The following is a 144,179-nucleotide window of genomic DNA, read 5'->3' on the forward strand; positions in this document are numbered from 1 at the left end:
ATGTACATGCAAACTTTTATTTTTTATGATCTGCCAATAATAAATAAGCTGCTTTATAATTTTTAATTCTGCCAATGGATCCTCATTATTGTTGATTTACAATAATTATGCATGTTTTTTCTTATCGCTTTAGATAATATGATTACTCTTTATCACTAATAGCATTCGATTTTACTTGAGTGGTACTCTGACTAGGCTATCTTTCCTTTCTATTATATAATTTCATTAAAGCTTAATAGTTCATTTCAAAAAATATTTTGTGGTGCTAAAATACCACGTGACAATATATATTTGAAGATTATATCTAGTTTTGTAGATTATATTTGTAGATTATTTGTAGATTTGTAGTGTCTGGCAACAAAGAAAGTGATCTGCGATCCTATGGGTTCCATATCTTAGAGAGCTATCTGAGCTATAAATTCGATTATTTGGAATTTATTTTTTGTCATAATCATTCAATCTCAGCTGTTTCCCATGCATGAAATCAAGCCAGTAAACAGCTGTTTGCAGAACAAATAAACATATGATTCTCATTGAAGCATACTCTACTGTAATGAAACCATATGTTTTCTTTACAGTCGAGTATGTTTCCTAGTCTAAAAATAGGAACAGCAAAACTGCTACAAGAAAAACCACCTTCAGCACTCCAGGTGGAAGTTTTGTCAACTTCTGCAAAATTCCGGATTCGGAATTTGTAAGCTAGGTTATGTTTATAGAATGCATGTAGTAGCTTCATCACAAGCATGTAATGTTTTCTATTTCTCAATTATACTTCTTTAGATTATTATGACAAAAATAGTGTATGTTACTTGGACGTGAATGTCTTTTGCAGTGCTCAAATGAAATTCTAGTCTTGGCTAACGCCTCGACTAGAAACATCATTCTCGCCTGCAAAAGGCCCCTTCCCGTCCATGTGACGTAAGATACTATTATAACCTGAAGATGGTGTGAACACTGAAACTATTTGTTATAATTCGAATTCTTGATCTATTATTCTATTTATCTCAAAAAAGGGTACTATAATTCTATTTTATAAATAAAAATAAGTAGCCCTGATCTCATGCATTTTAAGAATAAATAAATACATTTATTTGTTCACGGAAAACATACAAATAGAGTTAAGTCGTTTTGAGTAACTAGAGAATAATCAAACAACCGGAAAATGAACATAATAAATAAATTATAGAATAAAGCTGCAATAAAGCAATCATAAGTTGAATAACATATTTATATCACAGATAACAAATCACATAAAATATCGAGGCACCGAGCTTCGCTCGTTATTTTTATTTATTGATAAACAGAACACAATTCTCTAAAATGATCGTGTTTATATTTCACAGCTGGCTATACGTCATCTTATGAATTTCGGGGATGCGATATTTTGATTTTCCGCAGACTCACTGGCTCACTTTTTTACCATCCGCAGACGACAAAAGTCTCAGCTGTTTCAGCCAAGGATGAATTATCCTTTTAATGTCGTTCAGCGAGGATGAGACCCAATGCAATCGAATTTTTATATCATAAACCTACTAGTAGTTCTGTGAACAGTAGACCTCACGCAGTATTCTCATCCACAAGTACCTGATTTAGACTATAGACCTTATGGAAAGACAGCAATATTATAGACTGGCTTCTCCACACATCTGTTGTGTAATCACTTGTCAGCTGATTTATGATGAATAATTCTATAGTCTGATTTTTAATCTAATATTGGCCTATGAAGGAATATAGTCAGCTGATTTATGATGAATAATTCTATAGTCTGATTTTTACTCTAATATTGGCCTATGAAGGAAGCTCCTTTTTCCTTTTATATTATCCTTGAAATGCAAAATTTTCAAAAACCTTGTATATACGTCGACGCGCAAATAGAAAAGGAATATACCTGACAAATTCCATGAAAATCTATTACCGCGTTTCGCCGTAAATGCGCAACATATAAACATTTAAACATTTTAAAATTAAGAGAAATGCCAAACCGTCGACTTGAATCTTAGACCTCATTTCGCTCGGTCAGCTATGTTCTGAATTTCGTGAAAATCGTTCGAGCCGTTTTCGAGATCCGTTGAGCATAAATAACCAGATATAAAAATAGCCAGATATATAAATAGGCTACAGAAATTGCTCGATTAATATAAGAGGATGTAATTTTTCTTATATCTGGAGTCTAGAGCCTTCTCAAAAACGGAAACTTCCCGAAAAAGAAAACTTTTATTTATTTACTCTGCTGTTAGGTTTGAGATTAGTATCATGAAGTGATATCATAGAAGTATCATCTAGGATCATGAGTTTATATGTAATAATTAAGTCCTGGGGAATAAGCTTCATCTTTCATCTTCCTATAGGAATAACCGCAGTTAAGGGATTAGATTAACATTCTCAGCTCAGCCATAGCAATAATGCATGATAATCAAAAGTGATCGCATCCAATTCCCCATAGTGCAAAGCTAAACTCTTCATTGATTACAATAAAAGCTTCATCCAATTGAACCTTCACGCATGGTTGCATCTAATACACTGGAATTGATACAATTAAGGAATGGTATATTATTTTGCATATGCCATGGGGTTAAGATTGCTGACGAGGTATTTTTGAATTGAAATGAGAGCAGGGATTTCCCTGAACATCTCCAACTATAGGACGTACGTATTATTCGAATTTCTGGATGGAGCTACCAATGCTATTCCAGTGCTATTGTATGACAATTAATTTTCATTATGTATTTATTACAACTCTATTACTGCAATATCTCTTTTACTGTTATGCACATCTATTAGGATACGATGTAGATTTCAGCTCGCTATCGACCTTCTATATATTTATATTAATAATAACCTATCTATAATATCGATTATTTAAAATATATATTCATTGTTGTAAAACTGAATAAAAAAGTATGATGCAAAGAAGAAAACTTTGAGATTGATAATAATATGCTTTCGAGGTTATGAAATCTTGGATTCATATCAAGTCAAATCAAATCAAATTCTATTCACCAATTAACAACAGTTTTACAAGAGAGTAAATAATATATATATATTCAGCTGTTTAGTGACATTGTAGCATCGACCGCGACTTACTTGTTCCGTTCGCACCTTTCACTCATTTACACTTAGTTGCACAAAAGCCTGTTTACTTTTAGCCGTGATTAAATGCCACGAGATTCAGTCAGAGCCAGAAGCCTTCTTCTCAAAGAAGAATTCTCTGATTCATTCTCGTATCATTTTATTACGATTACAATTTAACAGGCTTTTTTGTGCTACCTTGCCTGAATATTGGAATGGAAAAATATGTAGGTTAGTGAATTCAGATACAACATCGATACTCTTTGAGGGGCGTTTGCATTTTAGTCAAGTAACCTGGATGTTTGTGTAGAATGAATACATTTTGCAGACTTTGCAGATTTTGCAGTTTTCAAGAACAGAACTTGGATACACTCTACCAATGTAGACCCTTTTCCAAATTGTGTAGTAATAATAATAATCAATTTATTCATCATCATCATCATCGTCATTCAAGGATTAGGCTCTGTTGGCCTGTTCCGGCATCCATTTCTTCATCGGTCGTCCGACGCCTCTTCTCCCATTGGGTTTGTAGTGCCAAGCTTGAATTGGAAGTCTATTTGCTGGCATACGAAGTAGATGGCTGGACCAGTCTTCCCTACTTTTCTTCAATTTATTTGTTCACATTAATCATACAAATAGAGTTGAGCCAACAAACATAGTACAAAAATAAACTCTCTACATAACCTTTTCCAAATTGTGTCAATTCAAGTAGGTGTTGAACATGTTAGAATGTATAGAAACAACTGAATAAAAAAGTATGATGCAAAGAAGAAAACTTTGAGATTGATTAGATTTTTCACTTCATAATAATATGCTTTTGAGGTTATGAAATCTTGGATTCAAGTCAAATAAAATCAAATTTTATTCACCAATTAACAACAGTTTTACAAGAGAATAATAAATTATTTGTTGTTGAATAATTGGCGTGGCTAGAAGAAGAAATCTTGTGCTCTACGGTGATTGTGTGCTTCTGTAATCCAATTCAAGTACAATGTGAATGCAGCTTATCCCTCTTGATGTTTCTTGTAATGTTTCACTCGTTTATATTCATGTTTCATTCTACCATTCCCACTACCCTACTAAAAAACCATAACTCGTTATTCACAAATAATGTCTCAACAGCACTCCCATAAAATTACAGGCGTGAGAATTGCAATTTCTCAATTGGATTCAATCGCATGAAATCAATCAGACATTCATCGTATACTGGCGACACATAAATAATATTTCAATTTTCGTCTGTGGCAGTTGCGAAATTCTTCACGGCTATTATCGTTCGTTTTCAGTTAGCGAGAAGTTAGGAGAGGGGGGTAGGAGAGTAGTTTATATGTATGGACGAATGTATGAATGTATGTGTGAGGGAGAGAGGATGATAGCCAGTAACTTATATTTATATACTAGCCGTGACAAACTTCATAAAACGCGGACATTCGTTGTCGTACGACATTTATAGTACTTAGTAGAGCGATAAACGTCGGACGCGAGTGTTTTATTTTTACGGCCAGATTTACATAAAATACGAGCGCTGTCTTTTCAAACAATATGCTATCGGAAATTTCACACGGACGAATGCGCCTGCTAAAAGCGGCAGTAACCCGACTGGAAAAATTGGAAAATGTTTATCATTAGGTTCAAGCGAAGCGTTCACACTGAGGCGGCGATACTGTAAATTTTCGGCGACGTCTTCGTCGATTTTATTGCTTTTGTCGTGTGATTTCTGTTGAGGATGAAATGAGGAAGACAGAGGGAGGGATGATGAATGAAAGGAATTGGAAGAAAACATGATAAAGTGGTGTGAAAATTGTATTTTAGAGACAGAAAAAGAGTAAGATGTAGAAATAGGAAGTAAAATTGAGAGAGAAAGATCAGTTTTCTATTCCTAGGATGGAATGGGAAGACAGAAAGAGGGAATGTTGAATGTGAGGAACAGGAAAGAAACGTCGGGAAGTGTAAGGCTGGATTTTAGAGACAGAGAATCAGTAGGATGTATGAGAAGCAGTCGTTAGATCATGTCAGAGGCCTGAAATTGTTGAGTTGCGACCTGAAAACTCTGACACCAGACCTGAGCCAGCCAGGTCACTCGATATTATTATAGTAGGATGTAGAAATAGGAAGAGGAAGAGAGAGAAGAAGGTAAATTTTCTATTCCCATTATCCTTTTGAATGAAGAGAAATATTATGGGATGGATTGGAGGAACAGAAAAACAGTAAGATGATTTACCCTTTCGCACGAGGCGGGTAAAGGAGGCGAAAAAGATCAATGATGAGGTAGATTAGATTAGATTACATTGGATTTCTTTATTTATGTATGTTACAATATTTACTGGTTTATACACTAATTTACATTAAATGACGATAATGCTAGTTATTCAACGAATTTTACAAAGTATAAATAATTAATCAATGAGAATAAAGATTGAATGCAATTAGAAATTAGAATAACGATAATATAATAATCTGATGTAACTTATGCCGATCTCCTGGTGACAAATTATTTTGTCGGAGAAGGCTTAGTTGTTGAAATTGTGCTAGACCCTGAGATCTGCGGATTTTTATCTGATCAATAATGTGATCCTAATTCTAGTGGTTTGAGGGTCTTGGAATTAAAAACATAGATATGCGGTTGACTGACTGCTCTTATAATAATGAGAATAATATAGAGAATATTACAAAATACATCTTCACATGGATAATCTAATAATCAATCTGTCTTTAAGAGACCGAATACACATGTCTTTAAGAGACCAAATACACTATGTCTTTAAGAGACCAAATTTACGGGACACATCTGATATTGTAGTGGGGGTATCAAGTACTTATCTAAGATCTGTCGTCCTCGAGTCCGGTGTCCAAAGGGTGATGGATGAGGATGAAGGGTGATGGCCTCCAGGCATCGGGCTAGTGGCGTCAGATCGAAGATCGTCTTTCAGCCCCGCACGGCAAGGTCAGATGTCCGATATCACCGGCCATCTCGGTCGGCGAATTCGTAAGCCCTCGTTCGACAGCAAGGCATATTTACAGCACGATCCTCGAATGAGTATTCAAGAATACACACACACAAAAAAAAACCTGCAACACAAGTCACAACTACTTAGTAATGCTAGAATAAATAACATACTAAATATTGTATTCAATGAATGATTTCTCAAGAAATCATCTAATGAATACAATACATACAATTTACATAAATATTAAAATTAGAGGAATATTATAGGTTTTAATTGTAGAATTTGAAATCTATAATGAATGGGATTATGAAAAGAAACTACTAGTTAAAAGAATGATGAATAGTTACAGAGTTACAGTTGATGCACAACCAGTGAGTATTCCAAACTTTACTCACAATTACAAAATTCCAGAGATAAATGACTGTATCAATAAAAAATAGGAATATACTCCATTTAGTATAGCTTTCTTTTACATTAGGATATCGTCATACATCTCAGATGTAAGACTACAAAATAAAGTGAAAAAATAATCAAATTAATTGAATAATTGTTAAATCAGGGGTTGTTACCTGATACATCAAAATAAAGACAATACAACAACACTATAAAATATTCATTACTCACCCTTAAATGGGTTTTCGACTGTCACTAATTTATAGCCTACTATAATAATAAAGTGCAGCAGTCAACCGCTCTGAATGGAAATTAACTATGCCATTAATAATTTAATAAAAGGATTAGCGATTTCAAAACTGATGGGATAAATGATTCCCAATAATATAATTTTAGTCTCCGAGAGAGAATAAAAACTGTCTGGAAAATACATTTTTGAATCAGGTCAATAAATAATTATTAAGCTCAGAAAACATGTCTGTACTCTACAGAAGATAAAAGCGGTCTCCTGTTCAGGTCTCCAAGTCGACCGAATCAGGCTCAAAAATAGGTATCAGGGCTGGCAATATTATCCAAAAGAAAATTACCAAATTACAAAGGACGTGGTGGGGACGACAATAATTTCCCTCAATAGAACGAGAAAGGAATACAACTAACAAAGACAGAATACAGGAAAATTCCCTCAATCAAAGTAGAAGACTCAGCAATAGAATGGACGTTCGACTGATTTTTTATGATGATTTTGCGTTTACAACAATTCTAAGTACTCTAGGAAAACGTTTGAAAACAATAGAGGAAATATCAGAATTTAATTACGTACCTAATGTGCGGAATGACATCATGAAACTACTCGATACCGTGAGAAAGTCACAACGTTAATCCAGCATTCTAATAAAATTTTATCTTGGAAAAGTTATAATTTCGAAAAAATAAATAAATTTTGGCACAAACTTCATAAATCGGCGGTGTTTTCAACAAATAATTATCGATTCTCTAAGAAGGATATAAAATATCCTTCCCATTAACACACGACCGGGTTGTGATGAATTATAGCTGTTGGAAATTATAACTCGAAGTAATGTTCAAATAAGAGACTCTACTTAATAAGTTAAAAACTAGTTGATTTGAATCTTAGAATTATGGGATGAATGAATGAATGAAATTAGAATAATAGTGAATACAATATTGCATTAATAATTAAAATTAGATGAATGGAACATTTAGATTGGAGAGAGAGAAAGAGAGGAACAGCAAGATGTGGGAATAGAAGGAGAAAAAGAGAAATTATGAGGTGGATTGGAATGAAAAAAGCAGAAAGAGATAAAGTAGTGAAGAAATAGGAAGAGGAAGTGAGACAGTGTGACGTTGGTTGGAAGAGATAAATAAAGTGGAAGATAAAGTAAAGAAATTGGACGAGAAAGTATGATAAATTACGGAGAAACGTGGAAGATGAAGAGAATGGAGAAGTAGAAAGATAAAGAGAGAAATTATGAGGTGGACTGAAGAGACAAAGAAGCAGAAAGAGATAAAATAGTGAAGAAATAGGAGGAGGGAGTGAGAAAGTGTGACGTTGGTTGGGAGAGACAAAGTAGCAGTAAAAGATAAAGTAAAGAAATAGGACAAGAAAGTATGATAAAATACTACTGTATGTACAGAGTGTTTCAGAGAAACAGGAAAATTTGAAAGTTGAATAATTTCAAGAAAAAGGAATCTTTTTTGAAGTTTTTCATATCATTTAATAGTGAAAATAATGCCATTTTTAGAATAAATACCGTAACATTTATTTTTTGAAGATGACATTTTGCAGGTGTGTTTCTTTTCTACGCAAACATTCCTGTAGTAGTCTCTTCATCACGTAACATTACAACCGGAATTTTAAATCGCTTCTCGAATCTTGGCTTTCAATTCTTCTGTTCTGTAGATGTCATCTCCAAAAAATAAAAGTTACGGTACTTATTCTAAAATGGCATTATTTTCACTATTAAATGATATGAAAAACTTTATTTAAAGATTTGTTTTTTCTTGAAATTATTCAACTTTCAAAATTTCCCGTTTTCTCTGAAACACTCTGTATATTGAAGAAACAGAAAAGCATGATAAGATAAATTGACGTAATATAAAAGTAAGAATGAAGAGTGAAGGTGAATTAGAAAGAATGAGAAATAGTAAGATGAAGTAAATAAATTGAAAAGAGAATGAGAAAGTATGGAAGAAGGCGATGAAAGATGTGCACAAATTACAATTTTACAACCCCTTTCAAAGAAGGATTGATCCGGATTTTTTGTCGTAGACTTTGAGAACACTATCTTATCGTTCCTAAATACATGTATGTAATACATCTAATGTATCATTCTCTCTCAAAATAACTTCTATTCATATTTGATAAGAAATAGTGGTGTTTTTCATTGTGTACACCTGCATAAAAATCCTGGAGGAAAGTTGACAATTGGTATGTTTCAAGTTATATTCAATAAAAATAACATTTCAAGAATCTTAAGACTGGAATTGAGATCAAATAGATCTACCAGTAGTAGATATCTACTGATAAGTAGTATGAAAGAGAAAATTGTGCAGAGAAAGTAAAAATGGTTTAGGAATAAATGAAGAAATATACATAAGCGGAATGGGAGAATATGTGAAGAAGAAGAACGTATTTTAAAGATTCGCACGCGTGAAGCATACAAGAAATGGTGCTTCTGCTTCTAAAGAGGAGTCTTTCATTCGAGAGATGAATCTTTAATGCAAATATGAACTTCTTCTTCTTCCTCTTCTTCTTCTTTTTTCTTTTTCTTCTTCTTCTTCTTCTTCTCTTCTTCTTCTTCTTTTTCTTCTTCTCCTTCTTCTTCCTCTCCTTTTTTATTTCTTCTTCTTCATTTCTTCCTTCTTTCTCCTCTTCTTTCCACTTTCGCTGGGCTCTGCGAGCTGTTGAGTAAAATGAGGCAGCACATAGGCAGAGAGAGAGAGAGAGAGAGGCATATATGAGCGTACGTGTGTCTACCTACAGTATATGTGAATAAAGGGTGGAGTGCCCATGCTATATAGGTAGACAGAGCCAAGATGTGGGCACAGATTGCACACGTAGGCAAAATGCAGTCTGTCTGGCATTCACATCTTTCTCAATATTTATCTCTCTCTCTCTCTCTCTCTCTCTTTCCTCTCCTGATCATTTTAATTGATAGCCCGGGTGCAAATGTATTCAAACATGCACTCCGTGGTCACTTTCGAATAACAACTGTGGAAGATGTCTTAATTCCTTATTATAACCCTTTTGTGAGAGGAATAGCACAAGATTACCTTATTTTTTCTCTCCCTATCATTTTGATGATGTACTTATTGTATGAATCAATCAATAAAAAATAATGACTAGTTTAATGAGGAACACAATGTTAATAAGTCGAAATCACGCACATACCTCGAAAACAAGGATACCGTCATAACGTAGATGTGCTATTTGTGAAAAAAATAAAAATTGGTTGAAATCTGTAAAATTGAATCTTATGAGAGGATAAAGAATCTGTCGAGCAGTTTGTTGACTCGAAAGAAATTCTCTTTGATTTCTCTTTTCATTACGAACTGCTTGTTAATGATCACTTTCAAATACTTTAATTACGACATAACAGTCTGATGTGAATCAAAATTATTTAAATCATACTGCTATGTCGTAATTTGAGTATTTGAAAGTCATCTACAGAAATATATATAATAATTATGTCTAAGATTTATGATAAATTTGATGGTTGACTAGAGTGAAAATATTGATGATAATTCATGTGTATATAAAATAATAATTTCCAGAATCATTAAAAGAAATAATGAATCAAAACCTATGTTTGTAGGTTGAACTTCACAAAGCCCTTCCATGTAACTGCTTCCAGGTAGACTGTATAGAAAGCATTCTACAAAAAGCTAATGGTAGTGCAATTTAAGATGGAAAAAAATTAGAAATTGCATTTGTTCAAATGCTAATCAAGTAATGTAGTGCAGTTCAATGCCAGATAAGTTAACACATCAATACAGGGCATTACTTCTTACTCTACTTATAATTGCATTCTAATTTCTCGTGTAAGTATGTAACAAGAAGCATAGCAGCAAAAAAGAAACGCCACAAGGGATTCAACATTCATGTAAATTCAACAAAAATGTAACAACTTTTAAAAAAAATCGACATCAGACTGTTTGGAGCCGACACCCGTGTAAAACAAAACATTCCAAGTGAAACATGGCTAAAAAACACCACCTAGCCTTCTCTACAGTAGTGAAATCCACTACAATCTGTCAGTATTCCCTATGAACAACACTAACGCTTCCCATGCAAACAATTCTGACATTATGAAATGGATCTCACCATCTGAAAACATCACATATATCAAAGAAAACTATTATAAATTTTTTTTATTCTATGATTATTCCATAGAGTAAAGAAGTTTAATTATAGTGAGGTCCACGTTATAATGGCAGTGGAGAAAGATAACAGAACAACGTTGCCGATCCTCTGTCTTGTCAACGCCTTTTATCGAGGGTAACTGATACTGGTTCATTGATGTAATATTAACTGTTCATTCCCGTTTGAAATAATCAATTATATTTTATCAAGCAATCAATTATATTTTTCAATGATTTCATAATGAATTTTCATGATCAAGATTAAATATTTTGTTAATTAGTTATATTTCTACATTGTTAAAAAGCGATCTAGCAACAGAGCAAAGTGAGAAAGAGATAGTGCTATCCGCTTTGTTGAATGATAGACAAGGATAGCAATAATATTGCTAATTACCCACTGTCATTATAACGTGAACCTCACTATAGACTGCTTGTCTCTGCCTTTACTCTGTAGGAAAATTCAACTTGTACTGATAGCATATTACCTCATGAAATAACACAACGTTTATCATTCATTCAATTCTGTCAGTTTAAAGTGAAACTCCTATAAAAAACATAACCTACTCTGTGGGAAAATTAAATTTGAACTGTCATAATCTCCTACAAATAACACCAAAGCTTTTCATTCAACCAAAGCTGACACTTTGGAGTGAATCTTATACTCTAGAAACCACTTTTTTAGGTCGAATATTGTTGCAATTATTACGAGTAGTCAGCAAAATGTAATAGTAATTAAAAGTGGGTTTATCTCATGCAAGCGATCAAGATATTACCAACCTAATGAACGGAAAAAATGACCACGGCTCGAAACGAGGACTTTCCACGAATGTCATTAAAAAGCAACTCCAACTGTTGATCTCGTGAATAAGCATCGTTAAAACTAACTTGGCTGATTATGCATGGTTTTAATACTCTGGTTATTCAATGAGAAATATACTGTAGACAGTCAGTAGGCGTCGTATACTTCCCTCACATTATTATTAATCGCATATGAACTAACGTAATACTGTACAAACTCTTCTCAACTCACTGTCAAAGTTTAGATATTTGTTCATTTTTCAAATTTTTATTATAATCTCGATTTTGCTATTCATAGTATTCATTTGTATGAAATGTAAAGGGTTCTGTGGCAGAGAGGACCTGGAGTCCTAACTCCGCCCTTAATCAATCAATCAATCTTTACTTGACTTGATCGATCTATAAAAGAAAGGCTCGGTGAGTAATTTTCCAGAGTAAAAAACTTTAAGGGGCGCGAAATTCATCTTTAAAAGTACACAAAAAAATGTAGATTATGAGTACCGTTGTATTGGCCATTATTTGACGATGGAGACCGTGGTAACAATACGGCACTTGATGAAGGAAATAGGCTACTTTCAAGATTTCTTGAAATATTGTGGATTGAAAACTTCTTGATATTCTTCTCACGACCTGAACCTCAACATCGACCTCGACATCGACCTCGACATCGACCTCGACCTCACCCTCGACCTAAACCTCAACATCAACCTCGACCTCGACATCGACCTAAACCTCGACAACGACATCGACCTCGATCTCAACCTCGACATCGACCTCGACCTCCACATCGACCGCTACCTCAACCTCGACATCGACATCGACCTCCAACTCCACCTCGACATCCACCTCCATCTCCAACTCGATATCGACATTGACCTCAACCTCGACCTGGACATAGACCTCGACATCGACCTCAACCTCGACCTCAACATCGACCTCAGACTCAAACTGTCTCGAGGTCGAGACAAAAGGCTCAATACTGCTACACTAATTTATTTAAACAATTTGGGATACTGGTTTGAGTAATAAATCAATTGTTTTACAATATCGAGTCGCTTTCATTCATCAATATGGATATCTATTGCAGCATCACCTGCTCACATAAGATTACTTGAAGTTGTGGACTCTTTGATTTCTAAATATCGTATGTCACGACGAGATACGAGAAAGTCGCCAAGACGTTTTGAATACTACGTTTAATTCTACCATGTATAATGAATTCTATAATATATTCTGTGATTCTACATAAAAACGTTTGGAAGGAATTTTTCTCTACTGATTTATTTCTTTTCTTTCGACAAAAATTCAATGTACTTCTTAATTTGGCTGACAGGTGGCAGGAGCTACTGGGTGGGGACTATAAAAACACGCTTGAAATCTCCTCCTACTCTCTTGTGATTGGCCGACAATGTATTTCCAAATTCTGCCGGTAGAGGGCAGCACATACTGGGTCACATAACTAGGTCTTCTACACCAATAAAAACATTAGCTGATATAGATCAGCTGAAATCAACGAATTTTTATTGGTGTAGGAGCCCTACCTGTGCTGACGTCACACGAATGCACTACGGCTTTGTTTACGGAGGTAGTGGTCACATACGACTACTGTAATTTTTCAGTCGTACTATTCAATAGCAAGAAAGTGATCTTAAAATATTTTTTTCAAAAAGCTTTCATCAAATTTTAGTTCTGTTTAACAAAGGCCTGAAGCTTTTGAAATTCTTCAGAGTGTCTCCCACGTCCAGTTAATTCCTAATAGTGAGATTCACTACAAACTGCCTGCATTGGTCGAATGGGGAAGCATATATATGATTCATATGCTGACAGTGACAGTGTAAAGTGAAGATCACTATAGTTCTATGGTTCATGAACTTCCACAACGAGCGGCGAAGACAATGTCAATAGAATTCAATGAAGATTGATGTCGGTGAAAGAATTAATTGACTACTGTAATTGGAATTTGGAGAGTCCACGTTTCTACAATTGGAGCACAGAAAAAAGGAATAACTGTGCTCTTTCCTCAGTGATTGAAGAGATACAACTTTGTGACTTCAAGGGCAATAAATTGAAAAAAGGTTCACTTGCTTCAAAATCGGCCCTACAAAATCCACTCTAATGAGATCTACAACAGTATTTTCAATTTTCACAATTAGCAAAAAAACGTATTTATCATTTTATTATCAACTCAATGAAACTTCCAAAACAATTGATTAAAGAAAAACACATTTGCTTCAATGTTTGGGCCCTAAAACGTTAACTAACATGCATGAGATCTAATATTTATAATTTTCATAGTAATCATAAACGAAAGTAAGATAACACACTTTTTTTATGTATTTAAACACGACATGCAGTCAAATATTTAAGTAAATAATTAAAAACTTTTACTTACTGACTGAAGTACTTTAGTTAGTAAGTAATTTATTTATTTTTAAAGAAATAATAAGTTATTAATAATTTATTTATAATTTTTGTTTATTAACCCAGTGAAACTTCCAAAACAAATAATTTAAGAAAGACACAATATGCTTTAAAATATAGACTCTGCAAGATTTTAAATAACATGAGAAATGAGATCTATTATTCCCAAGCTTTTAAGATTTGCATATTAGGCTACAAGCTAATTAGCTATAGGCTACACCTTGTAGAGCGATGTATTTTTTTCAATAAATTATCAAAAATATATTTCAAAATATTAAAATAGTGTGAATTTCCAATAAATTAAATCAAAAGAATATTCCAAAATATTAGAATAGTGTGAATTTCTAATAAATTATATCAAAAGTATATTTCAAAATATTGGAATAATGTGAAAAATTGATATAAATGGTATAAGTAATTTAGTATAAGTAGTATAGTAATGGATAGATAGGTTACTGTATTTTTTATAAGTAGGTATTTGAAAAGTCTATTCTACAATATTATTATTGGTATTGAATACTTCAAAAATATATTATTCTTCTCTAGAGTTTAGGGAATCACTCAATCGTTCCATCTCAACCAATAAAGGTTTCTTTCCAGTGAAAATTTCAAATTTTTGTATTCTATTTCGATATTTTTGATAATCAACATTAAAATTAGCTAATGTATCAACACTTTCTTGAAAGCCTACTTCTTAAAAGATGCAATGAAAATACATAGTCTACATATAAACTACATCAGGTACTAAAGTTGCAAACATTATAAAAGTGAAAATGTATTGATATTATCAATACTTTCAAAGTACCGTAACCTTATCGTACATCTTAGAAAAAGCATAAAAAATCAAGGATTTTCCACTTCTCAAAAGACGCATTGAAAATACAAAAAACTAAATCAGGTACTAAAATCGCAAACATTATAATATGTTGGAAATTGAATTCTATAGTATGTACTGATATTATCAATACTTTCCAAGTATAACCTTTTCTAATATGCCAGGAAGTGTATTCTCTATTTATATTATCAGTACTTGTTAAGTATTCTCATACGTCATAGAAGGAACATGAAAAAACAGAGATCAGATCCAAAAGAAAATAAAGCAGAATGTCTTCGCGATTTTGACAGAAGAGCCTGCTCGCGGCTATTACGGTGGAGTGCGCCAATCAAATTCGTCGATAAGAGGAAATCATTCGACAGCGGCAGGAAATCAATCTGCCAATCACAACTCACGTTCCAGAGAGGTTTAGGAGTTCTATAAAGTGAGAGTGGAACAAAGTGAGGTTTTTAGTGCTTGCAAAATGATGCGCATAGCCTAAACTTAACATTCACTTTAAACCATAATATTCAACATACAAAAACAATTATATGATGATATAAAAATTGAATTGATGCTATAAATTGAAAATTGGAAAACATTAATTTTCTAGCAGTAGGCTAATAGTAAGCTCTCAAGTTATCAGTCATAGCGATATAATAGTTGAGCCACAAGAAAAATATCTTAATTGCAGTGAGCACTTGAATTCAGGTCATAGTGCCGGTTGCACAACAGCCGGTTAAATTTTAACCTTGATTAATTCCACAAGAACCAATCAGAGAAGCCGTATTTTCAAAAACGCCTTCTCTGATTGGTTCTCGTGAAATTAATCACGATTAAAATTTAACCGGCTGTTGTGCAACCGGGCCATAGATGTTCAAAGCAAGTTGAGTTGAGTCAATTGCAGTGAACATAGTCAACCTTTTTTATTTTTTATTTTTTATTTTTTTTTTTTTTTTTGCTGGAGGTGATGAATTAATTTATCCTTATGGAGACCGAGCTTTCCCTCGTGACTAAACCATCTATTGGATTCAGAACCATCTTGACTGAACAATTTTTATAACTAGATAACTAGAGGTGGATCGGATAAATCTAACTAGACAAAGAAATATTAATTTGTTATGCATTTAGGCCTATCTATGTCCTCAATTGCATCTCAATTATAAGAATCAAAACGTTTAATATACTTTACTATAATTCAAATTTATTTTGATAGTGACAGCCTTTAGCTTACTATAGTGAGGTCCACGTTATAATGGCAGTGGATAAAGATAGAAGAACAGCGTTACCGATTCTCTCCCTCAATTAATTATAATTCAAATTCAAATTCTTTATTCTGCCTGACATTTTTTACAATGTATAAGCTCGTCAAAAAAAATACAGTGTACATAATAAGATACATAACACAATATCAAGAATAACAATAGCTCAGAGTATGTATATACAAGTAGGCTAACCGGGAGATTGACAAGAATAGTAACAGTATTCACATAGATGATACACCTTACAGTACACAACTTAGTCCAAAATGAGGTGCAGCCCTTATATTGAACATTCAAAGTATTCAGTCAATGAATGATATGCTCTCTCCATCAATTTATTCTTCACAACTTTCTTGAATTTCATTTTTGGCAGCTCCTTAACAGCTGAGGAAAGACTGTTGTGAATTTTTATCTGCTGAAATAGGTGGCTGTCCCTTGTTTTAGAAAGCCTTACCTGTGGGATTGAAATATCATTTCTATGCCGGGTTGTGTATTCATGTTTGTTTCCCTGACATGAGTAAGATTCTAAATTAGTTTTGACATGCAGCAAGCTACTCATTATGAAAATTGAAGGGAATGTCAATATCTTCAATCTTCGAAAGCTTTCTCTGCATTACTCTCTGTTTCTCAAGTTGTCTAACACGCTCATTGCCTTTTTTTGCCATATGAAAACTTTTGAAGCATGGCAAGAATTACCCCATAGGCGAATACCATAGGATATGAGGGAATGGAAAAGTCCATAGTAAGCAAGTACCAAAGAATCAGAGTTCAATGACAACTTAAGTCTTCTAAGTAGAAAAATATATTTCTACATTGTCAAAAACAGATTTGGCATGGTTGCGGAGCTAGAAAAAGATAGTACTACCTGCTTTGTCGAATGATAGACAAGGATAGCGAAATCAAAGTTGATCAAATACTGTCATTATAACGTGGACCTCACTATAGCTAATTTTTGTTGAATTAGATGTAACAAGAATTATTTCAATGTAGGTACCAGTTCAATATTCAAAGTTGCTGAACAATTATTATACGCATCAAACAATATTATCAGGAAATTTAAATGTGGTCCAGTTGCAAGCTATCAAAAAATGTATATAAAAATATTCAAATCAAGTTATCATGATGTGTAGCATATTTGTACACGGTATTCTTATGTGATCAAGATTTGCGATAATCAAATCTTATTATATTAAAGCTTCAAAAGACAAAAAATATTACGAAAAATTCTCAGCCAATACGGCTGATTGTATCGGAGAACCAGCAACCTCGAAATCAGTTAGAGAACTGTATCTAATAATTAAGTATTTAATAATCAAATGCAATATTCTCAAAAACACAGTTTTATAATAGTATTTAATAGTGGTAGCATACTTAAAAACAGAGCATTGCGAGTGAATCAATTACAAGATTTTCCACACTTTTCGTGTTATTATCTATTATCTATTTTATTCACAATCACAAATCATAATTAAAATATGATTGGGAGAAGACAACAGGCATAGCCCAAAACTGTCTTCTCCCAAATTTTTACAAATAAAAGTTTCAAAAAAGAATAAGGTTAGATTTCACTTTTCACTTCAAAAAGTCCAATTTACACTTCAAAACTAATAACCAAACTAAAAATTTAAAATGTTGATATTTTAAAACTAATTAACAAAAATATTTCACTCAAATCTCTAAAAATTATTTTGTACTTTTGTGATACTTTTTGTCTCATTTTTGTGTTGCAGGCAGCATTTTTGTGTCAGAGAGCAGGATTCAGTAAGTTTGTCTTCACACCAACCACCCTGTAGCTACTAAGTAGCCTTGTAGTCATCCCTCAATCATTGCCTCATTTCCTTCCCTAAGCTCATAAACTTCCTCACAAATGTCATTTCGAAAAGAGGGTGCAGGTTAGGAAATTGCTTCATCTACGGTTGTTCACTCTATTCTCATTCCTACTGAATTGGATTTTGTTTCACAGCTATAAAATAAATAAAATGTTCATAGTTTTGAAAATTAGCTCATAAATAACTAAAGTGAGGTCCACGTTATAATGGCAGTGTTTGATTAGCAATGGTACCTATTGCTATCCTTGTACCTATATCATTCAACAAAGAGGATAGCACTATTTCCTTCTCGCTTTGCTCTGTTTCCAGATCGCCTTTTAACAATGTAGAATAATTTATAACAAAATATTTCATCTTTATTTTGAAAATTCATTATGGAATTATTCAAAAATATAATTTCTTGTCTAATAAAATATAATTATTTTAAACGATAATGAACAGTTAATATTACATCAATAAGCTTATCAGCTACCACCTATAGAATGCATTGACAAGACAGAGGATCGGCAACGTTGCTCCCCTATCTTCCTCCACTGCCATTATAACGAGGAACTCACTATATAGCAATGTCTTATCTTGAATTTAGTCTGGGAAAGTTTATAATATTGTCTTGTATTCGAACTGAACTCTATATTTGGTTTTTTCTCACTGCGAGTATTGGATATTATCGTTAGCCTACTCCTACTGTATAGAATTTTGTTTCATAAGAATTATTATACCAGAATTGATAGTTTTAATAGATAGTATTTAACATACATAAAAAAGAATTCTTTGACTCAGCCAACATTTTTCACATTCTGTAATAGAACTAATTTGAAGAAGTGAGTTGAGTAGTGCAAAAGTACAGTATTATATTTATCAAATTAGGAGATCGTGGTAGTCTATTGCATGTGGCTTGGAATTTGGGTAATATTCATGAAGATCAGTATATATTTTGCAAACATAAATCTGGCAAGGATTAGGCAATATATTTTAAAAATAGAATCATCTTGAAGAATATATATTTGCGAATATTACGAGGCACCTGTTCTAACAGTGTATACTGTATAAAGAATGTGAATGCTACTGATAAATAAAATGAAATGAGATGAAAATGATTCCTTCGGTAAAACGTAATTGCACTACATTAACAAAGATTTAAATAAATAAGAGATAATACCCCTGAATTGAGATCAAAATAATTCAAAAATATTATTTGAAGTTCATTCTATTCAATGAACTATCATTACTATGCTATCAAATTCTATAAATACCGTATCCATTTGTGTTGTGGAATTCTCCATAATTGAAAAAAATACTGTTATACATTTGTCAACTCCACTTTTTGAGTTACAGTAACATACTTGGTACCAAGTAGAAGGAATTTTGTTATCAATTCGGATCTTAATCTTTCTAAATTCAAAATTAATTGTTTCAAGTGTTCATGTTTTGTTTCAATGTGGAAATTAGTGGAGAATTGGAAAGTCGCACATAACCTTTATTTGGACAATTTATTTCATGAAATTGGGATGAAAAGAAGTTTTGGACTGTAATTTGTTTCTTTGTCCTTAAGTTTATTGTAAATGATAAATAAATAAATAACTGAAATTTGTTATTGCTTTTTTTCTAACAAGGGGAACTACTTTATTGTCATATATTACTCCGTGACCCTATATTATATCATATTTCTCCACTATACTTCATAATTATTGGTAACAACATAATATAATACGTCCTGAATGATTGCTTCAGTAAAACTCAATTGTACTATATTAAACTAGAATTGAAATAGCTGATTAATTTATTAAAAATACTATTTACAGTTTATTTATCCACTATAATTCACTTACAGCTATTATTATTCACTTACAGTTACTTATTCACTTTAATTGATTTACAGTTTATTCAAATACTATCTACAATTTTGCCTAAACTTATCATATTACTACCTAACGGTACGCTAAAAAAGTTTTTTTAATAATATTTATAATTATTGTGTGGAACTTCTCAGTCATTTCAAAATAATTGTTCTATTTTTCAACTCTACTTTTGAAGTTGACAGAAATAAATGTGTTTCTTCAGCTAGGTTACTACTCTATTGTCATATTACTCTGTTACTCCATATTATATTCCAATTCTTTATTACACTATACACCTATAATAATCACCATATGAATACTATTTACTACCTCAAAAATTACTTTACATTGTAATCAATAAGGTTTGTGAAAGTTGACAGTTATATCCTCAGTATCTATCAAAGTTTGTACTACCATATTTCAGATAAAACTTATATATATTTTCCCCCCAGTCTGACCCTGATGTTGCTGCTCTCACTACAGAAGGAAAGCAAACGTCATTGAAGAGAAATGTTGACAGAGGATGTCGAACTACTGTAGAAAGAGAGGCAAGATTGGAAGCAAACGAGAATAAGAGAGAGAGTGAATGAGAAGAATAGAGGGAAGTCGAAGAGTGTAAGGGCAAATTCGAAATGAGCTGTCAGATGCAGAAGATGTCTTATCGGTCCTTTGCCTTCGTGAAAATGCTTGTCCTTTGAACGAAAACGATTATTATGACGAAGCTGTATACAAACAAACATTTTCTACATAGTCTTATATGAACTTTAGTAGCTCAGATAGTTTATTAGGAAAGACTGTATTGTCAGACCGCAAAAGACCGCAAAATACGCGGATAACAATATGGGCTAAGAATATTTATATACTCTATTTATGCTTAATCAAACATTTACCAGTATTTCTAGTATTAATGTTTAAGAATGATATTATCTTTCTTTAATATAAGACCGCAAAAAAATGTCCTGTATCAAAGCTGATAACAATATGGGCTAAGAATATTTCTATATTCTTTGCTTCTATCAAACATTTACCAGTATTTCTAGTTTTAGTGATTTAAGAATGATATGTCTTTGAAGAATGTCTTTTAAGAAGTGAAAAATCCCTATGATTTTCGATGCTTCTTCTAAGATGTACGATATAAGGTTACTATGAATTCAAAGACATATCATTCTTAAATCACTAAAACTAGAAATACTGGTAAATGTTTGATAGAAGCAAAACATATAGAAATATTCTTAGCCCATATTGTTATCCGCTTTGATAATATCAATACACTTCCACACACATATCATAATGTTTGCGCTTTGGTACCTGATGTAGTTTATGTTTGTATTTTCAATGCTTCTTTTAATAAGTAGGCTTCCAAGAAAGTGTTGATACATTAGTTAATTTTAATGTTGCATGATTATCAAAAATATCGAAGTAGAATACAACAATTTGAAATTTTCACTGGAAAGAAACCTTTATTGGTTGAGATGGAACGATTGAGTGATTCCCTAAACTCCAGAGGATAATAATAAATATTCTTCAAAAGTAGCCTATTCAATGAAAATTATAAAATAGACGTAGGCTATCAAAGTATTATAAAAAAATACAGTAACCTTTCCATCCATTACTATACTACTACCGTACCACTTATATCATTTATATATAACTTATTTTTCCACATTATTCTAACTAGGTATTCTAATATTTTGAAATAATTTATTGGAAATTCACACACTATATTCTAATATTTTTAAATATAATTTTCATAATAATTTGTTTAAAAAATGAAATCGCTCTGTAGGATGCAGCAGCCTATAGCTATTTATATGAAAATCTTCAAAGCTTGAGAATAATAGATCTCATTTCTCATCATGTTATTTAGAATCCTGTAAAGCAATTACGGTAAATTCTGTATTTTAAAGCGAATGTGTCTTCCTTTAAGAATTCTTGTAATGATATTTTCTTTTTTTCAAGTGGTTGCTGAATGATATCGAAAGATAATGATATGATATATAATGACTTCAAATATCATTGATGATGATATTGAAGGACTTCAAAATCCTTCATTTACGGTCAAGTGCTGAAGGGAAGGGTATCCTCGATAGGCCTACTCTTTCTGAGAATGGACATCTAAAGGTTCAAAATTTTATCTTTTCATGTGAAAACATTACTCAATTTTTGCATATTTCATCATATTTCTTTGCTCAATATACTAATACAAGTACCTCAATTTTTACATATTTTATCATATTTCTTAGCTCAATATTATTGAAGCTCTTCAATTTGTATATGATTCATCATGTTATTCAACTCTTATACCAGTTATAATTCTAGAACATAAGTTGAAATTTGTTTCGTTAGACATATGAATAAAGGAATATGATTCTGAATCAGAACCTCTTCAAATGGATGAAAGGAATCCATTAACGGAATGAGCATTTTGAGACTTTAAATATTGTGTAAATAAATTCTTAGTTTTAGTTGTGTTTGAGTGAAAAAGAACTAAATTTCAGAAAAGTGGAATCATAATCTCATTTCGGACTTTTAAATTATTATCTAAATTTGGGAGAGAATAGTACAAGGAGTATCCTTACTTTTTCTCTCCCATTCAGTGCTTCTTGTAAAAATTATAATAATAAATCAAAATCGAAGAACAAAAGTCACAACACAATATTGGGTTTCTATTTCACAATAGAGATTGGCCTGCCTTCTAAACTAAATAAAACATATTAAATCCTGAATCATTTACATCCGAATCTCAAACTGCAGTATATTATGAGAATGGTAAATATTATGATATACGGTAGCTGAAGACATGATTCATCAGTTTTCATCACATTTTCCTGTTGGTTCTTTTCTGATTATATATTTTATATGTGTATTATGAAATGTGAATAAATAAATAATATAATATTGGTCCTACTAAGACTGTCATGAGTGTGGTGTTGTCTTCATCCATGACACAGTATATAGTGAGGTCCACGTTATAATGGCAGTGAAGAAAGATAGCAGAACAACGTTGCCGATGCTCTGTCTTGTTAATGCCTTCTATAGACGGTAGCTGATACAGGCTTAGTGATGTAATATTAAGTGTTTATTCTCATTTAAAATAATCAATTATATTTTATTAAGCAAGAAATAATATTTTTCAGTAATTTCATGATAAATTTTTATAATTAGGATAAAATATATTGTTCATTATTTTTATCAATTCTACATTGTTGAAACATGATCTGGCAACAGAGCAAAGCGAGAAAGATATAGGGCTATCCGCTTTGTTGAATGATAGACAAGGATAGCAATACAATTGCTAATCAAACACTGCCATATTATAACGTGGACCTCACAATAGTACAGAATGTTCTAAATTTTAAGTAAATTTATTGATTGTTGCTTGAATAAATAAATAAATGATGTGATATTGCATGAATAAATCTATTCTCACCTTCTTGAATCATGTTATTCCACTTTCCATCATTCTTTACATCAAGCTGGATTTATTTACCAAATCCATATAGAGAGACTACATAGTCCTGAAACATTTCTAAAGCACTTCGAATTAATTGAACAAAACAGAGTACAAAAATACAATTCATTGTCTACAATGAATATTCAACAACCTGGAAAGAATTTAACAAAAATACAATTTATTGTAGACAATAAATAGGCAAAAAAACCTGAGAAGAAGCAAACTATATTAGTTGAAGGAAGTGATTAATAAGAATAACAGAAAAACTTAACAATAGAGTTTTACAGGAATGTCATAGAAGACTTATTTTAGCGTAAATGTAATTAAAGTATTATTTACAATGTAATTGAAGTATAATATCCTATGTCATTGGAAGACTTATTCCCAAAGTCATTAAATACGGTACTTATTTTCAGTGTACCATATTCTTATTATAAATGCAAGTAGTAATGAAAGGCACAGTAAATAGAGCGATGGAGAAATTTTGTGTTAACAAATAGGAACATCTTTAGTATTATGAATAAAAGGTACTGATTTTAAAAACCTGGAATAAAAATTTGAAGTTCAATGTTTGAACATTTCAAGCTTACACCTCGAAGTGCTGAGAAATATTTTACGTTATTGAGAACGATTTGACTCGACAGGACAATATTTTGTATATATGTCAGTGAAAGAAAAATTGGTTAATTTCTATCGATCTCCTCTCAAATTGTGGAAACTAGAAAAGGAATTAGATACTTGTAGCATGGAATTTGACGAAGATGGCAGAGATTTTGTAGCACGAGACTTATCCCTATGTAGAAAAGTAGATTCGAATATGCATGATTCTCGGATTATCAGGATAATTTTAAGAGGTTTGTCTTCAAATATATTTGAAAGAATTATAATGTTATCAAATACTAACATTGTAGGATTGTTTAAAAATGTTGATAAATATGAATTATCATGTCAGTATTTGAATGAGTGGAAATTTGGACAGGTGCAAGTAATTAATGATAATATGGAACCAGAATTTGAAGAACTATTGGAAATCGGAAATGAGTTTGAAAATGAGAATTGTTTTGAAAGTGCTATTATCTTTGATGATTTTGATTATTGTAATTATTATGTTTCAAATGAAGTGGATGTATATTGTCATGTTAGTAACTTCGAGATTGAAAATGGGTTGGATAAAGTTATTATTTGTAATGATCGTGATTTGAATGAGGAAGATATAATTAACAAAGAGGATAAAGATATGGGAATGATTAAGGAAGAGTTATTGGATTTATCGGAAAGTGATTTGGATTTTTCTTTTACGATTGATAACAGACCGTTTGAAAACTATGTGAACTCTGGTATGGGTAATGATTGTGAATCTATAGGAGTCAAGATGCATCAGAATGTTAGTCTCGTGAATAATAGGACTTATAGGAAAGGAGGCGTAAGAAATGTAAAGTTTGTGGTAAACATAATCATTTTACGCGGAATTGTTTTTACAACATTAATTATGCTTATCGGGTTTATAAAAAGATGCATAGAATTTGTGAAAAAGAAGACTATGATATTAGAGTGTGTTTTTTTGATGGCAGAAAGTTTTCGGAAAATGCTAGACGTAAGAAAGCATATTTTACTGATAGGACACAGGAATTTAGTACTACGCATATTGATGAAAATGTTTTAGACGGCGGTCCATCAAATAATGATATTTCAAGGAATGAATTAGGAAGTTGTATAGTCACTGAATCAGGTTCTACTTTGGAAGGTGTTAGGCACAATGGAATATATGTTAGAAGAAAATATTCTAATACGGATGATAAGAAATATTCAATCTTCCATAAACACGAGATTGATCTAGGAGATATTAAAATGGATTATAGCCAGAAATGTGGATCAGCAAATAATGGTGTCAATCGAAAATTTTCGGACTCCCCTAGTGGAAGTGATCAATAGAGATCAGTAAAAAAAATGTATTGATATCAATAGGTATTTGGGCCAATACACATCAATAGGTATCCATGGATATGTGTTGATGTGTATTGGCCCAAATAACTATTGATATCAATACAAATCAATACATATCCATGGATATCAATACATAACCAGCTGTATTGATATCAATACACATCAATAAATTTCCATAGATATGTATTGATGTGTATTAGCCCAAATACCTATTGATATCAATACAAATCAATACATATCCATGGATATCAATACATAACCAGCTGTATTGATATCAATAAATTTCCATAGATATGTATCGATGTGTATTGGCCCAAATACCTATTGATATCAATACAAATCAATACATATCCATGGATATCAATACATAACCAGCTGTATTGATATCAATACATTTCCATGGATATGTATTGGCCCAAATACTTAATGATATCAATACACATCAATAGGTAGCCATGGATATCAATACATAACCAGCTGTATTGATATCAATACAGATCAATAGCCATCTATAAGCAGCCTGTCTCCTTTATAGAAAAAATCCTCTTTTAAATCTAGGGGAGCAGCTTAGGATGAAGATAACATTTGCAAGGATTATAATATTTTAACCCAGCTGCAACTGGCATCAGTTATAAACTGACATAATGCCAACTGGCATTATCTATAATTAATATAAGTGAATTGGATTCAGTGAATAGATGTCTATTGACATATTGATGAAAAATTGAGGGATGTAAATAGTTAAGACATGAATAATGTGAGAAGTTTGTTTATTAAAATAACTCATATGCATGTCATTTATCTATTAAGAAAGGTTTTTATTGTGGTGCTCCAGAATACTTTAATCTCTTCCTGTTTAAAGTAGCAATTTTTTGAGCTACATACTGGTTTATGTTACTGCACCTCAATTCAATCTCAATTCTTGTAGCATTCAGATTTTCCTCCAGGATCCGGTGTTTGAACATTTCTATAACAAATAACAGTTCAAAGTATACAGTCTTTACAAATTAGAAAATAAGGATTTTATTTCTTGAATTAATCTGCTAGCAAATTTATTTAATAACCTAAAAATGTATTTGAATATGCATGACTCTCCCTCTCCTGAAAGGAAAGTCCAAGATAACACAAGAGCGTTTTTTTCACGTGAAAATTATGTCTTAACAGTTTTACATTATAAAGTCATATTCTGGTGGAAAAGTCGAGAAAATCACATTTTTTCACGTGAAAAAAAGTGTAAATGTTCCAACTTTTCACGTGAAAAGTACTAAAATAATACTAAAAAAATATTGGTCACTGCAAAAAATAGCAAATTAAAGCCATGGATTAGTATGGGACTAATACAATCTATCAGATATCGAGATAAACTGAAAAAGAAATTATTAGACAACCTTTCAACAAAAACTTAAAAAATGAATTCCTCCAATATAGAAATACACTTCATTCTCTGTTCAAACAAGCAAAATTCATTTATTATAAAAACAAAATCGATGATGTTTCAAACAATCCTAAAAAATTCTCGTTAACTGTTAACGAAATATCCGGTAGATCTACACAAAAACTTACCTTCCCTGTCAATGAATTTATCAAAGATGGAGAGTCTCCTGAGCAACAGAGTGCTTCTGAAGTTAGCAACAATTTCAATAAGTACTTTGCCTCTGTTGGAAAGCACCTGGCTGACTCCATTACAGCTTTGGGTGATCCAGAGGTACTTGACTCCAATCATGCTGTCGAGTCTTTTTTTGAGCTCCGATCTGTTACACAAGAGGAGATCAGATGGGTGGTTAACAGCATGAGGGGAAATAGCGCCCCTGGTCACGATCGCATACCAGCTAGACTTATTAAAGATAACATCCACTCACTAATACGTCCTATTCAGCATTTAATAAATTTGAGTTTACTAACAGGTGAATTCCCAGACACTCTCAAAATATCGAAGGTAATCCCAATTTATAAATCCGGTGCAAAAAATGACTACTCCAATTACCGTCCTATTTCGCTACTCCCCATAACTTCAAAGATTCTGGAAAAATGTGTTAAGATACAGCTAATGCAGTATTTGAGTCAATACAATATTCTAACTACCTCTCAATATGGTTTCCAAAAATCAAAAAATTCATCTGATGTGTTCTTTGATTTATCAAAACATATTGCAGATAACACAAAGGAGAAAAATAAATTAATAATAACTTATCTAGACTTAGCAAAAGCCTTTGACTCAGTTGACAGGGAAAAATTAGTCATAAAACTAGACATGTTGGGTATTAAACAAACTGCTTTGAAGTGGTTCAAGAGCTACCTGCTCGACAGAGAACAATATGTTCAAATCAACGATGTCAGGAGTGAGTTGGAGAAAGTAAATTATGGTGTTGTGCAGGGGAGTACTCTTGGACCAATTCTTTTCCTTATCTACATTAACAATCTTCCTCAGTTGAACATTAATAGTAAACTTTTCTTATTTGCGGACGACACAGCAGTGGTTTCTACCGGAACAAATTGGGAAGAGGCTTATAATAATGCAACAACTGATGTAGCTAGAATTAAAAAATGGTTCGATCACAACTGCTTAACAGTGAATACAAGAAAGACCAAATACATTCCTATTGTCACCCGAAACCAGCAAGATCCAGGGCCTAGAGTATTTAAACTTCACTCATGTCAAGATTCAACTTCCATTGGCTGTAGTTGTGAAGTTCTAGAGCGAGTTGACCAGTACAAGTATCTGGGCAAAACATCTGATCGCGCCCTCAGCTGGGGTCCCCATGTACAACTTGTCAAAAAGCGACTTAGAAGGCTTCTATATGCTTTCTCTCAGCTAAGCCAAGTTTTAAGTAAAAAGCATTGCAAGTCAGTGTACTTTGCTTATGTTCAGTCCATCATTCAATATGGCATTCTTATTTGGGGGGGACTGCCTGCTACCCTTTTGGAGCCACTTGCGGTGTCGCAGCGGCAAATAATCAAAACTATCCTTAAGAAAGAGTACTGCTATCCAACCATTCAGTTATTCACCGAATTTCCGGTGCTGAACATAAGACAACTCTACGTAAAATCTTTATTAATTAATCTCAGAAACAATAATTTTAACATTTTACCAGAAATAATTCATACTTATCCAACAAGATACGTACAGAATAAACTATGGCTTTGCGACGCCCCAAGTGGTCCAGGGGCTTGACTTGAGAACACCTTTCTACCTAGCCCAAATGGTACACAGGAACTTACCTTTTGAGATAAGGAATATGCAGGAATGCAGTGTTACTGTATACAAACGAAGGATTGAGAGGTGGCTGTACTGTATGGGCTGGGAAATGACAGAAAGTCTGCTTCGGTCAGTATACTTGCATTGAATTAATTTGTTTATTTCCCGGAATTCTTCTTCTTGACTCTATCAGTGAGAATCTTAATACTCCTTCTTCTTCTTATGTAATAAATTGGCACCTTTGTACTGATATCTTTTGAGGATCCGCCGATCATTGTTCCTAAATAATATATCTTCAATTTCTTTCCCCATTTTTTTTTTTAAGATTTAGAAGTATTATTAACATGTTGTTGCTAAGAAAAATTCAATATGTTTTGTTTGATATTATTACTTTTATTTTATTCAAATTTACTTTTTTTATTGATCTTTTACTCTTATCTTTGTTATGGATTTAAAACTATAATTTACAGTACCATATGTTTTGTTATTATGATATGTTATTAATGTGTTTTATTGAGCTATCAAGTTGGTGAAATGTAGCTATTTCTGTACTAGAAAATCATGCAGGCCATTTAAGGCCATAAATTGATAAAACGCAATAGATCTAAAACCAGTAGGTAACCTGGAACTCACCCCTACACACAGACGTATAGTCTTGTAGGGGTATTCTAGTAATAATAATACTATCAATTTTATTGTATAGTGCATTTCAAAGAATAAAGAATTTTGAATTGAATTGAGATGTCTGTTTTATTGTTATTGGTTGTTTTGTAGGGTGATAAATCTAGAACCAACTAAACTTGAAGAAATGTAGGACTGAAAAATAAGCAAACCATTCTTTTCAATAGTGTATGATCCAACGATAATAGGCTACTGTGTAGAATAATTGAGTACCTACCTATAGGTTAATACTTAATTTTGAATACTAGGTAACTTGGGCCTATCAATAGAGTGGTGAGATATATTATTAATGTGTAGTGTAAATTGTAGGCTTATTGTTATTTATATATGCCTTGTAAATGTGATAGGTTACTATTGTTACTTCCTATTACAAATAAATAATAGAATTGCATAGTAATTGATAAGTATAAGTATCAAGTAAGTATAAGTAAGTATCATATTATTATTATTCAATCTCTGTATTGCCTTTGATCTACCAACAAATATCAAACTATTCTACATAATGTGTAATATTATTACATACTATAAAATTAAAAATATTACGTACGGTATAAAATAACTATATGCTAGAGGTAAATCAAAATCAGGCTTTTACAACATTGTGTGTCCATTATACTCCTTGCTAATTTGAAATTTCGCGGGTTGTGAAGACTCAAATGAAATTCTTGCAGTTATTGCTGAAATGCCTTGAATTACGACTAATTACTTGATAAATAAATACGAAATATTCCAAATCTGAGAAATTATTGCAATATAATAATATAAAGTGACAAAAATTTAACGAAATTATTATTCTGATGGCTTTGAAAATGTTATTAAAAAGCGGGAACGGGAATTGTTTGGTTTTGGTCGCCATTATGAAATTGTTTGGTTAGGTTTTGTTTTTGTTTCCTCCAACATTAATTTTTACCGGAATGAGTTGATGTATATTAACACATTATATTATTTTCGAAAGCCTTGAATATATAAATAATCCTACGTATAATTCTAACATTCATGTAAATGATAGGTTGGAGTTGGATTTAGTGTGGTAAATAATTTGGTAAGTAGACTAACTGTGATCTCTGAAATGAACATTATGCTTTGTTTTGTGCTGTTTACTAAAAAATTATTGCATTTTTTTAGTGTATTTATTGATTCAAGTTTTGCATCATAATAATAATTATTTGCAATTTTGTTGTACATTTTTCTCAAGGTAGCCTAGCCCCAATTCAAATTAATCTTTTTTTATGGGCTATCAACCGTTGCCTGATTAAAAACAACGTTTAGTAAGGACAAATATTTAGCTTATACAGACTATAATCAATAATGATAGTCATGATATTGTACTTTCAAACATATTTAAAAGGCTACAACTGTCTTGTTTTGAACTTTGTAAAGTTAGAATCATAACGTAACCTACCATGAAACATAGGCCTAGTTTGTCTGGATGGTTCCACCATAAAATAATACCTTATCCATGGTTCAAGATTGAATTATACTGTATTTGGAAAAGCTGACACTTTGAAATTGTGCTAATGAGAGCAATATAATTGATAATAAGTCCTTAATAAATGGGCTACATTGGAACAATATAACTTAATTATTATAGACCTATTTAGGCTAGCCTTAAAAAATATTTTAAGGCAAAAGTCTATCTGGTGAGCGGCCGCTGTTATCTCAGTTATTATTGAAGATATTCGACTCATTTTTTGTCAAATAAAGGAGTAGGAATAAACAAAGGGCGCTAGCCTATTTCGATACAATTTAGTTCAATTTGAAATAGCTGTTCAAATTTAAATTGAAAATATATGTTTGAATACTAACCTCGAATAACAGCGACTTTCAATAATAACTTATCAATTTTAATTGTATCACAAAGTAGAAAGAAGAAGGAATAGGCCTACTCTTACTTCTTCTCAGTTTTTAAATGACTTTTTGAAAAGGCTATTGATACATCGAAACTTTGTAATTCATGCAATACGGTATTAAATCCTATGATTTCTTGAAAAATTAATTTAATAATCTCTCTAGAAACCTTGCAGTAGTGGTCGTCATTTTGAATTGATATTCCATTCGGATTTTTCAGACCTCGCTTTGACAAAACATAATTCATCAGGTCATTTTTTCTTTTTAGTTCCATTGTAAGTAAAATTTGATTCGGTTTTTGCAGGCGAAAACATGTTCAGCTCGGACAGCGAGGATGACACATTCGGTCGCGTGGCCCCGCAACGCAACAAGAAGCGGCCCCCGGCTCAGAAACTGGGCAAACGGCGACGTGCCGGTGGCGGGGAGGGTGCGAGCTCCGAGGGGGACAGCTCCGACGCGACGGAGATCGTCGAGGAGTCGGGGACACTGCGCACGCCCAACATTTCGACGGTCACTCCCAATGTGTCCATGTCAGGTTAGCTGAACACAAAATTACATATTAGAAAGGGTACTCAAGTTGTTCTGCTGCTCAATATGAGGGGCCTGGTGACAGAAAAGTACCTTACAATGATGTATCACGCGCTCTTCCATTGTCACATCACCTATGGATTGCTACTTTGGGGGCTGCTGATGTCCTGATGCTGCAAAAGAGGGCTGTAAGAATTAACAGGCAGCGATCATCTTGTCCACTGCAAGCTCATCTTTGCTCGCCTTGGTGTGCTGACGGTCTTCAGCCATTACATCCTCCTGTGCTTGGTGTATGTCAAGAGGGTACAGCATACTCTGGCTGCCCGTAGACTGACATTCACTACCACAGCACTAGGCACCGCGAGCTGCTGGATGTCCCCAGTAGACGTCTCACAGGCCAGTTATACAGGTTGTTTCAGAAGTAGAGTCGAAAATTCTAGGGTATTGTTCCTGGATGACAGGAGACTACAAATGTCGTAGCCTATACTTATACTTATACTTGTACTTAATACTTGTATTTCGTACTTATAACACAGCTGTCTCACCAATATTATTTTTTATTTACATAAATGACTTACTAAAAATTAATATCAATGGTTGTTATTCCATCTCTTTTGCTGATGATACAGCTCTAGTTTTAATGAAACAAAATAAATCTTCTAGCACCCTTTATTTTTTAAAAAAACTTTAAAATAGTTGAACAAGTAGTTTCGGTTTACACCATCTTCAGGTTCTAAAATAAAATATTTTATGAAAATATTATATTAAAATAAAATATTTTATTTTAACCTGAAGATGGTGTGAACCGAAACTAGTTGTTCAACTATTTTAAAGTTTTATAAGAATAAAGGGTGCTATAAGATTTATTTTGTTTTATTAATTTAAAAGTAGCCCATGTCAATAAGTGTTTTAGCTCTAGTTTTCTCTGGTTCTACGTGGAAAGAAAAAAAACTTCTAACAGAATCAGTTAAGTCTAACAGAAGCAGTTAAGTCATGGCTTGATCTGCACACGCTCACTTTAAACACAAAAAAGCGTATATATGACTTTCTCGCCAACAATAAATTCCATCCCGGCGGAAATGCTAAATGGTGGAATTAAAATTCATTCGTTTGACTGTGCTGAAAGGAGTAGTCCGTCAAACTCAGATTTTGTTCTTAGGGACTGTATATGTCAATCACTGACAAACGTGAGAGGAGTTTTATATCTAGGTGTTTTAATAGATCAACATCTGAAGTGGAATGTACATATTGATAATATGTGTAAAAAAATGAAATATATTGTTCATAAATTCTGCAGATTAAGCAGTGTTTGAGATTTAAAGTTATTGATGATGGTCTATTTGGCTTATGCCCAATCCATATTTCAGTATGGTATAATGGTTTGGGGGGGGGGTGCCTTAGACACTCATTTCAATAAAATAGGTGTGATTCAGAGGCACATATTAAAAGCTGCTCTACAAAGGCCGAGACGATATCCCAGTCACTTACTTTATGAAGAATTCCCGGTTCTGACAGTGAGATTACTCTGTATAAAAAATTTAATACTTTATATCAATAGATCCAAAAATACATTCACTCCATACATTCCAGCTTACAATTTCAGATCGCCATCAAATTACCGTGTTTCCAGGACAGACCTAATAATATGCCATAGACAGTTCCCCTAGCCCATGTAGTAAATAAATTGATTAACCTGTTACCCGAAAATTTAATTTTAGATAGCATCACTAAATCAAGTACTAAAAAATAATTGATTGGTCTGATAGATTAAAACGTGTAAAAGAATGGAAACTATGTATATGCTGTTTATTGGCAGGGCACTTTATTAGAGATTGTAGAAGAAGGAAGCCGTGCAGTCACTGTAATTCGCGTCATCATTCGCTCCTCCATTTAGAGCCGAGACAGCCGCCTGTTGAAAACACCAACACATTGGCCGGTAATAAACAAATGAGCAGGGTAGACGGGCACGACGTCGCTGATCAAAGCCATCAAACATTTGTTACTGACTCAGCTAAGAAAGTATTTTCGAATGTAAATAGTTCCATAGTATTGTTACCAACTTTTAAATTGGGAGTTCGAGGTAATCAAGGCAATTATCACAAGTTCAAAGTATTATTAGATAGTGCAAGCACCGAGTCATTTATTACAAGGCGATGCATGAAAAAACTGGGTTTAGTGGTACAGAAAACACACAGTTTGCCAATCTATGGATTATCTGATACTGAACTGGAATTGACAGATGAAATTGCTAACTGTGAATTTGAGCCACCGAACTCCCCTTCATTAAAAATTACCGCGTCGGGAGTCAACAAAATAGCAGCTACAAATCAGATAAAAAATGCGTACTTGGCACATATTGAAGGACTGGAGCTAGCAGATTCTGAATTTTTCCTTTCAGAGGAGGTTGATATTTTATTGGGTGCTGAATACTTCCCCTTCATTCTGACTGGAAGAACGGTGATTGGTCCAGCGGGTACACCATCTGCCCTAGAAACTGTATGGGGCTACTGCCTGATGGGTAAGGTATCAGAGGAGAGTTCTACTATCTCAAATAATCTGTGCATGTATTCCAATGCTAATTTAGAAGAGTTGGTGAAGCGATTTTGGGTCGTAGAAGAGTCACCTAGGACAAAAAAAATATTGGAAAGTGAAATGGCTTGTGAGGAGATATACAAATCAACTGTTTGTTGTTTGAATACTGGTAGATACATTGTAGAATTACCATCCAAGGAAACAAATACGAGTGAGATATCGGGATATCTTGAAGGTAAAACTAATGTCAGAGAAAATGTTTCCATGATTCGAGAAGAAGAATTGGGAGATAATTTAGAAGAAGTTCCAGGTAAACAAGGTATAGCCTTCAACAGTTATTTACCGATCAACGGTAATTTAGGGAAAGAGTTAAAAGTGATTCATAGTCCACATGAAATCAAACCAATGGGAAGACCCATACCGAAAAAGGAAATTGGAGAAGATGTTTTTGAAAGGGAGAAACGAAATTTGGAAGAGTTAGATGACGATAGACAGGATAATGTTGAAATAAAATGGACAAAATCCGAAAAGGGAGAAGAAATGAAAGAGTATACTCTAACACCTATGTCGTATGGTGTATCATCATCGCCATTTCTTGCCATTTGTACTACGCATCAGTTTATTGAAGATGAAGAAAAAATGTTCCCTGCGGCTTCTGAAGCCTTACGGTTTTCTACTTACATGGATGATATAGTTACATCAGTCTCATCAATGGAAGCAACCAAGCAACTGCAGCTTACTGAATTGTTAAGCAAAGGGAAATTTGAATTGCTAAAGTGGGCCAGCAATCATTCTACCATTCTATCAAATCTCCCTCCAGAGCATTGCGCTATTGATGCAAAAGATTTCACTTTGGAGTCTGATGAAACCATTAAAATTCTTGGCTTCTGATCGAATCCAATTGGTTACTACCTCTTCTACAGGGTGAAGGTTCCATCCAGTCTAGCTACAAAACGAAATGTTTTATCAACTTTAGCACAAGTTTTTGATCCATTAGGATATTTGACACCTTTCATGCTTACCTTCAAGAGTATAATTCAATGTCTATGGCAATCGGGATGTGACTGGGATGATATAGCATCCGTGGAGGTAGTGAAGAAATGGGAGCTTTGTGTGGTTCTCCTAGTAGCTAGATTATTACATGAAGTTCAAGAAGTGCTTTCAAAAATTATAAACATAGATTATATTGCAGCTTGGACTTATTCAACTGTGGCAGTGAGTTGGATTCGGTCTTCACCTCATCGTTGGGCTAGGTTTGTGGCAAATCGTGTAAGTCAAGTACAGGAACACCTGTCCAGAGAGCAATTCAGATATGTGCCAACCGAATGCAATCCAGCTGATTGTGCTAGTCGAGGACTATTGCTCAATGACTTAATTGGTAATTCTCTGTGGTGGAATGGTTCTGATCGGTTAGACAAACCACTGGAGTGCTGGCCACACCAAACCCACGTTAATGATGATGAAAATTCCAAACAGATTGAATTGGAAGCAAGAAAAATTACTCTTGCAACACAGAGTAAAGACTAAGAGGAATCAATTCAATCGGTGAACTTGAGAATTGTATCCTCATTCTGGAAACGTTGGCAATTGGAATATGTATCTAGCTTGCAAACCCGAACAAAATTGTACAGAAAACATAGTAATGTTAACATTGGACGTATGGCTCTCTTAAAGGAAAGTAACCTACTCCCTCTTCACTGGAGGCTTGGTCGAATAACGAAGATATTCCCTGAACAGGATGGAGTTGTGAGAATGGTGGAGGTACAGACTGCAAAGGGAAGTCTAACTAGGGCTGTCAATAGGGTATGTCTCCTCCCTATTGATGAAGATTAGGCCTTATTGAAGGGAACTTCAATAAGTTTAGTGGTTAGTTTTTTTTTTGTTTCTTGTTTTACATGTAGGAAAGGTTTCCAAGTTGCTTTGTTTCTTGTTTTTATCTATATTGGTTGTATATAGTCATTATTTCTCGTCCCATCCTCTCCTTTCTGTGGGCCTCCCACTCCTTTTGTATAAGTCTCCTCAATGGCCCCTGAGGAGTGAAGGTATTTATTTTCCTAGTTTCCCTAGTAGGGTTCGTTATAGGTGTTATTTTTTTTTTTTGTTATTGGAAGTTCTTCCAAGGTGGGCGGAATGTTCGGACGTTATATGAATGTTCCCCTTTGTTGTGTGGTGGAGGGGGCAATTGAAGGGTGACAGCTCACTTCTCGTAATGTCGATTTTTGCAAAGTGATCTATTGATTTATTGTGATTTATTACAAGTGTCGTCTCGTATCATGATCTGGACCCGGGATCCTAGAAGCAAGGAGGATTTGGACATGAAGGTAGGCCTATGTTATGTTAAGATCAGCTGGTATTTTTTAAAATCTTTTCCACCAATCATGTATTAGATTCTGGGCCTACACTGCAACGTTGCAATATCGTAGGCCGGGGCCTTGTATTAGAGGTGGCTTTGACAATACCCTAAAATGTTCGACACTACATCTGAAACACTCTGTATAGAGTTTCTGCACTGAAATTCTTCAACAAGCTGCCTCCTGGAGTGAAGCAGTTTGATGACGCCGCCTCCAAGATAACCGTCAGGAATATGCTCTGTGATAGGGCATATTATAATGTGAATGAATTTAAAAGTGATCACTGTTTCATTTGTCATCTGGATAGTTGTGTTATTATGTGTATTGAAATTTAATTCTATGACGCCATCGATCCCACAAGTGTAGGTAATGGATTAAACAGAAGGCATTAAAGGTGACTCCCAATGTGTCGCTATTTGTATGTAAAGCTTGTAAAGCTGTGTACAGACTTTTGCGCCATGAACACGCGCATTTCATTTTTCATCAGCTGATTATATCTGAATTTGTATAGAAACAGTAAGATACTTATATAATAAGCATAGCATCAGCTGATGAAAAGTGAAACGCCTGTGCTCGTGGTGCTCAAGTCTGTACGAAGCTTATGATGTATCTTTGTAATGGCATTTTAGCAAATACAATATTATATAAATGTCTTTGCTTCCTCCTACTACCTACAGAGAAAAAAAATAGTATAAGAAGATATCCCATGCTATGGGACAATGATGTTCCAAATTTCACTGTTTGTTCTAGCCTATTATTGTTTATTACTGTCGACTATTGTCTATTACTGTTGACTATTGTCTATTACTGTCGACTATTGTCTATTTCTGTCGACTATTGTCGATTACTGTTGACTATTGTTGATTACCGATGACTATTGTCGATTACTGTCAACTATTGTCGATTACTGTCGACTATTGTCGATTACTGACGACTATTGTTGATTACTGATGACTATTGTCGATTACTGTCGACTATTGTCGATTACTGTCAACTATTGTCGATTACTGACAACTATTTGTCGATTACTGTCGACTATTGTCGATTACTGACATCCATTGTCGATTATTACTGTCTTGACTGGGTGACAGTGTATGAGAGACTATAGTGAGGTCCACGTTATAATGGCAGTGAAGAAAGATATGAGAACAACGTTGCCAAATTGACTCAATTTTGCCACTGAGTGTGCACAGCTGTTATTCAATTCATCCCATTAAATTTGATCTGATATTAATTTTAATTCCCTTGATAAAATAATAATCAATTTCATGTCAAATTGATTAAATTTATCAATAAAATATAATTTTCATAATTTGATTCTAAACTTTGCTTTACAAACCTGAAATGGCGGCTAATTTGAAAAGCTGTGATACACCAATATGAACTTCAAAACAATAGCAATTAAGTTATTCTGTGGGTATTCTATTCCAATTTCTTTTTAAAATTAGAAAAATAGAAATCTTATCTATAATAAGATAATTTCAATGATAAATTCTGAAATAACTTTTCAATATTATTTATACCGGTACCATTGTAGGCCTAGCCTATTCCGGTAAACTGAACCATGGACAAAGTCTACGATGGTCTCAAAGTTATCAACTTTTAAAGTGTCATTTCAAGTATAATTTGTGTTTCTCATAAGGTATATCTAAAAATTATTTCATTTATTCAAAAATATATTTAAAATCAATTATGCGACTCCTCTACTTTAGCATTTTGTTATAAATCAAAATAAAACATGGCGGCTGAGGATTGTTTGTCTACTTCTGTACAGTCACTGTCAAAAGTAAAATAAAACATTTCTGGCCAACTGGCAACATTGCAAAGCTAGAGAGAGATAGCGCTATCTGTTTTGTTACTTGTTACACAAGAATAACAACACTATTGACAATCGTACACTGCCATTATAACGTGGACCTTACTATATCAGCGGCACATAGCTTCACGGAAAAGAAATACGTGGTCTATCGGCTGGAGCAAACAATGAAATTTAGATCATAAATGCCCTATGCCAAGGTATATCTTCTTATGCTATCTTTTCTCTGTGCCTCTTCCTTCTACCCAACCTTTTTTATTTATTATTTTACAAAGGCGATTTTCTCGAAGTATTTTAAGCCTAGGTGATGATGATGGGATAAATGATATCACAATGATATACAATTATATTCTTTGCCACACACTTGTTCCGTCACATTTCAATAAATTCATTACTTTTTTTAACATTTACAGCCCTCTGATACCCTCTACCTTTGCCGCTCCAATATACCGGGTGTCTATAAATGAATATCGGGGTTTTATCGCTTTATAAGATTTATTACATTATACTTACAGTTATAAATGATATGTCAAATGAAAGAGCAACTCAAACAGTTTTTGTTCGTTGGCACCAGTGCGCATGTGCGTGAAATATTTCCGCGGCGATCCGCTAGAATGCGGTATAGCAAAGATGGCGACTAGTAAAGAGAAAGCGTTCTTTTTTGGTGAAGCGACTGTAACTGGTACTTCTTACCTTGATACACTAGAGCAATGGCTCTTCCCTCAGTTGGAACAATATGAACTAGAGAACTTCATTTTCCAGCAAGATGGTGCGCCACCTCACTGGCATAACGAAGTACGTGATTGGTTGAACGTAACTGTACCCGACCGCTGGATTGGCTGCAAGGGGCCCAATGACAGAGCTTGCTATGCATGGCCTCCACGGTCACCCGACCTAACGCCATGCGATTTTTACCTTTGGGGTTTCATCAAGGATCGTGTGTATGTGTCTCCGTTACCAGCTGACCTCCTTGAATTACGAAATAGGATTGAAGCAGCTGTTGCAACAATTACAGAAGACACACTACTCAACGTTTAGGAAGAACTCGGCTATAGACTTGATGTGTGCCGTGTGTCAAATGGTGCTCACATAGAACACTTGTAAGCTTGTATATAAAACTGTTTGAGTTGCTCTTTCATTTGACATATCATTAATAACTGTAAGTATAATGTAATAAATCTTATAAAGCGTTAAAACCCCGATATTCATTAAACCCGGTATTTCGAAGCCAAGAGATGGAACTACAGCGGTTGTACAAAGTAGATGTGGTTTCGGAAGTGCATTCACAGTTCAACATATTGTATTAGTGAAGTCATAGTAGACCAAAAATTTTCCGAGTTAAAGGCTGTTTCCTGAAATAAAAATGTGTTACAAGGTTGAAATTTGACACATCATGGACTACTGTACAGTTAGACAAGTTCAATTGATAGACAATCTCCATTCGTTTCACATTTTCAATAGCTTGAACAAACAGGAATATTATTTGATCAAGTCTTTTTCTTGTAATTTAGGTTTATTTCATAATTTATAAAATAATTGTTATAAACTATCTACAACATGAATATCGGCTAGCGCACAAGTTAATACTTATGCTAGTCGATACACAATATGGTAAATTATATTTGACTTTTGTAAACAATGCAAATAATATTATATACAATCATTTTCAATCTGAATTACACTTCAGATTGAAATGATTTATATAATATAATTTGCATTGTTTACAAAAATCAAATATAATTTTATATCATTATAATCAAATCGATTGAGGTTGCAATATGAGCTCTCACCTGCTTTTAATGGAAGCTCCAATACGGTTACTATTCTGTATTCTCAGCCAGTAATTACAGGTCGAATCAATTGACATACTTTTCTTATTAGAATTTTTTTGACTGATAGAAATATAAATTTGATTTTCTTTCTTTGATACAATTCAGGTGGCAGTATGAGTGCTCACCCGGCTTTCAACGGAAGTGATGCGGCCGCGCACAGCACTCCAGAGCTACATTATCGCGATGAGCTGAAGGAGGCCAAACAGAAGAAGAGGTCGTTCTTGGCCGATACACTCGCCCAGGTGTCCAGTGTTATTGTGAGTATCTCAGCAATTCATTCGTTCATTTTGTCTGCATAAGGCTAGTTTCACACACATTCGGTTCGGTTCGTTTTCGGCAGATTCCGGTAAGTGTGAAACGGTAATTCGGTTTGAATTCGGTACCGAATTGAAACCGCATAGATACGAACGCCCACTTGACACTAATAAATTCCATCAGAATGGAGTCTGGAGAATTGCAACCAACGAAACAGTCTATAAGGAAGTAGAGCCCATCCTCAGTACAATGGAAAAACAAAGAATTTCTCATTTTTCCATGTTCTGCGAATGCCTGAGAATCGAGTTTTGAAACAGCTTGTAATGCGTAATTTAAAAAAGAGAAAATGTGGCAGGATCTTCAAGAAGTAGGCTTGGAAGTTGAGGATGCCATTGATAAAGTGAAAATAAACCTTTTACTTGAAACGCACATATTGAATTTGCCAAAAACGCACAGGGAGATTGTAATCACTGATGCAGAAAGACGACAACGATTCGAGAGAATGAAGAAATATTGGGCTGATCGAAAAGCCAGACAGCTTCTGAACCAAGGACGTTTTTAGTTGATTGACTTGAGTGGTCCTATGTGGCAAAAAAGACGAAAAAAAATCCATCATGTTTAAATTCGTTTCAAGCGAGGGGCTACTTTCACGCACATTTGGTTTGGTTCGGTTCGCTTTCTGTTCGTTTTCGCCGATTCCGATAAGTGTGAAACGGTGATTCGGTTTGAATTCGGTTCCAAATAGCAACCGCATAGCACCGAACGCCCCTTCGACATGAATAGGTTTTATCATATTCGAATGCGTTGCTAGGAAACCGGAAACAAAAACAAAGTCTTCCACACACGCTCGGTTTTTTATTTTTATTTTAACCTGATATCGTGCTTATCTGTTGCAAAATCTTCTATGTCAAAATCATGTGGTCAATTCGTTTCTGGAGGATTTTTTCTCAATGAATAAATAGTTTGTTGAAAAATATGAAGATAAATTAAAACTCAGGGATAATGTTTATTATTATTTCATTTTTCATGAAAATTACATGATTTCATTAATGGAGAGAAGAGATGAAGATTATGTATCATGTGCCAAAACAAGAAACAAATTATCAATTAAAAAATAATCACTCTGAACATCCAAAATTAACGTAATCAAAAAGAAACTATTCAGAGTCCACAATATTTTGAATTAACTTTTCTATTAATATTTTGGAAATGTTGTAGAACAAGAAATTACATGTTACTATTTGAACACCAGCTGTTATATTTTAAATACCAGCATGAACATTGTGAAAATCCAAACACAGCTGTGTCTGTGACTGAGAAGAAAATACTGAATTAGAACCGCAAAGACCTTAAAGAGATATAGACCCACAATGCCTATGCCTTCCCAATGATAGCTCTTACTTGAAATTGAAGGCCGCCATTGGGGTATTTTAGCACGAGATATTATATATTATATATTTATATATACTTTGATCACAAAGGCATTGGTGGCATTGGTATGTAATAATCTTATGGGTTGCCCCCCTCAATGGCAGATTTCAATTCCAAGTACGACACTAGCGTTGCATGTGAGTCTATGCATCTTTAAGGTCTTTGTAGAACAGTATAAATTAAAACCGGATATGTATGAAAAACTAATTCGTTTTCGGCAGCGAACCGAAACTAACCGAAAACGAACCGAAGCAAATGAAACCGAATGTAACCGAATGTGTGTGAAGCTAGCCTAAGGCTGGCCGCTAACGGTACAACATGCATGATACACATGATAGTAAAGAATAGAGCTATCTGCTTTATCTAATGGCAAACAAGGATAGGAACTCCAATGTTCAACAATCAGGTGCTGATAAAACCTGATTCTTATAACAAGAATCTTACTATACAAAAAGGTGTACTGTGAGAGGTGATGAGGCCAGTAATGCATTTGAAAGGCTCACTTGTTCTGTAGGTAGTCGAAAGGGGAGACAACACTAGCATGAGTGATTTTATGATTGAATACGGGTAACCGTCCACTGGAACCGTATTCAACCGGCCGTTAATTCGGCCGAATATGGTCGTCCATTGGAATCTTTTACGTCAGTCTAGTTCAGTCATCAGTAGTAGGCTGGTTGCCAATTATTGAATTAACTACTATCATAGCCACCAACATTTTTGATGAACGATAATTATATTGAGATTTTAAAAACTGAATAAACAAATATCCACAAAATTAGTTATTCTTTATGATAGTCTTATCTTCAGATCCTATTTGTTTAGCAATTTTTGTCCACAGATTCCTTTGTCTTGCATATCCCACAATGGAACATGTTCTTGAACCAAACTTATCAACTTTTCATTGTTCATAGTTAGAACTTTATAAAACAGAACAAGTTCAAAAAACAGACAAGACTGTGAAACAATTTTGAGGTTAGGATGATGTTGTCTCAGCTCGACTAAGGCCGGATAGAGCCGGAAAATCCCATTCAATTCGGATCGAGAACTTGATCGGCCGGAGACGGCCGTGCACGGACGTATGAACCTGTTACAATGGACGAGCATCTATAGCTTTCTCTGTTGGGGGATAGTTCGGACGAGTTCGGTAGTTTTCGGCCGATGCTAGTTCGGACAAAATCGGTTCCAGTGGACGGCCCACTTAAAGTAGATTGTATACGATAGAATGCTTTTATTGAATGCAATAGTATAACGAGAGCTAATCTAAAATGGAGACTTGTTACAATATATAATTTGGTTACTAAGCAACTAGTTCAGATGGTGATCTGCACTTTCTGTAGAGATATGGCAAGTGACTAGAAACATGAAAATTGTTACAAAAAAGGTGTTAAGAATACCCTACGGTTTTGTGAAAGTTCAGGAAGTTCGTAATAGAGGCTAACCTACACTATAGTATATCGCAATGCTGTCATCGCAATGCTTTCATCCACGCTAAATCACGTGATAGATAGATAGATAAATGTATTCCATTTTCATTTTATAACATTACAAGTGATGTGGGCGAAGTTGAGGCTATAAGAGCCCCCTCTTCCACTCAACCTGCGTGGTAGGATTATTCAACTACTCTGAAATCTTTGGCTGGTCACTAACAGTAGGACAATCATGATGAACACGAATGATGCAAATGGAATCATATATTGTATAGTGAGGTCCACGTTATAATGGCAGCGAAGAAAGATAAGAGAAAAACGTTGCCAAGTCTCTCCATTTTGCTACTGATTATACACAGCTGTTACTCAATTCATCCCATTAAATTTGATCTAATAATAATTATAATTTCCTTGATAAAATAATCAATTTGATGTCAAATTAATCAAGTAAATATATTTTTCCTACAGTTACCTTGAAAAGTGGCCATTCCTGCACTGATTACAGAACGCAAAGAATCACTTTTCCGCTCTAGTGCGGGAAAAATGTTTTCTGCACTCCAGATTTGCAACATGGCAACACAAAATAGTTAGTAGGTTATATGGAGGATTAGTGCACGAAAACAAAAATTAAGTTTGTAACAGTGACTGTGGTGCACGTTATAGGAATATTGAGGCGGTGGACAACAGTGGATGACAGCGACAGCACAGTGCCACCCACACAGCACACAGCCGCCCCGCCATTCAAACACTACTACATTATTATTCAATTTTAAATAAATTAAGGTTTTTATTAATAATAAAATTACACAGAAAAACATTTGATGCATTTCAGCGAATTTTACCCATAATTACCCACTTTTCATATTCAATGGTAACTGTAGGAAAAATTAAATGTGAAATACGTGCGCAAAGTTCCTCTGCTGCACTCAAGAAACCATTCCGCCCTCGCCTACGGCTCGGGCGTAAACGTTTCTTTCGGTGCAGCAAACTGTCACTTTGCGCACTAGTTGCACAAATAACTATTTTCATAATTTGATTTAAAAATTTAAGTCCATAACTAAGATCAGATCTTCATTTTTATACAAACCTGAAATGGCGGCTAATTTAAAAAGCTGTGATACACCAATCTGAATTTCGAAACAACAGAAATTAAGTTATTTGGTAGGTATTCTATTCCAATTTCTTTTAAAAATTATAGAAAAATAGAAATACTTTTTAAAATAAGTAATTTTAATGGAAATAATTCTGAAATAACCTTTCAATATTATTTTTACCGGTACGAGTAGATCTAACCTATACGTCACTTTTACAAGGTATACAAGGTATACAAAGTAAACAAGAGTATACAAAGTATACAAGGTATACCCTATATATACTACATATACAAGGCACCTGAATTTTATAACATTTCACAATCTATGTAAATCTGGTACTATTGTGTATGATCTAGGCTGTGTAAATTTAGTTTGTAATCTTGTTTAAGAAGTTAATTTTTTATGTAACTGTGTTTTAGCTGTGTAGACTTTTGTATTGTTGATTGTATACTTGTGACAATGACCAATGTTTATTGTAAGCCAAATGGTAATAAATATATCTCTATTTCTATAACTTTTAAAATGCCATTTCAGGTATTTTAATTTGTGTTTCTCATACGGTAATGTCTAAAAATTATTTCATTGTTTCAAAAATACATTTTAAAACAATTATACGACTTGTGTACTCAAGTATTTTGATAGAATGAAGAAAAAAAATGGCGGATGAGAATGGTTTGTTTACTTTTGTACAGACACTGTCAAAAGTAGAAATAAAATATACTGGCAAACTGACAACATTGCAAAGCGAGAGAGAGATAGCGCTATCTGTTTTGTTGTATGATAGGAAAGGACAGTAACAGTATTGTCAATCATATTATACTGCCATTATAACGTGGACCTCACTGTAGTGAAAACCAGGCTTTATTCATAAATTCACTTTTTACTGATTGATTTGACGCTCATCATACATTTATTACCGATAGGTTTACTGATTGATTGGATTTCATTGATTGTTTAGATTAGATTCATTGATTGATTAGATTGATTGATTGATAGGTTTTCATTGATTGATTCGATTAGATTCATTGATCGATTGATTTGATTTCATTGATTGATTAGATTGATTGATTTGATTTCATTGATTGATTAGATTGATTGATTTGATTTCATTGATTGATTAGATTAGATTCATTGATTAATTGATTGATTGCAGAACGACGACCAGGAAGAGGCATGGCAGCTGGCTCAGGAAAGCCACCAGTCCACATCAGCTGTGGCGGTGGCCGACTCCCTTCACAAACAGCAGCAGCCCTATGAGATAGCCGGCGCCTGCTTCGATATCAAGCTCACCAGCGAACAGCTCTCCGAACACCTCGCCAACTGTATTCAGCTAAACGCCGCCAATGTGAGTCAATTATAAAAATACTGTAACCATGGAGCCATGTAGCTCCATCTTCATTTCTCGATGTAGCATTTGTTTTCGAATGGTGACACTCAGACCAGTCGACTCTAGTCTCCGCGACCTCGCGAGTGTGAGACTCATGCCCGGTTGCAGAGTCGTTACATAAAATCAAACATAGCTATGTGAGTCATAGTTTGAAATCACTGACATGAATGGTTGGTCGTTGCACAGTCGTTTGTCGAAGCCCATTTAGCTATATCTCGAATTAGCATCACACATAAGTCACACTGCAGCTCTATTCACTATTTTCCGTACATTTCCGTACATGCTTCTATCCAACCAATGTCTTGGCATTGGGGAAAGTTTCGATCGACATCACTGTGAACAGACCTAAAAGACCTCACATTAAATTGATAAACCATACGGCGAATCTTGGCTTTTGGCGAGATTTCTCACCATATTTAGCGATAATATTACAGATGGTTTTTAATAAACATCTCAAAAAAAGCCATCACAACCTCTAAAATCCATATGGCGAGTGTAGATATCCTATTATATTGAGCGAGAAATTTCTGTATATTTATATATCTAGTTATTTCTAATAAAACAAAATAAATCTTATAGCACCCTTTATTCTTTAAATAACATTAAAGTAGTTGAACAACTAGTTTCGGTTTACACCATCTTCAGGTTTTAAAATAAAGTAATATGTAGCCCATGTCAATAAGTCTTTTATAAAAATGGTTATTTTTATATCTGGTTATTTATGTTTAACGGATCTCGAAAACGGCTCTAACGATTTTCACGAAATTTGGAACATAGTAGGTTTATGATATAATGATTCGATTGCACTAGGTCTCATCCTTGGGAAAACTCGCTGAACGACATAAAAGGATAATTCATCTTTGGCTTAAACAGCTGTGGATAGTAAAAAAGTGAGTGAGTGTGAAAAATCAAAATATCGCATCCCCGAAATCCATAAGATGACATATAGCCAGCTGTGAAATATGAACACGTGATTTTAGAGAATTGTGTTCTGTTTATCAATAAATAAAAATAACGAGCGAAGCTCGGTGCCACGATATTTGGATTTAACAGCACGACTTTGGGCCCATAACTTAAATGACCGTTTTTAGCTATTGTAGACATAAATAAGCTCTTTTTGACGACTCTGCAACGAAATCATGTGTTTAATTGTGCGTTTTTAGTTTTATGAGAGCTATAGTTTACTTGACATCTGTGCAACGAAAAGTTGAGTTATGGCTTCATAAATAATTTAAATGCCTGATTTCAACTTTATGTGACGACTCTGCAACCGGGCATGAGTCGAGCGTCGACTCGACATGTTGGTCGAGCCTCGACTCGAGTTGCGTAGTGCCATGCATTTTCAATAAAAGTGAAGTTATGTTTGATGAAAGTGATGTTTTATCATTTCAGATAAGGCAATAATAAGACAATATATTCATAATAATTATTATATAATTTGTTACATGCTAACTAGTGACAACTTAGATATTATATCTAAATATATAAAAGCGAAATGGCACCAGTCAATAATTTATATTGATTCAAGCTTAACCTATAAATAAATAAAAAAAATGTTAAATCCTGTAATGTATAAAATACAAACTGTATGAATGATGATTCACACAGCACAAGTACCCGACTCAGAATACTTCATCTTCTTGTGAGCTATCTGAACTGACGATTTAACAACCTTAAATAGAAAGTACAATATAAAAGCAGAATATAAATAATTAAAATAAATAAGAGAGGCATGAAGGGCTTGGAATACAAAATCACAAACTAGTGAGGTTTGTGGTTGAGCATGTGCCAACTGCTTCGTGTCACCTATATGGCGACTCCAGCAGCGCCGCGGCGGCCACCCGGCCGATTGAGCGGAGCCAAAAACCTACTCTCTTTTTGTAGGCGGCAGCACCAAGTTCTTCTGCATCTATGATTGTTTGTGGGAGGTTTCGATAAATCAAATGGGCAAGTAGAAAGGGATTACTGTTCAGTGACGTTAAGGTTGATCTGGGAAAGTTATATCCGTAATTTATTCGGTGTCTGGTTTGATAATCATGTTGTAAGTTTGTAAAGATATTGGTTTTATTTGTTTTTATAAATGTGAGGATGGATTTCAAGTAAAGCTGGCGGATATCCAGGACCTGGAAATCGGAAAAGAGCTGGTCTGACGAGTATCTGACTGGTTTCTTTAGAATAATTTTTATAAGCGCTCTTTGCGTGACAGCCAGAGGCTCAAGCACAGCGGCCGAGGCACCGCCCCACGCCACTACACCATATTGAAGCAGCGACTGAACATACGCAAAATACACACTCCTGCACTGATCCGCAGCCAGCAACCATGCCAGCTGTGAGAAGGCATACAATAATTTCCTCAATTTCCGTTTAACATTGACAATGTGTGGGGACCAACTCATTTTGTGATCAATTGTTATTCCCAAGTAGCAATACTGCTCCACACGCTCAACCTCGTCACAGCCGCAGGCGGCCGACCGCAGATCACCACAGGAGTGTATTGCAAGCCTTCTCAGCCCAGGATCGCCATCCTGTCTAAAGTATATAGGCAGAGACTTGGTTTTTCCGACATTCAAGGATAGGGTGTTCTGGTCAAACCACCTTTTAACTTTTAGTAGGTCTGAGGAGGCCTGTTCATAGACTTCGTCCCAAGAACTTCCAGACGACACTAAAACAGTGTCATCGGCGAATAACAATAGTTTCCCTTCAATATTTACTCTAGTTATGTTATTGATATAGATAGAGAATAGTAGGGGGCCCAGGGTACTACCCTGAACCACACCATACTCGATGCTTTTTGGGTCACTCTGTGTACCGTTGATGGACACAAACTGCGACCTGTTTTCCAAGTAACTAATAAACCAGTCCAGGGATTCAACGCCGGCGTGCTGGAGTTTTACTATCAATTTATGTCTATCAATAGAATCGAATGCTTTTGCCAGGTCGAGGAATGTGACAATCACCCGTTTTTTGTTGCCTGTTTCTCCATTTCTCCACTTATGTATCTTATTAATTCAAAAAGCGCGTGGGAGGTGGTACCCCTGTCTTGTCTGAAGCCAAATTGAAAATTGGAAATTATTTTCTCACGCTCAAGGTAATTTGTGAGTTGTATTTTGACGCATTTTTCAATTATTTTTGATACAGTGCAAAGTATAGAAATTGGCCTGAAGTTTGAGGTAACATTTTTTTGTCCAGACTTAAATATAGGAACAACTTTTGCAATTTTAAAAACATTCGGAAATCTACCTGTTGTAAAACTAAGATTAATTATGTGTAGCAGAGGTAACTGTAGTGTGTTAATGCTGTTTTTAATTAACTTGGTCGGTATTCCATCCCATCCCGGAGCCGAGCCGCCTCTCATACTGACCACTACCGCGATAAGCTCGTTGTGGGTGACGGGACAAAGAGCAAAGACAGCGTCCGTCGCATGGTCGGCGTCGTCCACCTCGAGTGGACCAGTCGGCTGCAGTGCCCCGGCCAACCGCGAGCCAACCGAGGCAAAGTATTCATTGAAGGCATTACCTATTTGTTTAATTTCAGCGGGAGAGGCCTCACCGCCGCGCTCACAGTACGCCTGCAGCGGAAATTTCGGCTTGCCCGTGGATCGACCAGAAACCTCATTAATAAAATTCCAGAATTTCCTAGAGTCTCCCCCAGCTTCACTCAATTTATTCTTATAATAATTGTATTTAGAACGCTTAATAGCTGCCTTAAGTGTATTTCGGAATCGAATAAATTTTTGTCTGAGTTGATTATTGTATGGATTTCTCCTGACCTCTTTACTCAACTTGTCACGACGACGCATCGATTGCAGGAGGCCAGAGGTTATCCATGGTTTAATTTTTTTCGTTTTAGCACACCCTCTTTCGGATGTTGTGAACTGCTCCAAATTTTTCTGTAGGATCTCATTGAAACTCTCAGCAGCCTCATCAACATCAGCCGCCTCGACCACCCGTCTCCAACTCTCCACTTTCAAGGCTTCATCAATTCCAGACCAGTTAATGATCTTGGAATATTGGGTGTCACTATTTCTACTCAGTTCTATCAACAAATTATTCTCTACTTCTAACCCAATTACAAAATGATCAGTTATGCTCGTTTGAAGAGTGAAAGAACATGCATTGAAATGGAACGGCAATTTGATAAAGAAATGGTCTATGCATGTATTGCTATTGGGGCGCGTTATCCGGTCTATGCATGATATATAACCCCATTCATATAGCATATCCAGATAGCGTTCCTCTTGCGAGTTTATATTTGGGTGAAGGATATCGCAATTTATATCGCCAGCTATGATTTTTAGATATGAAGGGTTAGTGTCGGTATGGAGCAAATTCGTTAAACTATCAATAAAGTATGGAAGAGATGAAGACGGGCTACGATAAATACAGAGAAGTTGACAAGGTGTATTGGCCCAGGTGAAATCCAAGGTCAAGCTCGTTGCTAGCCCACCAATTGAGAACTGGTTACAGGTGACGGAAGATAAGCTATCATCCAAGTACACAACTATGCCATCACATTGATTCAATCCATTGTGACTTCGAAACAGTTGATACCCGTCAAGGCTCATGAGCTCACTATCCTCGTCCAACCATGCCTCGGTTAAAATTATAACATTAAATTTAGTTTTAATACCCTGCCACAATATGAGAAATTCATCAAAGTTTTTATTATAGCTACGAATATTGAGATGAAGTAATCTGAGTCTAACACAATTAATTGTTACATCTATGTTATGCTGAAAACTACTATTTAAATCATCATTGTCAGCAAATTCGGAACATTGTATCAGGACTTCATCTTGATTGTTATTATTCATGGTGAAGAACGGTGCATCATACCGCCTGATTAAAAAGTATGTTAACGGAAGCTGCATATAATTTTCTAGTAAAGTATTCATTTTTATGTGGTTTTCAAGATACAAAAATTATTATATAATATATCTACGCTGTTATAAAAGTTGCTAATACTTAATATCAAAACTGAACAATTTAGAAAAAAGATAGAATAGCTAATACCTATTATACCTTATCTTTTCTAGATTAACGATTCACTCTCAAACTTATAACTACATATTTGAAATTTTAAAAGTTTGATACGAGGTATCTATTTTTAAATTATTTTGTTTAAGATCAGGAGACAATTTTCATAATAATTCTTATATGTGTAATTAAGCAAACTTTAATGTATGAGGATTTTATAAATTGAGAGTAAAACGTGTACCTCACTTCCAGTGAAATGAAATTGGAGTACTAAAAGACATATTTCATTTAGAGGTTTTGTCAATGTTTTCATTATATTTATTTATTCTCATACAGATTGATTATATTTATCTATTATTTTCGTAATTCATGACAGACTGTGTTCAACAAAAAGACAAGACAATAAAGAAAAATCCTAATTCTCAATCTGAAATAAAGTAATACAGAACTTTTATAGCAATGGGTGTGTATTCATTATTTTAAGTTTGAAACATTAGCAAAATAACCCGCAATATTAAAATTGAACATTAGCAGAATAACCTGCAATATTAAAATTATAATGTTCTGCAAGCTTCGGGATACTAGTAAGCAAATAATTTATTTATGAACTAGTCTAATAGTGCATAGGGCATAATTATACCTTCAATGTTCCTAGGTCTATAAGAAGCAATATTAATACCGTATTCCATTGTTTGATATTTATAGTATGATGATTTATGTTATTGTTTTTATTTATAGTTTGATATATTTATAGTTGTTTGAACTGGAATCTAATCCCGTAATTATGGCGAGCTTGTTCAATATTATGCCCTATATCTTCTGCTGTCATCACTTTATCGAAATATGATTATTCAGTTCGGGTATTAGGACTCTATTTATCTATGTTGGATAAAGATCGACAAAATACATGTGATGAAAGATTTTTACTTTGCTATTACCAGAGACAAAATTAAGTGTTCATTCAAGCATACTGAGTGAAATAATAAAAATAAATATTCTGTACATCTGGAAAAATACTTCATATCTACCTCACCCCCAAAACCATAAGCTATAGTAGGATTTTTTCTTGTTTCTGGATTACAAAAAAGATATAAAGATAATAAACTAAAAACTAAACTTAAGAAAAAAAAAACAAAATTATAAAGAAAGTCTCTAAATTATTTATCCCAACTGTTTGAGTTTTGATATTGTATACAAATAGTAAGAAAGGAAAAGAATAAAAATGCTCTGCTTTACCTTGTTCTAGTCCATTACAATTACAAATTTCCGGTCGTATCACTAACTGTCTGCTTGTTCGGCTCGTCGTCGGCACGACGTCGGCTCTGGTCGAGCGCGCTGGGCTGGTCAGTGGTGGGTGGGACGGTGACGGGCCGTGCAGCCCCCGGAGGCGACGCTCTCTCGGTGAGGGCATCCAGACTGGTCACCCGGAAGGGTCGTCCTCGTGGAATTTTCCTGGCCATCACGATGCCGTCGCTCGTCCACACCGATGCCAGTTTCTCCTGTTTGACCAAGAACCTCGCAGCGTTGGAAATTTCACGCGATTTTTGTGTCAGTTGATCGTTAATATAAATTTGGTTCTGTGGGAAATTTCTGTCAATCTCATTCGCGGTGAGGCTTTTTCGGTTACGCCTCGCACGTAGCCATTCTTGCTTGACAATCCTCGATACGAAAGCAACGAGGATGCACTGGTTCTCTCGGCCGCCCCCACGTACCGGAAGCCAATGGGCAGCGTTAATGTCCGTGCGATAATACTGTACTTGAAGTAGATCGGCTATTTTATCTATTAACGGGAGCACATTAGCACCTCTTGGGAGAACCGGGATACCGGAAATAGCCACATTATTCTTCCGTGTATGCTGCTGCAGATCATTAATTTCATTTCTCAATTTTGAGTTTTCCGCGGTTAATAGTTTAATTTTACTTTCGGCACTAGAAACTTGTTGCTCAACCCCATCGAGTTTCGCTTTAAAAGACGAAAATTCACTGTTAATTTGATCAATGTTTTTCTGCATACGGTCGAGTTTTTTATCATTTTCATCCCACCGCGTATTAATTTCAGCTCGTAGATCAGCTATCGCCTTAAGCACTAATGTATCCGCTTGATCTTTGTTATTTTCTAGTTTACTTGTCCCTGATACAGTATTAGAACCACATACCTCGCACTTCCAGTTTCTTTTCGCACCTCGTGTTAACGTCTCACTCACGCACGACGTATGAAACTGAGCCTGGCAAATAACGCATTTATAATCGTCCAGTTTTATTCCTTTCTCAAAGACAATGTCCTTATCACACTTTTTGCACTTGGCCATTTCCCGTCGGTGTATACGCGTATTTTAAATAATTATTTGAAAGTTAATTCGCAACAGAATAGGACACAATACTGGCAAATACAGGAACAATCAGGCGGATTGATGCACTTCGAAACTTTCAAACTGTGAACCGGAGCTCCGATAAACGATCCGACCTCATCGCCTGCCAGATAAGAACTCTTATAGAGGTTATAGAGGGAAAAGTTGAGAAGACAATTTTTGACCCCACAGTTCTGTTGAGGGTAGTAAGGAGGTAAACATATCAAAAGTCCCTAGCCCTACACCCTGTGCTAAGGGGGTGGGGTGGTTTACAAGTATCATTTTTTGGTTTCTCGCATAAAACTCAAAAACTATGTATCCTAACGCTGTGCAAAGGCTATAAATAAACTTTTTCTACAACTGCGCGTAAAAAAAGAATTTACATACTCAATTCTCCTCGTAAAACAGCCTATTTTTGAGAAGAATCTACTTTTTCGCTCGTTAACCATCCGCGCATGCGCAGTAAATTTTCTTTACGCTTGCAAATCATTCGCGCATGCGCAGAAGAGTTTCTTTACGCTTGCCAATCAGCTGATGGTAAGCAGCTCGCCAAAAGGTCATATCTTAACCTAAAAAGTTGGTAATTGTAACTCCGCCGATATAAGTAACTAGTAGGTAACCCGTGCTTTGCAAGGGTCTATTTTAAAAATGCAAAATGAAAACTTGACGTAATAAAAAATTCGAAATTTGAAAATAGGCCTATAACCATCCTCGGTTAATGAAGAATCTTTATGAAAAATTTCAAATCAATCAGTCCAGTAGTTCAGATGTGATGATGTATCAAACATAATTTTCCTACATCACGTACGTGTATGAGCCAGCTCTTTCCATTATTATAGTAAAGATGATGGATAGATCAATGATTTATCAGTATCTTTGAATGAGAATAACTTTTGAAATTTTGGTTTGAGAAATCGGTGCGGTTTTGTGCGACAGAAAATCAGTTATTTTTATTCGAATAGGATCCCCAAATAGTGTCCCTTTTAAAAGAAATGTTCAGCTGCTTCTATACAACAACTGAAAGCATGACAAATTGTAAACTTGACGTAATGAAATCTTGAAGAACTGAAAATAGGCATAAATAACCATCCTCGGTTAATTAAGAATCTATATGCAAAGCTTCAAATTAATCAGTTGAGTATTTCAGACGTGATGATGCGTCAAACATAATTCCCTGTTCATTACGTGTATAAGCCAGTTCTTTCCTTTATTATAGTTGTAAATGGTAAATTGTAAATCCTTTATAGATGATACGGTGTTCTTGATATTTATAAGAGTGGTTGTTAAAATCCCTATTTTGCGAATAAATTCACAAAAAGTTAAGGCCGTCCGGCTCACAAAATCGCTGGGTTCAAACCGCAGCTCTAGCTCAGTGGTAGATACATGAATCTCCCAAGTATAATTAATCGCCACAGGGTTCAATGACTGGTGATTAATAATTCTTACCGCCGCTTCTATGAAGTTCTTGAAGAATACCAATAAGGAAACCAAAAAGATAGTTGATGACTGATTACCAGTAACCATGCATCCAATTGAGAATAATGAAGACCAGCTATGGTTTTTTCTAGTTGATTTTTAAAACGCTCACTATGAATGCAGGTATCCACCAATTTATCCTTCTGAAATTCGTTTGAACTAACACTCACATTAATGATGTTCTTGGAGGTCTTGTAGAATAAATTAATTACTTCCAATAATTAATTATGCAGGTCCTTTTCGTCTTGGCTGGGCTTGTGCGTGGTCCAGATTTCTTATAGATTTCTTTCAGTATAAAAGATATATTTATGGGAACTGATTACAATTAAGAACTCTTCAACAACACTGAGTTCACAGATAATCAAACATTAATTACAAATAGTTCACATTTAAAAGAGGGATTGGCTTGATAATTTTAAAATTTAACAAGAAGGAAGACCCTAATCTCCATGTGCATCCTTTCAGAACGAGATCACAAGCCAGAAGAAAGTGGTTTTCAGAAAAATTTTATCTCTTCCTTGAACGATTTGTAAGCCTCTTTCTGATTGGCTTTTAATTTAGCAAAACTCAATACAATTGGTTACTTCAGATTCAGGGTTTCATCAACTATATTATAGAAAAATAAATAAAAAGTTTTTATATAAATATATGGAGTGATTGTCTTAAACTATTCTAATAAATAAATCGTGATATACGATGCTATCATGCAACATATATTTAATTTTTTATACAAGTTTTGTATACTCTTGATTTTCGTGCTTTTTTAGATTGTAATAAATATTTATGCGGCAATAATAGTTGTCCCTATTTATTTACATAAACCTTCCTTAGTATATATAATATATCTTTTGTGAGTAGACTTTATAATTCAACTTATATTGGTTGAACGAACAATCAGCTGATTCGTTAGGTGTTGATTCAAATAACTATCGATTTATCCTAGATCGATTGATTCATTTAAAGACATAAACAAACAATTCTAACCTCAAATGTACATGCAAACTTTTATTTTTTATAATCTGCCAATAATAAATAAGCCGCTTTATAATTTTTAATTCTGCCAATGGATCCTCATTTTTGTTGAATTACAATTATGCATGTACTCTTATCACTTTAGATAATAAGATTACTCTTTATCACTAACAACATTCGATTTTACTTGAGTGGTTCTTTGACTAGGTTATCTTTCCTTTCCATTTTATAATTCTATTAAAGTTCAATAGTTCATTTCAAAAATATTTTGTGGTGCTAAAATACCACGTGACATAGTATAGAAAACTGAAGAATACATAATACTTGAAAACCTCACAGAATCATATTGATTTTTCCAATACAACAATAAATTTTAGTTCGATTGGGATCCTCCTCAATTTGAATCAGGCAGCCTTTTGTTTTCCCAATTCCAAACAAAATACCTAAAATACTTGTTTCACTGCGAATTCGTGTCTGATAGTACATTATAACTGAAGAATATAAATTATTACTTATTTTATTGTGATCTATTCATGTTGTTCTTATGAAATTCAATGATAGGCCTACAGCATGAAGACTATGTCCATTTCATTTGTACTGGTGGCAAGATTTTACATTGAAAATAATTATTTGATAAAATCCAAGTTCAATTGTAATGAAAACAAATTCCTTCAAAAAATAATTGATAATAATAATACGTTTCGAGGGAAAAAACTAAGAGCAAAAAAATTGGAAAGCATCGGGATTCAAACCGAGGAACCATCGCTCCGTAAGCTAGCGTTTTACCGGTGCGCTACACGGCCGTTCGAAAATGATAGTCTTGTAACAGCATTATAACCTCCTCATAAAAAAACACAATTTGGGCTGCAACAATGTAGCCTGTGGAACTTCATGTACGGTAGCATAGATGAATTTGAACATTAATTCTGAAAAATCTAGAAGGAAAATTGAAATTTGGGCTTCCAGGCGCACGAGATTGATATTTTTAGAATCTATGTGCATAATTTGGAGATCTAAATCATTTCTGTTTTTCCGGTATGCAATCCACAAGTTGACAAGTTTTGATGCGAACACACGAACAAACACAACCCTACTCTTTCTTATTATAGAGATTTAACAGGTTTGGGCAGTTGTAGAAAAAATTTGTATGTAATTCGCGCGTAATGCTTCTTTATCGCTCTTGCAAAATTATCACGCTCCGCTTTGCGTCGCGTGATAAATGTTTTGCGCGAGCGATAAAGTCGCGCATTATGCTCTTAATACATAAATAGCTATTTGACCCGTAATATTTTTCAAAGTTTTTTGATTTCTATATCATCAAGCTATCAAAATGAAAAAGGTTTCTCAGGAAAACATTTTTTCGCCACACTGCACAGAAAGCAGCTGTTTTCCAGTCCCTACGTAGATCTGAAAGACATTATTTGCAGACGACTCTCGTCTGACTGGCTAAGGCCGGAAAGTGTACCCTTTCCGGCCGCTAAATTTCAAGTGTGCTAAAACATCTGATCAAAAAAATTTCATTATTTGAGTTTATTATTCAATAATTAAAACATTTATAATAATATCATCTTATTGTCATTTGAATGAATTCAATTTAAGATAAACACTCCATATATTTGTATAAAAACTTCTTTTATTTAATTTTTTCTACTATAAAGCCGAGGAAGCCCTGATTCCCAAGGCAACCAATTATATTGAGTCTATTAAATTGAAGGCCAATCAGAGAGTAGCTTACAGAATTATTCTAGGAAGAGGCAAATTTTTCTGAAAACCTCTTTCTTCTGGCTTAAGATCCTGACTGGAGAGAATGCACATGGAGTTTAGGGTTTTTTCTTCTTCCTTTTAAAACTTTTAATGAACTATTAAGCCAAACCCTTTTTTAAATGTAATGTATGTTTGTTGAATGTTAATTGTTTGTGAACTCAGTGCTGTCAAGGAGTTCGTAATTGTAAAGATTCCCATAAAAATAGCTTTAATTCGAAAGAAACTTATAAAAATCTGGATCACGCGTTAGCCCAGCAGTGACGAAAAGGAGCCTACCCAATTAATTATTGGAAATAATTAATTCAATCCACGAGAACATCTAGAACTTCAGTCAGTGAGTGATAAGTCAAACCAAATGAGCTCATTTTTTCTACGTTCAGTGGGGTAATAATTAATAAAAAAGCGCTATTCCTATTAATTTGAATTAAAATTAAGAGTCACCACGTGTTGAACAATATCACATAGTTCATAAGAACATTTTATAAATTTATTTAATATATGTAGGAAGCTTACTTCCATGCACAGCCCGAATTCATTAAATCCCTGAGATCTCATGTTTGAATATTAATTTATTAATTATAATTTGTTTGTTGAACCAAGTATAGTATATCAAACCTATAGACCGAACGGGTTTTCATTTGCAGAATTTCGTATTGATTGGAAGTCTAAATATCAGCATTAAATATAATATATTTATAAATTGAAACATACTATTGTGAATATTAGCGAAACCTGTGATAATTACTCAGATTCTAGAAAACATTATTTAAGTAAATTATAGTTATATCGAATATTTTATGCATATCTGTTTTATGGGAATATATTTTGTGTTTTATGTCAGCATACAAACTTATAGAATTTTTTATTATATCCTAACTCATCTTGTGTTATATAGTTTGAGCTGTTTTGGTACCAACAAATATTTAGCAGCACTTAAAATCATAGAATCAAATAATATTAACCTTATTCAGAGCACTCAATATTATCATCCTTTGATGATATTCATTCTATCAGCCAGAATAAGTATATTAAGAAATTATATTAATAAGGTTCCAGTTATATCATATAAGGATCCAGAGAGCTTCCAGAACTGGCGTTGTAAGTTCTAAGGAATTTTGGAAGGGTATATTGGTGAATACTAGTATTCACGACGAGCGTTTTAAGAATCAACTAGAAACAACTATAGTTGGTCCTTATTATTCTCTAGTGATGCATGGTTACTGATAATCAGTCGTCAAATATTCTTTTAATTTCCTTACTGGTATTCTTCAAGAACTTCATAGAAGCAGCGGTAAGAATTACTAATCACCGGTCCCTGAACCTTATGGTGATTATTTGTATTTATAAAATTCATGTTTCTACCACTGAGCTAGAGCTGAGGTTTGAACCCAGTAATTTTGCGAGCCGGAAGGCCTTAATTTTTTGTGAATTTATTCGCAAAAGAGGGAATTTAGAGACTGCTCTTATAAATACCAGAAACATCGTATTAACTGTGAAGGAATTACCATTAACAACTTCACACAATGGCTTCACAACGTGGGGCTCTATCATAGGAGATAACCCCTCAGGAAGCACCATTTCACACAATGGCACCCAACCAGTGGAGCGTGATGAAAAGCTTACCTACTCAATCTCACTATCAATGATTAATGAAATTATTGATAAACCTGAAAACTGCAAGAAGCATAATCTGAAGTTGATTCAACAAGATATATCTGATGATCTATTGTAAGTTTCTGGCTAAAATAATTGAGTTGCTCTTCAAATTAAAATTTTTCAAGCTGCATAAATACAGACAAACTATATCACACGAGTCTGATAACATAATTCTCATAATAGAGGAAAAATTGGATGGAAATTTCCATAAAAGTTATAGTAAGATTTTGATTTTGATTTTTGAATCTAGACATTGTATGCTGACCAGGGCTATAGGTTATTTGAGGCATCACAATACTGTTGTTAGTAAGGAAGATAAGACCCTAACTAAAATTTTAAGAACCATATTAGTGTAATTTGTAAGCCATACCTGTCTATTGATGTCCGTTTAGTAATATATGTACATGACACTTGAAACTTTTAACACCACACAATTTTATCCAGAATAGGCACTATCACTGAATTCATTTTGATATTTCTGAAATTTGGCAACACACTTGGCATTTTATTCGAAGTAATCCATAATAACGTCACCATGAACCAGTCGCCAGCTAACTCACAAATTTCCTACTTCAGCGACCACCCCCAAAATTATGTAGCTACGACACCGGCCACTCAACAACCTCAGGACAATGCAGCGGAGACCCCACGAGAGAGAGAGGGAGGCAGCATATGCTCCATCAATTTCGACCCGCAAAACTTGGCCCAATTGTCTTCTACGAAGATCGATAACGTCGTTGACGCGATTAATTCCGATGAGAGTCCGGCTGAGGGAGATGAGGGAGTGAGGGCGTCCAACTCGGTGCCAGCGTCTCCGCAGATCGCTCCAAGTGTCGCCGAGGGAACAGAGAGTGCTGCCACCCAATCGCCACCTGACATGACCAGTCAACCACCACCCGCCGCCACCAACCTGGAAAAACGCAATATTACCTTAGACTCTTCAGTTGGCTGTGTTACAAATCACCTAATGAATGATTCCTCGAGTGAGTTTAAACTCATGATCAACCAAGCCATGGCAGAGTTGATGAAAGAGATAAAAGCAAGCCAGGATAAAGGGGAAGAAAATACCAAAATCATACAAAAAGATGTCAAAGCTGTACAAGGAAGTGTGGAAAAAATGGAAGAGAAAGTTGAGGGAAAATTCTCTGAATTCAAGGAAGAAATGAAAAACATGATAGACATTAAAATAGATACGCAATCTACAATCATCAAAAAATTAGAAACCCGTATAGATGATGTCACCTGTCAGATAAACGAACGGTTGGATGACGTACCAAAGGAAGTTAAAAAACAGGTGGACGTATTGAGTAAGGAGCTAGGCACCACTATCATGGGATCTGTTATGGAACAGGTGTTAGAAAACAAGGGCGAGATAGAGTCAAAAGTGGAGGAAAATAATAATAAGATAGCGAAAATAGTCAAGGAGCAGAGTAACGTGCAGACAGGCATAGCAAATTTAGCGGAAGAGGGGGCAAAATCACGTGAGAGATACGGCATGTTGGAGAATGCCGTAGTCGGACAACAACTAAAGATAACCACATTATATGGCGAAGTGAATGAGAACATAAAAACTATAGATGATAAATGGACCGCAAGTGAGGAAAGAGTCTCCAGACTAGCGACATCCATGGAAAATATTCCAGCCAGCAGAATACATTATATACCGATTGAACCAGTAAATAGCACTCAACCTTTCCAAAATCTTGGAAAATTTGATAATTCCTACCGTCACATGCAACCCAAACCATTTGTGGACCAAATAAGAGCCGTTCAAGAACTGACACCCACCTCTTGGTTAATGTGGCGTTTCCAACTGTCCAGTCTATTACTCGGCGAGCCGCTGATGTTTTTCCAGAGCCGGATGCGAGATATCAACAGCCTGGAGGACTTCATCTCCCAGTTCCTGCAACAGTATTGGAATAAATGTAAACAGATGGACGCATTGTCAGAAATTATTTTATGCACTTACGATAGCAGAAATGGACAATCCTACACTGATTTTATAACAGATCTGATGAGCAGAAACGATCAGTTAGACAAATCTCTAACTGATTCATCACTGGTCCACATCTTATCAAAAAAGCTTCCTTTCAATGTTCGTATGACACTGGCAGTATCTTCGATTTCCAGTTGTGAAGAATTGATAGAACATTTACATTGTATCCAGTCAGCTACTTCTGAGCCAAATTATATAAATAAACAAGCAAGAAATTTTAATCAGCAGAATAGTAATTTCAAACAAAACAGTAATAATGAAAATCATATAGCAAATGCTAGAGCAAATGCGCAAAGTGCAAAGTACACTGAAAATAATTACAGAAACAGATTTCAATACCGAAACAGTAAACGGTATCACAAAGGAACATATTATGATAACAGACATCATTGGAATGGAAATAATAAACAGGACGTAAATTTCACGAATCAGGACGAAAATAATCAAAATAATAACAGAGCAAATACATCATATACAGTGGCATGCACAATAAAAACAGACCAACAACAACCTACAGTAAATCAACCACCAGAACAAATCCACCACCGCACCAGCCCGCCACCAAATAAAGAAGCCAAACATGCATCAAACTCAATCTGCAAAAAGCAACCTATACTAAGTCTGTTATTCCCCTCCGAGGATCTACCACCAGTAACCAGCCCACCACCGAAAATAATCTACAGCATCAACACAGAAATAATTAAGGAATCACAGGTAGTAAAATCTGAAAATGAAATACCACCTACATGCACCGAACCTGTATGCAAAGCATATAATAACCCCACAACCTACCCGGTTTGAGCAGCCACCACCCAAGCATTGTTGGATTCACCCGCGGCACACTAGGTTCAAGGAGCAAACCGCTACCAAAGCAAGCCGAAAGTGTGACCGGCAGGACGACGTCGGAGCGAACCCTAGAGTCCAACACCGGAAGGCCCACCGGAGAAAACGACAGAGAAGGCCCCGGAAGAGAGGTTACCGTCCGCATGCCAAATTCAAACACCACAAAAAAGAGGCACAGGAACCAAGCGACCAAGAAAAGAAGGCAACATGCAGGGAGGAATACCGGCACCAGAATGAAGTGGATAATGATACCAACATGCACCCGAAGCACACGCGGTTCAAGCAAGCCGCTTACCGTCGTGATTGCACCTACGGAATAAATAAAAGGAATATGCCAAAAGTAAATGGAGAATTAATAACGGATACGGACCTGGATTATGATGGAAGAAATTATTATAGGAAGCTATTGGAAGACGAAAAACATGCGATAAAATTGAAAGACAGAAGGAATTGTTTATTGGAGGAAAGAATATCTGGTTATTGCCTACCAAGAGGTTATGCTATGTCCTTAACAAGTATGTTGATCTATTTTGCAATGATTATTAGTATGACTATGATGTCAGTTAAAGAACATGTGGAAAATATAATAATGGAGGGTAAAACGTGTGAACTAAAATCGAAAGGAATAGTACATTGTTTATCGAAAATGGAATTATACGATTGTTGTTTATGGAAAGGTTATGTTGGAAGAAATACAATAAATACATTGATTTATTTCGTGAATATTATTATTATTATGGCTGTGATAGCAATTAAAGAAAATATTATTAAAGTACTGACGAATGAGGGCGTGATATATGCTAAGAGAATCAATTCAAAAACTTTCAAAACCAATTTGAAACCCAGAAAAGTTGAGTATAGACAAAGCAAATATTCTAAATTATCCAAGATAAAAGAGCTGATGGAGAATCGGTCGTCAGAGCCGCCAAACAATTCACAGAATCAAAACAAAATATTTCTAATCTCAAGCCGTATTATCGAGACAATAAGCGATAAGGATATAAACAATAATATTTGGTTAAACGTCATTGGCCTACCTGACAAGATATACATACCAGACGAACGCCAACAATAAACTTAATTAGCAGACGAGTATCCACTTCGAATAACAACACCTGAAAATAAAGAAATAAAAAATTTAGAAACCATTTTAACACCTTTCTTATTAATGAAACAAGAGAATAAATAACTTCTAATGTTAAAAGCCAACTTACCTTCATGTAGCAGGAAGAGACATCAAGATGGCGACAAGTGACAAACCGAAGCCAACGTAAACCAGCTGTCCACTACGAAAACCAGAGTAGTCAATGCCTATTAAATCATCAAAGTTGATACCCCGAATAAGAAGATCAAGTGTCATATAAATGTGAATTGCATGTAGAGATATTATAAAAATATTATATTATTATTATTTATGTATAAACTATTAAGAAAATCACTAAAATTATCCGCCAAATGATCAAACCGCATAGTTACCACCAAAAGCATTAATCCCAAGTCTCAATGTATTAGAGGAATAAGAAGTTCTTGTTGATAAAACCTACCAAAGATTATCCTTAAAAATATCCATTATATGAAAACAAAGCCCAATTTCTGCAAGAGAATGAAATGAAAATGTACAAGTCACTGTTCTATGTTGAGGGAGAAAATATGTTATACTCTGCAAGTCGGAGAATTACCAGTTTGTTAGGTTGGCAATGATTTTGCACCAACGTTCAAATGTGCTTCTGGCCTGAGGGCAGAGCGTGGATTAGAAAAAAAAAAATTTATATTATGTATGGAGGAGGAGATAGTTTATATTGTGTATTGTGTGTAGAAGGAGATTGGCCGATGTAAGGCGTATGTATTTGAATTGAATTTATTTATTGTTGTATATGTTGTTGAATTGTTAGGAGGTAGGATTCTCAGTAGAGTTATTAGCAGACTTTGTAACATGTATGATTTCTGATCCAAAACCAACTGGATCATAAAATTTATATTATATTCTCGAATTGTCGTTTTAAATCAGAAATCAGAGGGCGTTTTGTGTCACGTGGTAATTTGAAACCACCAAATATTTTTAAATGAGCCAATGAAATGTAATAGAACTATAAAATTGGAAAGAAGGTTAGACCTATCCAAAGAGTAAATCAACTCAAATCAAGTATTATTAACGATTAGGAGTAATATCATAATAATATCATTAATAATAATAGCATTAGTAATATCAACAACGATAAGAAAACATGTATTATTGTGATTTAATAATTATGAGAACCCATTGGTAAGATCAAAAAATTATAAAGCGGCATACTTATTATTGGCGGATTATAAAAAAAAAAAAAATAAATAAATGCATGAACATTGAGGTTAGAGTTACTTGTTTACATTTTGAAAAGAATTAGTCGATCTTGGATAAATCGATAATTATTAGAACCAATACTGAACGAATCAGCTGATTATTCGATCAACCCATATGACCGGTTGAATCATATAAAATTCACTCATAAAGGATATATTATGTATACTAAAGGAAGTCGATGTGTAGAAATACAAATAACTATTATTTCTGTATAAATATTTATTATAATCAAAAAAGCATGATAATCAAGAGTATAAAAAACTCATATAAAAACAAATGTATTATCTATTAAAATCGTATGTTACGATTTATTTATGAATTCAATTTAAGATAAACACTCCATATATTTGTATAAAAACTTCTTTTATTTAATTTTTTCTACTATAAAGCCGAGGAAGCCCTGATTCCCAAGGCAACCAATTATATTGAGTCTATTAAATTGAAGGCCAATCAGAGAGTAGCTTACAGAATTATTCTAGGAAGAGGCAAATTTTTCTGAAAACCTCTTTCTTCTGGCTTAAGATCCTGACCGGAGAGGATGCACATGGAGTTTAGGGTTTTTTCTTCTTCCTTTTAAAAATTTTTAATGAACTATTAAGCCAAACCCTTTTTTAAATGTAATGTATGTTTGTTGAATGTTAATTGTTTGTGAACTCAGTGCTGTCAAGGAGTTCGTAATTGTAAAGATTCCCATAAAAATAGCTTTAATTCGAAAGAAACTTATAAAAATCTGGATCACGCGTTAGCCCAGCAGTGACGAAAAGGAGCCTACCCAATTAATTATTGGAAATAATTAATTCAATCCACGAGAACATCTAGAACTTCAGTCAGTGAGTGATAAGTCAAACCAAATGAGCTCATTTTTTCTACGTTCAGTGGGGTAATAATTAATAAAAAAGCGCTATTCCTATTAATTTGAATTAAAATTAAGAGTCACCACGTGTTGAACAATATCACATAGTTCATAAGAACATTTTATAAATTTATTTAATATATGTAGGAAGCTTACTTCCATGCACAGCCCGAATTCATTAAATCCCTGAGATCTCATGTTTGAATATTAATTTATTAATTATAAATTTGTTTGTTGAACCAAGTATAGTATATCAAACCTATAGACCGAACAGGTTTTTATTTGCAGAATTTCGTATTGATTGGAAGTCTAAATATCAGCATTAAATATAATATATTTATAAATTTGAAACATACTATTGTGAATATTAGCGAAACCTGTGATAATTACTCAGATTCTAGAAAACATTTATTTAAGTAAATTATAGTTATATCGAATATTTTATGCATATCTGTTTTATGGGAATATATTTTGTGTTTTATGTCAGCATACAAACTTATAGAATTTTTTATTATATCCTAACTCATCTTGTGTTATATAGTTTGAGCTGTTTTGGTACCAACAAATATTTAGCAGCACTTAAAATCATAGAATCAAATAATATTAACCTTATTCAGAGCACTCAATATTTATCATCCTTTGATGATATTCATTCTATCAGCCAGAATAAGTATATTAAGAAATTATATTAATAAGGTTCCAGTTATATCATATAAGGATCCAGAGAGCTTCCAGAACTGGCGTTGTAAGTTCTAAGGAATTTTGGAAGGGTATATTGGTGAATACTAGTATTCACGACGAGCGTTTTAAGAATCAACTAGAAACAACTATAGTTGGTCCTTATTATTCTCTAGTGATGCATGGTTACTGATAATCAGTCGTCAAATATTCTTTTAATTTCCTTACTGGTATTCTTCAAGAACTTCATAGAAGCAGCGGTAAGAATTACTAATCACCGGTCCCTGAACCTTATGGTGATTATTTGTATTTATAAAATTCATGTTTCTACCACTGAGCTAGAGCTGAGGTTTGAACCCAGTAATTTTGCGAGCCGGAAGGCCTTAATTTTTTGTGAATTTATTCGCAAAAGAGGGAATTTAGAGACTGCTCTTATAAATACCAGAAACATCGTATTAACTGTGAAGGAATTACCATTAACAACTTCACAACACACACACATACACACACACACAGACCAATAGCCAAAAATCACGTTTTTGGACTCAGGGGACCTTGAAACGTATAGAAAACTTGAAATTGGGGTACCTTAATTTTTTTTGGAAAGCAATACTTTCCTTACCTATGGTAGTAGGGCAAGGAAAGTAAAAATGTTTCAACTTGACAATACCTTTTTTGTAGGAAGATTTTCTGTTGGTTCCATGATATTTGATTTTAGACATGGCATTATTTGACACTCAAACAGTTAAGCCTTAAATCAATCATTTTACTGTTTTACCAAGTCATCATTCGCTGGATTTCAAGAAAGATTACAACAAACGAGGAGACTGAATACCAGCAACTTGATTTTCTTCAAACAAAGGTATTGAAAAAGGGGTTTCCAACTCCAAAAGTACGAGTTGAGCCAGGGGGGTTCCCTATGGAGAAGAAACAAGCTCTGATGAAAGCATTGCGCCCCATACTTCCCCCAAACAGAAGAAAATTTTGGAATGAACTTTCAACTTCATCATCTTCTTGCTAGCCTCAGTTATGATTTTTTTTATATTTCAATTTGTCAAGTTATTTCATATTTCATAATAAGCAATGTAACTCTTGTTGTTGATATCTCAATGTTTATTTCCCAACTAACTGTTTTCTCTACAAAATCACTAAAATAAAAATACAATTTCATTTTCTTCCCTTGAATGAATTTTCTATTGATACACCATTTCAGTACGCCTTTCCTTTACTGATACATTGAATTAGATGAGCTATTTATTTTCTAATTGAGAAAGAAATTATTTTCCAACCTATTATATATGGGAACACAACATATTGGTTGGCGACTTCCGGAACGGATAGGAACCAAAAGAAGAAGATGGGAACACAAACAAAAAAGTAGAATTAAAGAATCTGTATAATATAAATAGGCAATTTAATCAATAAGCATAATGTATATGTCACATACTGCCATTACAACTTGTAGCTCAAAGGGAGAGAATGCTAAGCAAAAGAGCAGTATCTGTCAGTTACTGCCCTCCTGCTTAGCACCAAGTTCTTCATGAAGGAAGAGCCTGCGAAGCAAAAGAGCAGTATATGTCACTTACTGCCCTCTTGCTTAGCACAAAGCTTTTTAGAAGGCAGTATGTGCATTATTATGTGGAAAACATAAAAAAATATAGCATAAATCAATTTTAAGTGACAAAAAGTATATTAATCCACTAATAGTATGTTGAAAAAAGTTCAGGCCCGGTGACAGCCCTTAGTTTATTGTTGCCAAATTTCAAATCCAATTTACTCGAAACTTGATTTTTGCAGATACTGCCTTTTCGCTTAGCAGGGCAGAATAGTTGTCCCTATTTATTTACATAAACCTTCCTTAGTATATATAATATATCTTTTGTGAGTAGACTTTATAATTCAACTTATATTGGTTGAACGAACAATCAGCTGATTCGTTAGGTGTTGATTCAAATAACTATCGATTTATCCTAGATCGATTGATTCATTTAAAGACATAAACAAACAATTCTAACCTCAAATGTACATGCAAACTTTTATTTTTTATAATCTGCCAATAATAAATAAGCCGCTCTATAATTTTTAATTCTGCCAATGGATCCTAATTTTTGTTGAATTACAATTATGCATGTTTTCTCTTATCACTTTAGATAACACGATTACTCTTTATCACTAACAACATTCGATTTTACTTGAGTGGTTCTTTGATTAGGTTATCTTTCCTTTCCATTTTATAATTCTATTAAAGTTCAATAGTTCATTTCAAAAATATTTTGTGGTGCTAAAATACCACGTGACATAGTATAGAAAACTGAAGAATACATAATACTTGAAAACCTCACAGAATCATATTGATTTTTCCAATACAACAATAAATTTTAGTTCGATTGGGATCCTCCTCAATTTGAATCAGGCAGCCTTTTGTTTTCCCAATTCCAAACAAAATACCTAAAATACTCTTCACTGTGAATTCGTGTCTGATAGTACATTATAACTGAAGAATATAAATTATTACTTATTTTATTGTGATCTATTCATGTTTTTCTTATGAAATTCAATGATAGGCCTACAGCATGAAGACTATGTCCATTTCATTTGTACTGGTGGCAAGATTTTACATTGAAAATAATTATTTGATAAAATCCAAGTTCAATTGTAATGAAAACAAATTCCTTCAAAAAATAATTGATAATAATAATACGTTTCAAGGGAAAAAACTAAGAGCAAAAAAATTGGAAAGCATCGGGATTCAAACCGAGGAACCATCGCTCTGTAAGCTAGCGTTTTACCGGTGCGCTTCACGGCCGTTCGAAAATGATAGTCTTGTAACAGCATTATAACCTCCTCATAAAAAAACACAATTTGGGCTGCAACAATGTAGCCTATGGAACTTCATGTACGGTAGCATAGATGAATTTGAACATTAATTCTGAAAAATCTAGAAGGAAAATTGAAATTTGGGCTTCCAGGCGCACGAGATTGATATTTTTAGAATCTATGTGCATAATTTGGAGATCTAAATCATTTCTGTTTTTCCGGTATGCAATCCACAAGTTGACATGTTTTGATGCGAACACACGAACAAACACAACCCTACTCTTTCTTATTATATAGATTTAACAGGTTTGGGCAGTTGTAGAAAAAATTTGTATGTAATTGGCGCTTAATGCTTCTTTATCGCTCTTGCAAAATTATCACGCTCCGCTTTGCGTCGCGTGATAAATGTTTTGTGCGAGCGATAAAGTCGCGCATTACGCTCTTAATACATAAATAGCTATTTGACCCGTAATATTTTTCAAAGTTTTTTGATTTCTATATCATCAAGCTATCGAAATGAAAAAGTTTTCTCAGGAAAACATTTTTTCGCCACACTGCACAGAAAGCAGCTGTTTTCCAGTCCCTACGTAGATCTGAAAGACATTATTTGCAGACGACTCTCGTCTGACTGGCTAAGGCCGGAAAGAGTACCCTTTCCGGCCGCTAAATTTCAAGTGTGCTAAAAAAAAGCTGATCAAAAAAATTTCATTATTTGAGTTTATTATTCAATAATTAAAACATTTATAATAATATCATCTTATTGTCATTTGAAAGAATAAAAAAGTATAAACTCAACCTCCCACATAATTGAACATAATCTTTTAGGTTATTTAGACAAATCAGAATAAAAATAAAAATACTTGGACAATTTCCTGATATTCAGATTACCTCAGATTTGCTAGAGCTATGATCTTCCACTTTCGCTTTCGGAAGTGCTTAATAAACAATTATTCTAATATATTGTTCATTTTTCTGTGTGGCAAAAAATAGCGTTCGCACCACGGGCAAAAATGTTTTTCCGGCTCTCAATCTTTTCTAGTCCTCGTCCTACGGCCTCAGACTTGGAAAGCGATTTCGAGCCGGAAAAGTCTCATTTTCGGCCTTAGGTGCGAAATATACTATTTTTCTGATCATTAGTTTTTGAGATATGAGCGCCTAAAGTTTAAATTTTTGGAACAGAACATTTCAAATTCGGTAAGAGATAAATCCATGAGATTTATAGGATAGATGTTGATCTAGTAAAACAAAAATCTTCTGAAAATATCAATTTTTAAGATAGTTATTCAATTTACTAAAAATAACAAAAAATAACTTTCAGTTATTTTTGGTAAATTGAATATCTTTTCCAAAAATTGATATTTTAGAGAATTTTTGTTTTACTAGATCAACAATACCATGAAGTTATGTTATCTTATCAATACCATTATGTTATGTTATCAATACCATGATGTTATCCATCCTTCAAATCTCAAGGATTTATATCGTTCCAAATTTGAAATGTTCTGTCCCAAAAATTCAAACTTCAGTCGCTCATAAATCTCAAAAAGTAATGATCGGAAAAAAATGTTTTCCTGAGAAAACTTTTTCATTTTGATAGCTTGATGATAATATACAAATCGAAAAACTTGGAAAAATATCACTAGTGGAAAGTTTATTTTTAGCCTTTGCTTAAGGACTTGACTGTCATACATACTGTCTTGACTATTATAGATAAAGTTGAAGAGAATTTAATGCCTTATAAGCGCATAATCAGCATAGATTTTTCCCGTCAAAATATCAGAGATTTTTTCCTTAATAACTTCAAAACTATTAGTCGAAATCTAATTCCAAGGATAAGGTTGGAAAGAGGAAGACATTTCCAATGAGATTCTTATAATTTGTTACATTGTTTGACGTCTTTGAACTTTTTATGAGCGCTAGAAGTTGAAATAAGTACATTTGTCAAGAGTTCAAGACCAAATTTCAAACATAACGCTCATAAATGTTTGAAAACGGTAAACAAAGGAACAAATTGTATGAATCTTATTAGAAATTTCTTCCTCTTTCCAATAATATTCTTAGAATTAGATTTTGACTGATTGTTTTCTAGTTATTCATGTTTTCAAAAAATATTGTAAAGTCAATGGCCCATATGAATAAAACCAGAGCAAATGCTCATGAGCAAGAGTATGGAGCATAAGGTTTTGCTCATGAGCAAAAGGTAGAAGCAAAAGCATTTGCTCATTTTTATATGAATAAGCTTTACCATATACTCTTACCTTATGCTCCTGAACTCTGGAGCAAATGCTCACGTATTTTAGAGATTTTTCATCAGCTGATTCGCTTTTGTAGCCTTAGTTTGTTTTTATAGCTCACGGAAGCGCTAAATATGCAAGTAGGGTGCACCGCTTGTGTTTGCGTCGTCTGCTCTGTTTTCTATCTATGAATAAAGTTTTAGGTTAGTTGAGTTTAGAATTTTGAAATAATAGCGTGAAAAAATGTCATCTCTATAACAATCTTCAGCATATTCTTATATTATCAATAGCCTTCTTATAATCGTCCACACTCTCATCTTCTTAAATACCTATCTCCTATTTTGTGATGGCTATCTTTATAACAGGTAGCCATCTTTTGTATTTATTCTTTTGTAGGGATAATGGTGATATATATCATGGTTTTTTTTTTCACATTACTATTGCTATCTAGTCTTGAGACTAATGAGCAAATTTTATCAAACCTAATTTACTAATTGTATATAATATGGACTACAGTGAAACTCTCTTTAGAATTTCTTACTGCTACCTACTAATAATTATTATGTACATCTATTAACTGTACTACTTAAGCTAGATTTCACTCAATCACTGCTTTTTCACTAGACACCACTTTCACTGCACACCAATTCAAATGGTTTCCTTCTTTTCAGTCTCCGCACCAACCCTCCGTTGTCTAGCAGCTGGATTGCTTCGACGTTCGTGTGTTGGTGGAGCCGTTCTTCATGACTTTCTGCATACCTTTGAATCTCACAGGATACCATGTTGACTCCCAGGTCCCTATGGATGTCGCTGTTCCGCACATACCAGGGAGCATCAACGATGTTTCGGAGCACCTTGTTCTGGAATCTTTGTATGATGGTGACGTTGCTCTGTTTGGTGCAGCCCCATAGTTGTATTCCATAGGTCCAAACAGGTTTGAAGATCTGCTTGTAGAGGAGCAATTTGTTTGGTATTGAAAGTGATGAGTTTCTTCCAATAAGCCAGTAGAATTTCTTGTATTTTATGTTCAGTTCTTCTTTTTTCTTTTTGACATGCTCTTTCCAGCGAAGCTTAGCATCAAGAGTCATACCTAGGTATTTAGCTTGATTTTCATGTGGTATATTAATTCCATTGATGTTGATTGGAAGGTACACAGCTCTCTTGTTGGTGAAGTTAACATGAATCGACTTTTCCTCATTGAGCTTCATTCTCCACTTTTTGGTCCAGTCTTGTATCTTGTTGACAGATCTCTGAAGCTTCGCTGTTGCAATACCAACATCACTGTCTACTGCTAGTAGGGCGGTGTCATCTGCGAACGTGGCTGTGGTATTCTCCTCCAAATTAGGGATATCACTAGTGAAGAGAAGATAAAGGACTGGTCCTAAAACACTTCCTTGCGGAACTCCTGCTTTTATCTCTCTTAGATCAGAATATGAATCTTCATATTTGACTCTAAAGTACCTTCCTGTCAAATATGATTGCAATATTTCTGTAAATTGCTTAGGAAGCATTTTCTTCAGTTTATAAAGAAGTCCCTCATGCCATACTTTGTCAAAAGCTTGCCCTATGTCGAGAAAAACTGCTGAACAAACCTTTTTTTCTTCCAAGCTCTTCTCTATTATATTAACTATCCTATGTACTTGATCAATTGTGGAGTGTTTTTTTCTGAAACCAAATTGATGATTAGGAATTAATTGCTTTCTCTCAATTATTGGCTTGAGTCTACTCAATAATATCCTCTCAAACAACTTTGATAACACAGGTAACAATGAAATTGGTCTGTATGAAGCTACTTCATGTGGTTCTTTTCCTGGCTTGAGTAACATTATAACTTCAGCTACTTTCCAGACTCCTGGTACAAATCTGAGTCTGAATGAAGCATTCAGGATGTTTGTTAGCTTGATGAGTGCTTTCCTTGGTAGATGCTTCAGGACTAAGCCAGTTATCAGGTCAAATCCTGGAGTTTTCTTAGCATTCATAAGTTTTATTTCCTTTCTCACTTCTTCTACTGAGACATTCATTAGTTCTTGATTTTCCTGCATGATGTTACCTTCAATTTCTAGATCTTCTTGAGCTGCAACGTTTGGCTGGAAGACATTCACAAGATGATCAGCAAATGCCTGTGCCTTTTCTTCATTATTCTTGGCCCATTGTCTATTCAGTTTCCTAATAGGGGGAACTTGTTGGATGGGTGTTTTTATTTTCTTAGAAGCCTTCCATAGTGAGTAATCAGTGTTGCCTTGTCCTGTCAAATTACTCAAGTAACTGTTGATTGATTCATTTTTAATAAACTGTATCTCTCTTTTCAGTTCCTGTGTGAGAGTATTCAGTAATCTTTTATCTTGAGGAGAACGTGAATGCTGCCACCTCCTTCTAGCTCTTCTTTTCTCTGCAATCATTTCTCTTATTTCCAATGGATAATTATTTCCTACTGTTCTTCGTTTCCTAGTCTGCGGAGTATTACACCAGGCTGCCTGTTGTATATCAGTAACAAATTTTTCCAGCTCCTCATCTATTTGATCTGCAGTTGTTAATGGTGAATTCAGGTTAATTCTTTCCTCCAACACTTGCTGAAAGCCATCCCAATCTGTATACTTATTAACTAGTGTGGGATAATTATTTTGTTTTTGTAAAATAGTGTCACTCAACTTCAGAATAATTGGAGAGTGGTCTGAATTGAGATCAAAACTTTCCTCTACTTGCAAATAGTTTACTGAAATGTTTTTGATTATGAAAAAGTCTATGAGATCAGGTATCTTACTTGTATCTGTAGGCCAATAAGTTGGTTTTCCAGTTGAAAGAGATTCACATCTTGACTCTCTTACAGCTTCGTAAAGTACCTTGCCCTTATGAGTTGTTAATCGTGATCCCCAATGAATGTGTTTTGAATTGAAGTCACCGCCAAGGATAAATCTCGTTCCCAACATATCAAACATTGATAGATGATCTTCTTTTCTGAATGAATATCGAGGAGGACAGTAGACAGCTGCAACTACAAATCGATAATTAACTGCTTCCACACATACTCCTATCAATTGAATTCGTTCAGTTTCTAATTTAACGTGTTCATTATGCTGAATGCTCTCTTTGATTATGATTGAACTCCCCCTCTCGCAACATTGTTGGGATGTAAGGCGTGGTAGGTCCTGTAACCTTTAAATTTTTGTAGGACTGTTTTGTAAAGTGAGACTCAGAAATGAGACAAATATCTACATTATCTATGTTTAGAACTGCTTCCAATTCCAGTTGTCGTTGTAAGAGTCCATTTGCGTTCCATTCCATTATGTTTAGTGAACGAATCATTTTGGTTTTTGTTGTCTATTATTGTCTAATTTCTCGATGCGAGATTGAAGGGATGAAATTATTTTCTCTTGTTTATCAAGTTTAGATAAGATGAGCTGTAGGATTTGTGAGGTGTCTTTTACTTCTTCATTTTTCTTCATCTGCGATTTATTTTCTTTGGATACGATTTCGGCGAAAGTCATTCTCTTTTCTGTGGGCCTACTTTGATGTTGAGTGGGCCTACTTTGAGAATTAGCCACATTCCGAGCCTGAGAATCGACAACATTTTTTGATGTTATATTCTTACTGGCTACCCTACTCGAGTTACGTATTTTTTGTAACTCAATTGCTACAGAGCAACCACGGTAGCTTGCAGGATGAGCTTCACCACAATGAATGCATTTCGGTAGTGCTTCACTAGGTTTCGTACACTCCTTTGATGCATGTTTTCCAGCGCACTTCACACATCTGGCCTCCTTGTTGCAATAAGCCTGAGTGTGGTTGAAAGCCTGGCAACGCTTACATTGAGGTATTAGATTAACTTTCTTCAATGCTTCAACTTCTACTCTGCAACCCAGAATATGTTTAAGTTCAAAAACCTTCTTAACATTCTCTTCTGCGCTGAACGAAACCATGAACATGTCTAATGGTTCTTTAGTTTTCCACTTCAACTTATTCACTACATCTACCACTAGCAATCCCTTAGCCTTTAAGTCCTCCATTATGGATTCTATACTACAGGAGTGATGAAGTTTTTTTATCATCACTCTTATGGGTCTCACCTGTTTGTTTTCATACGAGTGCCAGTTGAAACCATCGTTGATTAATTCTTTTGTAATATTTCTGTACGTTTCTGAATCTACTGAATTTACTTTGAAAGTCTCTCTACTCAAGAGCTTTATTCTAAATTTTTCATCTGAAGTCACTTTTTTCAAACTTTTATGAAGAGACTCCAGGCTCTTTATACCATCCACTATGATTGGTGGCGGTGGCGTTTCTTTCTTCTTGTTCTTTACTTCCTCACCTTTATTCTTCTGCAATGAGGTGATTTTGTTCAACTGACGATGGTTACCAGTAGGCTCATTCTTTGGTTCAGGAGACAAAGTACTATTTAGTTTCCTCTTCTTTGTAGTACGTTTGTTACGGGCCCTGATCCACTCAGTCTCTTTTGCCAACTCCTCCTCATTAGTTGAGTAGTTTTCAGCAACTGCTGGACTGCATGGTTGTTGAATGTTCTGTTCTATTTTTTGAAATCGCAATTCTAAGTCTTCAATTCTCCGCTGAAGTTCTACGTTGCTCTTCTCTAGCTGCTTTCTCTTCTCATCCGACTCCTTCCAGGCGATGAAGAGTGCATGCTCGGCGGCTGAATGGAGCTTATTTGATTTAATATAACGATCCGGTGAACACTGGATCTCTGATGGTTTGGTGGTGTCCATGTTCTCGATGTTGCTTTCCTCGTCTTCTTGCTCTTCAAACTCCGGGGCAAGAAAACTGGGTAGTTTCAACAATTTTCCACTTGACGTAGCCATAGTCAATAATTTGCGAACATACTTTTCGAAAAGCCCTCGTACTCACTCACGATCGCGGAAACGCGAGCGCGAACGAAAATTGAAGGCCGCGCGAAAGTAGGTCACTTCGATTGCATAAAGACGGCGGATTTTAACCGAAATTTGATGCAATGTTTTGTTCCACTTAAATACCGTGAACAATCAACTGCTGACTCACTACTTCTACTGCACTACACTACGAGTACGTCTGCACTATATGAGAGCTAACGCGATACTGATATATCATGGTTGAATCTAATAAGAGCTTTATAGTTCTCAACTATTGGTTGTGATCGTATCTGGTATAGTTTCCTCTTCCTCATACGGATTAGTTGAGCCATTTTAATTTTACTATGAGCAAAAGGTGATAAGCTGCTCTAGGCTAGACTCACCTTTTTTGAAGCATTTGCTTCAAAAGTTGAGCAAATGCTCTAGTTTATTCATACAATTTTGAGCAAAAGCTTTTACTATTGAGCAAAGCTCAAACTATTTTTTTGATGAGCATGAGCAAAAGGTTTTGCTAACGTTTATTCATAGAAAATGAAGCAAATGCTCCATATTTTAGAAGTATAAGCAAATGCTCAACTCTATTTATATGGTCATTATATCTCGAAAACTAAGGTCGATATGAGAAAATTTTACTGGAAATTTGTTGTTGCAAATTCCATGTAAAATCTACTGTCTTCGGCTGTCACACCTCTCGTGGGAGACTCTGTATACAGTTCCTGGCCAACTATATTCAGCTCAATGCTGCCAATGTGAGTCACTCGAAACATGATGATTATCTCTCAAAGAATTACTAATATGAACTGTATTTATATAAATAAAACTACACATCAATGTAACATCACAGGGTGTGGTCACATTGAATGCTGTGTATACTGTGTGTCTACGAATTCCCTACCAATACTATAGGGCATTGTTCCTGGGTAAGAAACATATCTAAATATCATATTTAAATTGTCCGGAAATCTTCAGTTACTCACACAGCGGCCATTTTGATTTTTTCACTTATTTTTTTAAAATAATGGTTGAACATACGAAATTGAAACTTTGCACAATCATTTATAACAACTAGACAAAGCTACAAAAAAAATTATGATAATTTTTCAAATTCATAAAACAAAATGGCGGCCAATAAAAATTTGGTTTCCTAAATAACTTAGAAACCTATGATTTTACAAAAACTTTACAAGAATAACTTTTTTTAGTAAATTCAATTACCTATCGATTGGTACCTAATTTTTTAAGATTGGACCAATATTGACTGAGATATGGCAGCTTTAGTGGTTGATGACCCACCTTTAGAGGGTTATGTAACATTGTTTTATTGTTTGAAATGACTTAGAATCGCTTTCCATTGACATGCAATGCAAATAGAGAGTGTTGAATCATTGAGGCGCCTCTATCAGCATGCCTTGGTTTTCACTGCAACAAAATTTCAGTGGTCACCTATCACTAAAGCGGCCATATCTCAGTCAATATTGGTCCAATCTTGATTAGGTATCAATCGATAGGTAATTAAATTTATTAAAAAAAGTTATTCTTGTAAAGTTTTTGTAAAATCATCGGTTTCTAAGTTATTTAAGAAACAAAATTTTAAATGGCCGCCATTTTGTCTCATGAATTTGAAAAATTATCATAATTCTTTTTGTAGCTTTGTCTAGTTGTTTTAAATGATTGTGCAAAGTTTCAATTCCGTATGTTCAACCATTATTCAGAAAAAAAAGAATAAGTGAAAAAAACAAAATGGCCGCTGTGTGAGTAACTGAAGATTTCCGGACAATTTGAATATGATATTGAGATATGTTTTTTACCCGGGAACAATGCCATAGCATATTGGTAGGCAGTTCGTTAACACGCTGTATTTGCGAGTGCAAGTCGAATCATGCATGACCAAAAAAAAAAAACAAAATTTGAAAAGTGCCATGTGACTTTGCTGCTCACACTACACGCACCAGCAAATACAAGCGTTCAGTGTGAGTGTTCCTATTGCTCTTTCCAGACTTTGTTTCTCATGTGCAAGCTTGGTCATGCAAGTGTGCACTTGCACTTATACACATCCAATGTGATCACCCGCTAAGGCACAAAGACGTGGAAATGAAACTATTTATCATTTCCAAGCTTTACAAAATGATGGAACTATACTTATGTGAACCTGCCTGTGTTTGTGGGTAAGGCTGGTTACTAACAATATGTTAATCATGAGCGATACGTCTGTAGGCCTACAGACGAAATCCTGAAAGAAGTTTTTGTGCCTTTCAGAGCAATCACCTCATTCCAGGTCTCCAGAATCCTGGGATCTCATTATTCTTTTACTAGATGTGAAAAATTTATAATACTGTAATTGTTTTACTATTCCAGGTAATTATTTTACCTGGAATTTCTCTTATATTATTAAAAAAAAATTGCAGAAATTATTGTCTGTTTGGGAAGCATTGAATTTTAATAGCTGTATTCTGTAGAAAGTAGAGGTATGTAGGTGTTCTACATCATAGGATATTATTCAGTTAGTATTTTATCTGGGTGAAAAATTGAAGTATTTTTTTTTAAATTGAGCTATTTCATTTTCAATGTTAACTGTAATGCACTAGCAAATTTCAGCTAAGATGCTGATTTAGACTTTGAATTTAACTGATTTTTTTTTTATTTCAGAAAATCAACAAGAACAATGCATTCAATCTGCAGTTGATCGATTACATGTTTGTTCTGTTGAGAAGAAACGACAAAACAATGCAAGATTTTCCAGTAAGTATTCATTTGAATTATTCAATTTATTGAAAAATTTACAGTTGGTAGCACCAAGAGTTGTCCTATGACTGGTTCAACTTCCAAAAGTATAATTAAATTTGAAATTTCTATAAGGTATCTGAAAAGTAACCCTTACTTCTTAGGAATTTGAATAATTTTGTTGTTTGGTCAACTTCTTTGAAACTGTGTTCATCTCGTACCTTACGGGTTGAGCCACCATTTGAATGGCGATATGCTTGATTAAATATATTTACCTTTAAATACTTAAATTACGACATAGCAGTCTGATTTTTATAATAAAAATCCATAATCTTTTTTGTATTTATATATTTTTCTAGAATGTTCAGTTCAGGTCCTTTGTTTTTAATCATAAAAATTAGACTGGTATATCGTAGTTTAAGTATTTGAAAGTGATCATTTACAAGCAGTTCGTAATGAAAAGAAATATTGAAGAGAATTATATTTATTTATCCACACCGTCCATAATATACAAATCATGTAGGTGTATGATTAGAAGAGGATCAACAGACCTAGCCAAAAACTATTCAAAACAGGCCTATTCCTAATTTTGATAGAAGTATGTCCAAAAAGTAGGTTATGATGCATATCTTTATCAATTCCAACAAAATTTTGAATTCGAAAATTTACAAACCAAAATTTAGAATTCATTTTTTACATTAGAATTTAAATTTAAGCACTTCTTGAATTATATGATACTATATTCACTACACTATCTGAACACCCAAAATGAAATCTGGAGATAATAATTGTTTATTGTTTTTGAAGGGACGGATTCAAGGATCCAAAGGTTCAAAGAACCCCACACGTCAACCGAAGCTTATTGTGTTCCCAAGTAGTATGTTAGTTAGGCAAACCAATACCTATGTCCTTTACAAGAACCAGAAGTTTTTCCCTATACTAACATTCCATTCATCACCTGGTTGTAATCCTTGTCGCAATCCAGTGTGATAGGCTTGGCAGTCTCTTCAGACTGATTAGTCCTTGTGACCTACGTGAGTTCCACTTCTGGCCTTCTTTGTAGGTCCTTCCGTCGAGGAAGGGGCGGCCAAGTTGCCTCTAGGGCTCCCAGCCACCCACGACTCAGCCTCTTTACCCTCATTTGTGCCTGGTTTTTCACCCATCTCTGGTCTCTTGGGTTTTTATTTTTGCCCCTCCGAAACTTCGCAGGGTCAAAAGCCTCACATCTCACAAGAAGTTTTGCCTAAATGGCTCCCCTTCTAAGAGCAGTGATGAATTTTGGCCTCTCCACCCACAAACTCGTGACCTACGTGAGTTCCACTCCTGGCCTTTTTGTAAGTCCTTCGGCTGAGAGAGGAGACTCCAAACTGCCTCTAGGGCGCCCGGCGCCCCTCGACTCAGGCTCTTGACCCACATTTGTGCCGGGTTTATCACCCATCTCTGGTCTTTTGGGTTTTTTTGCCCCTCCAAAACTGCCCTGATGGGGCAGATCCCGTGGGTTTGAAGGTAAAGCAACTTCTGGAGTTGCTTTGAGGTCCATTTCAGTCGCCTCCTACAACAAGCATGGATACTGTGGGTGAATTCTGGTTTTCAACACATTCTTGAGTACGATGATCGACTCAAAGCTCCCCCAACCCACAGGGGGCTAATAATTGTTTAGTAGTCAACAGTGGTTTGCCTGGTTTGATAATCGATCCTCAACTTCCTGCCAACCTAAACAAGACAGTAATAGTATTTCATTCGAGCCCTGCAAGAGACATTCACGGCCAAGTAACGTAGCCTACACTATTTTTTTGTCATAATAATCTACTGAAGAATAATTGGGGAATTTTACCACTTGTTACTACTGTACATGCATTTTATATACATAACCTAGTTTACTAATTCCGAATCAGGAATTTTATGATTCTAGTTGACAAAACTTCCACCTCGAACGCTGAAAGCGGTTTCTTTGTACAAGGTCTATAAAAACCAGGTCAAGACACCCATGTTCCTTTTGGAGCGGCCATTTTGTGCCTATTTCATGGCGGTACATTTGAAAATCCAATCTAACTCAATCTGCTCATAACAAAATCATGCATTATGCATTAAAAAAAAAACAAAATTCTAGCTCAGATAATATGTGAGTTCAAGTTTTCAATTGTTTAATAATGAAATTTCAATAATAAATGCTCTAATTATTTATTTATTATTAAAAATTGTTCTTATTCTTGTAACCTAAGGATTATGATTCACAATTCCAATTACTAATAACACATCATGTTCAATCTAAAATGATAACAGCTAAAAATAAATTTGAAAATTGGTAAACTAGAACCCCACAAAATGGCGATTTTGTAATGCATCACGGGATTGTGTCATGACCTGTATTTATAGAACTTGTCTTTGTAGTTTTGCTGTTCCTATTTCGGAACTAGGAAACATAATAGACTGTAAAGAAAACATATGATTTCATCACAGTAGAGTATCCTGTAATGAGAATCATATGCTTATTTGTTCTACAATTTACCGGCTTCATTTTATGTACGGTATGGAAAACAGCTGAAATTGATTGATTGATTGAGTACTTTATTTATGTAGATTACAATATATACTGGCTTATACACTTATATACAATAGCTTACAATACAGCAAAATTATAGATGAATTTACATTATATAGACTAAGAAAATAATTATTGAACTGTATATGATATGAAAAAGTAATTTGTAATATAATAACTATAGATAATTATATTGTTATGCATCTACATAAATTGGCGGAGCTTTGGACATATCAATGTCCATTCTTCGGAAAGAATATTAAAAATATCCTCCCCTCTAACTCTCTACGAAATTGAGTGAGTATGATAAAAATAACTATTTTGTCAATAGCTGATTGTAGAACAAATAAACATAATTATGACCTCATTACAGCATACACTACTGTTAAGAAACCATATGTTTTCTTTACAGTCGAGTATGTTTCCTATAGTGAGGTCCACGTTATAATGGCAGTGTTTTATTAGCAATGGTGTTGCTATCCTTGTCTATCATTCAACAAGGCGGATAGTGATATCTCTTTCTCGCTTTTCTCTGTTGCCAGATCTTCTTTTAACAATGTAGAATTAATGATTAATTAATAAAATATTTCATCTTAATTATGAAAATGTATTATTAAATTATTGAAAAATATAATTTCTTGCTTGTTAAAATATAATTGATTATTTTAAACGAGAATGAACAGTTAATATTACATTAATAGATCTGTATCAGCTACCATCCATAGAAGGCATTAACAAGTCAGAGGATCGCCAACTTTTTTCTCCTATCCTCGAGGACCTCACCATTGTTCCGAAATAGGAACAGCAAAACTGCTACAAAGAAACTGCCTTCATCGCTCGAGGTGGAAGTTTTGTCAACTACAATAATTACAAATTTCTTGATTCGGAATTTGTGAAGCAGGCTATTTTTATAGAATGTATGTAGTAACTCAAGCACCAGAAGGTAATGTTTTATGTTACCCTATTATTCTTCCTTAGATTATTATGAAAAAAAATAGTGTACATTACTTGGCCGTGAATGTCTCTTGCAGGGTTTGCATGAAATTCTAGTCTCGGCTAACGCCCAGACTAGGCCACTTTCTGTCCTTGTGACGTAATAGTATCTTACGTAACAAGGATGGGAAGGGGCCTTTTGCAGGCGAGAATGATGTTTCTAGTCGAGGCGTCAGCCGAGACTAGAATTCCATTCGAGCACTGCAATAGACATTCACGTCCAAGTAACGTACACTATTTTTTTTTCATAATAATCTAAAGAAGAATAATTGAGAAATAGAAAACATTACCTGCTTGTGCTGACGTTGCTACATGCATTCTATAAACATAACCTAGTTTACAAATTCTGAATCAGGAATTTTGTGAAAGTTGACAAAACTTTCACCTGGAGTGCTGAAGGTGGTTTCTTTGTAGCAGGTTTGCTGTTCCTATTTCTGAACTAGGAAACATACTCGACTGTGAAGAAAACATATGGTTTCATTACATTAGAGTATGCTATAATGAGACTCATATGTTTATTTGTTCTGCAAATAGCTGTTTACCGGATTGATTACATGCATGGAAAACAGCTGAAATTGAATGACTATGACAAAAATAACTTTTTGAGTATTTCTTGAAAGTATTTTTCGCCGCTTCAAATTAATAAGTTGAAATAAAATGAAGATATTATTCAGTACCCTTTAATATTGTATCTGTGCATAACATGCTTCAAGTAATGAAAAGCATTTTCAAATGTCATAGCTTTCATGTCTTCCATTTAGAAATGGTTCTCATGGATTGAAACACATCCTATGCACCAATAAATACAAAATGGCACTGATATTCTTATTTATTTCAACTTCTGAATTTGATTGAAGTGGCAAAAAATACTCAGTGTAGGTACTGCATTGTATATGTTGACAGGAAGCTTAGGATCAATAGTATAATATTGTCTCTTCATTGAAACTATCTGTCACCTGGCTCAACCATAAGAATTGTTATGTCCTGTTTTACTTCATGACACAGTTTCTAAAAGCAACAGGAACTTGACGAACTGAAAACTCGACGTACTGAAGTAGCCTTTGTTTGGCTTCTAGACGATGAGTTCCAACAGCAGGAACTTGACGAAATGAAAACTTGACGTACTGACTTTACCTTTGTTTGGTTTTCTAGACAATGAGCTGCAGCCTGGACGCAAGCACACGGATCTACGCAGATCGTGAGTGGGTTGTCGCGTGCAAACGACAAGGGCAAGAAGAAGTCGACCAAGGATGGCGGGGAAGGCAGTGGGGGGGAGGGGGACTCGGATGGAGAGGGGGGTGGAAACGAGAACCAGCAGATTAGGGCCAGGAAACGGAAGGTGTGTGAAGAAGAAATTATAAGATTTCATTATATTTAATTTATTAGATTTTATTATAAGATTTAATTATTTCAAATTTCAAAAAATAATTTATTATGACAAAGAATTACTAGTACCCTTTTTTGATATTATTTTAGGCACGACTGATTTCCTTATCAAGTGTCAAAAATAGTGACCAAAATAGTAAGTATTACAGTCCGGGTCCTGTAGCTATGCCTATCGGCGGAGGGCCACTAGACCACAGAATAGGTACAGAATGGAAACTGTCAATCAAACGCCTATCTAACCAATGCTTTTTACATGGCACAAATACTAGACACGTCACGTGTCTACTTCTTAGGAAGTTCCAATCCTGGTCTTCTGATTGGCTCGCGTCAGTGAACGAGATCAATTGATCCGGATCAGTAAAGTGATCCGAACCTCCCATCAATACTATTACAATGCGGAACTTCCTAACAAGATAGCGGATTTTTGCGCCAGGGTACTAGCCGAGTTTCCATACTGTATGTATACTGTGACTAGACTACTCTTTCAAAAACATCGAACATTTTTTGAAAATGTATCTTTCCATAAGCAACTGATGATTGATCTTTTGTTTCTTCTCAAAAGCAACATGTTGCATCCGAAAATATTCACAAGGAGCTTTATAGTCTGTGTAAAATAAGTTGGGACTTGGCCCTCCATCCGAAGAAATCATTACAAGGTTGCCAATTCGTGTAAAATTGCAACTTTCTCAAATTACCAATTCAACATCAGAATTGGATGTAGAAAATCATCCCCGATATCCTAGTAGTGCTAAAAAAGTTTCAGGGTTGAAGGATTAAAAGGAAGTTTAACTTTTATGATAAAATTGGAAACATTTGTTTTTCTTTTGAATTCACTTCCCTCAGAATCTTGAGGCGTCGTAATGCGTGAGAATTTCATATCAAATTAACGGGGAGAATGTCTCCTTTCTATCGGTATCTGAATAGTTTTTATCTGATCTATAGATATTTTTTAATTAATGATTATGTTCGTCAATGTCGAGACATTTCGAGCAGAAAACATGAAATTTTCGACATGCTGCAAACTTTTTTTTTCAGAAGATAAGTGGGTGGTGAGAGCGAGAGAGTTTCTCATAAATAATTGAAATTATTTTTCCAATTGTCAAACGTAGTCGGAAGATTGTATTTTAGTTAACAAGGAATTTTAAAGTTGGAAGAGCGGCTGCATGATATGCATTGTGTACCAAATTGTATGCTAAAGGCTGGCAATTTACAAGATATTTGATCTGAACAAAGCTCATGCTAGAGCTACCAGTGGACTGTAATTTACTATTCAATTTATCAAATAGAAACGAGGAGCAAAATTTAATCTTCAATTCGAGCCAGGTTATTGGTACAGTCAAACTCTGCATTAATGAACAATAAAAAGAGCAAAAACTCACCAGATTTAATCCAATTTTGTCTACTCGCCCTTCGAAGCCTTTATTAGGTGTTTTGGTCAGATTCGAGGTGGGAAGAAATCTGGGAAAAAGATAGGTTTTCGCTTCCAGGCTGGTTTTCCGTGTTCAACTTGCAGGCTCTGTATACTGTATTTCGAACGAAGCTCAAACTGATTCTTTATAAATTCAAACTGATGCAAATTAATTCAATTTAACACTATTTACGATGTTATATTTATAATCCACACACACGACACTTAAACAATCAATTACTAGAAATTTCCGATGGAAATTACATTACAAATACAAACTCGGTCTTCACAACAAGACAACACAAAACTAACAAGAACGACTGAACAAGAACGACTGACGAAACTAAAAACTTCCAGAATGCCAAGCAAGCAGGACGGTTTGCGCGTGCGCAAACACAGCTGCTATTCGCAGAACCAGTCTGGCATTTGGCGCTACGATTTGAATGCTCTGGCTGAAACATACCCCCGCCTCTGAAAAACTATTTTTCAGCTAAGTTACAAAACTGAAAAAACCAAGGAAGGGAAAAATCCAGACATGACAAAAAAGAACAAAACACCAACACCAAAAAACAACACAAAAGAAAAAAATGCAACAATCACAACAACTATTAAGTTGGGAGTGGATATAATTTTTTTTACTAGGTCGAATACGGAAACAACGATTACACTTAAACACACAAATACGAATAATAGAGCGAGCTGACATTATCCAGAATTTCTGTCTGATCAAGGACAACAATAACGAAGGTCCAGCATGACAGTTCTTCTTGTGATGATAATCAATCAACATCGATACGAAAGCGTCGGATTTTGGTAGGATCATCTGATGACAAGTCTCAAATTCCAGTCCAGCATGAGACAAACGACCGCCGACGCGAATCACGCCTTTATCAATGAATGGAGACAGGCGACGAAGGCGCATAGAACAATCTTCTCCCTTCTCCAATTGCACAAATTCAGATGAAAAATGTATCTTCTGCACCACTTTACATAGATACCTCTCAGCAACATCGAAATCTGATTCCTCTGATTGGGGTAAGATTCGTAGGAATTTGAGAACAAGAATTACAATTCTCAAAAGACGACCATAATCCGAACAACGACCAATCAATGAATATACTGCATTGCTGTTACAATCAGGAGATTTTGTGACTGTCAACACTGACGGTTTTTTCGCCTCCGGTGGATCCACGATCTCTTCCATTTGAGTTCGGACGGGCCAATCGCATTCGTCCTCTGCTAACCATGATGGACCTGAGAGCCACAACGGAAAGTTCACAAGCTCAACTGGTGATAAACCTCTAGACAAACAGTCAGCGGGATTTTCAATTCCGGCAACATGCATCCACTCCTGTATACAAGAATCCTGTATTTTTGCGACGCGATTACCAACAAAAGTTTGCCATTTTGCGGATGGAGCATTAATCCAACACAAGGTGACTGTCGAATCAGAGAGTGCGACAATACGAGACACATGACAACGTTCACTAATAATAGTGACTACTGAATTCATGAGTTCTGCCAACAAGAGTGCCGCACACAACTCCAAACGAGGTATTGAAACAACTTTAGATGGTGCTACCTTGGACTTGGAACACAATAATACAACTCTTGACTCCTCGCTCTCCTTCTGCGACTTCACATAGATAACTGCACCATAACCCGACAATGATGCGTCACAAAAACCAATCAAACTGATGTGAGAATCCTGAAACAAACCAACGTGACGTGGAACAGCAAATTTCAACAATAGAGGCAACTCTTTTTGACAATTCTCCCAAAGAGTGCAGATAGACTCAGGCGGCTTCTCGTCCCAATCCACTCCTAATTTCCACAGTTTCTGGACAAGACACTTGAGAAATAATGTAAACGGTGACAAGAGACCAAGTGGATCATAGATACGAGCCATCACTGACAGAATAGAACGCTTAGTAGCGACGACCTCACCACACTTGACGGAAAACTGAAACAGATCAGTACTAGGTTGCCAATTCAATCCCAAGATAGCCAAGGAGTTGTCTGCTTCGAAATCCTTGTACGAAAACGATTTCTCTTCCTCCGAGAATGTCTCCAGCATTGATGGTGAATTTGACGTCCACTTTGTGAGCGAGAAACCTCCTCCCTCAAACAGCTGCTTGGACTGATGATACAGCTCCGCGGCCTCTGACTCTGTGGCGACAGATGTGACTAAGTCGTCCATGAACATGTCTCTTGGTATTCTCGCCTTGGCTGCTGGAAAACGATTTCCATCCTCCTCTACAAGCTGGTGGACGGTGCGAAGTGCCAAATATGGAGAGCTTGAAACACCAAAAACAACACAATTGAGCTGATAAATTTCGATCGGATCCTCCGGCGAAAATCTCCACAATACACGCTGATAACGACGGCAGGAATCCTCCACTAATATCTGTCGATACATTTGTTTAATGTCGGCAGTTAGTGCGATTGGGAACAAACGAAAATTGACTAACAAAACAAAAATGTCAGTCTGCAATTTGGGACCAGCATGAAGAACCTGGTTCAATGACAAACCCGATGATGTTCTGGAACCAGCATCAAATACAATTCGGATGGGCGTGGTAGTGCTGCTTGCTTTCACGATGGCGTGATGCGGTATGTAGTAACCACCTCGGTCTGTCTGATCTGCTACAAACGACATGTGACCCTGACGTAGGTAATCAATCAATATTTCATGATATGAAATACGAGTATTGCTGTCATGCTCTAGTCGTCTCTCCAAACTCAGCAGTCGGCGTTCGGCGACAGCATACGAATCTCCCAAGCTGCTGGGCGGCTCCGCAAATGACAAGGCAACAACAAAACGACCAGAATTCACACGATGTACAGACTTCCGAAAATTTACCTCACACTCCAACTCTTCCGGTTTCAGTTGACAGCTTGGTGTAGGGCACGATTCCAACTCCCAAAAACGTTCCACAAAACTATCCAACGATGGACTACTAACGAATGGACTACAGATGGCTGTAAAACAATTCGACACATTTTTTGTTGAAGTGAGAATCGGCGCTCTCCCCATCAGAATGTGACCAAAGACACTATTAACAGTCATCAATTCATGCGATTCACCTGTACTAGGACTCCACGTAGCAAGTGAGGAACTAACTCTGCACCAATGATGCCATCTATTCTACTAGGAAGGTAGAATTTGTCGTCAGCCAGTGTGAGATTTTCCAGATGATGAAGTTTGGATCTGTCGATTTCACAAGAAGGCAACTTGTCGATGATTTTATCTACCACTGTGGCATCCATCGAAAACTTGACGGTAGGATCCAACTTCGACTGAATCGACACACAAGTACGACCTCGAACTTCACTAGTACCACCACCGAATCCACGAACAACGGTTTTCATGGGCTGGAATGGTAGTCTCAAACGCCGACACAATTTGGCTGTAACAAAATGACACTGACTCCCGGTGTCAATCAAGAAACGAACATCACAAAGCTGACCATTACAATCTCGAATATGTGCAGTGACGGTCGACAACACAACGGTCGAATTTTCTACATCATTGGATGTAGAACAACAACTAATAGGTGATGTGCCACCTGCCTTGGAGTTCGACGAGGACGCAACACCTTCATTGGAACTTGATCTGGAAAAGTGCAATAAAGAATGATGAGATTCTCGACATTGAGCACACTGAGTTTTACTACGACAATTTTTACTCAAATGATCCACATCAAGACAACGAAAACAACAAAACTTTCCTTTAATCAAACAATAACGATCCCAAGGAGTCATTTTCAAGAAACTAGCACAATCTACTAACCGATGACCCGGTTTTGAGCACTTCAGACAATTGGGATTTTTACTAGATGCATCGTTAGATGAATCATTGGATTGAACCACAAACACCTTTGATTTATTATCTTTTTGTGCTTCATATTAAACGATTCAGTCTGTTTCTCATCAGAAGGAAGAGTCTTAATTTGCTTTTCAATGAATTTTACATAATCGGCATAAGTTGGCATAGCCTTGTCACGTACGGCCGATTCAAAATTTCTACGAGAACTTGGATCCAGCAATCTCAAGCCATGATAGAGGAATATCGAGTCTGACAAATCAGTGAGTCGCAATCTCTTCACTGCATTGATGGAACTGCAAAACCCATCCAAAATCGCAATACAACCTGCCTTTGATTCTGATTTTATTGGACGAAATTCAAAAATTTGTTTGAAATAGGCATCGACTTGCGCTCGTGGATCGTTATAGCGGGTCAATAATGCCTGCCAAATTATTAGATAATTATTAGCCAATGGTGGCAAATGACGACAAATATTTGCTGCTTGTCCAGTAAGTCCACTTACAAGATATTGGACCTTCTGCTGATCGTTCAAGCTCTTGTTGTCATGTACCAATGCCTTAAATAATTCATAAAACACCGACCATTGAGTCTGGTTCCCATCAAATTTTGGAAGGTCGATTTTGGGCAGTACTGACTCGGACACGACCGGCTGTGCACTAGCTGCTGAAGCTGCCGAAGATTGAGCAATAGCATCAGTCGCCTCTTTCTGTTTGAGAGTGTTAGCCGCTACTTCAATATACTGAAACAGATCTAGATGTGAGTCGTTGAATGCTACAACATAATCTTTATTCAACTCAAGTTCCAACTCATTAACCACTAATTCTGTCTTTTCAAAATCCGAAATGGTCTGAGACACCCGAGGATACAACACTAAAAATTGCTCAGCAACTTTTGGATCAGAGACATTTTTAGACAGTTCATAAATTCTTTGCAATCGGGCATACAATTGTTCCAGTTTAGCGCGATGCACAATGATTTGTTTCTGTAATTTTTCCTCCATCTTGAACTCATACACAAAACAATTCAGCCCCGACAATACAAAACAACAGACAATAAAACAAGAACGACTGGTCGACTGAACAAGAACGACTGACGAAACTAAAAACTTCCAGAATGCCAAGCAAGCAGGACGGTTTGCGCGTGCGCAAACACAGCTGCTATTCGCAGAACCAGTCTGGCATTTGGCGCTACGATTTGAATGCTCTGGCCAAAACAATATTTGACTGAATTATTTCAAAGGCAAACAGCTGATTGCCTCTAGAAAGGCTGTAATGAAACACTGTTAGGATTATTCGAGGCGAGGTTGTCATTTTTTGACCGAGCGAAGTGAGGTCTAAGATTCAAGTCGACGGTTTGGCATTTCTCTTAATGTTTAAATGTTTATATGTTGCGCATTTACGGCGAAACCTGGTAATAGATTTTCATGAAATTTTACAGGTATGTTCCTTTTTAAATTGCGCGTCGACGTATATACAAGGTTTTTTGAAATTTTGCATTTCAAGGATAATATGAAAGGAAAAAGGAGCTTCCTTCATACACCAATATTAGAGTAAAAATCAAATTATAGAATTATTCATCATAAATCAGCTGTCTAGTGGACTATAATACTACCCGTACAAAAACATCGAACATCTTGAAAATATATCTTTCCATCAACGTTAGTAGACTGTTGACTATAATACTACCCGTTCAAAAACATCAAACATCTTGAAAATGTATCTTTCCATCAACGTTGTAGAAAGTTGCAGCCAGACCTGATAACAGCGCTCATACTCACATTCCGGGATGACACGTCACGGGACGATAGGACAGAAAGACAGAAAATCCTAGGACGAATAGGACAGAAAATCCTATGTTTATTTAGGATTTTGTCTAGACATTTTAAATTGATGAATTATTCATTAATTTTTGAGAAAACATAACAACAGGTCAATGTAACTTACTGAGCGCGAGGTCTACTGTTCACAGAACTACTAGTTATAATCATGTGGCTTGCAGTTGTTGAATTTTCCAATCGTTCTGTATTTTGAATTTGTTGATCCCAGCTATTGATAGCATATGGCGGCTCACCATTCAGCCGCTATCCTTGACTTTGTATTTGAAACTCCTGAGAGGCCAAAATACGTTCTTCCGAGTACGTTTGACAATTGGAAAAATAATTTCAATTATTTATGAGAAACCCTCTTGCTCTCACCACCCATTTATCTTCTGAAACAAAAAAGTTTCCAGCATGTCGAAAATTTCATGTTTTCTGCTCGAAATGTCTCCACATTGACGAACATAATCATTAATTAAAAAATATCTATAGATCAGATAAAAACTATCCATACACCAATAGAAAGAGACATTCTCCACGTTAATTTGATATAAAATTATTACGTATTACGACGCCCCATGATTCTGAGAGAAGTGATATTCAAAAGAAATCTTCGCGATATTTCCAATTTTATCATAAAGTTGTATTTCCTTTTAATCTTTCAACTCTGAAACGTTTTTAGCACTACTAGGATATCGGGGATGATATTGAATTCTGACGTTGAATTGGAAATTTGAGATAGTTGCAATTTCACACGTTTTGGCAATCCTGTAATTTCTTCGGATGGAGGGCCAAGTCTCAACTTATTTTACACAGACTATAATGTATCTTTCCATAAGAAACAGATTCTCTTCTGTATCTTCTCAAAAGCAACGTGTTGCATCCGAAAAGATTCACAAGGAGCTTTAATGTGTCTTTCAATAAGCAACAAATTCTCTTTTGTATCTTCTCAAAAGCAACGTGTTGCCTCCGAAAAGATACACAAGGAGCTTTCTGGAGTAACGTCCTTTTAGCAGAATACAGCCTATCAGCTGACATCCGTTCAACATGCTCTTTTGGTGATCTGTTGCAACTCTCTCATTCATAAAGAATCTCTGTGTGTGGGGAGCTTCCTTTGAGGTAGCTCTCTGTATGGAGCTTCCTCCATCTAGGGATCTAGGGTCTCTGAAGCCTGATGTCTGATGCAAAGCCGTGAATATTACCCCGCGATCCGTACCTTGCCTATATGCCGTTTCAAAGTCACGGTGGCAAAGATACGGGACGCGTACTGTACTTATAAAAAAATAGTGACCAAAACAGTGTTACTTTGTCGAAAACCGTATAGTCGTGTCTAAAATAATATCAAAAACAGAGTACTATTGTATAGAGTGAGGTCCACTTTATAATGGCAGTGTTTGATTAGCAATGGTATCGCTATCATTGTCTATTGAATGAAAAAGACTAAGAAATTGTCAAAAAACCACAGATTGATTGATACTTAGTAAGACCGGTTTCGGTTATTACACCATTGTCAATCTCTGATAATCTGTTTATCAGAGATTGACAATGGTGTAATAACCTAAACCGGTCTTTCTAATTATCAATAAATCTGTAGTTTTTTGACAATTTCTTAGTCTTTTTCATTCAATATGAATAATTTATTACCACAATATCAACTTATCAACTACACAAAAAAGATCCTTGTCTATCATTCAACAAAGCAGATAGCGCTTTCTCTTTCTCGCATTGCTCTATATCATTGTCGCCATATCGTTTTTTAACAATGTAGAATAATCAATTAACAAAATATTTTATCTTAATCATTAAAATTTATTTTGAAATAATTGGAAAATATAATTTCTTGCTTAATAAAATATAATTGATTTTTTAAACGAGAATGAACAGTTTATATTACATCAATAAATCTGTATCAGCTATCGTCTATAGAATGCATTGACAAGACAGAGGATCGGCGACGTTGTTCTGCTATCTTTCTCCACTACCATTATAACGTGGACCTCACTATAGTTTGTTGGCCGGGTTGGTCTAGTGTTGAGGAGCGTTACAAACTTCGGTGTGCTAGCACCGCCTGGCTCGTGGGCTCGAATCCTGCCGATAGCATGGACGTTTGTTCATCTTATCAATCCGATAACACATTTTCAATTACTCACGGACAAGTTGAAATCTCATGCGGGCATCATCCGCAATGAAAAATTGATAAAGCTATAATTAATGTTTTATGTAGATCTAACATAGTACTTGAATAATAACATATTTTTCCTACAGATACCTTGAAAAGTGACCTTTTCTGCACTGATTGCAGGCCGCAAAGAATCACTTTTCCGCTCTAGTGCGCAAAGTATTACTTTGTGTACTCCAGATTTGCAGCATGACAACGCAAAATAGTTAGTAGGCTATATGGAGCACCAGTGCAGGAAAATCAAAATTAAGTTCGTAACACTGACTGTGGTATAGTGAGGTCCACGTTATAATGGCAGTGGAGAACAGCGTTGCCTATTTATTATGTACCTAAGATAAACCCCCTTTAAGCAGTTAGATAAATTTTCAATTGAATTACTAATTTAATTATCATTATTCAATTTTAAATAAATTGAGGTTTTTATTAATAATAAAATTACACAGAAAAACATTTGATGGATTTCAGGGAATTTTACCCATAATTACCCACTTTTCATATTCAATGGTAACTGTAGGAAAAATGTAATGTGAAATACGTGCGCAAAGTTTGTTTGCTGCACTCAAGAAACCATTATTCCGCACTCACCTACGGCTCGTGCGTAAACGTTTCTTTCGGTGCAGCAAACTGTCACTTTGCGCACTATTTGCACAAATAACTATTTCAACACAGCTTAATGTCAGTACAATACACAGAGTGTCCCACGAAAGGTGTAACAGCCGAAGACCACAGATTCGACATGAGATTTGTAACAAAAAATGTTCAGTGAAATTTTCTTATATCGACCTCAGTTTTCGAGAAATATCAACTTTTCGATATTTTTGAAAAACGTCAATCACTAGAAAACTATCAGTCAAAATGCAATTCTAATGAAATGGTTGGAGAGAGGAAGAAATTTCCTATACGATTCATATAACTATTTAGTTTGTTTGGCGATTTTGAACTTTTTATGAGCGTTCAAACAGTTTGGAATTTGGCTTTGAAATCAACGAATGCACTTTATTTAACCTTGAGTGCTCATAGAAAGTTCAAAAACGTCAAAGGAACAAATTATATAAAACTTATTGGAAATTTCTTCCTCTTTCTAATCATATCCTTAGAATTAGTTTTTGATTGATGGTTTTCTACTAATTTTCAGCTGTGAATAACAAATAGTGAGTAGGTTTTTGATTTTGTATTAACATTTTTTAAATAAGTGCAATATTTCTAAAGTTTTTAATTTATTCTGATACATTCTGTGATTCATTTAGAGTATAAAATCAACCTTCAAAATTCAAAATTTTAAAACATCATTCCTGGACCGAAAGTCAAGTAACGAAGCAGTGTGTGATTACATAACCTTATCTTTTGGACAAGCAATGTGAGGCCAAGTTGCTATAGATTGGAACAATCTAAGAAGTTTGTTTTCAGCTGACGTCGTCAATTCTCCGACACCATTCACGCACAACATCATCACTCATGACGGTTTCTTGTGTAAACTTGAATCATTCTGGGTAGATTTATGCTGCACATTTGTGTTTTGCTTGCAAAAACGAATAACGATAAGCGACTAGCACTTGGCGGGAGATTCAAATGAGGCGGCCATGATAGATTTATATAGATGGATTTAATTATTTTGCTATCGGACCATACAGTCAACAGCAACGTCAGTAAAATATTCATAACACTTAATTATTAATATCGGGGACCGAGCTTTGCTCTGGAGTACCATAGCATAAAAAATTTATTACGAAAGAAGAAATTATAATAACATTCATAGTTTATACAGAAATGTTCTATCTAATCACAGTAAATTGAGATTAATTCCCATAGGAATGCAAAAATTCCCCTCTCAAAGGCCCGGTTGCACAAAAGCCGGTTAAATTTTAATCGTGATTAATTTCACGTGAACCAAATCAGAGAAGATCATTTCAAAAAGATGGATCTACTGGAATTAATCAGGATTGAAAATAACCCAGCTTTTTTGCAACCGGCACTAACAGTATGTACACATGACGACGTTTGTCGCTCGGTAAGCGCCGCGTTGGAAATTGTGATACCTTACACCAAAGACCTTAAAGAGATATAGACCCACAATGCCTATGCCTTCCCAATGATAGCTCTTACTTGAAATTGAAGGCCGCCATTGGGGTATTTTAGCACGAGATATATCTATATATATTTGTGATACAATAGATCACAAAGGCATTGGTGGCATTGGTATGTAATAATCTTATGGGTTGCCCCCTCAATGGCGGATTTCAATTCCAAGTACGACACTAGCGCTGTATGTGAGTCTATGCATCTTTAAGGTCTTTGCCTTACACATGAGGGCGCCAACCGCGCGCTTTGTCGACGTTTTCATGACAGCAGGCATCCGGCAGTTGGACCCACGTACTCAGTGCGAACACATGGAGTTAAAGGAGCTTACCTGTTTGTGGTTATTGTACCGTAGACACAAGGCTAGGCGGAGACGACAAAGACAATGGTGGGTTCATCTCTAATAGATGACGGGTTAACCATAGGTTCATTTGTGAAGCTTGCGGTGTTTCGGTGATTAAACTGTACTGGACAGTTGGGCCAAAACTTGTGTTGGATAAGACATCGGTTTCCTTTTATATAAATCATGGGTAGCCCTGTATAAATTTATCCTAACATAACTAATTCTAATATGAGAAGGGAAAATATAATGACTTGAAAGCATTTTGGCTAACTGAGAAATATGTAATAGGCAACACTTCAAGCATATTACAGAGTTCGAACATGACAAACAATAAAACCTTATAATAATAATAAAGAAACACCATACCAAAAATCCAGAATTATCGTTAATGCATGAAAAATCATACAATGTGCTCGGGAGGTTAGGTTGAAAGACATTTTATAAATTAGGAATTACAGAAAAATTACCAAGAGAAAAACAAGAACTCATAGCGTATTTTGCTTTCACTGAGTTTACATCTACTACAAAATTAATATAAGTTTCAAGAAGTTGGCAGAAAAAAACTTTGAAATAAATTTATCAAAGGACATTATTACGAGCACATTTTAAGAGACAGATCATGGCAGAAGAGAGCAAGTGAAAAAGGAAAACGGATATGCAAAACAATTAGTTTTGCATTGCCAACTGCACCAAATAAAACACATATTTTAGAGTTTAATTAATTTAGGTTAGTTCTAAGTCATTGCTGTATATAATTTTAAGATTTGATAATTAATTTATATTTGTCGAATGTATTTCAATAATAATAATAATTTATTAAACCAAAATGGATCTTTTCCAAATAACTAATGAATGGATATCGAATATCGATGTTTGAAGAAAAGATCGATATTCGATATTTTTGTGTTTGATTAAAATCGATCTACATTAAACAGCGCACAATTTGAAATTCTAAAAGTGTCATAATATTGTAATATTGTAATATTACAAGCTATATACAAAATTAAGGGAAGATCCCAACTAGTTTTTCAACTACTTCCGTATGAGTATAAGTACATTTGATGTACTATTATCTTTAGTCTCTGAAGACATTTATCATCTTGTGAATGTGTTGTGAGGGATGCAATGTCACCAGAAGAAAAACTTGTTATAACATTAAGGTATTGTATTACAATTTATCAAACCTTTTAGAAAAAATCAGCCTAATTTACAAAGTAATGTTTTGAAAAAAGTAATGTTTCAATATAGGCTAATTGACAAATTAATCATTCGTAAATATCAGAAAAATCCGAGTCCAAAAACACAAAGCAAGATCAAAACACAACACAAGACCAAGGCTAAGATCACCTATTCACTGCAAAAGCGCGCGTTTGACTGAGTACATGTGTACATTGCACATTGGAATAATGCCCAGTATAGTAACTCGAAGCGCGCGACAAACGCGGCGGTTGATGTGGAAACTACAAGTGCCGCGGTTGTCGCGCGCTTTTCCAAAGCTCCCGACAGCATGTGTACAATCCCATTTTGTCTATGTATGTGTCAAACGCGCGCTTGACAACCGAGCGACAACCGCGGCGTTTACCGAGCGACAAACGTCGTCATATGTACAGGTCCTAAGTACCTGATTGAATGATTACAAAAGTTCATCAGCTGAGTCATAATTTTGTCTCAGTCCCATACACATGTATTCGCTCACTCACTTCTATCATCAACATGCGACGAAATTATCAGCTGTTTTTCAAGGATGAATAAATCCTTTTAATGTCCTTGCGATTTTTGTTCCTAATGCGAGTTTTCCCAGGGATGAGACCTAGTTCAATCGAATTTTTATATTGAATGAAAAAGACTGAGAAATTGATGAAAACTGAGATCTGATAAACTACTCTGAGTTTATCAGAGATTGACAATGGTGTAATAACCGAAACCGGTCTTTCTAATTATCAATAAATCAGTGGTTTTTTGACAATTTCTCAGTCTTTTTCATTCAAAATGAATAATTACCACAATATCAACTTTTCAACTACACAAAAAGTGAATTTTTATATTATAAACCTACTATGTTCTGAATTTCGTGAGAATTGTTAGAGCTGTTTTCGAGATCCAGTGAAATACAAACATATAAACAGCTAAACATCTAAACATATAAACAATAGTATAGGATAAAGAATGTGTGAAAAACCCCTACAAAGAATAGAAGGGGTTTGCACGCAGAAGATCAAATAGTGTTTTGCTGACTTTTGAGACTGGATAATTTTTTATTGACTCTGGGAACCTATTGTAGACCTTTTTTCCTAAGACATGATGGGATGTTTGTGGGCCTATAACTCGACAACAAGTGCTGAGCTGCCCGCACCAATCACAGGGCAGAGTTTGGTGGAAATGATAAGCTGTTCTGTGGAAATCACCCGCTTGTCTGTGTCTCATGATATGTGAACGGAGGCTGAGGAAAATGACCCTCTTATATGTGTATAAAAATATAAGGTTATTAGACTATTGTCATGTCGAATGATTTTTATGATTATATGCTTGGTTTAGATGACTTTAAGCACATTATCAAGAACATAAATGACAGAGTAGTAACAAATAGTGAGAACTCTATAATCAAATCATTCTCTTTCTTTTTTATTCTTTATTGATTCATACAACAAGTACATCATTAAAATGATAGGGAGAGAAAATAATGTAACCTTGTGCTATTCCTCTCCCAAATTTAGGTAAGGTTACACCATAGAGAAACAATAGCATAAGTAGATATCCCATGGTATAGGGCGTTTATGTCGCAACTTTTACTCTTATCTCAAGCCGCTAGCTCATGTAATTCTTTCCCATGCAGCTGTGTGACGCTGGTAGTCTCTCATATTGTGCCGTTCATACACTATCACCCCAACAAAACAGTAAAATTCGACAAAAATCAACAGTAATCGGCTTGAGATAACAGTAAAAGTTGCGACATAAACGCCCTACACCATGGGATATCTACTTACGCTATTGTTTCTCTATGGTTACACATAGTACAAGATAGTGACATAGTTACATATCTTGGTACAAGCCAGAATATGCATTGTCTACATAAATCTTGGAATTCAATCTAATACCATCACTGTTAATCAATACTTCTTATCAACAATTGGGCTCAGTTGCAAAAAAGCCGGTTAAATTTTAATTGTGATTAATTTCACGAGATCCAGTCAGAGAAGACTTTTTTGAAAAGAAGGGTTTCTCTTATTGGGTCTCCTGGAATTATCACGATTAAAATTTTACCGGCTTTTGTGCAACCGGGACTTATATTATCAATACTTTATCAATATAAGACAGTTTTGGGCTGTGCGTGTTGACCCTCCACTAAATTGTTTTAAAAAATAATTGTGTATCATTGAATCAATAAAATAATAAAAGAATATCTCATCAATGTATAAATTAATAAAACTATACGTTTTTCCTGAACATTTGTTTATTTATTTATTGATATTCTTTAATATCAAATAATATGAAAATAATATCAATAATTATATTCTTTAATATCATTTTAAATGCTTCATAAGAATTTATTTATTAATTGATATTCTATCAATTTTTATTCAACAGGCAGTGCTAGCCTCATCGCTAGACGCTCTCTGCAGGACAAAGATTGAGACGGCCTCGTGGATGCAGCGACCAGCTATCCAGCCTGAGTTCACGACACTACTGAGACAGGCGGCCGTCACCCTGAGCGCCCAGTGTGGCCTAACCCTGCTACAGAACGACATCCCACTGTTGCCGCCGCGACGACAGCCGAAACAGCCGGATCGGAGTCGTGTCACGGCTGTGCCTGTCGGTGAGTCACTTCGTCTAGGTTATCAGTTGATCTAGTAGGTTAGTCGCTACATATCAGTTCGTCAAGAATCAGGTGACAACCGAAATAATTGGATCGGAGTCGGGTGGTTTCCGCGTCTGTCGGTAAAATCCATTATTTCCACACAGTACATCATACAATTCAATAGAATCAACAGTAGTTGATCATCGTCATAGAAATTAATTTGAAAGAAGTTATAAGATATTCATTTATTTAACACAGTATATCATTTATTCATGGATAGAATCACAAATCATATAAATATGATTAGGAAGGAACAACAGGCTTGCCCAAAACTATTCCATTCCCAAATTTTGATAAATTAATAGAATGTCCAAAATGTAGGTTATGTTTCTTCTGTAACAAACAATACAATGTATATGTGCTTAGGACCATAAAAAACCTATCAGATATTCAAACTTTGAAAGAGATCTATTACGCACTATTCCATTGACATATGGCATTGCATTTTGGGGTAATTCTACGGATGTCAGCCAGATCTTCAAGTTGCAGAAATGGGCAATTCGCGTTATGGTAGGAGAGTCAATTAGAACCAGTTGCAGACCCTTTTTTAAGCAATTAAAAATTCTCCCACTCCCTAGTTTATATATGTTGGAAGCAATTTGTCTTTTAAAAAAAAGTCGATGTTTAAGAAGGGTTTTATGATACATTCCTATGAGACAAGACACAGACATGTGCTCAGGGATGAAACACATCGTACAGCTTTATATGTGAAAGGGGTAACCAGCGTGGGAATATTCATCTATTCAATGCATTGCCAACACATTTAACCTGTCAAACGCTTGAAAAACTGAGAGTTCAGTTGAAGACAGAACTGGAAGGACAGTGTTTTTATTCGATTCAGGAGTTTTTCAGCTGCTTCAGCTCACGGTGATTTTTCGTAGATCTTCGAGACTATATTTAACAATCAGTTTGATATACCGGTATGCAAAATTTAAGTTATATCATTTAAATGATTGACAAGTCCATATATATATATATATATATATATATATATATATATATATATAATATATATATATATATATATATATATATGGGGTCCCCTTTGAGAGGAGATCAATGGCTGCTAAATTATCTATCTAACTAATGAACAGTTGAAGTTCTTCATATTTGTATGGTAAGAGATGTTATGGTATTTCTCCATAATTGAAAGAAAAATATGTTGATGTTGTATTAACATAGTAGTATTAATATAGAAATCAATTTAAAAAAGTTATAAAATAGATATCCATTTATTTATTTTTTTAACAATACAATAGAACGTTGAGCGTTGTCTTAGAAATTCATTTGTAAGAAGTTATTGAAAGAACGCTCACATCAATGAAATATTTATAATAACTACAAAATAAAATTAAACCAAGATAATTAATATGATGTGTCTGTTTTTGTGAGTGCCATTATCTACTAGGGCATTCTCTCTCTATTGTAAGCCTTTGCAGCAAGATAAGTTGTATAATAGAATCTTATGACACATGTTCGCTAACGCTTTTTCTCGTGTGAGTTGAGTATGTTCACAGAATTATCATGCGAATGCGGTAAAAAAGTTTTGTACACTAATTTTGTCATAATAATCTAAGGAAGAATAATTGGCAAACAGAAAACACTCCCTGCTGGTGCTGGTGCTACTACATGCTTTCCATAAACCTAGTTTAGAATAATTCCAAATCAGGATTTCTGTTCTTGTAGTTGACAAAGCTTCCACCTGGAGCGCTGAAGGCGGCTGTTTAAAACACAATCCCGTGATGCATTGCAAAATCGCCATTTTATGGGGTCCTAGTTCACCAATTTTCAAATTTATCAGCTGTTATCATTATCGATTGAACAACATGATGTGTTATTTTGTAATATTGATCATGGGATATTGCTTGGCTTTGAATTGTAAAATAAATTGTTCCAACATAATAATATTAAATTAGATTCCAACTAGAAACTGAATTGTTGATTTTTAGATTTAATTGATCAGGAACTTTAAACTGTTTTTGAAGTTGACCTCGCATATTTCTGTCTTGTCCCAATGCCTTATGAATCATAGTTCTTAGGTTACAAGAATAAGAGCAATTCTTAATAATAAATTAATGAATAATTGAAGCATTTATTATTGAAATTTCATTATTAAAAAATTGAAAACCTGAATTCACATATTATCTGAACTAGAATATTGTTTTTAATTTGCATAATGCATTATTTTGTTAAGAGCAAATTAAATTAGATTGGATTTTCAAATGTACCGCCATGAAATAGGCACAAAATGGCCGCTCCATAAGGAACATGGGTGTCTTGACCTGGTTTTTAACGACCTTGGTTTAGATCAGTAACACTGTTCCTATTTTGAAACTAGGAAACATACTCTAATGTAAAGAAAACATGATTTTATTACAGTATAGTATGCTGTAATGAAATCACATGTTTGCTTTGTTCAGCTGTTTACCGACTTGATTCAATGCATTGAAAACATCTGAAATTGAATGAATATAATAAAACTAGCCGTCAGGCTCTCTTCGCTCGCCATATCCGTCTAGCCAGGGGGCTCCGCCCCCTGGACCACCGACTGGATCGTCCAAGAATGAGATCAGCAGGCTCGCTTCGCTCGCCTGCATTTTTCATTTGAGCATTTTTATCATATGTTAGAACAATCCAGTCGGGGGTCCAGACTAAACGTCTGGCTAAACGAATATGGCGAGCGAAGTGAGCCTGATGGCTATTAATATAATATTCCCAGGATTGAAGTAGCAGTGCCCAATCAATTTTTCCGCGATAAATGCATTTAAATCTTCAACTTGGTGCCAACCTAACAAAGTCAACTCAACTTAATGCCAACCTGACAAAATTATTAATTTAGTTGCCAGTTAACAACTGTTTCGAAGAGGCACTCTATCTAGATTATAGTTCTATAGTAACATATGATATGGAAATTTCAATTATAATTAAGAGATTGGGAGAAGAATAATATACATGCTAAAAGACGAACTTTAAACCCTTAAAAACAACCCTTAGAGTTAAAATATTGCCAAAAGATTTCTTAGTGCGCCTCTAAAGGGCCAACTGAACGAACATACCTACCAAATTTGAACGTTTTTGGTCCGGTAGATTTTTAGTTATGCGAGTGAGTGAGTGAGTGAGTCAGTCAGTCAGTGAGTGAGTGCCATTTCGCTTTTATATATATAGATAGTATCTCATGTCACATGGACGGGAAGGGGCCTTTTGCAGGCGAGAATGATGTTTCTAGGCGAGGCGTTAGTCGAGACTAGAATTTCATTCCAGCACTGCGAAAGACATTCACGTCCAAGTAACATACACTATTTTTTGTCATAATAATATAAAGAAGAATAATTGAGAAATAGAAAGCATTACCTGCTTGTGCTGAAGTTACTATATGCATTCCATAAACATAACCTAGTTTACAAATTCCAAATCAGGAATTTTGTGGAAGTTGACAAAACTCCCACCTGAAGCGCTGAAGGTGGTTTTTTGTAGTAGTTTTGCTGTTCCTACTTTGGAACTAGGAAAAATACTCGACTGTAAAGAAAACATGATTCCATAACATTATAGTATGCTGTAATGAAATCACATGATTGCTTTGTTCAGCAATCAGCTGTTTACCGGCTTGATTCAATGCATAGAAAACAGCTGAAATTGAATGTTTTTCACATGGAATCAAGTCGATTAATAGCTGATTGTAGAACAAATAAACATATGCTCTCATTACAGCATACTCTAATGTATGTAATGAAATCATATGTTTTCTTCACAGTCGAGTACGTTTCCTATAGTGAGGTCCACGTTATAATGGCAGTGTATGATTTGCAATGGTGTTGCTATCCTCGTCTATCGTTCAACAAAGCAGATGCCGCTATCTCTTTCACGCATTACAATGTTGCCACATCTTTTATCAACAATGTAGAAATTCAACTAATTGACAAGATATTTTATCTGAATCATGAAAATTTATTATTACATCTTTAAAAAATATATTTTCTTGACAAATAAAATATGATTAACTATTTTCAACAATAATGAACAGTTAAATTCATCAGATATACCAGTTTCAGCTGTTTGGGTGGCAAGGCTGAGATCTGGCACTCCTTTTCTCCTATCTTCCTACACTGCCATTATAATGTGGACTTCACTATAGTTCCGAAATAGAAACAGCGAAACTGCTACAAAAAAAAACTACCTTCAGCGCTCCAGGTGGAAGTTTTGTTAACTACAATCACAAAATTCCTGATTCGTGAACTAGGTTTATAGAATGCTCCAGCACCAGCAGGTAATGTTTCCTGTTTCCCAATTATTATTCTTTGGATTATTATGACAAAAAATATTATAGAGTATGCGTCCCATAGCTTTGCCTCCGTAACTGTGAAACAGCATATAGGCGAGTATGGTTCCCGGGGTAATATTCCTACTTTTAGATAAACATGCTCCAGAGTACGATCCCTAGATGGAGGAAGCTCCCTACAGAGTTGAGGTGGATGTTTTTGAACGGATAGTATTATAGTCTAGAGACCCTTCGCCAATAGGCAAAGGACCCGGACTATGTTACTTAGCTGTGAATGACTCTTGCAGGGATCGAATGAAATATCAGTATCTAATCGAGCTAACGCCTCGATTAGAAACATCATTCTTGGCCCTGCAAACGGCCACTGCCCGTCCTTGTGACGTAAATAATTATTCAAATACGCTCATTGAAGTGGACTTGAACTCGGCGGGCAATTTATTTTATAACTTGCACCAATGTAAAAAGAAATGTTTTCATATTGTTGTAAGCTATGCTTTCTTAAAGCTGTTTTTTCTACTTCTACAGTTATGGTTGTGTACTTCTGCATTTGTGACCAGTTTCGAGATATTATTGTGGGTGAAAATTAATAATGTGTATGTGTAAAGAGGTGATGTGCGATATTATGAAATTTATTTTATGAAATTGGGATGAAAAGAAGTTTTGGACTGTAGTCTGTTTCTTTGTCCTTAAGTTGATTGTAAATGATGAATAAATAAATAAATATTCAAAGAAACAAAAACCACTCTACAAGACTCTTTACAAACCCAACCTAACTTAAGCTACGATATTCTTATCAGTCGAAACTACTTTACAACAGTTTGTATGACGCAAGGAGTTGAAACGTAATATTGCCTTTATGAACGTGATAAAACACGTTTATATCTTACACGTTGGAAATTGAATTATATCAATAATGAATTTCAAGACCAAAACTTCAAACTCTCAAAATAACTTCAATAAAATACATGGGTCATGTATGACACAGTTAAGAAACAGAATAAATAAACAATAACAACTGAATAACTAAACAACTAAATAAAAATAAATTAACTTTATTGCATAGTTGGCAGTTGATTATCTCTAAGGCCCGGTTTATAGGGCACTAATTAAATTCAATGGACCTAATGTATAGGTTTCATGGAGTTTTAGAATTAGGTTATATAAAATTTAAATAGATGTACAATTCTTGGTAGTTCCATATTATCTTTTTAAAATGTATGAATTCAGGGCTATTAAATGAAAATACTAAGAAATTGTCAAACACCACAGATTTATTGATACTTAGAAAGACCGGTTCCGGTTGTTACACCATTGTCAATCTCTTATCAGAGAGAGAGAGAGTTTATCAGAGATTACACCATTGTCAATCTCTTATGAGAGAGAGAGTTTATCAGAGATTGATAATGGTGTAACAACCGAAACCGATCTTTTTAAGTATCAATAAATCTGTGGGTTTTGACAATTTCTTAGTATATTTATTTAATATGAATAATTACCACAATATCAACTTCTCAACTACACAAAAAATCAGGGCTACTTTCTTTTATTTATAAAATATAATTATAGTACCCTTTGAAATTAATAAAATAATAGATTAAGAACATCTGATAATGTTTTTATAACCTGACGATGGTGTGAACACTGAAACTAGTTGTTATAATTTGTATTATTAATCTATTATTTTATAAATTGAATCGAATCTAAGTGTCCTAGAAACCTAGCCCAAGACCTATTAAATTTTAATCTATTATTTTATTGATTTCAAAGGGTACTATAATTATATTTTATAAATTAAATAGATCTAATAAGTGTCCTCGAAACCTAGCCCAAGACCTATTAAATTTTCATCTTCCGATCTTCCATTAAATGATTTTTCTCTCTTGTTGTCAGACCTACCACCCGCTCTATACGACTACGACTTTGGCTTCAGTTGGCGCGAGGAGGGGGAGGAGCCTGACGGTGACGTCATCATGGATTTCGACGAACAAAGCGATTTGGACAACGATTTCAGTTTCAACGTGCACAACAACACAGTCATCAGTGCCGTGTCACACAGGGACTCTAATCAAGAAGGCGATGAACTTACTAAGATGTCATCGTCCTGTAATGGGGAGGAGGTGGAGGAGGTATTGAAGGAGGCAGCGTCGAAAGAGAGGGAGGCTGTGGTTAGTGTTGATGATATGGAGGGGGTGTTTGGAGGGGATGATCGGGAGGATAGTGGGGATGAAGAAGTTCAGGAGGAGGTGGAGAAGGAGAAAGAGAAGGAAAGTAGTAAAAAACGTCACGACACGTTGAGTTTGGTTAGTAGTAAAGCGTTGCTAGCAGAGGGGGATAGTTGTTATTCGTATATAGACACAGACCTGTTACCCGACGTCTGGGTAGGACCCGACTTCTGGAAACCGAAGTTCAAACGCGGCAAACCTGCCGCCTGTCAGTTAGCCCCGGAAAAAGCGGCCGAGAAGAAAACTCGTCGCAAAACTAAACGCACCGATATCCTGTCTTTCGAAGACTGCAACAACAATGTCGACGCGATTTTCAAGAAGAAATCGGAGACCGCAGCGCAAACTCGTATGATCGGGAAGTGGTCGGAGAAAAAGCTGACGCTTCCTGGTAAAAAGAACTGTAAGATGCAGGATGTGTATCGGTCGTTCCTTAGGAAGAATCTGTTCTACAAACCGTTCCTAAAGCCTGACAAGGATGCGAAAATTGAGTTTGAGTACGCGGAGGACGGTGAACATCTGTTCAACAATGAAAACAATAATATCACAGATTTGGACGGTGACCGGGTGGGGGGAATCGTTCTTAACAACGACAGCCGAGTGTCCGACTGTGATGATGTTGATGATTTTAATGATGAACCGGTGGCCGATATTGATGATGTTGATGATGATGTGGGAGGGGAGGAACCTGGGGATGAGGAGGATAACAGTGATGTGTTCAGTGCAGATAACCTGGTGCCAATGCCGAAACTGGTGCAGTGTGATACGATCAAGTATGCTACGGTGCCGAAACGGCTGGACATGAAGAAACTGAAGGCAACCATTTGGAGCATGTTGGATTTGGAGGATGATAAGGTAGGTGACGTTCAATTAGTTTTATTCATTCATAAATGACATTAACTAATAGTAAAAAATGATAGTTTTTGATTCTAAAGCCTGGTTTTCATTAGTAGAGTTGGGCCGGGTTTCACCAGGAACTAAACCTGTCGTTAGAGGAAGTGCAAACTCCAATTAGCCCTTAAGGCTGTGCAAAGGCTGAAAATAAACTTTCTACTGGTAATATTTTTCAAAATTTTCCGATTTGTATATCATCAAGCTATCAAAATAAAAAAGTTTTCTCAGGAAAACATTTCTCTCCCGATCATTGTTTTTTGAGATTTATGAGAGCCTGAAGTTCAAATTTTTGGCACAGAACATTTCGAATTCGGTAAGAGATAAATCCATGAGATTCAGAGAATAAATTCTTCATGGTATTGTTGCTTTTATATATATATAGATCTATGATATTATCATATAGGGCCGGTTTCCGAGCTCGGGATTCAGCTAAGTTCTAGACTTTCAACAGCTCAGGAGTCAGAAAATTTGCTTTCCGAAACGGGACGTAGTCGTAGTCCACGTTTAAATTAAAATATCGGGGCACCGAGCTTCGCTCGTTATTTATTCATTGACTTTTGATAAACCGAACACAATTCTTCAAAATGATTGGGGAAGTACTAACAGGCACAGCCCAAAACTGTTTTTTCCCCGAATTTTGATTTATACACTATAAATAGTCCAGAAAGTAGGTTATGTTCCATACACTTGAATTCAAGTTCAATTTTCTGTTCAAACATTTGAAAAAATTATTATTTAGATTATATACAAACCAAATTGAATAACAAAATAACACTCACCAATCACTTGAAATTTTCAAATAATGATCAACTCTGAAAATTATGATATACTCTAGTTTAGGAGGATTATCATGTCATGTCAACAAATCAGATTATGTTGATCGAATCAATTAAAAATTGTCTAGCTAGATAAAATTTCTCGCTGATTGATTATGATTACACAGCTGGAAATAATTCTGTCTCTCTCCCACACAGGCACAAGCATCTTCTGTTATCGAGAGACGATGAATTATCATCTGTTTTCCAAGGATGAATTATCCTTTTAATGTCGTTCAGCGAGTTTTTCAAAGAATGAGACCTAGTGCAATCGAATCTTTATATCATAAACCTACTATGTTCCAAATTTCGTGAAGATCGTTAGAGCAGTTTTCGAGATCCGTAAAACATAAATAACCAGATATATATACAGAAATTGCTCGCTTAATATAATAGGATTTCGAAAAACTAGAAAACTGAACACAAAATAAAATGAAGTGAAAATAGTGAAAAGTATCAGATATTTTGAATTATTTAGGAATGTTTCATTTCGTCAAGGAAAAACGTTTCCAATTATAGAAATGAAAAAATAAAGATTATCATAAATACTACGACTACGCCCCGTTTCGGAAATCTAATTTTCTGACTCCAGCTGTTTAAAGTTTAGAACTTAGCTAAATCCGGAGCTCGGAACCCGGCCCATAATGTTCTAATCTAATGATAAGAATGATAGTTTTTGATTCTAAAGGGCGCTTGTGAATGAATATCAGGCTTCTAACCCTTTTACAATGATGTTCAAGAATTAGTACTTGTCAGTGACAAAGTACTTGTCATTTTAATTTTAAAAACACTTTTGAAGTGAAAATGCATTTATTATTGGTAGTGACGATCGTTTCGACCTGGTGTGGGTCAGACTGTTGAAACTTACTCTAATGTCCTTCACTGAAGATTGTAGAAACTTACTCTAATGTCCCAATTAGAGTAGAAACCTACTCTAATTGGGACATTAGAGTAAGTTTCTACAGTCTGATGATAACCCACACCAGGTCGAAACGATCGCCGTTACTAATAGTAAGTGCATTTTTACTTTGTAAGTGGTTTTAAAATTCAAGTTTTATTTTAGTAGTGAGAAAATATGGATATGCAACAGAGTACTTGTCATTGTAATGACAAGTTATTTAAACTTAATGCACTAAACTTGGGCCCGGTTGCACAAAAGCTGGTTTAATTTTAATCGTATTTAATTTCACAAGAACCAATCAGAGTAGGTATTTCGAAACGAAAGCTTCTCTTATTGTTTTTCAAGAAATTAATCAGGATTGAAATTTAATCGTATTTTGTGCAACCGGCACTAACAGGTCAAAATTATGTGTCAAGTGAAAAAGCTGATCAAACAGTTTTGTGTGTTGATACCAGTTTGCATTTGCATGCAATATTTCCGCCGCTTTCCTGTTGATTATCTTCCAATCATTGATTTTATTTTGTGATTAGAAATAAGCCATTGAAAAATATATGTTCTTGACGAATAAAATATAACTGATAATTTTTAACTTTATTTATTATTTTTTTATTTATTCACAATGGAGACAACGGGTTTCCCCAAACATGTCTCCTTGACAATAAAAATTGTACATATACAAATAAAAAAAGAAAAATAATACGAACTTATGCAATTATAACCAATACAAACAACAAAAATACCACCTAATTCAAAAATGAAACATGCATGAACAGTTGATATTACATCAGATATACTGGTATCAGCTATCCTCTCTCTATAGAAGGCAGTGGCAAGGCAGAGAATCGGCAACGCTGTTCTCCTATCTTTCTCTACTGCCGTTATAACGTGACCTCACTATAGAGCTTCTCATCACGTCAGTTTCCATCAATTTCCATTCAGATCGATGTTTTGTTAATGAAAATTGACGAAGAATAATTGAAAATTTCTGGAAAATCTAAGCAAGAAGTAATATTCTCACTGTACCGGCCACTTTCACTGTCACTGATGTATCCAGTCTCATTGTTGCCTTGTTGTGTTTGTATCAAGTTTAGTTAACTTTATGAAATATAAATAAATAATATGTTAATCCACTGTTTTTGGAAGGGCTAAAGTATTCATGTAAAAATCTGGTGTGGCACTCACACAACTTTCCTTGCCGTTATGAAAATTGATCACCTGACGCTAGTGCTCACGCGCATCTCAAGTCTACTTATAAACAAAGATCTGAGCCAGCTGGTGACAGGACAATAACGCTGGAGACATACGAGGTCTGCTATCTCTTCATAGTGAATCATTTAATAGAATCAACAGTTGCCAACAGTTTGAAATTGGATAATCACATTTTCTCGAATTTCGTGCTTATTTTCAATTTTAGGTGAAAATGTTACTGAACATTAATAAAATTGTAGTGTATGTGCGTCTGTGTACACGATATCTTGTCTCCCAATTAACGGAATGATTTGAAATTTGGAACTTAAGGTCCTTACACTATAAGGATCCGACACGAACAATTTCGATCAAATGTAATTCAAGATGGCGGCTAAAATGGCGAATATGTTGTCAAAAACAGGGTTTTTCGTGATTTTCTCGAAAACGGCTCCAACGATTTAGATCAAATTCATACTTTAAAAAGTCATTGATAAGCTCTATCAACTGCCACAAGTCCCATATCTGTAAAAATTCCATGAGCGCCACATGCAAAGTTTGATTTTAGATTTCCAATTATCAGGCTTCAGATACAATTTAAACAAAAAAATTCAAGTGGAAAAGATTGAGCATAAAAATCTCTACAATTAATGTTCAGTAACATTTTCACCTAAAATTGAAAATAAGCTCTAAATTCGAGAAAATGTGATTATTCAATTGCAAATTATTGTTGATTCTATTAAATCATTCACTATGAAGAGATAGCAGACCTCGTGTGTTTCCAGCGTTATTGCCCTGTCACCAGCTGGCTCAAATCTTTGAATAGTAGACTTGAGATGCGCGTGAACACTAGCGTCAGGTGATCAACTTTCATAACAGCAAGGAAAGTTGTGTGAGTGCGCCACACCAGATTTTTTAAAACTTTATTCTATTACTCAGTGAGTAAAAATTACTTTGATTTTTCTATTTTAACATGAATATGTTGTTTGTTTGTACAGGAAAACAGGAGATCTCGAAAATCTAGTGAAATGAAGAAAAATACTCATCAGACGTTCAGTGATATCTACCAACACCTTCCCGAGCGTCTCATGGGAGAGATGAAGAAAGACATGAGTCCGGCCCTGGCTTTTCTTGCCATCCTGCATTTGACCAACGAGAAAACGCTCGACATCAAATCTGCCGACTCGACACTTACCGACTTTGTCATCAGAAAGGCCTGACTTCATAGTGAGTACTTCTGTTAATGACTTTTATACAGAGTGTCCTATGAAAGGTGTAACATCTAAAGACCATAGATTCTACATGAAATTTGCAACAAAAGATGTTCAGTGAAATTTCCTTAAATCGAACTTGGTTTTCGAGATATATCGATTTTTTATATTTTTAAAAAACGTCAATAACTGGAAAATTATCTGTCAAAAGTATCGAATATCAGTCTCAAAATCATTATAAAATATCAGTATCAAATATCAGTAAAAGCTTTCAGTCATTCTAAGTATCCTATTATAATTATTAAGCAAGCAATTTCTGTATTTTCATATCTGGCTATTTATTTTCAACGGATTTTGAAAACGCCACTAACGATTTTTACGAAATTTGGAACATAGTAGGTTTATGATATAAAAATTCGATTGCATTAGGTCTCATCCTTGGTAAAACTCGCTGAACGACATTAAAAGGATAATTCATCCTTGGCTGAAACAGCTGAGACTCGTCGTCTGTGGATATGTGGATAGTAAAAAAGTGAGTGAGCGAGTGAGTATGTGAAAAATCAAAATATCGCATCCCCGAAATTCATAAGATGACATATAAAAATAGCCAGCTGTGAAATATAAACACGATCATTTTAGAGAATTGTGTTCTGTTTATCAATAAATAAAAATAACGAGCGAAGCTCGGTGCCCCGATATTATGATTGACATGAGGAATAAATTTCCATTACGATTCATAGAATGTGTTTCTTTGTTTGATGGTTTTGAACTTTCTATGAGCGTTCAAACTGAAATTAGACTTTGAACTCGACGAATGTACTTTTTCGACTTTGACCGCTCATAAAAAGTTCAAAACCTCAAACAAAGAAACAAATTATATGAATCTTATTGGATATTTCTTCCTCTTTTCAACCATATTCTTAGAATTGTATTTTGACTGACTAGTTATCTAGTTATTGACGTTTTTCAAATATATCGAAATATAAATTTATCTCGAAAACTAATGTCGACAAAATAAAATTTTAATTGACATTTATTGTTGTCTATGGTCTTCGGCAGTTACACCTTTCATGGGACACTCTGTATTTTTACTTCAATTTTCTTACTCGTCACTTACAAACTTTGGCCCGGTTTGTAACTTATTAAATCTAATGAACCATTAAATCTATAACCGTTTCAACTGATATCAGAAGGATTTTATATTCAACTAAATTTGTTTTCCCTAATCTTTCAAAGTTGTCTAGTACTATTTCAATTTTCTCGAATGCTCAGCATTCAAATTATCATTACTTATGTCTGAACTGATTGCATTCTGTATTTTTAATAAATCGGGATTTATTTGATTTACAAAGGAAAATTTGCTTCGTGGTCTAAAATTTAAATAATACCTCTCATTGAATAAATCTATCACTAATTGTGTGTGATTTATAAAGTACAACTGGAGCTGATAGGTTTTCATTTCACTGATATGGAATCAAAATTTCCATATGAAGTTCTCTATTCTAATGTTTATGAACACTTCTTCTTTCAAAAACATTCATTATTAGCTGAAATAATATTAATCGATCACTAATTGTGTGTGATGTATAAAATCACAACCAAGTACAACTGAAGCTGATAGGTTTTCATTTCACTGATATCGAATCAAAATTTCCATATGAAGTTCTCTATTCTAATGTTTATGAACACTTCTTCTTTCAAAAACACTCATTATTAGCTGACATAATATTTAGATTGCTCTCTTCAACTCGTTATTCAGGATTAGCAATTAATAACTGATCGAAAACCTTTTTTTGAAATGATACTCCTACTTGCACCGGAGTCTAATAAAGCGGTTGAATGCACGCTACTGTTTCCCCATTTTAAAAACTACTAGACGAATGATTTTATTCCTTAAAGCTTTGATTTTTTATCTTGTTAGAAGATTTCTGAGACCTTCTTTTATAATTTTTATCAAATTTATTTCCCCTCTATCTTCCTAGCTTTGAATAATTCATTTTTACATCTCGATTCAAACTTGGAATCAATGTATTAAATCTAATGAACCATTAAATCTATAACCGTTTCAACTGATATCAGAAGGATTTTATATTCAACTAAATTTGTTTTCCATAAACTTTCAAAGTTGTCTAGTACTATTTCAATTTTCTCGAATGCTCAGCATTCAAATTATCGTCACTCATGTATGAACTGATCGCATTCTGAATTTCAAATAAATCGGGATTTATTTGATTTACAAAGGAAAATTTGCTTCGTGGTCTAAAATTTAAATAATACCTCTCATTGAATAAATCTATCACTAATTGTGTGTGATTTATAAAGTACAACTGGAGCTGATAGGTTTTCATTTCACTGATATCGAATCAAAATTTCCATCTGAAGTTCTCTATTCTAATGTTTATGAACACTTCTTCTTTCAAAAACACTCATTATTAGCTGACATAATATTTAGATTGCTCTCTTCAACTCGTTATTCAGGATTAGCAATTAATAACTGATCGAAAACCTTTTTTTGAAATGATACTCCTACTTGCACCGGAGTCTAATAAAGCGGTTGAATGCACGCTACTGTTTCCCCATTTTAAAAACTACTAGACGAATGATTTTATTCCTTAAAGCTTTGATTTTTTATCTTGTTAGAAGATTTCTGAGACCTTCTTTTATAATTTTTATCAAATTTATTTCCCCTCTATCTTCCTAGCTTTGAATAATTCATTTTTACATCTCGATTCAAACTTGGAATCAATGTATTAAATGTAATCATTATTATCAGTTTGACACACAATACCTCTATTCGAATTATCGCTGAAATTTCCTCTCTTATCAAATTCAACTAGTCGTGCTAGTTTATTTCTACATTCATTGGCATAATGTCATATTTTCTGACATTTGAAGCATTTTCTATAACGTGAAGTTTTCCTATCATTTGTAGAATTTGGAGATTGGATTTTCTATTTCATAATATTACCTTTAAAGTTGTCATTGAATTTTCTATTTCATAATATCACCTTTAAAATTGTCATTGTTAGGATTTGATCTACTCACCTTATCCACATGACCTAATTTTTGACAAATATAACATCTTAATAGGACTGTCCCTACGCTTCAAATGCATTTCTATCTGAAAATGACTCATGTCGATCCCCAAACAGAATATTCTGAAATTGAATGCATATTTCGTGAGATCCCTGAAATTTCTAGGCTTGAACTGAAATACTAATCTCGATCTTTCCTCGGGGTTCAAACCTGAACATATATTAGTTAGAATCTCTTCTTCTGACTTGTTCAACTAATTAAATTCTAAATTTTGGTTTGTATATTTCAGGACTCAAATTTTGATTCAATGTGAAGCAACATAACCTAAATTTTAGACATACGAGTACTTCTATCAAAACTTTCGGAAAGGGTACAGTTTTGGGTTAGACCTGGGGCCTATTTCACAAAGGTACAAGTATTGTTACCAACCATGGTTACGAACAAGTACTTGTAGTTACAAGTTTACAAGTACTCATGTTACACAAAAATTTATGATCCACAAGTTAACAATTTTACAAGTCTACAAGTACTTCAATAGTAAACATAACCTATTTTCATGATAAATTCCTTTTTTCATCCTTTATAAAGGCTACTTGTACTTTTCAATAATTACTTTGAAAATATTTGAAAGCAATATAATGCTTTTTGTACAGTCTACTTCATTTATTGCTGAATTTGTAACCTACACAGTATATGTACTCTGTATATATATAGTATATGTACTATATATAATGTACCGGTATACTATAAAATATACTGTGTATATATACTATAGTACACATAACCTATGAGGTAACACATTAATAACTATTTTTGAAATTTATTAAATTCAATTTCCTGATGCATATCAGACTCACGGCTCTGAATTGACAAATCCTTCATACCTGGCCCATATCTTGTACAGAAATGTGCCAGGGGTGATTAGGGAAGCAGAGGCATTTAGTTTGGTAGTGTTTAGGAAGAGGGTGGACAGGTGGCTGTACCAGATTGTTTGGGAAGCTTCAGAAGAACTACTCCAATCTCGTTATGCTTGGTAACCAACACGACTTCAAGGTTTCCAAACAATTGATTGGTATTTATTTTATCATTGATATAACCGATATGACTGTTTTGCCTTTCTGGTTTATGCTTTTTTTTCATTCTCTCTTCTGAGAATTTCTGGAATCCCTGCCACTGCGGTCTTCAAAAAAATATTGTTTTTTCTTCTTTATTTATTCTTTTAATCAATCAAGGTATTAAGTATACTTATTCCTATATACATATTCCTACATACTCATTCTTAAATATACATCAGCACAATATAATTCTTGCATCATCAAAGCATGTTGTGGTAAAGTTGCGTAAGTGTATCTCTCATCGCTACCAAGATACAGCTGTTTGTTTTTTTACCTAACTACACAAGAACTGAGTTCTGCCACAGTAAGTTTGCGTATCTTACATACGCACTTTTACTGTGGGAAAATTTAGTTGGTTGACACGTTCTACGTCTATGACAAAGTTGCGTATCTCCCAGATACGCAAATTTGCTACTGAGATCAGCTGATCTCCATGTTAAAAACCGCGCATGTTGTGTTTGTTGTCTGTACGTAATAATAGGTTATGTTCAACTTAACGTACCTATTGTAACTTGTTATGTTACAATACTTGTTATGTTAACTAAGTTTCATTATTTAGTGAGGAACAATGTTTCGACCGAGAACTCTTGAGTTTTCTTGAATCAGAATATGAATAGGTGTTCAAACTTTGAATTTTTCATGTTAAAAATTTTCAACTTGATGAACATTCAGTTAATAATTTTCCATTCATATGCTGTGGTTTCACTTTTATGTTGTAACTGTGTAATGACAGGTTATTTCAAAGGTTCATAATAATTATTATCATAGTTATAAAAACATGTACAGCTCCTGTCTGATAAACCAGATTATGAATAGAGCTTCATATTACTTTTTATTTTTAAATTCTCAACTTTGTGGAACATTTAGTTATTTATGTTGAAGATAGTTTCATGTTTATAGTTTGATAGTACCTATGTATTGTTTACCAATTATTCTTATTATTCTTAATGATTATAAAAGTCATACCCTGATAACTATTATTAATACAATTACTATTACTCTTATTATTACAATTACAACTCTTATTATTCTACTATTATTGTATTCTTAAAATTAAGTAAGCGTTATATTTTTTCACTTTTTCAATTATGGTATTATTCATAAGATACAATAAACTGTTGATTTAGTCAATCTAAAACTTTGTTGAAGTTTTTTAACTCTTCTTAGTTGTTAAAAACTATGAGTAAAAATGGGAATTGGAAGATACGCAACTTTACAGCATATAATAAAATATGCTTGAATCTCATTTTCCACATGTTAAAACTGCGTAAGTGTTTTTTCTAGCCTAAATTGAAAAATGAATTAATCTCTCAGATCACATGTTAAAATGCTTAGAAATGAATAAGAATGCAACAGTTAGTGGGTGAAACTAGTGAAACCCTGATTTGCCAGGACCGATCAAAGTTGTTTTCTCTTCTACTGAAAAATTTGGTTTTTACAGTTACGCAACTTTACCATTGGAGCGACGATATCACAAGCACTTAAGTCAAAATTGACGAAATTTTCAGATACGCAACTTTACCATTGGAACGACGATATTATCTATTTTATAATCAGAATATTAATAATACATCCATAATATAAGTGTATTCTCTATTATTTACTTCTATGAGCAGATTAAGCTTATTATGTATAAAGTGGAACTCCCCCCCTACACACAGATGGATAGTCTAGTAGGGGGATTCCAAAATATGTTGTATATTGTATTTCTTATTCGTGTATTATGTTTTTTGGAAATAAACTGAATTGAATTGAATATATTTCCTAAATAATGAATTATAGAGTAATATAGGGCATTTTTGATTATTAGAAATATTTATTGAATATTTAAAATCATTTTAATGATCACTTGTAAATCCTTTACATAGCTTCCCACTTCGGTAGAAATACTTACGAACAAGTAATTTCGACAAAAATTGTTGGCTACAATGAAAATCTTTGTGAAACACTTGTTCGTAACAAGCAAATCACTTGTAAACTGGTAGAAATTCATTGTAACTACAAGTTTACAATTCTGCTTTTGTGAAACGCTTGTAATCAGCTGTTCTCCAAAACCATGATTTTCAACAAGATTTGTAACCTACTTGTAACTTTGTGAAACAGGCCCCTGTTGGTCCTTTTCTGATCATATACAGAGTGCTCTGAAAAAAGGTGCCCATGAGTCAGGGCGTGATTATTTCCATCAAAAGAAGTAAAAAGTTATAATTAACATAGGTCCGAGAATGCTTAGTTACAAAATTATAAAGGCTGAAATATTTCGTCTGAATTTCAGATCCCCTGCCGAAACGAAAAACCCTAATTTGCTGTTCAATTTTGCTGTTCAAAGATGTACAATTAAGCGTACTTTATGTAAAATGAACTGAGAAATTGAATAAAAACGTTTCCAGACCTTTAGTTACAGTAATTTTTAAAATATGCAAAACTTGGTCCCGAAAAACAAGCTCCGTTAAGGTTTGAAGCAGATTTATTACTGTGTTAAATGTACAATAAACACAAAATATTTTTCTACGGAACTTGTAGAAAATTTAATTTTGAAGAGAAAGATGTAGAATAAGTCTATAATAGGCAAAAGAAACCTTGAAAAATAATCCTTGATTACATACAAAACGCATGAAAAATAGACAAGCTCTCTATTTTTCATGCGTTTTGTATATAATTAAGGATTATTTTTTAAGGTTCCGTTTATCTATTATAGACTTATTCTACATCTTTCTCTTCAAAATTAAATTTTCTACAAGTTCCGTAGAAAAATATTTCGTGTTCATTGTACATTTAACACAGTAAATCTGCTCCAAACCTTGGAGTAACATGTTTTTCGGGACCAAGTTTCGCGTATTTCATCACATATCTTAAAAATTACTGTAGCTAAAGGCCTGGAAACGGTTTTATTCAATTTCTCAGTTCATTTTACATAAAGTACGCTCAATTGTACATCTTAATTAACAGCAAACAAATACCCGTAGGGCTTTGTTTCGGCAGGGGATCTGAAATTCAGACGAAATATTTCACTCTGTATAACTTGGTAACCAAGCATTTTCGGACCTATGTTAATTAGAACTTTTTTTCTTCTTTTGATGGAAGTAATCCCGCCCGACTGATGGGCAACTTTTTTCAGAACACTCTGTATCTGATTTGTGTATTATGAAATGTGAATAGATAAGTAGATAATTTGGCCGGCTCTTTTATAGGTGTTACAAATTTCTACGAATCCATAGGCCTTTTGCCTTTTGTTTTTTGGGTTGGACTGTATGGTACGAAAAAAACACATTCATATATCCAATTCAACACACCAGTATTTAGACCCGGGAAAACAAATAGAAAAAAATCACTTAACCCAATCAAAAACTATGACGTAATGATATACCGATTTGTTACAAACAGGGTTTCAGGTGGTAAATTGGAATAAGGAATATGAAGGAGACAGATGGGTGAAAACAAATCGATATTATTCTGCAATAGTGTGTGATCCGTTCTTGTGGTCCTAGTCCTCAAACATTTCTACTGACTGGATATATATTTCACTCAAAGTATTTTAAACGATTTAGGGCGTTGGCTTTCACTCTCAATATATTTTCACAAACACAAGCACAAGTTATGAATCAATTACACGAAACGAATATATTATATTTACAATAATAATGGGACGAATTTCCCACAATGACATATTCAAAAAAATAACAAATTAAACAAATAGGAGTTGCTAATTATGGATCAACTATCCAAACGAAAAACAATGATCTGTCAACAATGAGATCTGTTTTGCAACTGAGCTCAGCTCCGGGCTGCACACGCCTAGAGCGGAGGGGATGGCTCAAGTCGTGGGAATGAAATGATAACAGGACAAAATCTCTTCCTCAGCACTATTATGCAGTGGATAAAGGAAAACTAAAACTACTATACAAAGAAACTGGCTTGAACAATAGGTGTTACATAATTTGCTAAAGGTTATCCTCTCTGTTGCAGCCGATAATACTGTTCGCGCTCAATAATAGAAATAAGCCCAGCAGGGACGAAATATTTCAAAATATCTTGATAAAAAAGTCAAAAGTACTAATGGAATAAATTGCTATAATATTCAATCTTTCAGAGAAGTCCTACTGTGGAATTGTTAATCAGATTGAATAGTTGTTGATCATAAAATTACTGCGTTCTTCAATTTTCATAGAATTTTCGATGAATTTAAATAATTTGTCAGCTGACAAACCATCAGTGATAAGTAAGTCTTTCATAAACTGTTCGATCGGGCTCGACAGTATATCATAAATATTGCTGAATCTAGAATCATATACTATTAAAAGAGCAATTTCTGTTTATATGTTTAGATGTTTTTATGTTTATATATTATATATATCTGTATGTAACCGGATCTAGAAAACGGCTCTAACAATTCTCACGAAATTTGGAACAAAGTAGGTTTATGATATGAAAGTTTGATTGCAATAGGTCTCAACCCGGGGTTAACTTGCTGAAGGACTTTAAAAGGATAAATACGTCATTGAGAAAACAGCTGGAAATTTTGTCGTCTGTCAATACCGAAATGGAAGTGAGTGAATGAGTGCATGTGTGGGATCATTCAGCTGATCTCACGAGAAGAAAAAGTTATTTTCGTTCATTTCTCTTTTCTTAGAGAACATGTTCACTTCAGAAAGTCCAAAAAAGTAACTAGATGCTGTTAGTGTAGAATAGTGCATAGTATATTAAAAAATATTGTAGCAAACATAGTATATCATTCTAAATCGAATTCATAGTATATATATTTTTTGTAATTGATGATGTGTTTGTTTTTTGAAGTGTGAATGAATTGTTATTTTGATGAGTGATATTAGCTTGACCTAGATTTTGATTTGGACTGTAGTATTGCCGTGCTACCAATTTCTCCTAAATAGGTTGGATAGCATTTTTCACCTGTTAACCTAAAGGAAGTTATCGGCTCCAAAATGGTAGATTCTTGATAAACTATGAATGGATCTATTGCTTATGAATGAGAAATCCAGTTTTCAGAGCAAACCAACTTATAATCTTCAGAAGAATTTTGGCAATATACAACACAAATCCACAAAACAATACCTTACACACTTAAGCATCTAGCATCATTACAAGCTAAATACTTATCCATTTATATAGTTGAAAAACAATGGCTATAGGCTTGTAGACACACAAAACAATTTATACAAACTTAGAACACCATAAAACTGTTCAAAACTCAATTTAAAACATTAAAAATTTTACTTAAACAGAAAAATATTCAGAGAGCACAAAATTAGAACACATAGCCAGCCACCATTTTTAGAGAGAAGACCTAACAAGTAAAGAGCAAAGCCCCACCTCAAAATCAGTGTCGACGTTATGAACACGTCACCGATATTAAATTCCAAAAAAAATATAAATTACAAGTTTAGAATTTACATTTTACATTTCAATAAAACTTTATTTTCGAAACTGTTATTTTAAATTTATATATCCTCTATATTTATAATGATCTATTTATCTGTTAATTCTGTTAACTCAGTTTCGGTGATACCATGGAATGTGCAACACAATTATTTACGATAAATTCTCAGTTAAAAAGTTGTCCGCATATCGATTACTCTGATATTTACTATCAAGTTTTATAGATCTCGAATTGAAGATTCGATTTTAATTGAGAAAAATGTAATATTACAGTATAAATTTGAAAAGGGACAGTTTTGGGCATAAGCCTGTTGTGCCTTCTCAAATAACTGGAAAAATAATTGTACGACTGAGAATATGAATAAAATAATAATAAACTATAAATTCAATCTTTCGTTACAAACTTTCTATTACACTCCAGAGCGAAGCTCGGTCCCCCGATATTAAGACCTATTTGAATCGCCGGTCATACTCTGTTGAACTAACGGAAACTTTGCATATGCAACAGATTCATGACTGTTTTGAATTACGGATCGTATACTATTGCTATCTCTATTAAGTTGTGACACTGTCTGCAAACTTGCATGCTCAACGGATTCTTGTGCCTTTTGAAATATATAACGTGCGCTATCTCTGTTGATTTCATGCTGATTCATGATATTAATTGGCATCGGATTAAACATGCTGTCCTCTTCTTCAATAACTGTAGTCATTGAACTGGGAATTTCTCTAGTAAGCACCTAAGCACCTCAATCATGATTGATAACAATCTAACCTACTGTAAACCTTCTGTGTTACAGTATCAAAATAATTCATTTCCATACAATTATACTATATGCTAATGTCATTGCCCTATACATCAATATTCTCTTGTATTATTTTCAAAATCAATATCTTTTGTCATAGTTGGCTATACAAACATATTTCCAATTTTACCGTTTTTTACATTTTTACCAATTTTACCGTTTCCATTCCTAATCAGATAAAAATGAACATATGATAATTATGTAAAAATATATTTTATTTAAAAAAGGTTGAAGTGTATATAACTAACAGTGGTTAAAAACACAGTGGCGCAGTGAAACTGTTGTCGTCTAATATTGAAAAGAAATTTTGAATTTAATAAAAGAAATGTGAACAACTATTTTCTTAAAATGTTGAATTAATCTATAAATTACTAGCTTACCTGGCAAACTTCGTACCGCCAAAAAGTCAATGTATCTCATGTCACACTTCACTTCATTTGGTGGATCATGAAATTTATTTGACAATCAATATTTTCAATTAAATCTCAATACGGACTTCCTATGTGCTTAGTCATGCAGCATTTATTATTCCGAAAACATATTCTTTTCAATCAATCGGTAGTAATATTGATCAGTAAAACTGTTGAATTAAAAAAATAGGTAGGTTAAATCAGTGTTTCAAAGATTAATTTGATGTTTTTATAGTTGTTGATTGTCAATAGATGGTCCAGGAAATATGTGATGTACGATTAATTACACAGAATTCCATATTCTTTCCTTCTTCCATTTTAGGATGAATATAAGCTAAGCTAAAATCAAAAAAAAATTAATCTGTCATTCTTCAGTAATTGAATGCAATATGCACAACTCTCTTTCATGAGGTGAATAATTTTTTCCAAAATTTTCCAGTTTCTCAATGATAGGTGAGTGATAATTATTTGTATAGGTCTTCTAATGAACGATGATTCTCTACAGCTGGTGCCAATCAACTACACTAACTTCAACTCCAAACTACCGTTTTAATACCAGTACACAATTGAAGTATCAATTAGTGTACAAATTGGTACTAAAACCATTATCACAGGGTGACATGTTTATTGTACAGCTGGTAACTTTAGATGCTAAATTATAGGTAGCCGCTCGGCCGAAAATTTCGAAAACATAGGTCTGTAAAATGGATCAATAAATAATTATTATTAGCACCCCCATTAACATTTCTGGTCAGAAACCATCCCCAATATTCACACAACATATTCCCAAAGTTTCATGCCGTTCTGTCAAGTAGTTTTCAAGTCTATAGGGAACAAACAAACTAACACACAAACAGACATTCTTGTTTATATAGATAGATTAATATGGACACCCCATTACTAATCATTCAATTCAGTATTCTCATCTATTTATTTATTTATTCATTTTCTCAGTCGTACAATTATTTTTACAGTTATATGAGGAGGCACAACAGGCTTATGCCCAAAACTGTCCCTTTTCAAATTTATACTACAGTCCAAATCAAAATCTAGGCTAAGCTACTATCACTCATCAATATAACAATTTATTCACACTTCAAAAAACAAACACATCATCAATTATTACAAATAGATATACTATGAATTTGATTTAGAATGGTATACCATGTTTGCTACAATATTTGTTAATATACTATGTACTATTCTACACTAACAGCATCCAGTTACTATTTTGGACTTTCTGAAGTAAACATGTTTTCTGAAAATAAGAGAAATGAACAAAAACAAGTTTTTCTTGCTGAATTATTCTTCTCGTGAGATCAGCTGAGGAATAACCCACACATGCACTCGCTCACTCACTTCCATTACGGTATCGACAGACGACAAAATTTCAAGCTGTTTTTCCAAGGACGTATTTATCCTTTTAATGTACTTCAGCGAGTTATCCCAGGGTTGACACCTAGTGCAATCGAATTTTCATAATTATTATCATAAACCTACTTTGTTCCAAATTTCGTGAGAATCGTTAAGAGCCGTTTTCGAGATCCGGTCACATACCGATATATAAACAGAAATTGCTCGATTAATAGTATAGGATATTAAACTAAAACTATTCTAACAATTTGAATCTATTTATTTATACATTGATAGATACAATATAATTCTCAACTATGAATGATTGGGAGAGGAACAACAGGCTTAAAGCCCAAAACTGTTCCTTTCCCAAATTTAGATAGATATTGTCCAATTGAGAGGTATGCTTGCGTAGCAGCATAGAGATCCCGGGTTCAATTCCTATCATTACAAAAAGGTTTTTAACCAGATCACTCCCTTGTTATCGAATGGGCACGTTAAGTGGTCGGTCCCGGCTGATGTATGACAGTCGTAAGGCCCATTGACGGCATAAATGATATATTCAGGTGAGGTGGAACCTCCCCGCAATGACTGCCAACCAACAAAAACCATACGAATTTACTTTTTACTTTTAATTGAGAGGTAGGATCTCAATAATTGTCTTCAATTATAAACATATTATCAATATCAGCTCTGCAAATTTTTTAAATATTTTTCTCTTTGTTTTTCAGATTTTCTTCAAACTTGACATTTCGACGGAAAATTCATTGTCCCAGTGAGTGGTTTCAACAAGAGAACATGCTACATCGACTCTTTGTAATATTCCATGACATTTTTTAAATGTATCTGTTGATAATATTATTCCTGTTCATGACATTTCTATCATGTATCTGTTAATATCAGTCCTGTTGATATATTTTTTAGGATAATTTATAATAAATTGTATAGCTACATTAAACTTTTGAATTCCTGTGTCATAAAAACATGTCACATCTTTTTTATAACGGGTATTATGCTATTTTTACAAAGTATGTATCTACCATTTTCATTATTGCTCTAAAAAGTTGTGAATGTGCTCTAAAAATGTGTTAAACAAAAGTCTGTCCAACGTAGTTCTGAAATGATAAAATTGTGCAATATGAGGAATGAAATTTATATTTTTTTCCAATTCAGTACAAATTTATACCTACGTGTCTTTATAATAATATTAGTAAAAACAATAATTGTTTCCTAATACAAGTTGGTTAGTTCCAGACCATATTTTGAGAACATAGATCTATAATTTCTTGGTGGGCTCCGAACCAGCAATATAGTGATAATGGAGAAGCTAGAATAAATTTTTCTCTGCCGGTCACCCATCCAAGCGAGGTCTAAATAATAACAATATTAGTAAAAACAATATTTGTTTCCCTATACAAGTTGGTTAGTTCCAGACCATATTTTGAGAACATAGTTTTATAATTTCTAGGTGGGCTCCGAACCAGCAATATAGTGATAATGGAGAAGCTAGGAGTAAAGTTATCTCTGCTGGTCACCCATCCAAACGAGCCTTGAGTTTGCGTGTCTTAACCCATGTCTTTGAAATATCTGAGTGCCTGAAGATGAGTGCCTGTATATAGAATGTACTAATAATAATAATAATTGTAGTGTATTTTTATGTACGGTATGAAGATATTGTAATGTATAAATGTGTATTTAAGTTGCGGTAACAATATTAAAAATTGCCAAAATACAAGACTAGTTCTATCGAGTCTTCTATGTACTGTCCTCTTATATATATTTTTTCAAAGTGATATTCATGATCGTCACTTTAAGTTTAAACCGTCAGGAATACTTATAAATAACATGAAAGCTTTTCATTGGACCTATGTTGACAGTTTGAAATAAGTCTAACTATAGTTGTTTTTTAATCTTCTTCTACCCTAATTGAATTGAATTCGTTTAATGTCATTAAAATATAAGGTGAAGATGATCATTTTATACTGTTCTAAATTAAGAAACTTACAAGAGTTTAGCTAGAGCCAGTTCAGAATTATCATTATCAACAATATTGCAGTATAAGAACTGATTGACAGTAATAAGATCTGAATATTTGCACCAACTAGCAGAAAAATAAATAAATACCTTGTTTTCTGGTGAGCGTATCAAATCAATGATTTGATTTGATTTCAGTTCAGATTGTTCAATTGAATAATTATTATTTGATATCAAGAAATAAAAATGTAAGTACCGTTTTTTTTTTAATTTATCACACACTTTTACTGAGAAAAAAATGGTTCTTGGATTTTTATTTCTTGATATTTAAGAGTAGCCCTAACAAAAAAAGTTAATTATTATAAAAATATAGTAGCTGAAATATATAGCATTAGTAGCCGAAACATGTCGTGACAAAATAGTTTAAAATAGGGTACTCAGATTCATATTGAAATTAGCCCTAAAGAAAAAAGACAATGTGATTATTATATGATTTACGGTAATTATTCAAATCCTTTAATTCAGAGAGAGCTGCTCAATAAAGTTACTTCAAATTTGGTGTAACTGAAGAAATTTATTGATTTAATTTTGAATTTATTTTCAGATTTTTCTTATGAGCCGTTTTGAGTACTGTTTCGAAGCTAAGAAAGTAAATTCTCTACATAAATATCATGATAATTATTGTTCCGAAGCTAAGAAGTAAATTCATTACATAAATATCGTCTTCATTACTGCTTCATCGGATACGGTATATTTTAAGAACATGCTTGAACTTATATAGAATAAAAATTCTGTCATACAAGCTAATTAGGCTATGTATAAAATTTCACCTTATTTAAGTAGACTACTTACACAAAGTATATAATTACTCTTCAATGTTGTTTCCATCACAATTGCTTACTAGTAAATCACTTTTTGCTATTGAAAAGAACGACTAGCAGTCATATTTTTTACTATAAATGAATTAATCACTCACTGTGACAACGAGATCTTTCGGCAGGTCCGTCATCTTCTTGGTTGTTCTCACAACCTGCCGAAAGATCTCGTTGTCACAGTGAGTGATTAATTCATTTATAGTAAAAAATATGACTGCTAGTCGTTCTTTTCAATAGCAAAAAGTGATATATTATTACGTAATTACGTGTACATTCTGTAATAGTGTCTCACGAAAGGTGTTACAGTCGAAGACTGTAGATTCTACATAAAATATGCAACAAAAACTGTCCAGTGACTTTTTGTGTAGTTGAGAAGTTGATATTGTAGTAATTATTCATATTGAATGAAGAAGACTAAGAAATTGTCAAAAAACACTGATTTATTGAAAGACCGGTTTTGGTTATTACACCAGTGTCAATCTCTGATAAACCATCTTGTGAAAAACTGATAAACTAGAGTTTTAGTTTATCAGAGATTGACAATGGTGTAATAACCGAAACCGGTCTTTCTAAGTATCAATGAATCTGTGGTTTTTTGACAATTTCTTAGTCTTTTTCATTCAACTGTCCAGTGAAATTTTCTTACGTCGACCTTGGCTTTCGCGATAGCCTATATATAGATTTTTCGATATTTTTTTAAAAACGTCAATAAACTATTAGTCAAAATCTAATTCTACGGATATGGTTGAAAAGAGGAAATAATTCCAATCAGATTCATTTGAATTTTTCCTCTGTTTGACGTTTTTGAACTTTTTATAAGCTTTCAAACTGTTTGAAATGTGACTTTGGACTTCGAATTAGAAATTCATTTTTCAGCTATGTAGGCTAAAGACAAACAACTACGTCAAATATTATTAAGGTAAGTTAGGTAGTTTTCGTTTATACGCCAAATATTATCAAGGTAAGTTAGGTGGTTTTATTATTTATCTTTTAGATATATTTCATAATAACTAGTGAGTTAGAATTTCGTTTAGGCCTATACGAATCCGCAGTCATCTTCCTATGGAATTAGTCATAAAATAGGAACTATCCAAAATTAATTGTACCTATTTTTAGACTATCATATTCACTTAATTGATATCTTATGACACTCCATTTAATTTTTCAGTAATATTAATACTGAATGGTCTCTGTTTTAGTAAGGTTATTTTCGTGAATGTTTATTTCGAGTATATCATGTATTTATTAACAAAAATCCACTTTAAAATGGAATGAAAAAGATGTTGTTCATTCCACATTCAAAGAATTTTAATGTGAAAATGTAATAATTAAAAATTTTATAATCAGTCTAACTGAGAACAAAATAAGCGTAAATAGCTCTAAAGGTGCGTAAAGATATACGCGCCGTGATCATGAGCAATTCACTTTTAATCAGCTGACTATATCTGTATTTTTACAGAAACGGTAAGATACAGATATAAAAAGCTTGGCATCAGCTGATTAAAAATGAATTGCTCATGTTCGCGGCGCGTAAATCTGTACGCACCTTAATGGTCCACAGAAGTTTTTGATGTGAACATAAACTCGCTGCGGACGTTCAGATATCTGTTGCTCTGTAGAGTGAAATAGCTTGGTCTGAACATAGCCTAGGTAGGCCTAAGTTTATGGTACATTGATCTTAAATGAGAGACAGAGATATTGGAATGCTCGTATTCTGAAAAATATGTGGTTTGTCTGTACCTATACAGTTCTATGAGCTCAGTTTTCCAAGAACAAGAGTATTAATTAACACACCTGCATTTTCTGTCGTGAACAAAATAATATCAAGTAGGTTATATAAATACCATTGATCAATACCGGTATTAGATGTCACTGGCATGAATATGATAATATGCATATTATCCATGCACATTATTGTTACTATTAGAAGTTTACACTTGAAACAGTCTCTTTGAAACAGTCATACTTATAAAGGCCTACATATTACTAGGATTCTAGAAACTTTTCATATTGAAAAAAATCTTTGAATTATTTTCGCATAATCTTCTTGTATTTTGTGTTATACGGTACCTACCTATTTCGTGTTTCCTTATTTTTTGTTCTACATAAATATTAAGAGAGTTCTTTGAAATTCTTCCATATGATCTTTATATTTATGTGTGTAAGACATTAATCGTTTCAATTCCAATGTTACAAATTCGTTATTGATTGTCAGTTGAAAAAATATCAGTGTGAAAAGTAGCCTATACGGTAATCTAATCGATAACAACTCAATAATCTAATCCAAGAATCATATTCTAATCAAATTCATATTTGAAATCAAATTATAATAATGTAATATATACCGTATTTTAAATCAATAAATTTGAAAACTATCAGTTTTTTATGTGAGAAAAAATATATAAATAGTAAAAATAATAAATTTCAGCAGTACCTCCTACTGAGTCATCGCAGTCAGATTTAATGTAGGCTAATGAAAATGCAAGAAAAATTTAGCAATTCTACAAAGTTCAAGATTATATAGATTATTATTGTTGATTTTTTATTATATATTATGAAGATTATCATCGAAAAAATTAGGAAGTACTGTAGTAATTATTTATAGTGTTATTTATTCTGCAATCGGATTACAGAACCGACATTAATCTGAAATGAGAGGCAGAGAAATTGGAATGCTCGTATTATGAAAGACGATATCTGCTTTTGTCAGCAAGCACAGTTTTCCAAGAACAATGTAAGTAGGTAGGGTACTTATTAATAAACACACATTGTTCCTGCATTTTATTTTTTCAGTGGTGGTATAATTCCCTTTACAATATCATTGACATCGCTGAATAGCCTTGAAAGTATGGCTATATTAGCTATATTAGTAGAATAGAATATGTTTTTATTTCACGAATAAAATATTAGTATTGGCGATATGACGATAGAGTGGGTTTTTAGGGCACAATCAGTGAATTATTGGCAAGAATTGTGACGTGAGAATTAGCAAGTTATTGCAACAGTGCCACAGTGAAAGCGAAAGAAATGGAAAAATTAGACACTCAGTATGTAGGCCTACAGAGTTTGTAAGAATTAAATTAACAGATTAGTTTTTATCAAATAAGAGCAGGATCTGCAATCAATTCTGGCAAATTATTATTTTAAAAGAAAAAATTAGCTGTTTCTAGAACTCTGTATACCAATAAATACTGCAAGAGAATGTGGCAATGAGTGTTTATGATAAATACTCACAAATATAGTCTATTATATCAACTAATTTTAAATAATGAATAATATATTTGTATTGTATTTTAAATAGAAAAATTAGGCTTATAAATAATTCATCATATTTTTAGAATACTTTCTTCAAGATATTTCTTTTCTCATGACATATTTTATTTCTCAGAATATCAATTCTTGGGAAACTTGTGGGCTATTTTGGAAAATAATACAATAATAACATTATGGTAAATGATACAATTTTGGTAAATAATACAATAATTTGTAACCCAATTACAGTTAATTTTTCAAAACTGGAACAATATTTCAATATAATTGAATTTGAGGAATCAAATGTCTTGAGATAAACAATATTTGGAAGAATTATTGTTCTCTGTGAAAAGTTCTAATATAAGATGTTGAACCATTGATAAACTGAATAGAAGTATTGAGAACTATTTATGTACCGTATCTTCAAAATTCAATGAATTCATCACCCCCTAGATTTCAACTTAAGGCGTTCATATCTCAAAAATTGAAAACAATCAAAACTGTTTTCCTCAGAAATTAATTTTTTTCGGATTTTTCCATTTTGGTAACATGGTAGTACCCAAATTGAAATACTTTGAAAATGTCACCAGTTAAAAGCTCCCAAAAGCGTGTTACATAGCGCCACAGCCTTTTCCAATAAAAGGCTTCAAATTAAATTTTGCATTCTCATATTTTCACACACATATTTGGCCTACTTTACTTTAGATACACATTAACAAAACATTAAATCTCCTTTGTCACCACATGCCCAAGGTCCGGTTGCACAAAAGCCGGTTAAATTTTAACCGTGATTAATTCCACGAGAACCGATCACAGAAGGTCTTTTTGAGGAGACGGGCTTCTCTGATTAGTTCTCGTGGAATTAATCAGGGTTGCAATTTAACTTTTTCGCCACACTGTACAGAAAGCAGCTGTTTTCCAGTCCCTACGTACATCTGAAAGACATTGTTTGCAGACGACTCTCGTCTGACGTCAGAACAGGTTTCTTTCCGGCCTAGGCCGGAAAGAGCACCCTTTCCAGCCGCTAACATGGAACTAAGAAAGGTGATCAAAAAACAGCTGATCAAAAAACTTTTCATTATTTGTGTTTATTATTCAATAATTAAAACATTTATAAAAATATCATCTTATTGTCATTTGAAAGAATAAAAAAGTATAAACTCAACCTCCCACATAATTGAACTTCATCTTTCAGGTTATTTAGACAAATCAGTATAAAAAATAAAAATACTTGGACAATTTCCTGATATTCAGATTACCTCAAATTTGTTAGAGCTATCACCTTCCACTTCTGCTTTCGGAAGTGCTTAGTAAACAACTATTCTCATATATTGTTTATTTTTGTGTGTGGCGAAAAAAAGCGTTCGCACCACGGGCAAAAATGTTTTTTCGGCTCTCAATCTTTTCTAGTCCTCGGCCTACGGCCTCGGACTTGAAAACCGATTTCGAGCCGGAAAAATCTCATTTTCTGCTCTAGGTGCGAAATATACTATTGTGCAACCGGCACCAAGTGTTTCAGTCATCATTCGCCACTGACGAGAGCTGTGGGCGAAGTTGAGGCAATAGACCCTCTTCTACCGAACCCAAGCTACGGAGTTACTTTTGGAGTGGGGTCCTTGCTTCGTTGAGATTTTATACGGTAGCTAAAGCGTAAACTTCTAATCACAAATTGGAATTGATGTTGCTTACCATGACGATACACCATATAATAAATTAGCCTCTGTGTCTTAGAGGCTGATGAAGCTCGATCCTCCTCAGGAGTGAAAGGCATTCCTCAATACTCCAAGAAAAGTAAGTGTTTTTCAAATATTTACTAGTAACACTGTCTGAACTACAACAAAGTTACAATTGAAATAAGCCTATGTCCATCCTCGGTAAATTTAGAATCTTTATGCAAAGTTTTAAGTTAATCAGCTCAGTAGGTACCTAGGTATTCATACGTGATGGAGCTTCATTCTTGTAGGCTATTCCCTATCCCGTATAAATTTATAAGCCGATCCTTCCCTTTATTATATTATATAGGCCTAGACTAGCAGGAAACCCGTGATCCGCAAGAGTCTATTTTAATACTTGACAAACTGAAAACTTGACGTAATGAAATCTTGAATTGAAAATAGGCCTTGGTTAATTAAGAATCTATATACAAAAATTCAAGTTGATCAGTCCAGTAGTTCAGACGAGATGATGCGTCAAACACAATTTTCTTATCCCGTAGGCTACGTATACAGAAAACCCGTGATCCGCAAGAGTCTATTTTAAAACTTGACAAACTGAAAACTTGTAAAAATCTCGAAGAATTGAAATTAGGCCTATAACCATCCTTGGTTAATTAAGAATCGATATACAAAATTTCAAGTTAATCAGTCCAGTAGTTCAGACGTGATGATGCGTCAAACACAGTTATCTTATTCCGTACGTATATAAGCCAGTTATTTCCTTTATTGGAGTATAGATATAGATGATGGCTGAACATAGAAGTGAGACTTTTCACAATCATTGTAAAAATCATGACAACCAGGTAAAGCTGTAAAAAATTGACAATTTTCCAAAATCATAAAACCAAAAGGCGGCCGTTTAAAAATACTGTATAGGGCTAAGTTTATTTCTTGAATAACCATAGACCGTTGATTTTACGAAATAAACTTACAATATGAATAACTGTTATTATTAAATTTGATTATAAATCGATTGACACTCATAGTATTCAAGATTGAAAGAATATTAAGTGAGATATAGCAGCTTTATAAATAGTGGTAAGTGACCTATCGTAACTTTAGAGGGTTATGAAACGTTTTATTACTGTTTGAAATAATCTAAAATCGCTCACGTGTTGACTTTACAAAAATCTTACAGGAATAACTTTTTACTAAATTTAATCACAAATCGATTAGCACCTAATTTTTCAAGATTGAACGAATATCAAGAGAGATATAGCAGCTTTAGTATAGGTGACCTATCGTAACTTTATTAGAGGGTTATGGAACGTTTTTACTGTTCGAATCACTGTGTTATTACTGATCTATATAATAATCTAAAACGCTCTCGTGAAAATGGTGATTGTTAAATTATTGAGGCAGACTTTAGCATCATGTCTTGGCCAACTTGGCATGCACTTCAATAAACCTCCAGTGCTGGTCACGTAGGCCTATCACTACAGCTCCCATATCTCACTCTTAACATTTTTTTCATATTCTTGAAATAGGCCGACTTTTCGTCATTAAAACGTCACTAACTAGAAAACTATCAGCCGAGATCGAATTCTAAGGATATGGTTGGAAAGAGGAAAAAATTTCATTAAGATTCTAATAATTATTTGTTAATTTGTTTGAAGTTTTTCATCTTTTTATGAGAGCTCGACATTGAAAAAATTTGTTTCTGGGTTGCACAGCTTGGATATTTTGCAGTTTTCATTACTTATTGGTATTGGTATTTTCCTTACTAGTTCATACTCATTCGAAAGCTTATAAAATAGCGAAGTTTTTTCGCCACAAGTCACAAAAGGTGCTTCTATGGCTCAACTCACACTTACGCAACTTAGGTCGAGAAGAGAAGAGACTCGCTAGTCGAGAGCATGACGTGTTTTCAAATGGTGGTGACGTCGAGGAGACTAGAATCGACATAGTCTGAGTGTCACCACAGAATTACAATTATAGGAGTTTTCTCTGGTGTCACCATTTGGAAACACATGCTCTCGACTAGAATCGAGTATCTTCTCGACCTGAGTCGCGTAAGTGTGAGTTGAGCTATGATTCTTTCCAGATTTTGTTATCATCTGCACGTGTGCACAAGCGTAGGCCACCGAGATTACTTGCGCAAGCGTGCATCCAATATTATCCTAGCCTTGTGTATATTACATTTATTACGTGAAACCCCTATTAAATCATAATTCTAACATATAAATATGCTTTATATATTAGAATTAGATTATGTATGTTAGATTATGTTCTAATATTTATTGCCTAGGTAAGTCTCATAGTTGATTCAATGTCGCAAAAAGGCAAAAACTATACAGGCCTACAGTTATAACTCAAATTGGTTTTTTGGCGATCCCATTTCTATTGTCTAGCGAAGTAAGTGTAGACTTTTCTTCTTGAGTGAGGCACTTCTTGAGTGAGGAATGAGAGTTTTACTTCTCTTTTTTATCCCTCAAAAGGATTGCTCAATTACTCACAACCAGCTATAGTATGTGTAAAATAAGTTGAGACTTGAACCTCCATCCAAAGAAATTATTACAAGGTTGCCAAATCGTGTAAAATTGCAACTTCCTGAAATTTCCAATTTAACGTCTGAATTGGATGTAGATGCTAAAAAATTTCAGTATTGAAGGATTAAAAGGAAATTCAACTTTTTTTTAATTGAAAACATTGCGAAAATTTGTTTTTCTTTCGAATATCACATCTCTCAGAATCATGGAGTGTCGTAATGCGTGAGAATTTTACATCAAAATAACGGGGAGAATGTCTCCTCTCTATTGGTGTCTGGATCATTTTTATCCGATCTATAGATATATTTTTATTGATGATTATGTTCCTCAATGTCGAGATATTTCGAGCAGAAAACATGACACTTTTGACATGCTGGAAACGTTTTAGTTTCGAAAGATAAGTGAGTGGTGAAAGCTTCTCAGAAATAATCGAAATTATTTTTCCGAATGTCAAAAGTAGTCGTAATATTGTATTTTGGTCTCCAAGGAATTTTAAAATTAAGCTGCGTTTAGACCATCCAAAGTTATTAACAAAATGTTAATAATTTAGTCCTTATAGATTCTATTAGATTGAACGGAACTTGACAAACACATAATATGTTCATCATGTGTATGATAAGTCATGTTCAATCTAATATAATCTATAAGGATTAAGGTATTATCATTTTGTTAATAACTTTGGTGTAAACGCAGCTTTTAGGAGAGCGGCTGCATGGTATGCAGCTGACTGAATTATTTCATTTGCAAGCAGCTGATTGCCATGAGAAAGGTTGCAATGCAACATTGCTTGGATTAAACGAGGCGAGGTTGTCATTATTTACACTATCTACTAGTAGTTCTGTGAACAGTAGACCTCACGCAGCTATAACGACGTCCCAAACCATAAGCACATTCACACGGATACACTAACTATTTATTTGATCAGATCATGCTTACACAAGATTTAATTATCATTTATAACGCTTTCCGGAATTTAGCGCGAGAAAACCAGAAGACATCTAGGCGCCCAGACGAGCTGTTATAAGTTCTTTGCATCTTATTTAATAGTGCATAAAAATTGCATTCAATGAGGCATACAATTTATAGTCTACATAGCTGCTAATTTTTTACCAAGTTACATTGAGATATTGAATTGCATGCGTCATGGCATGCAATTTATAGTCAACTCGACAGCTGATTTATGATGAATAATTCTATAGTCTGATTTTCACTCTAATATTGACGTATGAAGGAGGCTCCTTCTTCCTTTAATATTATCCTTGAAATGCAAAATTTCCAAAAACCTTGTATATATGTCGACGCGCAATTTAAAAAGGAACATACCTGTCAAATTTCATGAAAATCTATTACCGCGTTTCGCCGTAAATGCGCATCATTTAAATATAAAACATTAAGAGAAATGCCAAACCGTCGACTTGAATCTTAGACCTCACTTCGCTCGATGAGCTATTAAAACTTGATGGGTACTGAAATCTTGAAGAACTGAAACAGGCCTATTACCATCTTCGATGAATTGAGAACCTATATGGAAAATGTCTAGTTAAGTAGTTCAGAAGTGATGATGCGTGATTCATGAATATTTTCTTTCCATATATGTATAAGCCAATTCTTTTCATAATAATATTACAGATAACGGAGAGAATGTCTACTTCCTATTGGTATTTTAATTAATAATTATCTTCATCAATGTCAGAGCAGAACACCCAATAAAGTGATATTCAAGAGAAAAACTGATTTTCGCAATGTTTTCAATTTCATAAAAAAAATCCTTTTTATTCTTCAATTCTAATTTTTTCTTAGCACTACCTGAATATCAAGGATGATATTCTACAAGCAGTTATGTGGTTCAATTGAAAACTTATAACTTATATACAATATATATAATGCTATTTCCATTCAAAGTCATAGAATTAAATTCTGGCTCATAATTCTATATAGTATCCTAAAAGTAGTAATTTTGTGGAGCTTGTAACAAATTTGAAGGTTTTTAATTCATATTAATATACAGTATTTCATCATATTGACAGTCCATCTTTGGAGAGTTTACAAAGAAAAAATGTTGTCAATTTTGTTGAGTGAGCCTACAATAGTTAATATTGGATTGAATAATTCTAATTACTAGCATCTTATTACTCATAGCAATAGAAGGTTATCAATAGTTTTTTTCAATAATTAATATTATTTTAAATTGAATAATAATTCTCATTACTAGCACCTTAGAGCTCAAAGAGGATAGAAAATGAAACATGTGATGGCAATAGGTTATCAATTTGATATTTTTTCCAAATAGCAATGTTAACTTAATTTGTTCATAATTAAATATTATAAGCACATTTACTTACCAAGAATAGAAAACAGGTATATACAACGGATGGTGACAGAAGTTGAAGAATCTCCAATCTTTCAATCAGTACGAAATAGAAAAACGCGCGCACACTGAAACACTGCTGGTTTACTCGGAGCACAGACTCTGGTCTGTGTTTTGAAATAGTATATTTCGCACCTAGGGCCGAAAATGAGATATTTCCGGCTCGAAATCGGTTTTTAAGTCCGAGGCCATAGGCCGAGGACTAGAAAAGATTGAGAGCCGGAAATACATTTTTGCCCATGGTGCGAACGCTATTTTTCGCCACACCAAAAAAAAACTTCCCAATATATAAGAAATTAAAAAATAAATAAAATTCAAACAGCCTATTTTGATAGTTTGAATCTTGGTTATGACAACTTTTACTGTCAATTAATTTCAATATTACTAATTAATAATCTACAATAGTGACCATATTTTTATACTATTAATATTGGGTGCGAGCTTTGCGCCGGTGCAATATATCATGGATAGATGGATGAATAGAATTTTCATTACTATTTTGAAATAATGTGATGAAAAAATTAATATAATTGCATATTTCACAGTTTTGTCTCAAAATATATCTAAAAAATTGATTGAAATTTAAATTACGGTAACTAATATGAAAAATAGGTAATAAAAGTCGAAATTCATCGACAAAAAAAAAGTCATTGACCGAGATTCGAACCTAGATCATGTTTGTTATTCATTCACTGAGCTTTGAGTTCTGATGTATTACGCCTTTACGCTCTCGGCCATTGCATAATAGTGAACTTAGGGGCCTGACTGATAACACTTAGCTTACACGTAATACTGTACACTGTAAACTGGACTTCTAAAAAAGTTTACTTCACTCCTAAAAAGCATACAACATACTTTGGCTCATGGCTTATTAAAATTAATATCATTATCTTTCTCACAATAAAATTTTCACTCTGAATTAAGTCAGGTAACGTATGTAGGCTACTATAATATAGTGTATAGCGGCCGGTGTACTAGTATAGTGTAATTTGAAGCCGGTTTGCCGGCATTTTCACAACAAAATATTGCTCTGAAAATAGTTAAATCATAGAGAAAACATTCGAAGATTCAATCTTGAGTGGGCCTAATGTTTTCTCTATATGGTTTAATATTGAAGAAAAATTATCTAAAAGTTTTAATAATGAATTACGAAAAAATTACTAGGAATTTTTCAGTCAAGGCTGAGTTTCACCAGTAGGCTTACCTTAAACTTCAGATCTCTGCTGTATTTTCTTATTATTATTGTTGATTGTATTGCATTAAGAAGTGGAATTCGATAATAAAAAAGAAACAATTATTACTCTACCTCACTTTTAAATATTGATACAATTATTGTACTTTGATTTCAAATTCGATTCTTCACTTTTAAATACTTGCGATATGTACCTTTCTGACAATGGACAATGCAGCCAACATTATATTGTTGAGGCTATGGAGATATCATCGTATTCTATTGTTTGATATCAAAAACACAATAATAAATATTAAATTATGAAACAGTAATTTATAAAATATATTATAGACATAATACCGCGATTCACGATACATAATTATATAGATTATTACAGTCGTTATGAGATTATCTCTCTATGATTTTTGTGAGATCAGACACGATCAGCTGTTATTCAAGGTCATTTCACAGCCCTAGGGCCGTAAAGTTTTACCGGCCTGGTCGGAAAACAATCACTTTCGGCCTCCATATGACGCACGTAAACCAGCTCATTACATCCAAGTGTGGCGAAAAAAATGATTCGTGCCGGCAGAAATGAAATATGAGCGAGCAATAAAACAACAATTCATTCTCAGGGGTAGTGCTGAGAAAGCATAAAGTTTTCTCACTCTCTCCCTACTCAGCAAAAACCCTGACCAACCTCACAACGCTTAAAAACCAGTTGCTATTTCCCAAGTACACAACTTTTCCGCTACAAACGCCACTAACTAGCCTGAGTAATAATTCAATTTCCATAAAGCTCCGACAGATCTTGCTAGTAAAATTTGCAACCAGAAATTACCGTTGCATGGAATGTCTCCTATATTATTATTGTCTCTGGTAAAACCGATTAAGCCGTGAACATTCTGCTCTTTATTTTATTTGCCATGAAAAGCATACAATTTGATGTCATGACCTACATTTTTTCACAACAATGTGGTCTAAGAGAAGTCCAAGCAGGTCTACCAATCTTGAAGTCTTGAAACCTTGCAAATGCCTTGTAAGCTCAATCATTCAAATATTTATCAAGAAAGTAACTAAAATTGTAAAATTGATTGTATTTGTAATATAATGTGATATTTCTCGTGAGTCAATCATGAATGTGTTCCTATTTCAAAAGATTTTCTCTTGATATATATCTGTCTGACTTACAAAACGTTTGTTTATGGTCCTTAATTCCACAAAACTGATTAAAACATCAATAACAATCAAAAATACAATTTTTTAAGTATTTTTGAAGGTTATTCAATTGTTAAATTATAACAATAAGAAGGGATGGTTTATTGAACTGAATGTATCTTTGCATATAATCTCCTGTTTTCCCTCCTCCATGAACAAATTTTGTCAAAATTCATATTTTTTGTGAAATTATTGAATTTTTACAGAATGTTTGAATTATCTATCGTGAGATTTGTGATTAAAAATTGAAATTAAACAATGGTATTAGGGTGCCGGAAGTACCAATATTACCATCTCCCCACCACAAGCCTATTTCTCATTCATTTCCTTCTTGCAAATGCAAAGTGCAATATAGGTGTCATTTCAACGAAAATTTTTCAGTGGAATGGTGAAAATATATGATTGAGCTTTTCATAAAGGTAAGACTTTTCAATTATGTTTTGAAACAGCAAGAATAATTCCCAGCAGGTTTTCATTGTTGAACTCAAGAGTTCAATATTGTTGAACGCAGAGTCCAATAGCCTACATTGTTGAGATTTAAATTAATCAAATATACCCTAATGCACTATCCCCCATTTTGAATGCCACGTTATTTCTATTAAAATCAATTTTATTCTTTCCCTTAATTGTTTGTAAATTGTTGGATTCTAATATTGGATTATTGATCAATTAGGCTACCCACAGATAAGTACCCACAGATATTACTACAAGTACAGCTGATTTGTAAGGATTTTGTGCTTTTAGGAATAATATTAAATATTTGTCATGCTCTATTGTAGAAATAGCTTACAATGAGAATCGTAAAATAATTATGAGAGTCGTGATTTAATTTTGAATCGGTCTAAATTACTTTATAATTATTTTCAAAATTAATTGTTCTTATCTTCTATATGTCATTAGCATTCTTGTATAATTTGAATTCTCAATTTTAGTTCAATGTTCAAGAAGATAATTCAATGCTATTTTCCGAATTTGTTATTTGGACCCAAAATCCCAATTTATTATAACCTTTCAATTTTTGGTTATTGAAGCAAAGTATTTTTGGGGTTATGTCACAGTCACAGTCAGACAGAGTTCGGTCGAATTATAGCTGAAGCTTGTTTTGTAAAATCTAGCAATTGATAACAAAATGCTATTTTAAGGTTTCTTTAGTGTATAAACGTTTTAAAAACGTATTAATCGGAGTGATGTTTTTATCAATAGCATTACTTTCAGCGAACCAGGATAATTTTGAGTTGTTATTGAATTTTCTCCTAACCTATAAAGACATTCTTATCATGTTCTTTCTTAATCGTGTTCTTGCTGGAATGTCAACTTTTATTACATGTCACCTATACGATAGCTCGAACAAATGGCTTCGTAAATCTAGTTTGCAATGATTAAATTAAAAATTGAAGAACAAACATAAGTAATTATTTTCTTCAAGCTTCCACTGACAATGAAATGACAGAATTTTATCTTCGATCAATATGACTACAGGTAGGCTAATCTCAGGTTATAGTTTAGGCTAATATCTTCTAATTTAAATTATATAACCTAATCAAATTAAAAATTAATGTGAACTAACTTTTATAATTTTGATTGTTAAAAGTTTAAACTTGCTTTTGTACATTAGGCCTAGGCCTATACATTAGGCCTACATTGTCTAAACAATATAGTTTACTTAGACCTAGGATATCTTTTGTTTGAATTCGTTGATAACATAGTAGTCAACAGTGACTAATTATACGGTTTTTTAAAAATAGCCTGCCAAAATATTGCAATTTTAAAACAATAACCTAACCTCAAAATTCAAACTTGCATAGCTGTAGAACTGTAAAACCACCCTAGCTTACCCTTTTTACCTTCCAAGCATTTTTAAAACAATTTTTTTCAGAACCATTTTAAGAAGATAGATCAATAAATGCCTTTTTATTTGCTCTCTACAAGATAGAAAGTGATGTGCGTGAAGATGCTGTCATGTTATTAGATGATGATTTGATATTTTGATGTATAGATAATTTAATATTGGTAATAGGGACACCAGATACAAAACTGTACACATTTTGTTCAAATTCCACTACAGACCATAATTTACTGTGCAATTTTTTGGAAACTTTACATTTTTCAATGGTGGTTTGCAACATATAGGCTAGTTAGATCTATTACTATAATAGATTGACCATCAATCAATTCAATTATTAAATTAATAGCCTACATTGAATATATATTTTAAGTAATTTTTGTCAACTGTTTATTTATTTAATAGAAACATACTAGCTAAACCGCTCACAATAATTATGATTGTTTCCTCAAATGGTCTTAACTGTGATATTATTAATGTTCACCAGGTTAGTAGAAATTTTTCTATGTAGTTTTTTTTTCAATTTTTTACAGGTCTAATATTATCAAGATTATTGACAGTCCTTCACAACTCGTGTAGCTGCTAATACTTATTGTGTTTGGTAAGTTAATTTCTATAATTTTCTTTGTACCTGTTTCTTGTATTATTAGTAAATCAGCTAACCTAACCTTGTTCAGTTAATGCAATATCAACCTTTGAATTAATGCAGTGATTTACGTGGGCTCAAATGCTCGCTAATCTTGGTCATAATTGAATTACCGGTATGTTCATCACTTCATCTTAATCATTATTTTATTGAATAGATATTTACAAGATTAATGACTTCAATAGTAGGCCTATCATTAATAGTATTAGCCTAATATAATAAAAAATGTCTCGACGTCATTACAGAATTGAAAAAAAATTTGATTGGAACTTACCAATTTCAATTTCAAAGTGAATTATAATAAATTGTCAAGTTCTACGACTGTGAAAATTAAATTAAACTATAACATAAAAATAACATTTTTTTGCCGATTGGAGTTTATTTGTTTCTTGTTTCGTTACAGGGAATAGCAACGGTTTTCAAAGAAGATGTCTTGAAATAAACTGTGTGTTTCTAGGCTGCAACTAGACCATGGTCTAAGTGAAGCAAGAATTTGACATTGCCTCAAAATATTAGCAAATTCAATATCTTAAACATGAGGCGATTCTCAGACGACTTGACAAGGCAGGAAGCTCATCAATTGGCTAATTGGGTTGGCATTCGGAAATCAGTCATTCGGAGAGCTTCCTTCCCTGCCGAATCGTCTGAAAATCATCTCATGTCACTTGGCCCTAATTCTTTTTGATGATCATCCTTTCAGTTTTTCTAATTTTCTCTTTGAACATTTTTATTTTTACTCGCACTCTGTTACATTTTTTTAACTATCTTCTTATGTATCTAAATTTGATTTATATATGTAGCTTATTAGGTAGGCCTACTTCATTTAGTCACTTTTTTGTTATTAGATAGAACTACTAGCAGTTAAATTTCTCCAAAAAATGAATATATATTCACTTACTGTGGATCTGTGACAACGAGATCTTTCGGCAGGTCCATGAAGGTTGCGGACCTGCCGAAAGATCTCGTTGTCACAGTGAGTGAATAAATTCATTTTTCCTACAGTTACCCGAAAAAGTGCTCATTCCCGCATCAATTATAGTACGCAAAATACCTTATTCCCACACCCAGTGCGGGAATGTAGATTTGAGTGCGGCAAAGTACTTTGCCGCACTCCAAATTTGCAACATAACAACACAAAATAGTTAACACGCTTTATGACGGTAGAGTGCGGCAAAGTAAAAGAAATGTTGGTAAACCTGAATATGTTGATGGCTGGAAATTTTTGTAAAACAGCTGATTATTACCGTGAGATATTGGATAATGAACAGTAAATAAACAAGAAGTTTTGATAGTATTCAATATCAGTATTTTATTTCTATTCAAGTTATCATGAACGATTGTTTATGTGTGAGATGCCTATGTTTTTAACTGGAATACATTGGAAACATTTATCGACCATTTATATGATCAAGGAATCAAGTATTTTTATATCTTTATTTACTTTTGTGGTTAGGTTACTCGTGTTAGTGATACTAAAGCTGTGATTGTTATATTTTCAAATCAATAATGTATCCATTAGGTTTGAAACATAAATATTTACACTTCGAAAAAAGTTATTCAGTTATTCAACTCCCCGTAAAATCTCTACTCACATTTTCGTAGAGCAACTTCAATGAATGCCGTTGATCAATAAGAAACAGAATACAGAATAGATGTCATTGAATACCGTAATCAAAAACACTGGATTTACAATAATATCCTGTTTACTCAACAGTGACTTGAATGATTGAAGTTCAGCATTTCAGGTAAATATACTGTCTATATAATATAATTTAATCACGTTTTAAAGAATGCAGTATAACCTTACTTGGGCATATACCTACGTTTCATGCGGTAGGCTACTGAGCGCTTGGCCAGAAAAGCAAAAAGGCCTAATTATTGACAAGTTTACTCATGTATTTACAAAAAAAAAAAACAAGCTGAAACTATATTTTTACACTAATATAGAGTATAATATATCATTCAGACTCAAACTTGAGGATATTTGGAACTGGAATAAATAGTACACATGAAAATTTCATAGAATGGTCAGGTTAGACTTAAGTCTGTCCTGAGGGCTGATTGATCACTAGCCTAATTCTTAATCAGTCCTTGGCATATTAGCTTATTTATTTATTTACATTAATAGAAAAATTAAAACATAAGCTTACAGCTTTGATCACATAGACAAATTAATCAATAAAACAAATTAATGGGCACCGTATAAGTATAAGCAAAGTTTTCTATGCTGCACTCAAGAAACCATCATTCCGCACTCGCCTACGGCTCGTGCGTAAACGTTTCTTTCGGTGCAGCAAAGTGGCACTTTACGCACTAGTTGCACAAATAACTATTTTCAAGAAATTTGACTGCTTGTCGTCGTTCTTTTTAATAACAAAAAAGAGATTTAATAGTAAGCAGTTTATGATGGAAAACAACATTGGAGAACTTTATTTAATATTATTATATATTTATATAATATTTATATGTTTATTATATATGTTAACATACATTTTCTTTGTAAATATATTTTCTTTTCAAACATATTATATATGTTTCTGATTATCTTTTTTTCTCATAAAATAAAAATATTACTTCACTTTGTTGGTTGTCTAAATAGATATGACTACTATCCTATTTATACTCTGTCTCTGTGGATGAAAATTGGACTTGTGAGAAATTAGCTACCCTATCAGCAAACTTATTTTGATATTGAATGATAGGCCTATTAGTGTCTGATGCTTTTTTTTATCCAAATCTGTTTTGATGTTAGTTTGTGTTCTATTAAATACCTTATTCAGTATTTTTAATAGTTGATTATATGTGTTTTTATTATCGTTTTATAGGCAATACGGCAGTGAAGCTCTTGTTGGAAGTAATCAGACGTGTTTTGAGAGTTGAAACAAAGCTCATAACTGTGCAAATTTCTCAAATTTATTCTTAATTTCAATAAGGTGAGTTTTGGACTTGAGTCGTAAAAACTAGAATTCCCAGTGGTGAAAAATTTGGATGTTGTTTGATGATATCTGTTAAAATATCAATGGTTTTCTGGTTTTGAATGTTTATTCTTGAAAATTATGTTATGCCGAGTCGCTCTCACTCACACACTCTCGCCGAGTTGCTCGCCGAATGACCAACATAAGCAGAGATGCGTGTAGAATTATGCGCCACGAACTTGATGTGTTTTTTTTACTTTACTTTCATCAGCTGATGTTTTCTTACTATTTTTGTATTTGTACAGAAACAGTAACATGCAGATACAATGAGCATAGATAGCATCAGCTGATAAATAGTGAAATTCGAGTGTCTGTGGCGCATAAGTGTGTACGCATCTCAATTTGACCAGAAGAGGTCAGTGGTAAAGAGCTACTTGCCTTCCCTCGTCTCCCCTCGCCAAAAATCTGAGCGATGCCGAGCGGAGTGAAGCACTACCTCCGTAAACAAAGTCGTAGTGAATTCGTGTGACGTCAGCACAGGTAGGGCTCCTACACCAATAAAAACACTAGCTGATATAGATCAGCTGAAATCAAAAAATTTTTATTGGTGTAGGAACCCTACCTGTGCTGACGTCACACGAATGCACTATGGCTTTGTTTACGGAGGTAGTGATTGAAGGTGAGCGATGGCATAGTAGACATCCACACGCTCGTCGTCATTTGTAGACACACTCGGCGAGAGTGAAGCGGCGGCATGAGCTTGAAAATATAATATCAGCTTTGAAATGAAACTAATAATTTGTGATTCAAATTCATACAAGCACTTGCATTATTTCATTTTATAGTGTCATAAATGGGGTGATCATTTTTAGCACTTGCACTGCTTTTATATTCTCAATAATATGTAACTATCTTATCTATCTAAATTTTTTGGCTTTTGATTCTTGATAAATGTAGTTTAATAATTCATTTAGTCACTTTTTGCTATTACATAGAACGATTAGCAGTCAAATTTCTTGAAAAAATTAATATATTCACTTACTGTGTAGTGATCTGTGACAACGAGATCTTTCGGCAGGTCCATGGAGGTTGCTGACCTGCCGATAGATCTCGTTACAGTCAATATTCTTAAAAAAAAATTAATATATCCACTTACTGTGACGAGATTTTTCGGCAGGTCCGCAACCTCCATGGACCTGCCGAAAGATCTCGTCACAGTAAGTGAATAGGCCTATATTAATTTTTTCAAGAAATTTGACTGCTAGTAACTGATTTAATAACAAAAAAGTGATATTATAGTAAGCAGTTTGTGATGGAAAACAACATTGAACAACTTTATTTAGTATTCTTATGTTTTTAACTATCTTTTTCTTATCTAAACTTTTTGGATGTTAGTTTGTGTTCAATGTAATACCTTGTTCAGTATTTTTAATAGTTGATTATGTGTGTTTTTATTATCGTTTTATAGGCAATACGGCAGTGAAGCTCTTGTTGGAAGTAATCAGACGTGTTTTGAGAGTTGAAACGAAGCTTATAACTGTGGACATTTCTCAATTCCTAATTACAATAAGGTGAGTTTTGGACTTTAGTTGTAAAAACCAGAAATCCTAGTGGTGAAAAATTTGGATG

The 144,179-nt window shown here is 34.2% G+C and overlaps 2 protein-coding genes and 1 long non-coding RNA gene across 3 annotated transcripts; 2 read left to right on the forward strand and 1 right to left on the reverse strand.

The window, feature by feature from the left end:
* Positions 1–25,906: 25,906 nt before the first annotated feature.
* On the reverse strand, positions 25,907–26,898 carry LOC111056430. Its single transcript, XM_039430064.1, has 2 exons — positions 26,717–26,898; positions 25,907–26,120 (listed from the first exon to the last, which is right to left on the reverse strand). Exons 1-2 carry the CDS (start codon positions 26,874–26,876, stop codon positions 25,972–25,974), a joined length of 309 nt encoding a protein of 102 aa, XP_039285998.1. The 5' UTR covers positions 26,877–26,898; the 3' UTR covers positions 25,907–25,971.
* Positions 26,899–29,894: 2,996 nt separating this feature from the next.
* LOC111058521 (condensin complex subunit 2-like) lies at positions 29,895–109,982 on the forward strand. Its single transcript, XM_039431343.1, has 9 exons — positions 29,895–30,072; positions 31,183–31,413; positions 40,043–40,194; positions 45,298–45,489; positions 77,970–78,062; positions 82,732–82,899; positions 98,202–98,430; positions 104,639–105,822; positions 109,761–109,982. The coding sequence occupies exons 2-9, from the start codon at positions 31,191–31,193 to the stop codon at positions 109,980–109,982; spliced, it is 2,463 nt and encodes an 820-aa protein (XP_039287277.1). The 5' UTR covers positions 29,895–30,072; positions 31,183–31,190.
* A 573-nt stretch (positions 109,983–110,555) lies between these two features.
* LOC120351782 lies at positions 110,556–113,590 on the forward strand. The gene is made up of 2 exons (XR_005571524.1): positions 110,556–111,594; positions 112,314–113,590. It is a non-coding gene; the product is annotated as an uncharacterized LOC120351782 (long non-coding RNA).
* The last annotated feature ends 30,589 nt before the right edge of the window (positions 113,591–144,179 follow it).

Source organism: Nilaparvata lugens, chromosome 6 (assembly GCF_014356525.2).
Source record: "Nilaparvata lugens isolate BPH chromosome 6, ASM1435652v1, whole genome shotgun sequence".
Classification (NCBI taxonomy): Eukaryota; Metazoa; Arthropoda; class Insecta; order Hemiptera; family Delphacidae; genus Nilaparvata; species Nilaparvata lugens.

Excerpts from the sequence above, each read along its gene's own strand:
- LOC111056430 (XM_039430064.1), bottom strand. The coding sequence starts at position 26,876 with ATGATTGGAGTCAAGTACCTCTGGATCACCCAAAGCTGTAATGGAGTC. Across the intron at positions 26,121-26,716 it reads TAAATTCATTGACAGGGAAG|AAATGTTCAAACACCGGATC; the intron begins GTAAGTTTTTGT and ends TATTTGTTATAG.
- LOC111058521 (XM_039431343.1), top strand. The coding sequence starts at position 31,191 with ATGTTCAGCTCGGACAGCGAGGATGACACATTCGGTCGCGTGGCCCCG. Across the intron at positions 45,490-77,969 it reads TTCAGCTAAACGCCGCCAAT|AAAATCAACAAGAACAATGC; the intron begins GTGAGTCAATTA and ends TTTTTATTTCAG. Across the intron at positions 78,063-82,731 it reads AAACAATGCAAGATTTTCCA|ACAATGAGCTGCAGCCTGGA; the intron begins GTAAGTATTCAT and ends TTGGTTTTCTAG.